The following is a 144,179-nucleotide window of genomic DNA, read 5'->3' on the forward strand; positions in this document are numbered from 1 at the left end:
GGGATAGTGCAACGACTGGTTGACCCGTATCAGTATAATGGCTCGGGCGGGGCGGCATACTTGCCTTCGGTAAGTCGTCTCAGTGATGCAGCACTAAATAAAAGAGCGGTGGAAATCCGTCCTGCAACAAGGAGGCACATTACACGTGCATGCACCCTAATGATTCCTTCGTCGTCATATGACTGAAAAATTGTTGAGTACGACGTTAAACCCCAAGCACTCACTCACTCGTTGTATAAACAGACATGCTATAATCATACTTTGACTATGGTCGCTTTTATATAAAAAAAAAAACATGCTATAAACATACTTTGATATATAGGCATAGTTTTGGCGGTGGTCTTTGTCTTGTATTATATTGCTATATGAACTATTGAGAAGACGCGATATAAACATGTCTTGCTGGTGGTCATTGCTATATGGATTAGAAATGCCATGTTATGAAAACCCTAGTAGTGATCTTACTAGCTGATGTAAAATGTTATATGTGTTGACGTGTTGTAAACTTGCCCTCTATGTTGTTTTGGCCACATAGGCTAGTGTTAAGGTGTTGTGAACATTGTCTTACTGATGGTTTTGGTCACATAGATTAGTGCTGAGATGCTGCAACAGTCCTTAATGGTGGTTTTGGCCACATGGACTAGTGTTGAGATTTGCAACAGGCCTTCATGGTGGTTTTGGCCACATAGACTAGTGTTGAGATGTTGCAACAGGCCTTCATTGTGGTTTTGGCCACACGGACTAGTGTTGACATGTTATAAACATGCCTTCATGGTGGTTTTGGCCACACATAGACTAGTGAAGACGTGTTATAAACATACCCCTCGTGGTGGTTTTTGCTGCATAGTGTTGACGTGTTATAAACATGCCTTCATGGTGGTTTTGTTACATAAACTAGTGATGACGTGTTATAAACATTTGTTGGCAGCCTTTATAGTATTACCTAGAAATGATTTGTGATAACCATAATTTGATTCTGACCTTTGTTATATTAACATGCTTTGATTTTAATAACCTTTTGTTGTTTAAACTATAGCTGTGAAGTGTTTTGATAGTGGTTACAAAAGTGTTACAAAAATTATTTGATTGTGGCCTTGTGGCTCGATCATGAATGACGAAGTACCTGTGCTTTGACAATGATCTTAGCTACACACAAGGTGATAATGATAGCATCGAGCATTCTGCTAAGCATAGGATAGAGTTCATTCGGCATGATGTTTGATAATAGACTCTATCCGGTTTAGACGACTGACTGGCTCATATATAAATAACGCTATACCCTTTTACTCGTGTGTTTCACTTTTGTAATCTACCAATCACCCACAAAACACCTTGATTGTGTTAAAGTTCAATCTGACGCTTGCCGCGCCAGACTTACTTGTCAATCAATATATGTAACGGTTTGCTTGGTCCCGCCCAACAGGTTTTCATTTGAAGATCTTCTCTACAGGAATAAGTACTTGGAAACGAAAGAACGTGAATTGCTGAAAACGCTAGCCAGAGCCAATCTGTCGTCTATTAGTTGAAAGTTGTCAACGATGTGTAGCCCTCCAGTACTGTTTGATATGGTCATCTTAAACATCGACTAATACTAAAGTGTTACATACAAGTGTGATCGATCAAGCCTGAGCCATGTAATCTGTCAGACAGCTGGTTGTGATGATTTATACATTCATGTTATGAGGAGCACGTGGTTTCTTGGAAACAACCATTCAATCAGAAAAGGTGATCATCAGTCCGTTTTTGATAAGTGTTTAAAATGAATCACAAATAGGCCTATAAAATAAGCTCCTGTTTATTAGGAAGAAATATATACCGCTAATATAAATAATAATTTGCGTGTTTTTTCCATTTGGCTTTTCGTCCACGTGTTCGCGGGATTTCATTGCTTGTTAAGCATGTAGGCCTACCTTTGTTAAGTACCTGGGTATTGGCAAAGGTAGGGCTATCTAGATCCAGGCCTACATGGGGTTCATCTGGCTGTGGGTGTCGTGTTTGTACGGTTTCAGGGATGGATTGCTTTTCAAATATATTTTCTTTATTATGCACACAAATGTATCTATTTTGTGTTCAAAATGTCTTGTGTTTACCGTTTGGTAGTTAGTGTGCGGTAAATCCGGTGTTGAATCCCGAATTTGGTCATACCCAAAACTTTCACATTGGTAATCTTGACAAGAACAAAAAAAAAAGGGAAAAAACAAAACTAAAAAAACCCCGAACAGCAGAAAACAAGAAAACGTTATCTTGTGTCCCTGCACGTTGTATGTGTAGCCTATACATGTTTCCAGGTGAAATACTGCCTCGTAAATTTACCTCAGTCTGGGTTTGTTCATGTAAATATTTGAACAGTATAGCAAATTACACGACATGTAGCACAATGGCTGGAACAGAATTAGGAAAAAAAAAACTCAACATGACAGTTCTCGCAGTCTCAGAAACTCCCAGGAACCCCAAGACTCCCAGGAACTCTCCCAGTCACTAAACCCAACGCTGCCCCAAGACACCTAACAGGACACCTTCCTGTCACTGAATACAACACAGTCTCAGTCACCCCACAACACCTCCCGGTCACTGAACCTAACACTTTGTTTCACTCCGTCCAAAACCCTAACGCTCAGACACCAGATCCAATCATGAGATCTAGGATTCACTGGATATAGGCATTTCCAGAGGAGGTTTACTTAACAGAACTATCATTAACAGGGATTACACTTCTTTGATACAACACGCATGGTGCTAAAGACTATCACCTGTTTCGATCCAGCGACCCCAGCCTGGCATCTTATCGCCTGCTGTACACCTCAACCCTTTAGTTTACCATTTGGCAAACCTGTTTCCCTCCTAAATAGGCATGTATGTGCGCATGCATGAGGGTTTACGTCGTACTCAATTTTTTAGTCGTATGACGATGAGAAGTCATTAGGTGTGTGTACATATACTGTCTTTTTGTGGCACGAGGAGTCCATGCTGCTGAAGTTCTGCAGTAACATTCCTAAGACATCAAACGTGACACCCCACCCAGCCACATTGTACTGACAACGTGCCAACCAATCCGGTTTCCTTGGTTTGACTCGTTTCGCTCCTCTATCCATGCTACCAGAGAGTAGCGCCAAGTAAAGGAAGTCGTTGGTATGACCATACGGGGTTTGATCCATGTCTCCCGACTTTCTGGCTCTGATAACTAGGCCACTCGAAAGCTTGGCATGACGTTCACATGGACAAGTTTGAAATGTACATATATACATTTTGTTGAGAATAAACCATTTTTTCCATGACTTCAGGGAAACCCAGGAATTTGCTCATGGGGAATTATTTGGAAAATGTCTAACGGAAGAGCCACACCTTTGTGGAGATACGAAGCATCAACCAACACATTCAGGATTCATTTTCAGACACGGGCAGTTGACCTCTTTATTCATTAACAGGCAACACTAAAAACAAATTGACATGTTTTTTACTGTGGCTGCATATTTGCTTTCGTTGCTAAGCAACTGAAGAGGCATGTCTTCAATCGTCAGCATCTTCTTCCTCATCTTCGTTATTGATCTGGAAGTAGCGTAGTTCATAACTGTCCTTCTGATTGGCTACCACCCTCAACCAATCACGTAGGTTGTTTTTCTTCAGGTATTTCTTTGTCAAGTACTTCAAATACCTGTTCAAATGAAGGTTCAAAATTACTCACAACATTTATACACACTGATATGGCAACATTAACAAATTTAGAACAACATTCGCGACACATCCAGGAAATTCATGCGTCAGTGGCAGATGCTTGCAGATGAGTTAGAACATAACATGCGAACTGCCCATACTAGTGAGCATTAACTAAAAAAAAAAAAAAAATGAGGGGAGTAAAACTGCAGATGTCTAGGCAGGTGACCCCCATCTCAACCTGAAAAAAGCTCTGCACAGTATCTCCTCTCTATAAAAACAGTTTTCTACGAGTTTTTCTGGACAGTCCGTCTGGGGTAGAAACCCTGTTACTGTTAATACTGTGGATACCAGAATGTCAGTACCTCCTGACTAGAGGCTACATGTAATCTGCTGGCTATGGATTTAACATTCCACCTCATAGGTCCAGACATTGTGTTGAGTGGTAAGGAATATACATGCATGGGAATAGAAGCTTACTTGATTGTTGATCAATGCCATATTTAACAATTGCTCACATGTGGTGGCCGTCAGCTCACTGGGTAACAGAATTCAAATGCTCAGCCGAGATACTCACCTCTTTGAGAACGGTATATCAGCTATGAGAGTAATTTTGGACTTGTTCCTCTCAAGGGACACATTGTTGCCGAAGTTGCCCATCTTGCCGTTCACTTTGATGCGCTCATGCAGAAATTTTTCCTAGAACCAATCAGAGCAGAACATTTGGGTTAGGGAAGGGAACCCTAATCCCTGTTAGGGAAGGTAACCCTAACAAGCATAGAATAAGTCATGGGTAACTACCATCCATAATTCATGTAAAAGAAAGCTAAAATACAAAGTAAAAATCATCATAAGACAACTGAAAACTATGCATAAAAATATTTTCGTGAAAATCTAAAAAAATAAATAAAGGTATACTGATGCATAGTTTTAAGTGGTCTATTTTGTGACAACTACTTTGAGTTTTAGAGGTTTTTTTCTTTAAAGTATGGGCAGGCTTTAACAAAGAGATTTAGCTAGAAATGATGTAAACAAATGCAAGCACATGCATGTATACTTAACATTAATTTTTAATATACAATAGGGTCAACCTGGTTGTAATTTTTTGATTGTAAATTATGACTATCGATGCTTACAATCCCTTCATGCAATTAAGTGTTGATTGTAACTTAGAGCTATAATTGTGATCTTCGTGATGTACAAGCAACTCTGATCCCCTTGTGCAAGAGGATCCTGTTAATTTTTGGAGATAAATTTTTTTGCAATTGCCCGAATTTATTTCAATGTCTCTGCAGAAAAAGCTCACAATTATTTTATATACCTTAATTTTGTCAGAAATGGATATACTGAAGAAGTTTAACCATTTACATTTATATTAAAGTATACAACAGCTGACCTGATTGTTATATAACACCACACACAAATATTACATTTATGTGACAGCGACCAGAAGACACAGCATCTCAATCAAGGGCAGCCAGAGAGAAGGCTGATACTTACAAAGTTAGCACAGTCCATGATGCCATCCTCAACAGGGTGGGTGCAGTCCAGGGTGTACTTCAGACTCGTCTTCTTTTTCTTCCCCTTGCTCCCACCCACTGTCTTCTTACCTGAGCGCTTCACTGGTTTCTGATCCTAATAACAAACCAAAACTAAGGTTTACTTTTCATGTTGAGCGGGAGTGTGGGTAGGTGGGGGTGAAGGTGCCAATATTCCGTGACAAAATAATGATGAGATTTCCACAACTTTACACACATTTGTTAACATTGCCAGAAACACACTGCAACTGCAAAAGGTAGAAGAGGTCAAAGACTCTGGTAAGGCCAGTGGGGGGGCTGCCAGGTTTCCCAAATTAATCCATTTCCTCAATGGTTTTAGGACATCGGATGGATTTGCTACAGGAACACACCTGTCATCCAGTTGACCAGGAACCTGATAACTGATCCTACAAACCACAAATGCTCTAACCAGGCTTCAAATATCTTGACATTTCTCAACACTTCAGAGAATCAGTGATTATTTTCTTTGCATGAATTTAGCGAATATATGGCCACTCGGAATACAAGTGTTACATTTACAAAGCTGTGTTTTCTTGATGAAAGTTTACAAGTACATGATTAAATATTAATGCAATTTCTCACAGATTGAATTATATTTAAGATTGTGGACTTCAACATATTTAAATGTGTTAAGACGAATTAAGGCTGGTTAGATGTGCAACAATAGATAGTCTTAACTACACACAGCACCACTACTACAGAAATAGTGAGAGGAAAGTCAAGCAACCAAGCAGTGATTAGGCCAAGGGAGGTAACTCTGTACTTTCCGTAGATAGTGAAGATATTGTGGGTTTCAGTTGTGTATATAAACATGTACCAGGTAAACTTCAAGTTCACTACTTTATTTATTTGATTGGTACTTTTTACTGTAGTCAGGAATACTACACTTATATGACGACAGTCAGCTCCAGGAGGGGGAAACTTTTACTACAAAAAAGGTACAAATTTCTAAGTATATTTCTCTGCTCAACTGTTGTATATGATACACAACATACAAATCCTATTATCATTTTCCTCATTTGATTTCTAAATCAAAGTGGGCATATCAGCTTTCAGGGCCTAAAATTCAGTTTGGATCACTACTGCCTTATACTTTCCATGGAGATAAGAGGAAAGCTTACAAAGAGGTAATGATAACTCATACAGGGTCAAAGAATGTGATGCCAGTTGCAGACATGATTGTGGTGAACCAAGAAAATAGCTGGAATTTATTATCACAGCCCAAAAAGGCCGGAGTCCAGGGGCCGCCTAGGCCCCGGAAGCTAGAAAAATCTGCGTGGCTGAAAATGGATTCTGGGACGTTTTTGGCTATTCAAATCAAACTAGAATCCTGTAAAATATGAAGAAAACCAACACAGTTTTCTGACTTACAGATTTTCCCATCTGCTTTGTCCCCACAGAACTCTAATCTTCTGGACAGAGAGAAGAATGCATTTTTGTACCAAAGCCAAATAATTTCAGGTTATCTCTGTGAATTTTCTGGCCGATGTGCTGTGCTAGCGCCTTCCATCCGCGACCCCTATAATGCACATCTTTGTGGCACAACTCGCAGAAAGCCAAACCGGCAGATGTTATCTTCCTCATGAATTTTCCCACGTATTCCCCTTCGACCTTCCGTTCAAGCCAATCCCACCTCCAGATGTTTTTCAACCCCTTGTCCACTGTACGCGCATCAAAATCTTTATCTGATCGATCCACGATACTCCGAGACGTTGCCGCCATTTTTGACCGGGCTGGCTCTGCTTCTGCCTTCGAATAATGGTATCTTGTTCCCGATTGGTTGAAACAGTTCAGCTTAATGAAACACACGATCTGACTGGACAATAGACTCCATTCAGATAACATTATAACCTCCGGCAATGCCAGATTTCGGTAGCCATGCATCGGCAAATTGACAGAATCTTCGACTTTATTTTGAGGAAATAAATCGGAAATTTACAAAATGTTACTACACAGAAAAAAAAACGGAAAACAGGTAAATTAATCGAAACTGAACAAAGAAAAAGCGGAATTCCGCTTAAAAGCGGAAAAAAATCATGTCTGCAGTTGGGGACTGTCTAAACTAAATATCACACAAACATTAATCCAATACCCTCCTTACATTGTTCTCATGCGAGTCCTCAACACTGTCTAGGGCTCAAAGCCATTTTATGGCAAAGTTTACCAGGCCCAAACTTTAAACACCTCTATGAATTTTAAGCCCTGACTTTCTAATGTAGCAAATGAACATTAACAAAAAAACTGGCAAAGAATATAATACAGAATAGTGAATCTACATGTACATTCAAACCTCTAAACGCCTTTTGCGCTGTGCCTCCTTCACCATTACAAAAAGTGGATGCATTCTGGTACGTTTGTCCTAACAACCATAAGCAAGCTTGGAAAGCAAGGAAAGAAACAGTATTACTGACAAGAATTCACAGTTATCTGATTGGCATGTGGTGGGCATCTCATACCAGTAAAAATAACCATTTATCAGGATGTGTGCAAATCTGCACTGGAATCAATCTTTGACCCTGTAAGTCACTTTCGCATTTTGGAGGGCCGCCTTTTATTTTTTTTTTCAACAGACATATTGCGACATCTCGCATTAAAGGGGACCTGGGTGCTAATTGTCACTCAACAGCATGTTGCCATCCTGTGACAAAAAGCAGCAGGTAACAAATATAGAGAAATGGTGGCTAACTTACCTTTTTGAACTCCTTGTAGCATATGATGCATATGATTTCAAATTCATTCTACTAAACCTATAGTTTTCTCTGTACAAATAGAACAGAAGGATGCAAGTTCACATTTGAGTGATTTTCTGAGCTGAGTTTCACTTTTGTAACAGGATGACAGCATACATACCTGTTAGAGAGCTCTAATCCACTCTAGGCATTGTAATTCCTCCAGCTTTTCTTATGAGTGCATTACTCTCTCTATTACTGATCAATTTTATACATGTCAGACTATTCAGATAGGAACATGTTTATTCACAATTCATGAATTGACCCTCTATTATAGTGGGCTATAGAACATTGAATTCTATCTGAGTTAAGTTATTGATGTAACCTTTTGTAAGTGACACCAGTGTTTCTCCTTGTTTACATTCTCAGTGTCCAGAGTATGCACAGGTAACACCGGCTGATCATGGTATCTTGCCGTAAAAATACATGTTGTTTTACGCTGAGTGTCGTCATGTTTTTGACTCCCACCCCCACACACACAAATGTTTCATTGTTCATGTTCACATTATGTACATATAACATCATATATATGCTTTATTTGCATAAAGGCCAACGTAGAATAATTGTACTCTGCATATACAAGTCTTCAGTTTGTTTGAAGAATTTTTGAAAGAATTCCCCCCCCCCCCTTCCCCAAATATAAATAAACTAGAACTGCATAGGAGTCTCGGCCGGGGTCCGCGTCGTTTGCTGTTGTAGATATAATTGTATGCTGTTAAATAGGAGACAGCTTAACTATATCTACATCCAGATGCCGTCTAACTCAATGTTAAAGCCATACAGTTAACATGTATTTCTAAAAAAAAAAGGGTGTTGTCATTTAAACGCGTCTAGTGAGAAAACTATTGATTGTAGAGCAAATCCCTTGGCATACTCCAGAAAGAGCATGTCTTAGGCTACAACTTGGTGCAAGTTTTACATTTCTAGCCCCCATAATTCTCGAGTTACAGGTCAATAAAATTACCAGACTAAATTTTTGTTTTTTGACTATGTCTCAAAAACTTTAGAGATGTGCGAAAAATAAAGCAGATTCGGAATCAGTGTCTTGAAATACACCAGAATACATTAAAAAAATTGAAATTTGAAAACTAGTTGTGACGTCACAACATTGACCAATGGCGAGCTTTCAAAGTTTTCACCGGAAGTCATCGATTTTCTCAAACTTAAAGTAACTACCTAAGGGCTAGCTGCGTATCAAATTTCAAAACAATCGGTTCAGTGGTTCTTGAGAAGAAGATGTTTAAACGATTTCATATAAAATCAAGTTTGGTTGCCCAACCATGTGCTCCGTAGTGCACAACTTCAGATATTGGGGAATATTAATGCAAAATTTCAAGCCAATTGGTCTAGCGATCTGGGCTGTATGCCTCTCACAAAATCGGTGGAATAAGAATAATAATAATAATGCGAATAATTTCAATAGGTGTCCCGCAGCTAGAAGAGTTGTATTATTACAAGTTGCGATACTAGTTATAATGCTAAATAGGCATGTTGTAAATTTAAAAGCGAAATTTACAACATTGAAAGAAGTGGTAGTGTATTATACCAGAGGATAAGAGTTAGAGTGTGAGCGCAACCAGCTGTCTACAAAATGGAAATGCAAACACTTTAAACACTAATCCATTGAACACTTGTGCTTCATCGATATTTACACATAGGACTTCCAAATATTTGAAATTTTCCTTGCTAATATGCACTTATACATGTATTAAACCTGTAAAGTTTCCGTGCACACTGGCTGTGTGTGTGTAGTGTTTGTGTGGATGTATTGTAGGCCCTAGACACTTTCTATTGTACATTACTGTAGTTCACTATTGTGGTAGATTTGTGAAAGTGAAAGAATAGTAATACATAGATATCTACATTGAACAGTACATTCATATAGGCCTTGTTATGTGAGTGTAAGCTATTAAACATAACTGAACTTTGTTATAACATGAGGGGACTTCTGCAAAGAAACCTTGCTTTCATTAGGATTGCAGTCATAATATCTGTTTTGAACTGATATTTTTGATCTAGAGGAAGTACCTGCTATTTGCTATGCTGGCCAAGATGGCTTATGGTGTAGCATGGCCTAAGCAATGACATGGCCTACAGCATAGCTGCCAGCTTTTGGGTGCACTGAGGCATGATCATCAGAGCTTTTATACCTTCATGTGGTAGTTCTGTATTAGTTTTACATGTGTATACACATATGCTATTTATTATTGCAAATGCCAAGCACATCAGGAATCTTATGCCTTTGGGTTATCTCCCTTAGTCTGTTTTTATGTACAGTTGAGAAACTTTTGCTATCACATGTGTAAGGCAACAAAGTTTGGAATGATTTAGATCTGATAGAAAGGGATAGAAAATAATTTGAACACATATTTATATACTGCTTTTGGAACTAGGGACAAAGAAAATAGAGCAATAGAACAATAGCGTGAATTATGATGGATCATATCGAACAACAGGTTTGGGAATACGAGTAGATCTTCTCGTTGGCACTGCTGATTCTGTGGGATCTTTGCCCCCCCCCCCCCCCCCCTCCTTTTCTTTGCAGTGGCGCAGGCGTAATGCTACTCCCTCTCGGCTGTTTTATCGATTTTGGTAGAGCCTCGAGATGGTAGAAGTCGAAGTCTTCTTCATTTTCCGTGTCAGTTCTTTGTGGCTTTGGCGCACATTCTGGACTGGAACAAGCGTTTTGTGGGGTGGTGCATCTGTGATGGTCTGTTTTGATGTAAGCTGGTTTCAAATTACTGAAGTTTGCAACTGTACGAAGATTGCCCTCATTTCATACGTGACTGTTACAAGCACTTTGATGACGTCATACTGTCCTAACCATCTGTCAGCAAAGTTCTTGCTCTCGCCTTCCCTGAACACATGACGGGCAAGATATAATGTTTTACAAACTTGGTAAGATTCTCCTCGAATCCTTTTGTCGCCAAGATTTTTCTGTTTTGCAGAATGTCTTGATTACGGCGAACTTCCTCGAAGACTGTGAACAGACGTGCATGGAGATAAGCAGCGTACTCGTCTATTGGGTGACAATGGATGATGACGCGATGAACATAAGGCCCATGGGTGACCTAGAGATCCTACCATACACTGGGAAAGCTGGAGGATACTTTATCAGGGCGTGTTGCGAAGTATTGTAGGCCGTTGTAACAGGTAGGTTGTCTGTCCCAAGGCTCACATTCCCAGCAGAGCACTGTTTGGTAGTCACTGCCAAAGTATGTTTTCAGATACTTCGTGAATTTGTACTGCAGGACACGGATATACTTCTTCCCACGTTGAGATATTGGACTGAACTAAGAATGAACTGCACAATTGCCCTTGAAGAGCAATCAAAGTTCTCCTTATTCCTTACTGCTTGTGAAAGCTCGAAATTCCGTTTCAGGAATACCTCTACAACGATTGCGACACCAGTTCACCACCAGAGCGATTCGGCCATGCAGAGACAAGATTTGACACTCCTGCCTTCAGCTTTTATCAGTCCTCGAAATTTCCACGACCCTGCTCGCAGCGCCAATGTGACAGCTCGGCTATCATTCAGGTCGAGAAAGAAACGACTTCAGCTTTGTGTACAAGACTGGTTTTATTGTTGTAACAAGGTACATCTACTAAGATGACTCCAGATGGTTACGGTCCAGTGTCCCCGCTTCGACTTCTGTCTGCCGGTTCCCCGCCGTCTTACATGCATTACGTAACACCTGCGTCATAGCACAAATTGATACGTTTACCACACTCCCATTTCATGTTTACCACGGTCGATTTATATGGATTTTCTATATGAGAATACATCCTTGAACGTGTTCTTGAAGTAAGAACAGATGGACCTTTTGGATAGCCTGAATATCCGTTTCTTACTTTAACGTAATTCTTAACGTATAAGCACCTCTGCGTCAGTTTTCCATTTCATGACGTGCAGGCTTATGTTAATATGAAGTTGGTGAGAGTTTTTACGGTGATGTCCACATTTTCAGAAGTTTTCCTACAGGGCGTTCACAGCACTGTGAGCTCTTCGATCATATGATTTATTCATTTATTTCATTGGCGTTTTACGCCGTACTCAAGAACATTTCACCTATACGACGGCGGCCAGCATTATGGTGGGAGGAAACCGGGCAGTGGCTGTGGGAAACGCACGACCAACCGCAGGTTGCCGCCAGACCTTTTCACGTACGGCCGGGGAGGAAGCCAGCATGTGCTGGACTTGAACTCAGCGATCGCATTGGTGATACACTCCTGGGTCATTACGCTGCGCTGTCTTCGATCATATGGTCGTCAGCGTACATATATGGCGTCATATAGATGTCAGAGTTTTTAATAGCACCTTGTACAGGGATAGAGTCCCGAGAAAGAAACGCATATGTAGATTTTCACAAGATAAAGCTGATTATAGGGTTATTTTTAGTTACGCTGTGAGAAAGTGAGAACGCCAGCAATCAAAACATAGACAACATATGTCCATTCAGCGACAACACAAGGACGCTCATCCGTACATCTGGTGTTAGCACCAAGTACCACCTTCTGTATATACGTTACTCTTTGGGGAGGGTCTATATGTCATTTGACATGGTATATTTATTTAAGCTTTTCTGACTGATTCACATGTAAGTCAGCTTAAATTCTCATGCTGTCACACATGTAACTCGGTGAATAGCTGACATAGTGCAGAGCAGCTATAAGATAATCGATAAATGTACAGTATATTCCTTCTATATCCATTAATTTCCAATTTAAGAGGATAGTTTTTTTCTGGCTCACCCGTTTTATTCCAACTTTTCTGATAAAATCTACATTTATGATATCATTGATTGGGTCTGAGGTTATGTCAAGATAATGAACGCTTATCGTTTTCAACTTTTCAGACGTAAACCTTGCTTTCAACAAACAAGCCTACCAACAGAGCACGTATGTCCGTCCCGGCGGTACCACCCTAAGGGCAGGCCTAGCTGTGGACGGTAACCCTGATCCTAACACAGACCATGTTTCCTGCTCCCACACCCACATGGGCTACCTGCCATGGTGGATGGTAGATCTGGGTGAAGAACTACTCGTCATGGCTGTGAAGGTCACCAACAGAGATACCAGTAAGACGACTTAGAGCAGTTTGTTTGTTACATAATGAGTACTCAACTGAATATAAGATATACACTCTACTGTCAATTGGTGTGAATTTAGGACGCTTCAAAAGTTAAAAGAAAAGACAACACGAGACCACATGTATATAGGGCGATGCATCGATAAAGTATTCAAGACCGCTGTCATCCGGGCATTTGCCCTTTTACCTGTTGCAACACTCGAGTGTTTCCTACGAGCTCTGCCCGGTTTTTCTCCCACTACAATGATGGCCACCTTCGTGTACGTCTAATATTCTTGATTACAGATAAAAACACCAATAAAATAAATAAATAAATCTAAGAATTCCAGATTAAAAGTTCATTTAAAGAGTTTGCAAGTACATCCGAGAATAAAATGACTGGACGTTTAGGCCTGTTTACGCCTCTCCTCCCAAATAATCAAGGTTATATAAGGGGTTGTCTTTTCTTTTAAGACTGGATTAGCTTCGTTACTTAACCTCCTTGAACTGTTTTTCCTAGCTTATTCAGATTAAGGGTTACTGTTTTTCTTTCATATTTCTCTTGATCAGCCCCTTGAAATGGTGCGTTGACTAAAATTAACAACATTGTGACGGGAATGTAATGCCAAAAGGACTGGAGATGTGGATAATAAATACATATAGTGAATAATTTTGTAGGTCAAGTAAAGTATATAGGGAAATTTTAATATTGAAATTTCTCTATAGCTATATACAGCTGAGTAACTTGATGGAAACCTTAAATTTCGACATGCAGCGGAAATGTACTTTCCCAAAAAAGAAATATATGCCATGGCTGCTGCTCACGATTGCTGACATTCTGGCATTCTCATTTTGTAAGTAGGCCTAGTGAACCTGGCTTATTCTTGAATGAACGAGTACTTGAGCAGTAAAATGCAGCCATATCGTTTCCAGAAAAAAATCTGTAGTATGGCGTTGAACACCAAGCGCATTAGAAACCGCCTGTTCCAAGTATCAGGCATTTATTCAATCCTTTTTACCATTTTCCCGTCGCTTCAAGTGTATAATTTAAGCTATCTGACCCGCAAAAATGCTATATTTAGAAACTTCAACTCAAATTGTATCAAAGCTATTCAATATCAACAGGTCAGCGTGCTCCTGCCATTTGTTAATCAAAACCTCGAATTGTCAGTCATGCAATTTCTCAAGAAATATATGCACAACTGTACACTTACAAAGATTTACAACGAAACCCGTTTTCTTTAACGTGACCTTTGGTGTGGATTTATTAAAAAGTGTATCCTAGAGACTAAGATTAATTTAAAAATCGGAAATCGTCGGGTTGAAAATAATTTGGACAGAGTTCAACATAAAATGCCAATAAAATCCATTATGGTGGCAGAAGCATTTCAGGCTTTGAGATCAAACATGTACAGCAAATATTACCAAATTACCCATGGTAGCTTTTGAATCCGAGGCGTTACAATTTACACAAATATGACCAACGCACACAGTCGTACAGTATCCGAACCTCTGAAACCACCATTTTTGAATCAAGTGACTATGTTGCAATGGCGGACTTGAGTGCTCTTCCCAAAGTTAAAAATTTTCTAGATCTTTTTTACAATAGTTGCATGCTTGTAGCTCCTTTTGTTTATTTTGAAAACAAAAATTAATGCTAAAGACTCCCAATCAAGTTGTCAGTCGTCCTTTTCATGGTATTATCTTCATAGTTTCAATCCAAAAATTCTAGGAGTTTATCTTCTCCGGACGATGCTAAGTGCGGCCGATCTGGTAGCGAAGACCAAGTGCTTTGTTTTCAGGGCGACGAGTACATAAATTTGTGTTAATTGTTATGTTATGAACTTTATTATTCACGAATAAGTAGGCGATATAAAGTCAGAAGTAGCATACAGCTTTGACAGCACGAGTACTCTAAAAGACCGAGTTCCAGTGGTTGGTGAATGGAACAGTACATGTCTGTATTTATGATAGGCAAGGATGAAACCGATCAAATAAATCCATACATGTTTTTTTCAGTTTGTTTTTAAGCTTTCTTCGAATGAATGAATAATTGGTTATGACTTAGCACCACATCCGCAGCATTTCAGCCATATCGTGGGGAAGCGTTTGGAATATAACTGTCAGGTTGGAGTGGTTACATGTACATGTGTATATGAATTAAACACAGTATAGTTTTAATTTTATGGTATTATATGTTCATTTCAGGCTTTGAAAGACTAAGAGATTTTAAAATAGAGGCCGGCACAGTTGGAAGTACCAATGGCACACTGGTGGCGCCCTAGCTTTGTTACTTCGCCGCCGGGATCCAGGGCCCGGCCACCACCGTGCGCTACCAGTGCGTTGCGCCAATCATGGCTAGGTTTGTTAAAATCTCTCTGACTGCATCCGGTTACCTGCAACTCTGTGAGGTTGCCGTCATTGGCACAGAAACACGTAAGTTCTGGTCTTCGGCACTGAGGTATCTGGCTATGACATTAACACACACAACCTCAGGCCATGGCACTAACACACACAAGCTCAGGTCATGACACTAACACTCACAAGCTCAGGTCATAATACTAACACACAAGCTCAGGTCATGAGACAAACACACACAAGCTCAGGTCATGAGACAAACACACACAAGCTCAGGTCATGACACAAACACACACGAGTTCTGGTCATAATACTAACACACAAGCTCAGGTCATGACACTAACACACACAAGCGCAGGTTATGACACTAACACACAAGCTCAGGTCATGACACTAACACACACGAGCTCAGGTAATTATACTAACACACACGAGCTCAAGTCATGATATTAACACACACAAGCTCAGGTCATGGCACTAACACGAACAATCTAGGGTCATGACACAAACACACACAAGCTCACGTCATGTCACAAACACACAGGCTCAGGTCATGACACTAACACACACAAGCTCAGGTCATGACACTTACACACACAAGCTCAGGTCATGACACTAACACACCCGAGCTCAGGTCATGACCCTAACACACACAATCTCAGATCATGACAAAAACACACACAAGCTCAGGCCAAGACACAAACACATACAAGCTCTGGCCATGACACAAGTACACACAAGCTCAGGTCAAGACACAAGCACATACAAGCTCAGGTCATGACACAAACACACATCAGCTGAGGTCATGACACTAACACACAAAAGCTCAGATCATAACACTAACACACACGAGTTCTGATCATAACACTAACACACAAGCTGAGGTCATGACGCCAACGCACCCGGGCTCAGGCCATGATACTAACACACACAAGCTCAGATCTTGACACAAAAACACACAAGCTCAGGTCATAACACAAACACACGCAAGCTCAGGCCATGCCACAAACACACACAAACTCAGGTCATGACACTAACACACTCAAGCTCAGGTCATGACACAAACTCACACAAGCTTAGGTCATGATACTAACACACACGAGCTCTGACCATGACACTAACACACATTAGTTCTGGCTATGACACTAAAACACACACGTTCTGGCCATGGCATTAACACACACAAGTTTTGGCTATGATACTTACACACACGAGCTCAGGCCATGACACTAACACACACAAACCCAGGCCATGACACTTACACACATTAACACACACAAACCCAGGCCATGACACTTTCACACACTAACACACACAAACCCAGGCCATGACACTAACACACACAAACCAAGGCCATGATACTGACAAACACAAACCCAGGCCATGACACTAAACACACACAAACCCAGGCCATGACACTAACACACAGAAGCCCAGGCCATGACACTGACACACACAAACCCAGGCCATGACACTAACACACACCAACCCAGGCCATGACACGAACACACACCAACCCAGGCCATGACACTAACACATACATACCCAGGACATGGCACTAACGCACACAAACCCAGGACATGACACTAAAAACACACAAACCCAGCGCATGGCACTAACACATGCAAATCCATGAAACTAACACACACTAACAGACACAAACCAAGACCACGACACTAACACACATACACCCAGACCATGACACTGACACACACAAACCCAGGTCATGACACAAACACACACTAACACACGCAATCCCAGGCAGTAACACACGCAAACCCAGGTCATGACACCAACACACACAAACCCAGGTCATGGCACTAACACACACATAAACCCAGGCCATGACACTAACACACACAAGCTGTGGCCATAGCACTGACACACACAAGCCCAGGCCATGGCACGAACACACACAAACCCAGGCCATGACATCGACACACTTATACCCAGGCCATAACACTGACACACACATGCCCAGACCATAACACTACCACACATTAGCTCTCGTCATGTCTCTAAAAGATATGAGCCCTGGCCTTGACACTAATGACACTAACACAGGATCGAGACCCACGGTGTGACGCTTCTCGACTCACGGGGCCCTTGTTTAAAATTTTAACTTAATTTTTAACCACAGTTAGTTTAATGAAATGTTATTTTGTATTTTAGTATGTGTTAAGTATATATCTGGATGCCGGCAGCCCAATGCTGTAGCCTGCCTGCCTCGCGACAAGTGATTACATCTAACGGGGTCGAGTGATCGACAGTTGGTAGAGCGTCCGCTTCAGGATCAATCCTGGGTCGAGTCACACCTGAGACTTTAAAAGAGGAAGTTGTAACGTCCTCGCTTGGCGTTCAGCATGAACGGGATAGTGCAACGAATGGTTGACCCGTATCAGAGTAATGGCTCGGGCGAGGTGGCTTACTTGCCTTCGGTAAGTGGTATCAGTGAAGCAGCACTAGATAAAAGAGCGGTGGAAATCCGTCCTGCAACAAGGAGGCACATTACATACACCATAAGGACTCATATGACTGAAAAATTGTTGAGTACGACGTTAAACCCCAAGCACTCACTCACGCACTCGAGTGTTCGAATCCAACCCTGCGACCGTGACTTTTTTTGTTATTGCTGGACGATAACATCTGGGTCACCTCCACGGCATGTTGTTAGCGTGCTAGCGCTTCAAAATGAGTCAAGGGTCTCTATTCAGTGCGATCGCTTTATATCACCACCACGTCTGGACAAACTTGGCCTCTGGAATCTGTGTAGTCACGCTCGTAAGCTTGTTTAGACTTAGCCTCACCACCGCTGTCCTTGCGAAATTCACTCAGGCGTTATTTAGAATCATGTTTGGCATACTTTAGATAAAGAGAATGCACGTGTATAAAATATTATTAGAAACAAAAGTTCATAAAGATATTTGTATTTCTAACAAAATTCCTGCGTCATCACCGTGACTCCTGTGACCTCGGCGTTGTGCAAGATTTCTATGCAAACTTTGTTAATGGTGGCAGTGATGTAAAGCGAACGTAGAGAGTGGCGCATGTTCTCTAAGGAATATGAACCTGCAGATGGGGGTTGTATTTTTTCCAGGCTGTGGCCACTTTCCTCCCGAAATCATGCAGACCGCCATCGTATAAGGGAAATAGACTTGACCACGGTGTAAAACAAAAAATCAAATAAATAAATAAAAATAGTCCCCTTATGGAATGGATGAAATAACGTCGCTAATATTTCTCTGATCGTTAATTAAGATTTTATCAATTCTGACCAACGGCTATGTCTTCTAAAGGTCTGGTACCTGTTTTATTTCAGAGAAGTTTTACTTGCTAGAGCAGCGAAAGAACAAGAAGTCGAACGGCACAGTTCTGTTCTCGGGTCTCCTCAAGTCAGTGGCCACATGCGTGGCACAGTGCAGCCAGACCAAGTCCTGTACTTCCATAAACATCAAGACTATTCCCCCGGGCACAGTGCTCTGTGGGCTGAGGACTGACAGTCCTAGCAATGTACTGGACAGTCTGGTGGACGCCTCGGGCTGGGTACATTATTTCCCCTGAAACATTAGCAAATATTCATAAGTAGAATACACTTCCATGAGACAACCACTTCATGTAAGGTAAACCTTTATAGCGCAGAAGGCAGTCATATGTTTGAGTCCATAAATTAGGCAAACATCTTTGTTATCGCAGCTTTACTGGATTTAGTGACTATCAAAAACGTTTCTTTTTTTTACGATTATGCATTTGTTTTTTGTTTGTGTATATATATATAATATATATATATATATATATATATATATATATATATATGATATAATTTTAAGAACCTGTGACGTATAATAGGGAATTTTATAATGAGGATATAACATGTTCATGATTGTTTCCCTTACACAATTGATAAACCACCGACCACTGACAACTTTAGTGATGAACTTTCCCACATGTACTGATATTATTAGTTACATGGTTACTCAGTGATAGTGTGGTGAGTTTATGTACTCACCAGGTTGCTCTCGGACCCTTAAATAGCCCTGGTGACACTAAGCTACGCTGAGGTAATGAATGACACACGTAAGCTGGGAAGGTAGGTTCAAAGAAGGGAAAGGTCAGTCAAAGGAGACAACTCTGTGGGTCACGGAAAGCACACATCTGACGTGCACACCTTATTTGTGTAAGACAAGTTGTCTTAAATGAAGAAAGAAGTCCTTCTTCCCCTATTTTCAAGCTGTATGTTAGATAAGTTTAAATATATATATATATATATATATATATATATATATACACACACTCTGATGTATTCAAGGTATACTTCTAGTCTCTCCAAACCAGACCGTCCTAACCTACCGGTTTTCGGTCTGTCGAAATACCATTCGTATACAAGTGGAAAGTGATGACAGTTAGCCATTGAACTCTCCGTCTGGAAAAAAAGCCTACGCGGAAGAATACAAATTTTCATTGGTTAAAGTGGGAGTATGTCTTCGCTAATATTCATCATCAAGCAAGAACTGGCAAAAGTAAGATGTGGACGGAAGAAGTGCAGTTTGTTCGTTTCCCACTGCTCTTTAATATCCTTGTAAATATCCCCGCTCTCCCGTTTGCGGGTTTCCTCTTTCCGTATAGCCTTTTCTAATTTATTTAATCTCATGGAACATGGCATGCAGACATAGCCCTCTCCTTTTAACAACGTCAGGGAAGACGAAGTGGAAAGTGTCCAGGGGCTCCTTAGAAGTCTTACTTTCCGTCGTCAGATCACGCCTTTGAGCTGTCACAACACGATTATTCATTGTGGATACTAGCTGTGCTAAACAAATTCTACAGTAAACCTTGAAATCCACATAATCTTTCCAATTCTTTGGCGTGGCCATCGAATCGCATGATTTTCGTATATAGTGCTATAGGTGTCTGCACATGACAACTGTCATTTACCGTATACGACTTCCCGCCAGAAGATAGTAAGAGTCGTTTCCATTGGTCGGACAGGATTATGTTAAATAGCCATGGTTACGTCTAGCTATTTCATGGCATACAGTAGACGGATGGATAGTAAAGAATATTTTAGCTTGGCCAATTTCATCGGCTACACCTGCTTCATAACAACTTCAACCGTATACTGGGGAAGCCCTTGCGTTGGCAATACACCTGAGAGACGGGGGACGTCTTTATTCTGTACACCGCATACTCTCACTACAGCCTCCTCTTATGTTCTTTTGAACTAATGTCAGTGTTAATAACTAATGTGGAATCTGACTGAACCATGAATTATACATATTTATGAAGGAAAGATCAGTTTGAAGAGTTAATATGGATCACTAAATCAAGGTAGATGATGTCGGACATCGCTAGCGTGATTAAATGAAAATATCATTCTCAAGAACCCGTAGAGAAATTACTAGATTTCAGGCGTCTATGATCTCGTGTATTTTTGTAACAGTTGCAAATAAAAAATTCTCCAGAAGCTATAGACACCTATATCTCGTGTTGCTGTTACCTATCTCGTGATGCTGTCACCTGTCTCGTGATGCTGTCACCTATCTCGTGTTGCTGTCAGCTAGCGTGTTGCCGTCACCTATCTCGTGTTGCTGTCACCTGTCTCGTGTTGCTGTCAGCTAATTGGTGTTGCCGTCACCTATCTCCTGCATCCAGTGGGAGAAAATCCACAAGTCTCTTGCAGCTGCATAGAAGCCACATATACCATGAAGCTGACATGCAGCTTTTAAGGCCTGATTAATTTACAGCCACAGTATACCAGCTAAGGACAAATTCATGCCGCCATATGACATGTACCAGATATTGTATGTTTGTAGTACTTCAATGTTGACAAAGAAGCTCTCCTACATGTTTCTGCAAACCATTGTCAACACTGTATACTTATCAGATAATTGATTACTGGAACGCTATCTTGCCAAGAATCAGTAATTTCAAGTGACTTAATCTTTCAATCTTTTCACAGCCGCTAAAAGGTAAAATATTGGGCCTACATACCGTAAAAAGTAGGTTAAAGGTGTTGGATTTCCGAATGTAGGATAAACTACACTAAAGCAAAGAATACATAAAGAGAATACAATGACATAGGCCTTGCCTGTGGATAAATGGTTTAGACGTACAAGCTGTGATCAATGTCTTATACTATTAACGTGGGAGCCTATGTCTGAATTATGGAGTAAAACTGCGATTAAGACTAGAACTTTTACATTCCTAACCATTGCCCTTCAACCTTCCCAAACATCACTAATCCTCTACCAAAAGACATGTATAATCTTCAACAGTCAACTAAGAAATACACCCAATCGCCTTCAGGCATCTGAAACCTCTGAAATATTCTGCAGCCATCTCAGACACTGCTAATCTCTTACCTCCTATCAACCCGTTATGATCCTTCTAATATGACACAGACGTGTCATCAATCTACAGCTGCCTATGACCTAGCTTATGCCATACAGTCATCTAAAACCTTTAATCTCCATCAGTCTTCTACAGCTACACAATCCCTGTTAAGTCTTTTCTTCTGCCTAAAACATCATCAATCAAACAGTCGCTGAAGAACCCTTCAATCTGCATTTATGACCTCCTCAATCTTCTGCATTTATCTAAAACGCGGTTAATGTCTTAGAGCCGTGTAATGCTTTGAGAAAATGACTTTGCCAAGGTCCTACACCCGTCTGACATCCATATTTTAACTACGTCCGTCCAAGACCTCACTAATTTTCTGCAGCCGGATGACCCGGTGATGGCCTGCAGTGTGGGGAAAGGAGTCTTTAAACTTGTATGCTGTAAGAACCAATAAAATTAACAGAAAATAACGTATCAACTGATTCCATGAGGTGCGAGCAAGTAGCCAAACTGAGGTAGAGGAGCTAATTACGACCCCCTCTGGTCATATATCCTAGTGTACAATGAGTTATTGTAAAGCCGTCTTAAGTTTTGGGCATACACAACGTTGTGTCTGGTTTCTGTTTCTTATAAACAATAGCCACATGTAACAGTTTATCTGGTTATTAAATGAGTCATGAAATGCTGGATGCATTCTGGAAGTATTCCGAAAGCAGTACCTGTCATGATAATAGTTGTGTCAAAGTCCGCAAGAGAACAATATTGATCACAAACAGCCATAGTGTTGTCCAAGTCACAACTGGATTTTGATCTGTAACTTGTGAAGCCATGAATAAGGTCTACTGGAAGCCGGTTTGTACTGGACACCGAAATCTCTACTTTTACCGAGGCACCATGGCCGCTAAAGTCGTACTTTTAATGCCCACATTGTTCAATGCTACGTGGTAAAAAAGTCAAGGTTTTCTAGGAAGACGCAGATTTACTTTTCGTTTCGGCAGGTACAAAGCTTTTTGTTGAGGTCATCTCCAAATACGTACAGTTAGCCTACGTCATCTAGCCTCGTTTCAATACCAAAGATTATGTAGACATACCGACAAAGGCGCTCTCGTGTCATTCTAACCTTGCCATTCTGACGGACGAAACGGCTTTGGTAACCGTCTGTACTCATCGACAAGGGTTGTTGCCTAACAAAAGGTAGGTATTTAGATTAGGTAATCTTATACTCGTATTTCAGAAATACAGTTTTTCGTGCTTCTGATACCACTAATGTAGGCTCGATATCGTTGGCCGACTATGGGCACTTTCAGAAGTTTAAAACTTAGTTTATCCAGGTACCTATTTTTAACTGAAGAATAATCTGATGACATATGCATACTTTCAGGAAAAGAGAGAAAAACAGGTTATAAATAAAGCGCAATGGATTGAGAATTAGTTTATGTAGACAGAACTCACTTGTGCGGCTGCATAGGCTCAGACTGTTTCAGACTTCCTTCACCTATGATCTTGACGGTCATCAAATAATGAAGAATGTTTTTAACTGGTATAAATTAACATAAATAATAAAAGGAAGTTATTGGTATTTTTGATGTTGTCACCAGACCGTCATGTATCATGCACGAACATAGACAGTAAGCCCAATAGACCTCCTAAGGTATGCATGCTGTCATACACGTGACGTACATGTATACATCGTCAAAGATAGACCTTTCCGTCGAGCAGGCAGAATTAAAGTACATGGTTTCCAGCAACACAAATATGTGAAAATAAACTAGAAAATACTATATCTATATGACCGATATATAATCCAAATGTTTACTCCAGCGAAGACTTTAAAATCGAAAGTATGATAGCCTGAAAAACATGTATATTCAGCTGAAAATGAAAATGAAATAGTCTTACTCAATGACACATACAGTATATATTGATGGATTTCGGAGATGTCGGTTTGTTGGGACGCAGATTTGGGATTTTTCGTATATTTGAGAAAAAATTGAAAGGCAAACATAGAAATAACACTTGAAAATTAATCAACTAGTCTCAGGAAAGCAAAAAGATCATTTTGCACACTGTCATGTCTATCATAGTCTCCAGCTCTTCTAGCCAACTGCCATATTCCACCAAGCCATGGAGTTATTAGGTATTGCCAAGAACAGATCGATTCATCCTAGAGTGAAGTGATGGCAACCGAGAGATCAGATTTCACCGTGACCAACTTGCTTTATCAACATGCTTTGTCTTAATTCAACTTGTCGAATGACACAAGGGCTAAAGCAATTGTCCAAAGAAATAAAACATTGTTACAGTTCGTCTCCCTCAGTACAGCTCAGTACAGTGACGGTGCCCATAACATGAGACAGGACAAGAGCTCCACGAGTAGCTGGCCTTGTATATTCCCGTACAACGAGGATGGTATGACTCCAGCGACAGATAACACAGAGAGTTCTTTAACTGTGTATTATCTTCATCTGATAAGCTCAGTATTCTGAAAAATACACAGAAACAAACACATTAAGAATTTTGTATTGACAATTACACACAATATACACACATTTGCAACGCGTTAAATGAATTAAATATCATTGACCAATAAACAATTATTTTTAAATATTATAAATATCACAATAAAACTAGATAGTTTCTAAATTTAATGTTCACTTTAAAATACAACTACGTGCACTTTGATTGAACACCTTTTACGGTCTCGATATAAATATAGCACAATACAAGTATGAACAAAGTTGTCACTCTAAGAATCACATTAAAATACTACATCAGACAGTAATTAGAAAATTTCAGTTCATGTAAAATTGTTTGAGTAATTTCAGCTTAAGAATATAGAAATGCATTTATCACTGCTGCAGAGTTAACATCCAAACTTTACAATCAAGTAATGCACCGAGTGCTAATTAATTCACACTTTTATGCAATACTTGTATAGACAATACATGTATTGTTCATCAAATACCATCAACCAAACCTATCATAAATCAAGACATTTAAAGAACAAGATTTTTCTCTCATTTTGATAACTATAATTTAGACATAAGCCACAAGCACAACTACGCACATTTGTATAAAATGTAAACACACAAAAACCCTAAACCCCTAACTCCATAATGGAATATTCCAGAGTTTCTCATCTACAACATGCGGATAAATTCAAATAGTTTAAAACTGTCAGTGACCAGATTTTCAAATCGATTTAATACATTCTATACTAGATTCGCTCTCAATTCCGCACACAGTTCAGAACAGAATTATTTTCAGTTTACACAAATTCATCACCCCTACCGATAATGGACTGGATCGGCCTGTTTAGCGCGTAGTTGAAACCAAAAAATGTGACGAAAAAGTACATGTTTCAACTTTGTCAAACGCTAATGGTGGACCTAAAACTAAAGATAAACAACAGATGAAGAGTGAATATTTCTAAAGCTTGAGAACTGTACAGAATCTGTGTGGCTTCTTGTCTCCCCCAGGCACAGGTGAACACACTAAAAACATGCTCGGATACCTGGACTGCGCGAGGCAGGGAGCATTCAATGTACCTTCAGATGACTAGTTCATTAGACAATTATATAGGCATATATCGGGAGCAGTTAGTTTTAGATTTTAACAATACATGGGCTGATGTAAACTACATTGTACAGAGAGTGTTAAAATGACATTAAATGCCATCTCAGGCCTACACGACATAGTTTATTTATTTATTTAAACGGATGGGTAGAGACTTTATTTTCAGTCTGGTTTGGTAAGTTTTGTAAGTTATGTTCACTTATATTTAACTTGCATGACTTTCAGTGAGGGCAATCCATAGTATAATTAAGACGCACAACATGGAGACCAGAGTAGCGACAGTGTTACGGATGAGAGAAAAACCAGAGCAGCAACGACAGTGTAATAAGTCATTAGCTCTATGTAGTACTCTAATTCTTAAACCTTTTCACATGTTTGCAAGGTGTTTTATTCAAGCTTATACTGAAGGCACTATTCGGTGTAAAATTGGCCAACCTAACCAACATAATTTTTTTCTCCAAACTCAAATTAAAAATGCATATAAATTCCACCGAAAGTTACTCTTTCATATGCGAAAAGGTTGAGGAATTAGGGTTAGTCTGTGTGACTGCTCGCTAGTAGTAGTACAAAAAACTTTCTTAAATTTTATTCGGACGAAATGACCATTGATTGTTTAAATCAATTGTAATATTTATGTCCATAAAGTTCTATTAATTAACAGGAAAAGAGTGGAAGATTTCGGAAAACATTAAACGAAAATTGTCTTTCCCTGGCATTTACGTCAACAAAAGCTTCCAGTGATTAACTGCCGAGAGTCATGTCCGTGGGGTGTCGTGTTGTCCGGGGTCCTGACTGGACATACGGCAACCAGGATGGTGGAGAGGGTCATTTAGGCATTGTGGTGGAAATAGGTAAGCCCGGAAGTACAAATCTGCCAGAGAAAACTGCTGCTGTAATTTGGGACTCCGGAGGAAGAGGGACATACCGTGCAGGGCAAAACGGAGCGTGTGACCTACGTATTTTTGACAATGCAACCACAGGTAAGGTTTAACGCTTCACGGAAGAATTTGCACACCTACTTATATACTTTTACTTATCGGTACTTTTATCTTCTGTACATTATGGCGTTTTGGGTGCGGTTTATTCTTTTTATAGTGAAAAATCAGCTGACAGAGTAAAATTTTAAGTTTAAATTTTGTCAGGACGACATGCAGGTTGTATTCGCGGATATGCAGAACTAGGAATCAAACCACGTCGTCTGATGCTAACATCTTACACATCAGTCCTAGGAAAAGGTGCTGGTCATCGATTACATGTGATCTGTTTTATTTTTTTATTTGATTGTTGTTTTACGCCGTGCTCAAGAAAATTTCACTTATACGACGGCGGCCAGCATTATGGTGGGTGGAAACCGGGCAGAGCACGGAGGAAACGCACGTCCATCCGCAGCTTGCTCGCAGATCTTTCCACTTAAAACCGGAGAGGAAGCCAGCATGAGCTGGACTTGAACTCACAGCGACCGCAGATTATGTGTGACCATTTGTTAACTATCACGTTGTGATCGGTTTAATTTTATTGAAAGATGGCTTACAATTAGCCTTTCCCTAACACTAGTAACAATGAACAAAGAGCTATCGTTCTAGACACCATGATTCAAAGCAGTCGTAAGACGGAATCAGTATACTCAGATTTTGTTAGATTCGTCTAAATAATTTTAAAAAATTTGCAGAGAATCATTATGATGATGATGATCACCATCAGATATTGATGTCATATTGTAGGATTTTAGAGATAAATTACTAAACTCACTGTACCACATTTAGACCTACAAGGCCTGCTCTTAATCCTTTGCTGCGTCCTGCTCTGGATACTCCCTTCCCCCAAGATCCTGTAGGCCTCCCTGTTTTGTAAAAGCCGGTTTATCTCGCTTTCTGGCAGGTGTCAATCACCCAAACATCGTCTGTGGTTCGTGTGGGGAACCGGTCATCCATGGAATGAGATGGCACTGTACGGTCTGCACCGACTCGCATCTGTGTACCATTTGCTACATGGCCGACAAGCATGACCTGACTCACCCTTTCCAGAGGTTTGACACAGCCTCTTCTGAAGGGTTCGTGCTTTATTCGCATTCAGATAATACCAGTTTCCAAATGCTCTAGTGTGTATAAAAGTTAGATGTGTCTTCCTGGGCTACTCGGAGGAAACAGTGTTTGTCTTGCCGCGAAGTGTCAGCACTGGTAAGATTTCAGTATCGCGAAATTTTATGCATAGCATCCAGTTTAGTTTCCAAACCTAATTCGTGAATTCTGTTTCGAAGTTGAAAATCTATCGAAACACACATTCGTATACCAACCGTCAACCACTAAGCACGTTCCAGGTCAATAATCGAAAGGCCAATTCCCAAAAACACAAGCCACTAAAGAATTAAGAAAATATCACGAAATCAATGAAAGAGAAGAAGTCAACGGTTTTCAATGATGTTGGAAAAACGCAAGTTATGTTCTAGGCGAAAAAGTGAAATCAGTTCAAATCGGGGGCCATGTTAGATTATCAGTTGCCGCTAACAAAATATGTATCTCTGTAAAATATGTAAATATGCTGCGCTTTGATTGCAACTGTTTATATATATCCAACGTGGCTATCTAATTCAACACGATGAATACATTCCCTTGCTCCGAGTTACGCGGAATTAGACACAATCATGAAGCAGAGCGCCAGAGATTCTGGACGCTCTGTCCATATTTACTTACAAAGAATTAAACTCATTTTAAAACTTAAGAAACGTCGAGTGAAGGCATTTTAGGGAATAACCTTGACACACTAGTTTTTGCAGTATTAACATGTGACGTTGATTCAAATCGTCACATAACACGCAGGATCTAACAAACGCTACAAGGCGAGATATGTACACGCCAAGGATAATTTACAATGTCAAAATTGAAACTATCACTTGTCTATGTTTGCGGGAGAATAAACCATTTTGGTATTTGTACAAATATAGGTCAGATAAGATGCACCATGAGGAAACCAGAGTGGTTTCCTTTAAATCCAGCGAAGTAGGTAAATATCTTCCACAGCCTTTGATATATGTGGATTGTTTAAAGCCAGCAGATCATCGATACACCGTTTAGTGAATGAGAAAGTACTGGCCTGGTAAGAATAACTCCTTAATAGTTTCTTGATACAGTGATACTCATATGAGAGCACGTATAGGTCGGCCAGAAGGAGGCACAATTTTTACCCGTCTGAATACATATACACTGTTGGTATATGGTTTCCCTTAATTTCACATAAGCGTTATTGAAGAAAAATGAGTGTTTTCGTTAAGGGAGTAGATACAAGTTTGGTGTTACAGCCTTCTGACCCCGCAATAAAGTGAGCTTTGTGTTCGGATTTATGCATTTTTTGTGGTATGTCGGCGTGATGGGAACTTCGATACTCCTCTGTTTGAGAAAGGTGTGATATTTTTAAATAGTTCATCCGGTGTCTAGGTCGTTATGGAATACGTTTATGTTGCGGCAGTTATTGTGACATTAAGCTTCTCCACAAGAACCCGATATCGTAGTAATGCACACTTTGTCCGCAGAAACAATAACATACATTGCCTGAAGGTCATGAAGTATCTTTCGCAAGGCAGGATGCTTCAGAACTTGCTTGGCTGTCACATAAGCATTTAGTATTGATATGGTGGATTGCATACACGACCTTGATCTTAACAAGCTCAAGCCAAGCGTCAAGGACTGAAGGCTCTACCTTCTCCCGTTTAGACCTCTTATCCAAGTGCTGAACAACTGATAACCTATATATGGGTAATAGCTATGTAGTATTTTCATCAGTTTTACAGATATAAAAACTGACAATGAGAGTGAGTTAATGGTATTTCATCGGCCATCTGTTTTACTCTAGGAAAATCTATAACTGTCAATGATACCATCCGTCCAAAACTACATTGGGAGGTACTGCGAATTATCTCCACCCGCACGTCTCTCAGCGCGTTCCATAATTAAAATTTCCTGTTCGATTTGTCCGTCTTCATTAATTATGTTACAGCAACTAAATGTCTTTTGTTCCAGAGAAGCTGTGCCTAAAAGGGAAGGCTGTACAGAGATACAGGCTAAAGGCATCTTTCCAGGGGCCAAGGTCGTCAGAGGTCCAGATTGGGAATGGGGAGACCAAGACGGTAAGTCTACAGTCCCACTGTAGAGAATTATTAAATCGAATACAATAGCTGAACGAGTTGTGTAGAAACACTGAGAACAATTGGAACTGCATAACTTTGTGCCTAATTTACATAATCCACTTATTACTTTGGCACTATTTACTTCGTTGTTAGTGCGTTTTTGATGTTAAATTTTAGTATCTGAAGCTTAAAGACGGCCTAATTGTTATATTTGGTTTATTACGCGTTTGTATCGGAGGACAAAACGCTTTCAAATTTCTTAATAAGTGAATGATTTTGACTTCGTCATTTCTCGGATTGGCAACTTGAATTATGATTTTGATACTTTGACACTTTGACTTCGAGCTATGAACGGTTTCCTCCCATCTTAATGCTGGCCGCCGTCGCATAAGTCAAATATTCTTGATAACGGCCTAAAACACCAATCAAATAAATAAATTTAACTGATATGCATGTACTTATACCTGGATAGTTTTATTTTGTCGTGTAGTAAAAGCCTTTATTATCAAGGTAAGACTGTTTATTTCAGTACCTGCATGGGTGTTGTCCTGTAAGCAAATTTGCATTTTGCTGTACATTTAAGGTGGCATAGGTAACATAGGACAAGTGACAAGTGTAGGGTGTTGGGCCAGGGGGCTGACGTCCGTGAGGAGTGCTGTGAAGGTGAAGTGGCCTTCAGGATCCACTTACGGATACAGAGTTGGCCACGAGGGCAAAGTGGACCTGGTATACACTGAGGAAGAATCGGGGGGATCTTACTACAAAGACCATCTACCTGTGCTAGGTGGGCAGATTAGTGAATGTTCAAAGCAACTGCGTTTTCTGTACTGTCACACAGTGCGACCCACTTTAATTGTATGGGGAAGTGGTTCCAGTGCAAATTTAAAGATTCAAGATAATTCTTATAGTCGTGGGTTTCCTCCGGGGTCTGCACGGTTTCCTCCCACCATACTTCTGGTCAAGACCCCAACCAAATAAATAAATATTAAAAAGTTCTTATATAGAATGTTGACTTCAGAACTTACATCAAGTGACAATGGTGGTGAAAAAAATTTTAAGATAAAGCGGTCCACTACAAATATTCTCCTTTGGCTTGTAATATCAGTCAAAGTTAAATGAATAGACAAATGAATGATTTGTGCAGATCACACGGCAGAAGTAGCCCCGTCTAGTGGAATACCACGGGAGTTTAAGGTCGGTGAAAAGGTCAAAGTTGAACTGGGTAAGGACCGTTTCCAATCTATGCAAGAAGGTCACGGTGCCTGGAATCCAAGGATGGCTAGTGTAAGTTCTGTTTTACGGCATATGGTACAATGTGAGCTGTCGTCATTTCATCTATAATGTTTCACCTGCCATGTGGCTACATTATAAGGCATTTTAGCACATCTGCACTGTAAAACTTTTTGTTTTGATATTAGTTCATAATATCGGTCATTTCATATTACATAAGTACGTTTGTACTGTAACTTCTTGTCATTTTAGCATATTCGCACTGTAACTTTTTGCTTTGACTTCAGTTCGTAAGAACGGTAATTTCGTATTATACAAGTACGTCTGCAATGGAACTTCAGTACATCTGCAATGTAACGTTTCCGTTAGCACGAGAAGACGTTCGAATGCGTCTAATGTTCGTGAAATATTTGCTAATAGTGTGTAATTTTTAACCTCCTGACAAAGTGCATTGTGTATTTACAAGAATTAATTAAGCTTCTGGGTACATAACAGTGAGATGTCAAGTCCTTTACAATGCAACGGTACTATAGATTGTTGCCATTGCAGTGCATATAAACCGGATACTCTTACTTTTTTTCAGTACATTGGTAAGATAGGCACTGTTCATGATGTGAGCACTCAAGGGGATGTTATAGTGCGTTATGAGGGACTAACCAGATGGTGGTTGCATCCAGAAACTTTGACAAAGGTATATAGAATGAATGTGACAACACTCAGGTCGTTGTAGTGAAGTTGTTCATTGAACGGATATGTAATGTACTTGAAGGCACTAGGTGCTGCAGGATGAGAATTTCATAACATTTATATAGGAAGCACTCATCGGTGCAGTGTATCGGTGGTACAGGTGGTATCGGGAGGATTTTAGTCACAATGAGTCATCTGCCATGTTCCTTGATGTATCAGAACAAAGCGTTATATTCACCGGAAGTTTTAGGCCGCTTTAGGCCGCTTAATTTCAGAACTATAAAACAATGAAGATGAGCACCTCAACCTTCCGTTCATTAACCACACATAATTTGCGAATATACTGAAGTAGAAAATCCGTAAGCTAATACCAGACCATGGCACGTTGGGATCTGGCTATTCAAAGTTGCTTAGATGATTTGCTGGAAATCTTGTGACTTACTTACCGCAATGGGCTAGCGTTATGACTCGACCCGCCACTGCGAAGGTATCCACCTCTTAAACACCAGTCAAACAAAGACATAACGATCTGAGGCAAGCATGTGCTATGTCCAATCTATACCGAAGAAGGAAAGTTCTATTAGTATAATCATGACACATTAGTAAAAGCATTGCCTGGCAGAAAGTTTCATGCACCTTTCTCTGGCGTGATTACACTGAAACATTCTATGTCCACATGGCTTCAATATTGCTATGTTCGGTACGCCATTTAACATGAAAATCGATAAACGCATGCATTCATATATTTGAGGGTATCATTTACCTTCAACCTTAGTTATATAAGCAGGACTAAGAGCATTAGATCGCTTCGGTGACCTAATGGTTAGAGCGTCCGCCTCGAAGTCGAGATCAGAACCGGGTCGGTTCATATCAAAGACTTCAAAAATGATACTTGCTCAGATGTAAGAGGTTAGAGCAAGGAAACATGACTAGTTTGTCCGGTGTCAGTGTAATGTGACGAGGTGGGGTGTCATGTCTGGTCTCTTCAACATGATACGTCAGTGAAGGAAGCACTTTGGCGGCAAGGATTCGCCCTCCCTCAACAAGACCCAATATATGTACACACTCCCAATGACTCCTCGTCGTCATATGACTGAAATGTTACTTAGTATGACGTTAAACCCCAAGCATACATTCATACATACATACATACATATTGATTATACATAAGATTGTATACCTCTGCATATGACTTTTTGTGGCTATAGGTGCAGTCGTTCTCCGTGAATGACGTGGTTCGCATATTAGATGATGTGGAGAAAGTGAAGAACGAACAGGAGGGCCATGGAGGATGGATTGAAGTGATGAGATCAGTGAGAAAATTTACCTTGAAAAAAGCTCATTGTTTTACATATTCTTGAAACTTTAAAGTTAATATTATTGCTAGCTGTCAAGGTGTAGAACAGCGATCATTATAGGCTTTCTCCATGCATGTGTGGATGATTTTGACGGTCAGTCCGACGGGTGTACGTCATGGTAAGAAGACTTGAATAACGCCATGGTCACTGTGTACACAGTGATAGGAGGCAGGAACTGATGATGGCGTAAAAAACTCTATTTTAACCTTTCTTTTTATGTACTTGATACATATGCACCTTCTTTATCTAAAGTCCGACACCATCTTTCCTCAACCGTATAATCCTTGTCATTGTAGACATTGAACAAGGAGGGGCGCGTGGTAAAAGTGTATGACACAGGTGACCTCCGTGTCAAGGTTCAAGGACAAGTGTGGACCTTCAACCCGTCATGCTGCATTCTGGTGCGACCAGGCGCCGAGGAAATCAACAATACCTTAGGCGGCAACGACGACGACGACGACGACGACGACGACGACGACGATACAGGTTTGCGCTTTGTATAATTCTGTAGATATTGTTAGGAAGAAAGTCACTGTTAAATGGCCACTTCCAAGCAAACAGTTTCCTCCTTCTCCATCTCATAATTATCCCTCCAGAAAGAAAAGCAGAAAAACTGCAAATAAAGGGGAAATTTGGATACTCGTTGCAAACGTGTATTCGCAGTATGTTGCTTAGCATCAAGCAAATCGGCAAAGCGCAGGAGTCGGATTCCCACCTCTGACTAAATTAGTACGCTAAATGGTGATATCCCACATCAGACGAAATAGTGTACTTTTTCATTGCACAGCAACGGTCACGAAAGGGGAAGTGTATATTTTCGTATAATGTAGCCGAGGCTGTGTGGGGGTTACTGACACCGTATTTTTCCGTACCCCATCACTGAGTAACATGGCTACAACGAATTTAGCCACTCTCTTGTGGTTGAAAAATGAACACATCATGTCTGTGTGAGAGGTCACAGACCACTGTAATCAATCGCTGATATGGTTTTACATTTTCGGCTGACGTTCCACAAATCCTGCTAGAGTTGCCTGTTTACATATATTTGGATACGTGTTTTGCATTTTCGAGTCACAATAAGCATTTTTCTCGAGGACAACATTTCCTTGCGCAAAGCTTATGGTGTGTGCCTAGCTAACCACCAATGTGTTTTTGTTTTCAAATCTTGCTATGCTGTTTGGTTTGCAATATAGGGTGATATGTAAGCCTTTTTGAAGTTCAAGATGATAACACAACACTTTACTCAGACTGGGCGAGAAAGTGTTAAATGGATATGATTGTAAAAATAACCGTTGATTACTTAATACTGAAACCTAGCTGAAATACAACAGTCCTATAATTCAGGGCGTATATGTCTACTGTTGTATGTGTAGGTGCACTGAAAACAATACTGAAGGTCATGAAAAGCGTTTTCACAACGCTTGCACCTGCTCCGGAGCGGCTAGTAAAAGAGGCTGCTAAAGGTAACACAGAGGCCGTCCGTGAGTTCGTCGCCAAGTTCCCTGAAAACGTGAGATCTAGAGATAAAATGTAGAACTTTTCTTCCAGTTGTATAGTAGCATCCTAATGAGAGGCAGGCGTATATACTGTTCTTAAAAGGGAGAAAGACTTCTTCTACCTGGAGATGCTGAAGTTGAATGCCCATTGGGGTGGGTTGTATGTCGCAGAAAAATAATACATACATGTATCTACCCACGGTATAAGCTAATTTGGACAAAGAATAATTGCTTTGTTTTAATAATTAATAATTTAATAAGTTTTAATAATCGTGTGTTGACAGTACAGGATCATATAAAATTACATTCAAGATAAAATAAATTTTATTTATTAAAGTTATATTATACCAAGACTTGAAAACAGTTTCGACCATGGCAGTATCAGAAGCAGAGTTTAGAATCGAGTTTAGATAGCTGTTCTCATTCCGTCAAACATACTGGGTTCCGCCTATTATCCAATATCTCTCTTGTTTTCGAACAATTGTGACATCAGCCAAGTCAGTGATGTCAATACAGACGTTCAACATATCCATGTGTAGAGCTTGTGGTGTTACTTGTCATTGACTGAAGGAAATTTTAGTACTGATTATAAGGGATTTTATAGAGAGCTGAACATAGAGGCGACAAGTTAAAAGAAACTATGAAAAGATCTGCGTTTTAATTTGTCCTGAGCTAGTTTTCTTTGTCTATCAAAATGCGGAATGTACACGAAACATTCATTGATAACCCATTGGTTGCTGGCATACAAAATTCAAAGATGCAAAGATACTGATTTTTGCGATTGCATTTTTTATTTCCTCTCCTGTTGGTGTGGTTGGTGTTGGTCAGGTGGATCAGACGAGTTCCAATCTGACTGCTCTACAGGTGGCCTGTCATGAGGGTCACATGGACATCGTTCAGATATTGTTGACGGCTGGTGCTAAGACGAACGTGCAAGACCAAGACGGGGATACGCCTCTCCACCTTTCCGCCTACAAGTATGAAGTGCCATCGTCTTACACGCACTTTCGAATCTCACACATGCCTTCAAATGTTGCGTGCGCCTTCAAATTTTGCACGCACACCTTCATATCTCACACATTTTTACATCTTATACAGGCTTTTTATTATGTGATCGACAGACTCGTGGCAAATAATGGTTCGATAATGTAATGTTCTTCATTAAAGTTGATGAATTTTAAAGTGTCAGTAAACTGGGAATAGCATTGTCCTCTTGGCAGTTTCGGAAGCAGTTTATTGAATGTTAATCTAATTTCAGTATATCAAAATTATATTCTATTTATTCATTTGCTTGGATTCACCACTGCACTGTTTCATTTTTATGACATCGGGCATGTTTATGGGTGGAGGAAAGTAGCCAGAGACCAGTGAAGATTAAATCATGTGTTACCTTAACACCAAATGAAACTGCATACGAACGTGTGACACCATTGCTCAGCTGGAGGAACTGCAGGCCAGATGCCCCAAAATAAGCAACATTTTTTTGGCCACATTTGATCAATGTAGACCTGTATTTTCTTGGTTATTGACAGAAATTTCCCAGAAATAGTGGAGCTTCTACTCAAAAAGGGCGCTGATGTCAATGTCCAGAACAAGAGACACGCCACTGCTCTCCACATGGCAGTCAACAAAAAACACCCACAGTGTGTGAAAGTTCTATTAAAACATAAGTGCAATGCCAACATTCAGGTACAGTGGCCTATTACAGTATGGTGAGGTTGTTATTATCTTTATTTTATTTCGACAAACACGTTGTACGCATTGCTGAGAGGATGTGAGGCAACCCACATTCGTTCCTGTTGCATGTCGCGGGTATTTTCTTATCCGACCTGTTTGCTTGAAGACGTTTTGAGGAATAACGCCTTTATTCCATTACAGGTTCACTGTGTGTACTATTCATTTGGTTTCTGTTCTTTCGATGAATGATGTGTATGAATGCAGTTAAATTTTGAAAATATCCCAGTGGCTTTAAAATCTCTCAACACTGGTGATTAGCAACACGGACTCAGATGTTTAAAGCGCTGGCTTGAGACTTTTGTGCCCTTGGCTATTGAAGTCGCATGTACGAATCCAGGTTTCGCTATTTCTGCTAGGGCTTTAATGAAGTTTGTCAGGTATCTAGGGAATGGCGGGGGTTTACTCCAAGCACTCTAGGTTCCTTCATCCAGTGCCTTAACCACCGTCATATAAGTGAAACATTCTTTAGCACGGCGTTAAACACCAAGCAAAAATGAATCATATGTAACCAATATGAATATTTCCTCCACAAATGCTCCTGACATAAATATAAAACATATATAAGTGAAATATTATTTAGCAGGGTGTAAAGTATCAAATGAAATAAAATAAAATAAGTATACAAATACGTATGCTTGGAAAAGGTGTCCACACTAGACCCAGACAATGTTATATATAAAATTTGATATCTTAATTGTTTGTTAAGATTTGCTCTGGTAAAAAAAGAAAATATATGTATATTTAGGGGTTGTACTTTTATATCTTTTTATCAGGATACTTATGGCGATACAGCACTTCACGATGCCATCGGGAGAGAGAACGACGAGATCATAGAACTGCTCGTGAACTATCCAGGAATCGACTTCACCATCCAAAACAACAGAGGATTTAATCCTCTACACCAAGCAGCATTGAAGGGGAGTAACTTGTGAGTAAATGAGTCCTACTCATTCTTCTCCTGATAAAATATTTTAAGTTCTTAGAACTGGTATCGCCATACGAAGATATGTTACACAGTTTTAAAATATTAAAGTTGAGCATAACAGATACCCATGGTAACATGGCATGAAAGCAGGTGCTGCGCCTCAAAATGACAAGGTAAACCTCCCCGTTATAGTAGATATCTAGATTTTAATGTGGAACCTTTGCTGTCATAATGAGGGAAATACTGAAAATAGCTTTGAAGAACAGAGCCAGAAGGATAGAATTGTTATAAGTATACCTTATTATACATACCACGGTGATAATCCTTCTTCTTATACGGTGAATTGCCTCTGGTGTTTTCAGACTTTTGGACTGGGACTCAAATAAAATGTTATTTAATTGTCCGATTGCTCCCCTTGTATGGATAGACTGCAGGAAGTGGACAATATATTTATATTCTGTATGTGGAAGAAACAGATAATTTTTCGTGTGATAAGACACACGGTATTATGAAATAATAAATGTCTGTTAACTGTCTTTTTTGGGGCAGAGCAACAAAGGAGATTCTGAAAAAAAGTCGGCAAATTGTTGACGTCAAGAAAGAAGATGGGTTTACTGCCCTGCATCTGGCTGCTTTTAATGACCACAAAGAAATCTGTGAGACGTTGCTCACCGTAGTAAGTACCAAAACCACTAAAGATAATGAAATTATTTGTAGCCTATAAAAACGTTAAATGGCTTCATATTATTTTAGTGTCTCATGTATATATACTGGAATATCAGTCTTCGTATGATTTTGCGGGACACAAAAAAACTTGTGTCTGAAAATGGAGTCAGGAGGTTGGTCAGGTACATACGCTGGTTGTTGGTTTTCCTGACCGTTGTCCAGAAATGAAATATCTTGAACATAATGTCTGTTAATGAAATAAATGACTTGTACGGTGTATAGATAAATTATCGTCACAATCAATTGCCATTACACGAACACTTCATAACCTATCATTAATCTTGTACAATTTGCTGATACATCCCTAAATATAGATATTTTAAATTATCTACTTTGAAATTGATGTGTGCTTACCTAACTTCGAGTTACATCGAAGAGAAACTAAAATGGAATGGGTAAAACTTTTTATGAGAAAGACTTTTTTTAGTATTAGAGTTGATTTGGATTCTCATCCGCATGCAAGTGTACGCTTGACATAAATGTCATTTTGCAGCAGTGCGTAGATACAATATAAAATAACTAACATGTGAAACGAAAAACACATTCCTAATATGTACTCCACTGTGCATACTTACCGTGTATACACATCAATTAAACTCCAATAATATCGCATACGTGTAAATATCATAACACTTTTCCTTGCGGGTTTAGCACATCATTGTCCTTTTTTTTATCGTACGAATAAAATTTGTAAAATAAATAAGACTGCAAGTAAATGTTATTTCCAGACTATCCAGAACTCGAGTGAAGATTCCTGTAAATGAATACCGGTATATTAAAAGATGAAAACAAGTCGGTATCTATCGTTGTTGAATGTTTATTCGTCAGGGTCAAGCGGACATCAACAGCCGAAATAACCAACGAGCTACACCACTCTTGTTGGCCGTGTCTCAAGGATACTCTGATGTTGTAACACTTCTTGTTAGCAAAGGTAATAGATGGGCCTACTATGAGTATGCCATTACTATGGGTCAAGGTCATACCTCTTGTGTAGCTCCTTCTGACCCAAAGGTAAGAGGTGCGCGAACTATATCTGCACTGTTTACTTCAAGGTCATAGCTCTTGTGTACCCCCTTCTGATCCAAAGGTAAGTGATACGAATACCATCTATGCCGTATACTTCAATGTCATACCTCTTCTGAACCTCCTTCTCGCTCAAGTATAACAGATAAGAGTAATATCTATACTATTTACTTCAAGGTCATATGTCTCTTGTACCTCCTGACCCCAAAGTATGGATACGAGTACTATCTATACTATATACTTCAAGGTCATACCTCCTCTGAGCCTCCATCTGATCTCAAGGTAAGACATACGAGTACTATCTATACTGTATGCTTCAATGCCATACCTTTTGTGAACCTCCTTCTGGCCCAAACATAACAGAAACGAGTAATATCTATACTGTTTACTTCAAGGTCATACGTCTCCTGTACCTCCTGACTAGAAAGTAAGAGATACGAGTGCTAGGCCCTATATCTTTACCACAAGGTCATACCTCTTCTGAGCCTCCATCTGACTACAAAGTAAGAGATACGAGTACTATATCTGTACTACAAGGTCATACCTCTGCTGAGCCTCCTTCTGATCTCCAGATAAGAGATACGAGTACTGTATCTGTACTACAAGGTCATGCCTCTCTGTATCTTCATTTTATCAAGCCAGTCACTTCACATATGTAGCTATGTTTAATGTCTTTATCTAAAAGACACAAATAACCGACCCGTTGATCCGATAGCTTATGGATATTAATAAACCGAGTATTCAGTTAAATAGTAGGCAAGTGACTGATTTAATGCGAATGCATGCAGCAGTAGATATATTAAAATGAACTCTTCGTTTCTCAAATTCAAGACATGTAAATACTATATCCATACTGTTTGCTATAAATCAAAGTCATTCCTTTCGACTGCACTACGTAACCCTCTTGTTTGGTAAAGGTAAGGGTCTTGCTAGCTTGTACATGCATGGTGAAGGTTATACAACACTACTTAACCGTCTTGTTTTCTAAGGCAAAGGTGTCGGTAGTATGTAATGTGTTGAGGTTACATTATCCAACCTTTTTGTTTTCCAACGTAATGGTCACGCTAACTTGCAATGCGCAACAGTCATACCAACCCTCTTGTTTGGTTTTGTAGCTTGTATCAGACATCGGGCCCAGGTTCTTATGTATCACAGCATTGACTTTTCCTAGTCTTCAAGTTTTATTGTTGATTTCTGTACCGTATGTCTTAGTGAATCATTTTGTTTTGTGTGACGCATTGTGCATCGGTAAACAATGATTTGTCGCAGTCTGTAGGATTCTGTGCTGGATCTTGCAAGGCTTCGTGTCTTATCATTACTTGTGTGCAGGCGCTGACCTGACTGCTGAAGATCAAGACGGTGACACTTGTTTACACATGGCCCTAATGAGGCACCACTTTACCACGGAGATTGAAACGGCCATACCCATACTCAAAGCAGTAAGTATCAAAAGATCAATTAATCACACGAATGACCACTTGTCAAGCTGAATTCCTCACGAACGATGGTTGTGTATACACTACCAACTGCAAGCTGCATATACCATCTAGAATACAGCAAACTGCCTACTTAGGTGATAATGTATAGTATGTACAGCATGCCACAAAGCAGTTCATCTAGCTAAGGGCAATAATGTAAATTTTAGCAATGAGTAGGCAAAGCATATAAGTGCACACGTCTGTGTCTTTCAGATCCGAACTGAGCTGAACATGACCCAGAATGAGAGTCAGACTGGAGCTGATATCGCCTGTTACCTGGTACAGCATGGGGCCAGCCTCACACACCGTAACCACCAGGGCAAGACCCCCATGGACTTGATCAACGACCCACGCATAAGAGACGCAATATGCCGCTCTGCTGAATCTTGTCACAAAAAGTAAAAGTGGTGTCGTCTGGCCACAATGCGATTGAGAGTCTGTAGGACTCCATATGTTTTTATACGTACACTATTACATTGATGGCTCTCCTTCGATTCTCACACGATGCCATGATAATTACTGAAGATTTGAGTTTCAACTTTGAAAGATCATCATTAAAGGGTAATAGGCATGCTTTGATTTTTGCCATACTTACACATTATATCAGCGAATATATATATATATATATATATATATATATATATTTATCAGTTATATAAATTTCCTGTTATTATACGGATGCTATTTTGTGTTTGGTGATACGTGTGCTGACTTTCCATAAAGTCCTCGTTGTATAAACAGACATGCTATAATCATACTTTGACGATGGTCGTTTTTATATAAAAAAAACATGCTATAAACATACTTTGATATATAGGCATAGTTTTGGCGGTGGTCTTTGTCTTGTATTATATTGCTATATGAACTATTGAGAAGACGCGATATAAATATGTCTTGCTGGTGGTCATTGCTATATGGATTAGAAATGCCATGTTATGAAAACCCTAGTAGTGATCTTACTAGCTGATGTAAAATGTTATATGTGTTGACGTGTTGTAAACTTGCCCTCTGTGTTGTTTTGGCCACATAGGCTAGTGTTAAGGTGTTGTGAACATTGTCTTCATGATGGTTTTGGTCACATAGATTAGTGCTGAGATGCTGCAACAGTCCTTCATGGTGGTTTTGGCCACATGGACTAGTGTTGAGATTTGCAACAGGCCTTTATGGTGGTTTTGGCCACATAGACTAGTGTTGAGATGTTGCAACAGGCCTTCATGGTGGTTTTGGCCACACGGACTAGTGTTGACATGTTATAAACATGCCTTCATGGTGGTTTTGGCCACACATAGACTAGTGAAGACGTGTTATAAACATACCCTCGTGGTGGTATTTGCTACATAGTGTTGACGTGTTGTAAACATGCCTTCATGGTGGTTTTGTTACATAAACTAGTGATGGCGTGTTATAAACATTTGATGGCAGCCTTTACACTATTACCTAGAAATGATTTGTGATAACCATAATTTGATTCTGACCTTTGTTATATTAACATGCTTTGATTTTAATAACCTTTTGTTGTTTAAACTATAGCTGTGAAGTGTTTTGATAGTGGTCTTTATCTTATAAAGCAGATGCGAAGTGTTACAAAAATTATTTGATTGTGACCTTGTGGCTTGATCATGAATGACGAAGTACCTGTGCTTTGACAATGATCTTAGCTACACACAAGGTGATAATGATAGTATCGAGCATTCTGCTAAGCATAGGATAGAGTTCATTCGGCATGATGTTTCATAATAGACTCTATCCGGTTTAGACGACTGACTGGCTCATATATAAATAACGCTATACCCTTTTACTCGTGTGTTTCACTTTTGTAATCTACCAATCACCCACAAAACACCTTGATTGTGTTAAAGTTCAATCTGACGCTTGCCGCGCCAGACTTACTTGTCAATCAATATATGTAACGGTTTGCTTGGTCCCGCCCAACAGGTTTTCATTTGAAGATCTTCTCTACAGGAATAAGTACTTGGAAACGAAAGAACGTGAATTGCTCAAAACACTAGCCAGAGCCAATCTGTCGTCTATTAGTTGAAAGTTGTCAACGATGTGTAGCCCTCCAGTACTGTTTGATGTTTACATTTGATATGGTCATCTTAAACATCGACTAATACTAAAGTGTTACATACAAGTGTGATCGATCAAGTCTGAGCCATGTAATCTGTCAGACAGCTGGTTGTGATGATTTATACATTCATGTTATGAGGAGCACGTGGTTTCTTGGAAACAACCATTCAATCAGAAAAGGTGATCATCAGTCCGTTTTTGATAGTGTTTAAAATGAATCACAAATAGGCCTATAAAATAAGCTCCTGTTTATTAGGAAGAAATATATACCGCTAATATAAATAATAATTTGCGTGTTTTTTCCATTTGGCTTTTCGTCCACGTGTTCGCGGGATTTCATTGCTTGTTAAGCATGTAGGCCTACCTTTGTTAAGTACCTGGGTATTGGCAAAGGTAGGGCTATCTAGATCCAGGCCTACATGGGGTTCATCTGGCTGTGGGTGTCGTGTTTGTACGGTTTCAGCGATGGATTGCTTTTCAAATATATTTTCTTTATTATGCACACAAATGTATCTATTTTGTGTTCAAAATGTCTTGTGTTTACCGTTTGGTAGTTAGTGTGCGGTAGATCCGGTGTTGAATCCCGAATTTGGTCATACCCAAAACTTTCACATTGGTAATCTTGACAAGAACAAAAAAAAAGGAAAAAACAAAACTAAAAAAACCCTGAACAGCAGAAAACAAGAAAACGTTATCTTGTGTCCCTGCACGTTGTATGTGTAGCCTATACATGTTTCCAGGTGAAATACTGCCTCGTAAATTTACCTCAGTCTGGGTTTGTTCATGTAAATATTTGAACAGTATAGCAAATTACACGACATGTAGCACAATGGCTTGGACAGAATCAGGAAAAAAAAAAACTCAACACGACACTTCTCGCAGTCTCAGAAACTCCCAGGAACCCCAAGAGTCCCAGGAACTCTCCCAGTCACTAAACCCAACGCTGCCCCAAGACACCTAACAGGACACCTTCCTGTCACTGAATACAACACAGTCTCAGTCACCCCACAACACCTCCCGGTCACTGAACCTAACACTTTGTTTCACTCCGTCCAAAACTCTAACGCTCAGACACCAGATCCAATCATGAGATCTAGGATTCATTGGATATAGGCATTTCCAGAGGAGGTTTACTTAACAGAACTATCATTAACAGGGATTACACTTCTTTGATACAACACGCATGGTGCTAAAGACTACCACGTGTTTCGATCCAGCGACCCCAGTCTGGCATCTTATCGCCTGCTGCACACCTCAACCCTCTAGTTTACCATTTGCCAAACCTGTTTCCCTCCTAAATAGGCATGTATGTGCGCATGCATGAGGGTTTACGTCGTACTCAATTTTATCGTCGTATAACGATGAGAAGTCATTAGGTGTGTGTACATATACTGTCTTTTTGTGGCACGAGGAGTCCATGCTGCTGAAGTTCTGCAGTAACATTCCTAAGACATCAAACGTGACACCCCACCCAGCCACGTTATACTGACAACGTGCCAACCAATCCGGTTTCCTTGGTTTGACTCGTTCCGCTCCTCTATCCATGCTACACTCTTGGTGCTGAGCGCTAAGCAAAGTCGTTGGTATGACCATACGGGGTTTGATCCATGTCTCCCGACTTTTTGGCTCTGATAACTAGGCCACTCGAAAGCCTGGCATGACGTTCACATGGACAAGTTTGAAATGTACATATATACATTTTGTCGAGAATAAAACATTTTTTCCATGACTTCAGGGAAACCCAGGAATTTGCCCATGGGGAATTATTTGGAAAATGTCTAACGGAAGAGCCAGACCTTTGTGGAGATACGAAGCATCAACCAACACATTCAGGATACTTTTTTAGACACGGGCAGTTGACCTCTTTATTCATTAACAGGCAACACTAAAAACAAATTGACATGTTTTTCACTGTGGCTGCATATTTGCTTTCGTTGCTAAGCAACTGAAGAGGCATGTCTTCAATCGTCAGCATCTTCTTCCTCATCTTCGTTATTGATCTGGAAGTAGCGTAGTTCATAACTGTCCTTCTGATTGGCTACCACCCTCAACCAATCACGTAGGTTGTTTTTCTTCAGGTATTTCTTTGTCAAGTACTTCAAATACCTGTTCAAATGAAGGTTCAAAATTACTCACAACATTTATACACGCTGATATGGCAACATTAACAAATTTAGAACAACATTCGCGACACATCCAGGAAATTCATGCGTCAGTGGCAGATGCTTGCAGATGAGTTAGAACATAACATGCGAACTGCCCATACTAGTGAGCATTAACTAAAAAAAAAAAAAAATGAGGGGAGTAAAACTGCAGATGTCTAGGCAGGTGACACCCATCTCAACCTGAAAAAAGCTCTGCACAGTATCTCCTCTCTATAAAAACAGTTTTCTACGAGTTTTTCTGGACAGTCCGTCTGGGGTAGAAACCCTGTTACTGTTAATACTGTGGATACCAGAATGTCAGTACCTCCTGACTAGAGGCTACATGTAATCTGCTGGCTATGGATTTAACATTCCACCTCATAGGTCCAGACATTGTGTTGAGTGGTAAGGAATATACATGCATGGGAATAGAAGCTTACTTGATTGCTGATCAATGCCATATTTAACAATTGCCCACATGCAGTGGCCGTCAGCTCCCTGGGTAACAGAATTCAAATGCTCAGCCGAGATACTCACCTCTTTGAGAACGGTATATCAGCTATGAGAGTAATTTTGGACTTGTTCCTCTCAAGGGACACATTGTTGCCAAAGTTGCCCATCTTGCCGTTCACTTTGATGCGCTCATGCAGAAATTTTTCCTATAACCAATCAGAGCAGATCATTTGGGTTAGGGAAGGGAACCCTAATCCCTGTTAGGGAAGGTAACCCTAACAAGCATAGAATAAGTCATGGGTAACTACCATCCATAATTCATGTAAAAGAAAGCTAAAATACAAAGTAAAAATCATCATACAGACAACTGAAAACTATGCATAAAAATATTTTCGTGAAAATCTAAAAAAATAAATAAAGGTATACTGATGCATAGTTTTAAGTGGTCTATTTTGTGACGACTACTTTGAGTTTTAGAGGTTTTTTTCTTTAAAGTATGGGCAGGCTTTAACAAAGAGATTTAGCTAGAAATGATGTAAACAAATGCAAGCACATGCATGTATACTTAACATTAATTTTTAATATACAACAGGGTCAACCTGGTTGTAATTTTTTGATTGTAAATTATGACTATCGATGCTTACGATCCCTTCACGCAATTAGGTGTTGATTGTAACTTAGAGCTATAATTGTGATCTTCGTGATGTACAAGCAACCCTGATCCCCTTGTGCAAGAGGCTCCTGTTAATTTTTGGAGATAAATTCTTTTGCAATTGCCCGAATTTATTTCAATATCTCTGCAGAAAAAACTCACAATTACTTTATATACCTTAATTTTGTCAGAAATGGATATACTGAAGAAGTTTAACCATTTACATTTATATTAAAATATACAACAGCTGACCTGATTGTTCTATAACACCACACACAAATATTACATTTATGTGACAGCGACGAGAAGACACAGCATCTCAATCAAGGGCAGCCAGAGAGAAGGCTGATACTTACAAAGTTAGCACAGTCCATGATGCCATCCTCAACAGGGTGGGTGCAGTCCAGGGTATACTTCAGACTCGTCTTCTTTTTCTTCCCCTTGCTCCCACCCACTGTCTTCTTACCTGAGCGCTTCACTGGTTTCTGACCCTAATAACAAACCAAAACTAAAGTTTACTTTTCATGTTGAGCGGGAGTGTGGGTAGGTGGGGGTGAAGGTGCCAATATTCCGTGACAAAATAATGATGAGATTTCCACAACTTTACACACATTTGTTAACATTGCCAGAAACACACTGCAACTGCAAAAGGTAGACGAGGTCAAAGACTCTGGTAAGGCCAGTGGGGAGGTTGCCAGGTTTCCCAAATTAATCCATTTCCTCACTGGTTTTAGGACATCGGATGGATTTGCTACAGGAACACACCTGTCATCCAGTTGACCAGGAACCTGATAACTGATCCTACAAACCACAAATGCTCTAACCAGGCTTCAAATATCTTGACATTTCTCAACACTTCAGAGAATCAGTGATTATTTTCTTTGCATGAATTTAGCGAATATATGGCCACTCCGAATACAAGTGTTACATTTACAAAGCCGTGTTTTCTTGATGAAAGTTTACAAGTACATGATTAAATATTAATGCAATTTCTCACAGATTGAATTATATTTAAGATTGTGGACTACAGCATATTTAAATGTGTTAAGACGAATTAAGGCTGGTTAGATGTGCAACAATAGATAGTCTTAACTACACACAGCACCACTACTACAGAAATAGTGAAAGGACAGTCAAGCAACCAAGCAGTGATCAGGCCAAGGGAGGTAACTCTGTACTTTCCGTAGATAGTGAAGATATTGTGGGTTTCAGATGTGTATATAAACATATACCAGGTAAACTTAGTTTACAAGTTAAACAGTAAAGTAGTAAACAAGTTTACTACTTTATTTATTTGATTGGTACTTTTTACTGTAGTCAGGAATACTACACTTATATGACGACAGTCAGCTCCAGGAGGGGGAAACTTGTTTTACTACAAAAAAAGGTACAATTTTGTAAGTGTATTTCTCTGCTCAACAGTTGTATATGATACACAACATACAAATCCTATTATCATTTTCGTCATTTGATTTCTAAATCAAAGTGGGCATATCAGCTTTCAGGGCCTAAAATTCAATTTGGATCACTACTGCCTTATACTTTCCATGGAGATAAGAGGAAAGCTTACAAAGAGGTAATGATAACTCATACAAAGAATGTGATGCCAGTTGGGGACTATCTAAACTAAATATCACACAAACATTAATCCAATACCCTCCTTACATTGTTCTCATGCAAGCCTGAGTCCTCAACACTGTCTAGGGCTCAAAGCCATTTTATGGCAAAGTTTACCAGGCCCAAACTTTAAACACCTCCATGAATTTTAAGCCCTGACTTTCTAATGTAGCAAATGAACATTAACAAAAAAACTGGCAAAGAATATAATACAGAATAGTGAATCTACATGCACATTCAAACCTCTAAACGCTTTTTGCGCTGTGCCTCCTTCACCATTACAAAAAGTGGATGCATTCTGGTATGTTTGTCCTAACAACCATAAGCAAGCTTGGAAAGCAAGGAAAGAAACAGTATTACTGACAAGAATTCACAGTTATCTGAGAGGCATGTGGTGGGCATCTCATACCAGAAAAAATAACCATTTATCAGGATGTGTGCAAATCTGCACTGGAATCAATCTTTGACCCTATAAGTCACTTTCGCATTTTGGAGGGCCGCCTTTTATTTTTTTTTTCAACAGACATATTGCGAGATCTCGCATTAAAGGGGACCTGGGTGCTAATTGTCACTCAACAGCCTATGGTTTAACCTAGCGGCAGCATGCTTACTACATTTAATATCTGTTTCATTGAAATTCTGCATAGGAAATCATATCCTCATTCGCAGTATCTGGAGAAACTGAAAATGCCAGTTATAGAAGTTAAATCAGAAAGTGTTAATTTGAAATGTTGCCATTTTGTTGGCTGTGAAAAGCAGGTGCAACCTCAAACTTCAAAGGCCACTGTGAATTACTGAGTGTTAATTTGACCATGGCTGCTCTGTTGTGGCGCACATCCTGAAATGCAAATGTCACTTATTTTGCAATACACAGAACTTTATAGCCTAATTAAATCCTATCTAATTCTCTCTCTTGATAAGACAATGAGATGGACTAACTGAGAAAAGGTCATGTAAAAAACGCTATAGAGGTTTTAAGTGCAGAAAGGGAAATACACAGCGTTTTGAAAAGGGACATCCATTATACACTGAATCGTTAGCATACGCTTTCTAATTCATTAGGCTACCTACCTATACTCTTGTTACCTCTAATGTCAGATAGAAAAATACTTTTGTTCGTTTATTTGATTGGTGTTTTGCGCTGTTTGTGGATATTTGGGAATTTAAAGCTTGAGGGTGCTGTCAGCAGGTAAAGTGTCATCAATGGGTAGCGGCGTATTTTTTAATCCTGTGAGGTGGCGCTAGTATGAAGCAGGGCCTTGAGCCATTGTCATGTTAAGAATGGATTGTAGTGTAGTGTCTACACCATTATAATGTTATCAGTTTCTATCGTAACGTCATACTGTCTTTAATGTGACATCATGTTGAGCTAGGAAAGGAACATATTATGTCAAAAAATGTCAAGGTCCTTCTGCCGGGCATTTTACAGGTTCCCATTCATTGGAGAAGCAGCTTTTCAGTATGAACATCTGAGAACGGGCTCATTAACTAACAATAGTCACCCTAATCTTTACAACTGCCGAATATTTCACTTTATACGACGGTGTCCAGCATTAGTGTCACCGACCTCATTCTCAGATGTTCGTTGTGAAAAACTGAATCATTGGTTCAATGAGTTGTTACTACCACGTGACGGCATCCAATTCATAAAACTCTCATACAGGGCTTGTAGTGTGGAACTTTTATCTGTGACCGCTGAAATGTTCTTATCTGCAGTACGCGGCATTGTTTTATGCCAAGGACGGTTGACATATCAGTTAAAGAAGTAGAAGTGACAGAGGCCCTGAAAATATTCTACCAATGAAAACCACGTGGCCCATGCAACCATCTCGTAATGGCGGCCTTTTGAGTCCTCATTTAACGACATTAAATACCTTATTGTAGTTTTAATCAACCCAGTAGCCTCTGTGGTGTAATTAAAGCCTTAATGTAAATGAAGCTTTATTAGTGGAGGGCGTGAAAGCGAATTTGTGTCTGAAAGGCGTTACTTTCTCATTGAAATTAAGCAGTTTTAATGGAGAGCTGAACACTTACAACCGGCATGATGGCGTTATGGCTGAAAAGAGATCGAAAGCGAGGTTCGATTTCCTAACAAAATATTAATGTTAAGCATTTTCCCATCGTAAGAGATTTATCATATTTTTTGTCTTTATAGAAGTTTTACTTTAGTGAATTTAATATAAAACGTCAATAAAATGTGACTTAATTTATTCCGAAATGTTACAGGTTTTGCTCTGCTGATATAAACGGCCATTTTGTAAGAAAATAATTCTGTCTTTCAGGCCGTGCATCTGTCTTCATCTTTTTTTGTTATAACCAACGATGTAATTTTATTGGAAGCAAATCATTCTGAAACGACTTGCCTAATTTGAGAACCTATGTAAGAATTCTTGACGGAAGTGTAGCAACAGAGGTGTATTGGCGGAAATATTCGAAACAGCAGCTCGAAAAACAGGTGTCCGGCGTTGAGAGTCGGAAACCAGGTTGGAGGTAAAGTCGGAAGTTCCACCCACCGCGCATCATCCTGGGGGAAAGAAACCGGCCTGTTTTCTGGTTTTGAAGGTCTGTTTATTCTGATTTACGCAACCAGTATTCTTTTTAAAGTCACAAACGAAGCTATGACATGAAGCAAAGCGACGGCTAACGTAAATAAGTGTTATATTTCGTGGCAGTTAATATCGAGATCCGATCATTCCGATGCTCTGCATTTGTCATAGCCTGGCCGATGACGATGCTCAGATTCCAGCAACGTTCTTTCATAAATATTTATATGATTCCTAATCAATGATAATGTACCCGTGATTACGCCAGGCTGCTAATTGGTGGTGTTAAAATGAGATTATGTTGTAGTTTACAAAGATTGTATGGTAAATTATGCCAGTGTTTAACTTTTTTTACTCAGCACTGTTTCGTCGGAGTTCCGATCATAGATGTACAGGTAGGGCCTACAATACATCACTTCGATCGTGTTTGTTCTGATTCAGTACAAGTCATTTTATTTTAGCTGCATCACTTCTTTTTAAGGCTGATTTTGTTGACTCTTCAACCGTAGCTCATTATTACTTAGCACGAAAGAATCCAACTCCTTTTTTTACACTGTCCTAGTGTCATTGGAATCTCGATGCTTACATTGTTAATTTCGTCCTCAACGAAGATCCAGGCCGATTGTCTTGGTTATCAAACAGATCTCGCACAAATAAAAGACATCAACCTAAAGAAGTGCTTTCCGCACCCACCACACTGCCACCATACGTCTACTCGATTTAGAGTAGATTTATTATAGCCATGAAGACTCTCACGATATACACTGATCAAGGAATGCTGCCACCTTCCCGCTGCTCCACTATGAAGCAGGACATGCATGTAACTGTTTGACATGGCAGCAGTCACCGAGGAGTGTATACTGTAGAAGCTTCCATTGCAATAATAAATCAATTCTAAATCGAGTAGGTCTTATGGTGACTGTGAAGTGGGTGTGGAAAGCAGGTCTTTAGGCTGGTATCTTTTATTTGCGCGCAACTTGTTAGATAACATATACAATTGACCTGGACCTTCATTGAGTACAGTATTAATATTGCAAGCACCAAGACTCCAATGAAGCTATGCCAGTATAAAAAAAAGAGTTGGAGTCTTTCAAGGCTAAGTATTACTGTATGTTTAGAGAGAACTGAACATCTACTTTGATAGTACCCCACATATTGTTTGGTCATTGGCCTACCTTAGAAAGAAACCAGAAGATACACATCAAAGCTTTAGCTGAAAGTTTTCCATGGAGGTCATGTTTGGCATCGCAGCCGCTACTCCAGGAGATTGTTGAATTGTATCCCCTGTAGGAAATATTAACAATATACAGCACAACTTAATATGGCAGGCTTCTCTGTCTGTTAGGATCCTTCCTGTAACTGCGACCATGACGGGGGATATGACAATCTGGTGTAGAGCAACAGCTGACATTTGGTGTGGGAGAGGTGGGTATATATATATTGCAATGGTTTCCAGAAGTAAAGTAGACATACAGAGATAAACGAGGCCAAACATGACCATGGAAAAAAATGTCAAGTTTTAAGTTTTAATGTCTAACTTGATGTTTCTTTCTAACAAGGTAGGCCAGGAACTACACAATATGTGGGTTTTGCTATAAAGAATACATGTAGAAACATTCAGATCATACCTTTATTTGAGGGCCGTAAGCACTTAAGTGAGATCTCACCTTCCGGCAAACATAGCCAGTTGGTAGGGCTACCTTAATTTTGGATTTTTCTTAGCAGCATTTTAATGCAGGTGTACTCAAACACAGTACATGTACACTTTACTTTCATTGACATTTGTTGATGAAGTCATCACTTTTATAAACCAAACTAGCATTTCAACAAGTTTGATATTGGACTAGGTGGGGACCTTGCAAATGAAAAGTGCGAAAAGGCATGATTTTATAGTAGCTGCTAATCTAGATACGTATGTCATGCATAACTGGGTCTGTCAGCTTATCTTCGCTGGAAGCATCTTTTAGCATGTTAGTTTGTGAGAAATGTGTACTTGTACATGATGCAAATAGTCTCTAATTTTAACCATAATTTTGTTGTCCTCCTGTGCCCAGTTGTTCAAAACTGGTTTAAGACTTCAAGTTTAAAGTTCAAGCCAAGTCTACAGTTTTGCACTAAGCTCAAAGAAAATGTGGTAACATTACCTATGAACTAAAACTGCTGCTGTTATACTAAGAGAACTACACTGGCTGCTGAATTTGGCTAAAAAGTTAAATATAAAATGTGACTTAATGCCAGTATTAGCTAAAACACTTTTGAACAGCTGGACCCTGTAGACAGTTACTCTTGCTTTCATCACTTCATCCTTTCTTTTACCATCCATCTAGCCCCAAAAGAATAAATCAGTTTCTTATAAGGGCCTAACAACATAAACAGTTTAAGTAAGCCTTTCAGGGCTACCATTCATTTATCCATTCAGTACGCCTTGTCCCAGCCATATAAAATAATGATTCTTAAAGACCTAAGTTTTCTGTGCCTGAAAAACATTGATGACATGCAATGCATGGTAATACATGGAATGATGGTCTTCCCTGTTCAGGCTGATCCACATTTAAGGCTGATGATTGGATGACAGTCCAAGGAAGATGATTGGTGGACTGTTCATCTACAATCACAAGGGGGAGGTGCTGATCTCTCGAGTGTACCGGGATGATATCGGGTAAACATATTCACTGTTTTACACCTGGACTGGTGTCTTGTCAGGCTCTGATGGCGTAGATCTGTAGAACTAATTTTTGTCAGTTAAATCATAAAACTAAGGGACTGAGAATCCTTCTACCTTTTGGTTGAGAGTATTTCTTTTGCCTTTCTAGAGATACATCATCAATGATAATCCATTTAAAGGACGTAAAAGCAAAATGCAGAAAAAACAGATGATGTATGTCTAGGTTTTTACATACGAAAGTGCTGTACAGGTGAATAAGAATTGAGTCTTAAAATTTCTTGTTCTGCTCTAAATTTTATTTTACACCACCATTTTGTCATAAATTCCACAGGAGAAATGCTGTGGATGCATTCCGTGTGAATGTTATCCATGCTAGACAGCAGGTGAGGTCGCCCGTAACGAACATCGCCCGTACCAGCTTTTTTCACATCAAACGTTCCAACATTTGGCTGGCTGCAGTAACCAAGCAGAATGTCAACGCTGCCATGGTGTTCGAGTTCCTGCTCAAGATGTGTGAGGTCATGCAATCCTACTTCGGGAAGATCTCGGAAGAAAATATCAAGAACAACTTTGTTCTGATCTATGAACTGTTAGATGGTAGGTTTCTTAAATTATATTAAATGCAGCATTCAGTATCGTCTATTCTTGACAAGACTTCAGCTGTAGTGAGAGATTAAAGAGGGCATTTTGCTACATGTATATTATAATCCATTTGAAGTTTACACTTGTTTGCACTCATACGTGCATTAGCTTGCAGCTGTATTTATGTCTTAGATCAGTATAATGTAGTAGAATTAGTAATAGAGTAGAATTATAATATAGTAGCAAAATGTACAAAAGGATAAGTTTCAACAAATGACTGTACGCTAAGCACCATTACCAGGTAATAAAAAAAACGGGCATTTGTGTCCTGCCTTGCAGTGATAAAGAATCGTTTTAAATATTTCTGCTTGTCGCTGTGAGTTCAGCTCATGTTGGCTTCCTCTCCAGCAGTAAGTGGGAAGGTCTGCCTGTGGATGGTTATGGGTTTCCCTGAGCCCGGTTTCCTCCCACCATAATGCTGGCCACTGTTGAAATCTCAAGTGAAATATTCTTGAATACTGCCTAAAACACCAGTCAAAGAAGTAAATAAATATTTGTGCTTGTATCCAGATCTTGAATCACCACCAAAATACAATGACTTCTCATCCATTTCACAAAATTTCATCCAAGTCTGTCCTAGACCTTTTCCTGTTTACATAATTGGAATACTGTTTAACCAGACAAGCTACTAGAGTTGGGATCGGATGTTAGAAGCCAGCTTTTGTTTAGATTTTATTAGGTGTGGTGTGTTTATATTTACATGTACTCTGTACTCACATTTACAATGTTTGTACACCCATACTCATAATCTGTTGCAAGAGTATGTACCATTCTAATGAGTAAGTAGAGTCATGTATATTGCTACACATATGTATGCAACAAAGTACAAAGCTGGTGGTTTTTGCTGTTAAAACTGTCATTATTGATCTTTCCAGTTATCAGGGTTTTTTTGGGTTTTTTTTTTATGATTGTTTTTGGCACTTGTTTTCATGTTGCCAGTCTGATTTCCTCTCTTTAACCACATGATCCACAGTGCTGCTCACTATGTATGATTGTTTTTCATTGTTTTCTTTTTGCCATTCCAAACTTCAGTCTTCTATTCACATGTTACAGTGCCTCTCCACTTTCCTGCATGTTTTTCATGGTCATTATATCTGATTAACGCCCCCCCCCCCCTCCCCGTTGCCACTCAATGGTAAATGTTCTTTGTGTTGTGCTTGACAGAAATTCTGGACTTTGGCTATCCTCAAAACACAGACACAGGCATCCTGAAGACATTCATTACACAACAAGGAGTGAAGTCACAGGTGAGAGTTTGTAACCATGTGCGCATCACATTCACTTTCAGTTTCCCAGCAGAATAAATATACTGTCTGTGTTTAAGCTCTCTAGGGTTTTGAACAAAACCTGTCAGTGACCCTAAAGTGTGTCTATTGATGATGATATGTTCTTCAGTTGTTGTATTCTTTATGTCGAGTTTAGTCCATGCTAATATTTTGTCCATTGGGGACTGCGACGCCGTTTTGTTGATGTCTGATGTTCCTTCCCCTGCTCATCGTGCACATTAAAGACAGAACTACATTACGATAGAAACTGATATATTCTAACGCTATGGAAGCTACAGTGGATTTTAGCCTCTATCTTCATCTCATGGGATTAAACTATGCTTCCTTCTCCATTGCTACTGTTAGCATGGGTGTTGCTTTATGCTAAGAGGTTTGTCAGGTACCAAGCTTACTCCAGTGGCTTTCACCCAGTTACTTTCACTTGTCATGTACATGTAAATGGAAAATTCCCAACCAGATATTTACATATGACAACATCATGTGATGTTTGTAGTCATACATAACATATACATGTGGTTGTAATCCTGTCTGTATTTTGATGAAGCTTTTTCATGTAACCTTTGCAGAGTAAGGAGGAGACAAGTCAGATCACAAACCAAGTGACTGGACAGATCGGCTGGAGAAGAGAAGGAATCAAGTATAGGCGTAATGAGCTTTTCCTAGATGTCCTTGAAAGTGTCAACCTTCTAATGTCACCTCAAGGTCAGTGCAAATCACTTGGCTTTTCTAACAACTGCTGCTCACCAAAGCATCTATTTGTGACAAGATGATGTGTAGGGTAGAGACATATATGCGCATGTGTACCCTGTTTCCTAGTGGCATATGAAAGAGCAACTTTCAGTGCAATTTATGCATGTTTTTAATTTGATTTTGGAGACAAAACAACATTTGCTGGATTGACCAGTTTCAGGACTTCACAAAAAGTATCATTTTATCGGTCAAAACAGAATGATATTTTCAAAATATAAACATCTTGCAAACAAAGGTTGAAAAATTACAGTAATTTGATTTTGGAGACAAAACTACATTTGCTGGATTGACCAGTTTCAGGGCTTCACAAAAAGTATCATTTTATCAGTCAAAACAGAATATTTTCAAAATATAAACATCTTGCAAACAAAGGTTGAACAATTACAGTAATTTGATTTTGGAGACAAAACTACATTTACTGGATTGACCAGTTTCAGGGCTTAACAAAAAGTATAACTATCAGTGTAGTATAAACTTTTCCACACACAAGTGTGCCTTATTAAACTTATTAAATCTTCTTGGCATCTCATAGTTGATGCTGGTGCAGTAGTGTATATTAAGATCAGGATATTTCTCCGTCTTCGCACCAAGCCTTGCCACAGTAAGTATTTATACGAGTCTTTAATGTAAATTCTTTTACGCAACAACCATAGGTTAAGGGGTTGGAAACCATATTGTCTCAAAATAATATAACATGATCATAATAGCTAATTGTGCCAATAATTGTTACAGTGCCGATAATTGTTACGGTGCTGATAATTGTTACAGTGCCATATTTTTTTGTGTTATTACAATATACTAAGCAAAGGTCATTGAGTGTGTGTATGTATGTTTGCGCCATCAGGCCAAGTGCTGAGTGCCCATGTGGCTGGGCGGGTGGTCATGAAGAGTTACCTCAGTGGGATGCCCGAGTGTAAGTTTGGGATCAACGACAAAATCTTGATGGACAGTAAAGGCAAGAGTATGGATGACCCAGGCAGGGGGTAAGGCTTCTGAGACCGCATCATACATGTGCTAGCAGGCTGAACAAATAAAGCATTTATTCAAAGAGATAAATGTAGGATACTAATGAAGAAAGTTTTATACATGTAGTTATTGATAATAGTACAAAATATTTTCTGAACACAGAACGAATAAATCCAACTCACTACACGTACAATCTGTTCTGGAATGTCTAAGCTATTTGTCAAAGATTAGAATGTCTCATTGATGCATGTTGCCATCCTGTGACAAAAAGCAGCAGGTAACAGATATAGAGAAATGGTGGCTAACTTACCTTTTTGAACTCCTGATAGCATATGATGCATATGATTTCAAATTCATTCTACTAAACCTATAGTTTTCTCTGTACAAATAGAACAGAAGGATGCAAGTTCACATTTGAGTGATTTTCTGAGCTGAGTTTCACTTTTGTAACAGGATGACAGCACACATACCTGTTAGAGAGGTCTAATCCACTCTAGGCATTGTAATTCCTCCAGCTTTTCTTATGAGTGCATTACTCTCTCTATTACTGATCAATTTTATACATGTCAGACTATTCAGATAGGAACATGTTTATGCACAATTCATGAATTGACCCTCTATTATAGTGGGCTATAGAACATTGAATTCTATCTGAGTTAAGTTATTGATGTAACCTTTTGTAAGTGACACCAGTGTTTCTCCTTGTTTACATTCTCAGTGTCCAGAGTATGCACAGGTAACACAGGCTGATCATGGTATCTTGCCGTAAAAATACATGTTGTTTTACGCTGAGTGTCGTCATGTTTTTGATTCCCACCCCCACGCACACAAATGTTTCATTGTTCATGTTCACATTATGTACATATAACATCATATATATGCTTTATTTGCATAAAGGCCAACGTAGAATAATTGTACTCTGCATATACAAGTCTTCAGTTTGTTTGAAGAATTTTTGAAAGAATTCCCCCCCCCCCCCCCTTCCCCAAATATAAATAAACTAGAACTGCATAGGAGTCTCGGCCGGGGTCCGCGTCGTTTGCTGTTGTAGATATAATTGTATGCTGTTAAATAGGAGACAGCTTAACTGTATCTACATCCAGATGCCGTCTAACTCAATGTTAAAGCCATACAATTAACATGTGTTTCTAAAAAAAAAACGGTGTTGTCATTTAAACGCGTCTAGTGAGAAAACTATTGATTGTAGAGCAAATCCCTTGGCATACTTCAGAAAGAGCATGTCTTAGGCTACAATTTGGTGCAAGTTTTACATTTCTAGCCCCGATAATTCTCGAGTTACAGGTCATTAAAATTACCAGACTAAATTTTTGTTTTTTGACAATGTCTCAAAAAGTTTAAAGATGTGCGAAAAATAAAGCAAATTCGGAATCAGTGTCTTGAAATACACCAGAATACATTAAAAAAATTGAAATTTGAAAACTAGTTGTGACGTCACAACATTGACCAATGGCGAGCTTCCAAAGTTTTCACCGGAAGTCATCGATTTTCTCAAACTTAAAGTAACTACCTAAGGTCTAGCTGCGTATCAAATTTCAAAACAATCGGTTCAGTGGTTCTTGAGAAGAAGATGTTTAAACGATTTCATATAAAATCAAGTTTGGTTGCCCAACCATGTGCTCCGTAGTGCACAACTTCAGATATTGGGGAATATTAATGCGAAATTTCAAGCCAATTGGTCTAGCGATCTGGGCTGTATGCCTCTCACAAAATCAGTGGAATAAGAATAATAATAATGCGAATGATTTCAATAGGTGTCCCGCAGCTAGAAGAGTTTTATTATTACAAGTTGCGATACTAGTTATAATGCTAAATAGGCATGTAAAAATTTATTTAAAAGCGAAATTTACAACATTGAAAGAAGCGGTAGTGTATTATACCAGAGGATAAGAGTTAGAGTGTGAGCGCAACCAGCTGTCTACAAAATGGAAATACAAACACTTTAAACACTAATCCATTGAACACTTGTGCTTCATCGATATTTACACATAGGACTTCCAAATATTTGAAATTTTCCTTGCTAATATGCACTTATACATGTATTAAACCTGTAAAGTTTCCGTGCACACTGGCTGTTTGTGTGGATGTATTGTAGGCCCTAGACACTTTCTATTGTACATTACTGTTGTTCACTATTGTGGTAGATTTGTGAAAGTGAATGAATAGTAATACATAGATATCTACATTGAACAGTACATTCATATAGGCCATGTTATGTGAGTGTAAGCTATTAAACATAACTGAACTTTGTTATAACATGAGGGGACTTCTGCAAAGAAACCTTGCTTTCATTAGGATTGCAGTCATAATATCTGTTTTGAACTGATATTTTTGATCTAGAGGAAGTACCTGCTACTTGCTATGCTGGCCAAGATGGCTTATGGTGTAGCATGGCCTAAGCAATGACATGGCCTACAGCATAGCTGCCAGCTTTTGGGTGCACTGAGGCATGATTATCAGAGCTTTTATACCTTCATGTGGTATTTCTGTATTAGTTTTACATGTATATACACATAGGCTATTTATTATTGCAAAGCCAAGCACATCAGGAATCTTATGCCTTTGGGTTATCTCCCTTAGTCTGTTTTTATGTACAGTTGAGAAACTTTTGCTATCACATGTGTAAGGCAACAAAGTTTGGAATGATTTAGATCTGATAGAAAGGGATAGAAAATAATTTGAACACATATTTATATACTGCTTTTGGAACTAGGGACAAAGAAAATGGTCCAAACCAAAGAGAAGGGGAAATAACCCACTTTTAAGATTCAAGACTAAAACATTATGAGCACCTGGTGGCTGGATACAATAAAGGGGAAAACACTGGCTACTTTGTGTGATCCAAATTGTTTTCCAATAAGTGTTTGCTAGATTGTAATATTAAAATATATACCATTTATGCAAAGCTGTGTTAGCTGTTAGCTTTATCTTATTATAGTCAAAACCATTTCTGTGATTTGTAATTACCATGTGTGTTTTGTGTGAGATTGCATTGTAGTTTCTTATTGTAAGAGTATTTTGCAGTGAATGTGTGCTGCATATTGATTACATTGATTATAATCCTCACTGTACAGAGTTAACTACACCTTATGTTTTTATGCTGTGTTTTATTATTGTAAAAAGCTTGTCTTAACTATTGTGTAAACCATACAAGTAAATGCCCACAATATTATGATAATTTTTTTCTATGCAAATGGATCATTTCTGTTTTGAAAACAGAAAACTTCTTTTGTCATTTCTCACTAAAACATGTCAATACTATATGTCATTGTTTATTGTACATTTGGTGAAATTCAGTTCAGTGTGCAGTAGATTATTAGTAACATTCTTGTCATGGGTACTTTTGACAACTCAGATCTAATTGACTTGATGACATTGTTTTGATTTTGTCAATGGTCTTGTTAGAGCTGTAGAACTCTTTCCACTATCTGCTTTTATCCCTGTTTTCAAGGACCACCACGGGCAAGACGTCTATTGCTATTGATGACTGTCAGTTCCACCAGTGTGTCAAACTGAGCAAGTTTGAGACAGAGCACAGCATCAGCTTTATCCCTCCTGATGGTGAATTTGAACTTATGAGGTAAGGCCAAACAAAAACACATGTACATGTACTGTTGGTCGTAATTTGAAGCTGGGCCTATTTCAATGAAAAACTCCTGAAATTCTTCCCCAAACTCTGTCTATCTCACCCCAGTAAGAGTAAACCTAATAAATTTTGAGATGATGTTAATGAAAAACACTTGAAAAAATTTCCTCAAAATCTCTCTGCAGAACCCAGTGTGTTGATGTTTTCAAAGTTATAGTCAGGAAAGAATACGTGGTTATTTCCTACATGCTTGCTTGTTCGCTGCTTATGTTGTTGTTCACTGCTTACGTGATTGTTGAGTGCTTACCTGGTTGTTCACTACTTACCTGGTTGTTCACTGCTTACCTGGTTTTACAATTCTCTGAGGATCCTAATGGCGATGGTAATGAGAAAGCCCTGTATGTTTGTCAGGTATCGCACCACCAAGGACATCAGCCTGCCCTTCCGAGTCATTCCGCTGGTCAGGGAGGTGGGGCGACAGAAGATGGAGGTTAAGGTTGTTGTCAAGTCAAACTTCAAGCCCTCTCTTCTGGCGCAGAAAGTTGAGGTACATGTAGCATCTTCAGTGTGTTTGGATGTGACGATGAGACTGCTGTATTGACAGTGCATGTAGTATCTGGTTCATTGGGCACTTGCAGGCTTAGGCAGCCATTGCACAGGACTGGCTGCAGTTTATCAACCCCTTGATCAATGAGGCATTGGGCTTCAACCATGGCTTTAAGATTGAGGCTATGTCAGGTACCTTGGACAGGCACCTATGTGAACGATTACTCTGGGTACCTTTGCCCATAAACCTAACCTATGTTGTGAGAGTGAAAAACACCAGAATACGGTGTAATATATCGTGAAATAAATGTATAAAGTATCAAGGTACATACTGGAGGTGGTTAGTCAAGTACATGTACATATCTGATACAGTACCAGACCTTAGCTTCTGTACAAAGTCTTCCGGATCAAATCTAAGACTTTAAACCAGCAGTTTGGATACTTCTGTACACGTTTTTTGTGTTCAGCATCAAGGAACCAAAAGGAGTGTAATTTCTGGTGTCTTTAGCATAGCATTCCAGTGAGGCAGCACTTTAAAAAGCTCAGGAATGATATTAAACTTCTACAAGGAGACACCATTGTGATATGACGGAAATGATGTCATGAAAGAAACAATCTTTATCTCACACATCAAGTTGCTATGGTTAAATATGTATAAAGGATGACCCGTATTTTGACCTGTGCACTGGTACTGTGTCCGTTTTGAGTACTACAATTGGGTCTATTATTCAAAAAAACTGCTAAAATACATCTGCCGGCCCCTTTTAATGTAGGTTTGATTGACCTTTGGCTCAATTTGGGCTCCCATTATGGATACGGAAAGTTACTTGCATCTGACACTGTTAGTGTTTTTCATTACGTCATAAGCTGACCCAAAAAGGCTCAAAGGTAGTGGCCGCTGGGATGCATTATGCATGCATATACATTTTATGTGTTTGGGTTGTCAGGTCCGCATTCCAACCCCTCTGAACACGAGTGGGGTGCAGGTGATCTGCATGAAGGGACGCGCCAAATACAAGGCCAGTGAAAATGCCATTGTGTGGAAGTAAGTACATGTAATCGTCTCTGCAAAGTTGCATGTACATTGTAGAATGTTACATATTGTATATCAAGAAGTTCCTGCAATTTGGTAAAGGTAAAATTCATAAACATGCCAATCCATGAAATCTCCGTTGCCCTGCAGTGGTAATTACCTTATAGGCGTTCTGCCCTGTAAGCACATTATGTTTAAAAGTCCTTCGCTGTAGTGGTGTTAAAATGTCTTCACCATGTTGACACCCATCTAGAACTATTGAATTGTTTATAAAGTCATGATGGCAGTACCAGGGGTCCCAAGGTATCAGCTTTGTGAGAGAGTGTATTGAATGATACACCATTCTTACACAGTTTAGAAGTAAACATGTGTGTGGAGTGTTCACTTTCTGCACAGATTGAGATGGAACTGTTCTCTGATAGATCTGTCTGTTCGTTCAGAATCCAGCATATGGGTGAAGTGTTTGCAGATATAGAACTTTACTTTGATGTATGTGTGTACTGTTTGTTCCCCTTAGAATCCAGCATGTGGGTGGAGTGTTTAATAGCTGATTGCAGATATAGAACTGTTTTCAGATAAGATTTACTGTTTGTTCCCCTTAGATTCCAGCATATGGGTGGAGTGTTTAATAGCTGATTGCAGATATAGAATTGTTCTCAGATAGATTTACTGTTTGTTCCCCTTAGAATGCAGCGTATGGGTGGAGTGTTTAATGGCTGATTGTAGATATAGAAATGTTCTAAGATAGATTTACTGTTTGTTCCCCTTAGAATTCAGCGTATGGGTGGAGTGTTAAATAGCTGATTGCAGATATAGATCTGTTCTCAGATAGATTTACTGTTTGTTCCCCTTAGAATTCAACATATGGGTGGAGTGTTTAATAGCTGATTGCAGATATAGAACTGTTCTCAGATAGATTTACTGTTTGTTCCCCTTAGAATCCAGCATGTGGGTGGAGTGTTTAATAGCTGATTGAAGATATAGAACTGTTCTCAGATAGATTTACTGTTTATTCCCTACAGAATCAAGCGTATGGGCGGAATGAAGGAATGCCAACTTAGTGCAGAAATTGAACTGTTGAACACCAATGACAAGAAGAAGTGGACCAGACCCCCAATCTCTATGAATTTTGAGGTAATGCACAGACTTTATTAATGCATTTCACTCATTTAGCTCTACAGTGTTGTCAGCAAGATCTGTCAGACAGACACTCAGTCAGTCACTCAGGTGACTAAAAGGTGGCTAAAACCTAAAAACTACATAAAATTCAGATGAACGTTAGTTGTGAATATCGTCTTTAATATTTTTGCAATTTTTCTTCGAAGAGAGAAAAAAAAGACACATGATAACACTTTTATATGGTGGATATTTGGGACCACTATTTGGTATATATAGTTGTTGTGTAATAATATTAGGATGTAAATGGAGATGCAACATGTTTATTAAATATATATGCACAAGAATTTAGTCTAAAATTTGGTCTAAAATTCAGCTAAAAAATGTATTCATCCTAAATTTTGATCATATTTACACGTTTAATATATTCTTAAATGTTATCATAATTCAGATTAAATGGATGTAAGGATATAAACAACAATTTGCATTCAAAAAAAATTATTAGACATGCATGAACATTATTATGCAAAAACAATAAATACCAAAAGGTTGCCCCAAATACCCACTGTACAAAACTACTTTCAGATACCCTTTTCTCTTGAAAAAAAAAAGATGATGTTAAAGACCTTATTTGCAAATAAATGTTGATACTTTCTACCTGTAGTATCTGTCAGTCATTCAGTCAGATGTGTGATTTTGTTTTAGTCATTGAGTTAGGTCTGTCCATTGATGAATATATACTGTATAACCTTTCTCCTTGACAGTGTATAATCTGGTGATGTAATCAGTTAATGGTCTATTTTCAGGTCCCGTTTGCCCCCTCCGGCTTTAAGGTGCGTTACCTGAAAGTCTTTGAGCCCAAACTGAACTACAGTGACCATGATGTCATTAAGTGGGTGCGATACATAGGTAAAAGTGGCCTGTATGAAACAAGATGCTGATCTAGGCCACTCTTAGGATAGCTAAAAGACTTGAGGCCTCTGGAATACCTTAGAAGAGTTTATATGTGACTCTCAACATGGTCAAAACTCCACTGCATGTATTATTCCCCTTCCCCAGCCCTCCCTCCCCCTCTGCATTTGTCTCCATTTTTATTGTATGTTCTGTTTTGTGTTTTTCACATTGTCGATCATTGGCACAATTTGTATAAGTCTGAATCCTTATGTATTAGATTGGTGTTAGACTTCAGAAAGTTGAGCCTTTGGAGTTCACACTGGATTATAAAATATGCTATGCCTGTTGTTATGCCCAGTCTAGATAAAAGCTTACATCAGCTTTGTTATTCCCGGATGTAAACAGAGCTCTGTCTTGACTTACCAGATAACTGCCCTACAGACATCTTCATCTGTCTTGAGAATTAGACTGCACACACTTAGAGGTTGCTCACAATTTGAGCATGCATTGCATGTACTGATAGATGCTGCGGAAAGGGAACAGTTGGTTCCTGGCGGTTTGTATGGCCAGTACCTATCTAAAAGTCAAGAACAGAAGGAAACCCCTATGTCTTATATGGTAGCACGCATTACTGCCTGTTAGGCGTGGTGGAAGTAACGAGGCCATGTGCAACCATGTACACCTGAAAACGTATTAGAACCGTGTGCGGGGTGTGTATTAGATGGACACGCCCATATTATCTATTGTTAGGGGAGAATATATTACTTACTGTTAAAGGTCAAATTCATTACGTGTATGTATATGAAAGTAGTTCATGTTTTTGATAAGGAGTTGTCCTCCACTTAGAACTCATTTGCTGATTATTTATAAATGATCATTGGCTGTAAAAATACATTGGTGTATTAACATAGTAACAACTTTGTTAGTTGCTATGGTCATCAACTTGGTATGGAAGTGGTGTCCGTTGTGATTGGACGAAAGTTAGGCAGAGTCAGACACCAAAACGCAGTTAGCATAGTGAAATTGTGCCTAATCGTGGACAAACACATTTCATACATGTGGAGCGAAGAAAATGGTCAGTCTAGGTTATCTTAAACATTGTTATTGTGGCTATAATTAAGGTGGAATAAAAATTATGTTAAAGAATGATTGTGTTTTATCAGGAGGTAAAATGCGACCTGTGCGAGAAAGTTGGGGTTATTAGCCTGTAGATTGAAGAGCCCTGGATGTTTTATTCCTCGTTCTTAAGGATAAATTAAGCTCATCGTTTGGGACTGTACTTTTGGTTGGTCGCGTCGTTTTAAGTGACTAAAGAAAGACGACGTGAACATCGCAAGACCCACAAAACTGCATCCTAAAACCACCGTTACTTTTATTTACTTCGTTACTTTTAAGCGAGTGTAAGTGTCACCACTGAAAGTTTAATCGGATGAAAGACCATTAAACACCAAGATACTGGGTGAGAAAATCTTTAAATCCTGTTAAGATTTCTGAACAGGATTCTACGGTGGTCTGTGACGTCACAGCCTTATTTTTGGCTCGCTAAAGAGAAGCATTTTGGATGATGAAATCTGGGCTTCAGGTGGCAAAAAGGTGATGTGACGTCATTGGTTTCAAGAAGGTTCGTACAAGGCCAAAGGATCCAATGTATGAAATGTTTGTCTTACGGGACAAATGTTATGCAAGCGTTTCATTTGCCTCGAAGTAGGACATGTGGCATTGAAATGGTAAATGAAAGCTTAGACGTTATAGACATCCGAACCTAGTCGATAAAGCCTGTATATCGTATAGAAATTCTATCATTCTGTGTATCATTGTCATGAAAAGGTAACTTAACACCACTTAAAATCTGTTATATATTTTTTAAAAAAAAATTTAAACCGAAAACATTTGATTAACCAAGTTAAAAGCCCGTCAGATTACAGGTTTAAGTTCATATCCGATTGTTTACCGCCATATTCGTAAATATTGCACCCATACGATGGCGGTCAGTTTGAGGGTGCAGGAATATTGGGCGCCCTGGGCAAACCAGCCCTTATGAAGTTGCTGTTGAACTGTCCAGTTACCAGTTCAAGACCGGGGTTGGACCCACATCTCTGGTCCTGGCGCTTGGAAGACAAGCGTGACTGGTTTTTCACATCAGTTTTAAACGCAAGTTTATTCTCCGTATACTTTGCATATAATCGAATCTTTAACGCATTAGCAATTATATTGCTGCAAGAGGAAACAATATGCCGAACAGCCGACCACAGCAGGCTTGAAGAATTCAGTTTCCTGCATTAGGTCCTTACAGTATATGGTTGCTCGTACCGGGTGGTGAAACCCCATGTATCCGATATATACTATATTATATATACTAAACTCCCTTTGTGTTTGAGGCCCAGAACTACAATCGCTAATTTAAGAACGCTTGGTCGCTTATTTTATGTATGGAAGTCTAATTGCACGATCAACCAGATTGAGGGACAATAAAACAAGGTCACAGTTCACTTTTTTTATTCTTTATACTTTTTATGGACGGGATCCCACACATAATCGCTCTATAACCGAAGAATAGAAATGAATAAAAAAACAAGTTGGAAAAAATAATATCGTAACTGGAAAACAAAAACGAAGGGAGCGATTACTGGACAGAGTGCCAGGATGGTAAATGAGCAGCTCTGAGAACCGGTTGTTATGGAAACTGGTCGGTCCCAGCGAGCGGTGCAGTGTTTCACTGTTTGAAGAGGGCCTTCATTAGTCTTTGTCGTCTTTGATCTGAGGAAAGAAATCCAGGACAGTAAGAACGTCAATATATAGTGCAATGTAAGCACTGGAGTAGTGGAGATGCTGGAATAGGGCAATTAAAAAAAAAAAAAAAAATTGTCTTACAAACATCTGATGGAATGAGGCGATGAATCTTATTTGAAGTATTGGTTTGGGATGGGAAAAACTCACTGCGTGATGCTCGTCGTTTGCGTCTTTTTTCGGATGCACAGGAATCCTTAAAATAAAAAAATAAAAAGCTTTTCAAATAGCAAAGTGTTCAAAATTTGTTAACGCATACGAATGCAACGCTTTACCGTGTATTACATATGTAAATATATAAAGTATTTTAATCCACTGAGAGAAAAACAAAACAAAAACAAAAAAACTTACTCCGTCGCAGCTACCATCGCAAGCTGTGAAGGTACACTGGAACTGGATATTGGCAGATCCCCGTAGCCGGAAAGCCTCGAAGTACGGGCTAAGGACTTCCGCTCCCGTGGTTTCAAACCCCACTCGTTTGTTGAACACTAGTCCGTCACCACACCTACAAATAAGTGGCCAAGTGATTGGAAAATCCTGAGCGTCTATTTAGTGATCAACACAGGGCATGCACAAGGTGATAACTTGTATCAATGGTCATGGATGAAAGACATAACAGGTAGGCTGTAGGAGACACGAAATCTGACCAGCTACACGCTTATTTTGTACAAGCGAGAGGGGGGGGGGGGGGGGGGGAAATTTCATCCCAGCACAAGAAATTTAGTGCAATTCCTATCTTCGTGAAAATGTTAGATTCGTTAGACCGTGCAACTTGTTCATCTTAAATGACCTAGCCGAAGTTAATTTGCTTCCTACGCCGAAACTGATGTCGTCCGGGAGTCTTACCCAGCTCTCAATATGGCGTACGTGCTGTTTTCGTTCTTGGCTTCACAGCTTAGGGCACGGAAAGCTTGAAGTTCATCTTGGGGGAAAAAAAAAAACAAAAAAAAAAAAAACAAATTACACGAATTAGCGATTATTTTCATAAGCTATGCACCAAAGTATCAACCACTTATCTGATAGATATATATACGCACATCCAGGTTTAAATTTAATAGGATTCGCCGTTTTAGAAGTAGGAAACGGATTGGTAGTCCCCTATGGTACTAGTATAGGGAATATAAACGTGTACAATTTTCCTACAGCTAAATACGATTTTAAACCTTATCTAATTTAAGACAAGTTCACAGATGACGCTGATCAACGCCATGTTGGGGAAAAAAAAAAAAGATATGGTTTACTGCTGGAATCTGTGGCCTTCAGGCGGATCTTTCGACCTATGGAAATATGGTCTGGTCCAACGGGGCGGCCCAATACGTCCACAACTTGGAGATCGAACACTGCCTTGGATGCTATTCCCAACAACGTCTGCATTTCTTTTGGGTTGAGGAACCTGAAGGAATACGCAAAATCTGAAACCTCTCGGGAGAAAAATGCGTGTTTGCATCTTTATGAAGTGCAGGCATCCTACAAAATTCCCGCAAAAGCTAGAAATCCGGTGGGGGGGGGGGGGGGTAATGACAATCTAAAAGCCGTCCATTCAAGCTATGTGCTGTTTACTTTTCTGCGGGACGTCACTTTCACGTAGAGTTGTGCTCGTAAAGCAAAGGCTGTTTTAGCAAGCAATGTAGCTTGACGGCCAGCTATTTTTGTAATTTTCGTAAATAAATTTCTGGGGAAGTCAAATACATTTATACACGGTGAAAATCAATGTACACACATTAACTTACCATTCTGCTATGGTTTCGGTGGCAGACAAAGCCCTTCCGTGATCATCGTACGCACACGAGATCGTCTTAACGTCTTTATTGTTGATAACATGGCTACCCAGTTCACCCCAACCGATTTCAACGTCGACCGTGAATGTGTTGCTGCCGTCTTTTTTCTGGGAAAATTTTACATTTATGTAATACTGTATGAATTGCGATCAGTTAAATAAAAGAAAAGGACACTAAATGCCAAATTGAGGAAGAAATTTTAAATTCGTCAAAAGACTAATATAAATCTCTTTACGTTGAATTGAAATAAAAAGTCCGGAAATCACATCCCATTTATGGAAAACGTAGAGACCAGTGCTACCGCCACTAATCTATCCCACTGGATTCACCTGCCGAGCCACGTACAGACACGTGGTCAACCAGTCCAGTTTCCTTGATGCAGACTCGCTAAACGCTCGGCAGGGAGAAACAGTATAATTTTTGTCTTCGGTAGGACCCGGTCAGAGTTTGATAGCGAATTTGTTCTTTCACATTTTTATCAAGGTTTTACTCACATAATATTGGCAGTTTGAGCCATTGTACATTCTATCGAATGCTCCGAAAAGTTCGAACTCCACAGCATTTGTGGACGTGAAGGTTTTATCTCCATTCTGGCATTTAGCTTTGGCATAGGCAGGGACGTCAGCACGGAGGTAGAGTTTGGGCAGGTCCAACATGGTGGGCGGGCAGCCAGGGTTTACTAAAATAAAACAAATTTTAGATGTACATACTGGGTGAATTGTTTAAATGAAGTGGTAACGACGACCAACGTCTTGCTGCCGTACTCTGGACCTACGCGGTCACAAGGTTTGTCAAATATTCAGCCATGTGCATTTATCGTTTAACTCTAGCCAACAACAAATCGCTTTCCATGAAAGTACAATTTCGAATCACATTAAAAATGGAGCTTGCAAAATTTAATGATTGGCATTTCGACTTCTCGTAATCACAGGGCCCCGACATTAAAAAAAAATCGACACGGGTTAATTTTTCGTGTGTTCAATCAAACATCAAATGTGTCCCCACTCCCCGAAACAGATATTGAAATTTGCCCTGAAATTGGTTTCAGACGTTTGTGCTAATAAGTCATCAATATGACTGTGCAAGACTGGACTAATTGTCATTTCTGCACTTTACAGCAACAAGTATACAGGTGGAGTTTGAATATTACGCTATCAGTATGGCAACGTGCCATACCGAAAAGACTACTTACAGTGCAAGATTGGGTCGTCGGCGGCCGATAAGGCAATCTGGAAATAGAATACAAATGCATTTTTTTTTTTACCAAATACAAAAAAGTTGAAGCTTTTTTTTTTTAAATAGAAAGGCTGAATTTCAGATTTATGATTGCTCCCCATCAAGACCTCACGGCCAGAAAGGACTTTCAATAAACACGTGTAGGGCTTACCAAAACAAGTCCAGAAAGGAACGTGGAAATCATATTCATCTGAAATACAAAGATGAGAAGTACCCATAATGTGATTGTATAAATCCGTTCTTGTGATTTACGAGCGAAGCAAAACTTCAAATTCGCAACAAATATTAATTAAGAGTTTGCACTGTCATACTCACATAACGAAGAAACTGAGGATTAGGAACTAAAGAAACCAAAACAAGAACAGAAAGAAACGAAAAGGTGGCCGCCTGGACCTATCTCAGCACTCTCGACAACAGCGTGGTTCTGGTCAAGGATTCCATTTCCACTCTTTTATAGGGATCACGCATATGCAAATATCGCAATGCGTTAGTTGTCTTACCTGTGTTATGGAAATAGCTTTGATGTGAATATTGTTAGCCCGTGACGACAGGCACGTACTTATTCAGTGGTCAAAGTTGATGAAGTGTTGCATGAAGGTCTAGCAGATGTACACCGGCATACAGATCTGCGTATTTCACCTCGCCTTACGTAGGCCTATAGTAGTGGTAAGTCGAATGTTCGGTTTATTACCTAACGGGTTGCTTGTGCAACTTAAATTGAAATTATTACATGTATATATGTTAATTGAACAGTGCATCAAAAATAAGTTCCCCCCAAAATATCGTTTGGCATTTATCAAGATATTTGCCGGATCATTGTGAAATTTTGCGCACAGCATCTCAGTAATCAAGTAAACGTGGCAAGGATTGCCCTGTAGATACAGCCATGCTCCAGTGAACATGCGCAAACACATTATCGGTCGGATTTTGAAAATTTTACAAACAGATTGAAGATCTTTGTATCACACTGAGACAGGGAGCTCACAAAGCGTTAGTGAGACGTGTTATCCGACCACTTCTTCTGAAGCAGATGTCTAATACCATCAAGGTCGGACACCATTGTAACACGATGATACACAGCTTGTTTCAACTTGTCCTACAAATGTTCAGTGGGATTGAAATCCGGGGAATTGTCGGCCCAGTTCCTGTGCTCAAAGCCTTCATGCTCAAAGATGAAATCCATTGCTATCTTGAATCAGTTTGTAAAATCTTCAAAATTCGACCGATGATGCTTTTGTGCATGCTCACTGGAGTACATCTGTATCTACAGGCTACAGTGTGGTGTCTTGATTACTCAAATACTGTGTGAAAAAATTTCACCACGATTGGGCAAATATCTAGGTAAATGTCAAACACAGTTGTGGGAGGAACTTACTTTTGATGCATTGTCTATTAACAAGATTGTCAGTGGTCAATGATGGATTCTGTGGCGTGCTACCGGTCTAAATTACTGACCTGTCCTAGCCGTGTTGTTGATGTAGGTTCAAATGTATCGAAGGCTATGTTTTCCTTTGCGTACATGAGCAAAAGAACAGAATCATGTACCAGGGTTTTGGACGGCCCCACTGTAGAAAATTCTTCAAAGCGCTGACTACTCCGATTAATCATCCATACACCATTTCCTTTCAGTGTCTAATCACTTCCTTAGACGTGCGAAAACTTTACGTTGTTTTACAGAGGTTGCATTTCATTTAATTTCTGTAGCGACTGTAAGGACACCTCTCTCTCTCTCTGTCTGGGCTCTGTGATAAGGTCTCATCCATGCGTGTTGGGTGAGATGATGCTTTACATTGTATGCCAATACCATATACCGTCAACAGAATAAATCTGAGAAGTGAAATACCAATCATGAGGAAATCATAGAAGTGTTTATCTCACAAGTATTTTATTCATTTGGTTTGATTGGTGTTTTACGTCGTATATAAGAATACTTCACTTATACGAAGGCGTTATGTTGGGAGGAAACCTTACAGAGCCCGGGAAAACCCACGATCAATCTGCAGGTTGCTGACAGACCTTCCTACGTACTGTCGGAAAGGAAGCCAGCGTAAACTGGACTTGAACTTACAGCAATCGCGTTGTTGGAAGGCTACTGGGTCATTGCTTTGTTCTGGAGTGCTGATCCCGTGGCGACAGAGGGCCCCGTATGTCTTTTATGTATGTGTATATATGAAGCTTGATCGCATAGTAGTCTATTACGTTCTTACTGTATACGTTAATTTGCTGCGAATCTGAACCAGTTACATTGTAGTTGCAAATCTAAATGAGCTGTGTTCAGTTTACACAGATGTTCACAGCATGTGATCTAAAAGATAGGCCACACAGTAGCGCAAAACCAAGCAGCTGTCGATTTCTACAGGGTAATCTGCTAGTCATACGAACCGATTCAACACAAGGACGGACAATGGGATTAAATATATCAGCACTATCACATACTAATCCTTGGAGGTCGAGGTGAGGAAAAGATGGGGGTGATTGGCTAGTGTATTTAATCTGTATTTAGACTACATTCGACCTAAAGAACAAATGTGAACAGTACTAACAACACATGTGTGTAAAGTGTAGGTTGTTTTCTGTGAATATGTATGTCCCACATGAGATAAGTGGTTAAACACTTCGCCTAATGATATACACTGAATTAGGACAGGTACAATTTTTGACTAACTTTAATATCTTGCATGTTTTCACGCAAAGAAAAAAACAATAACAACATATTAACCGCGATAAATCTTTGATTTTTTTACTACTGTTTTGCATAAGCCAAAGGCTTGATTCCGACAAATCCTGTCCAGGTGATCCGGTCACGAGCTCAAATCTCGATTCTGTGTCTTTTTATCTGAACGATGTTATCAACTGTGGACAGGTTGAGTATCCCTGCTATTACTTTTCAAAGTTTTGCTTTCCAAAGGGGGGGGCAGTATTCTTCAATAATATTCCCAATTATACAACTCAAGCCTAGCCTGTACTTTCAAAATCAATAACACCAGGAATCTGGTAATCAATCAATTAATGAACTATTCAAATAATCAAATCCATCCATGAACAACTCAAGCATCAACCTCATCGATCAAATAATTGATTATTTGCCCTTTTAATTCATCCATTGCTCATGTTACATTCTCATTACAAAGACTACTGAGATATAGGAAGGGCGAGATTGTGAGAGTCGTATTATAAGAAGTGTATTATGTAGAGCGGAAGTGTACAAAGTGCCGTGAATGGTCTCCCACTCAGCCTTCCAATAAAAAATGTTCTTTTTGGGTGATGGTAGAAAAGACTAGAAACAAAAATAATAACAATAAAAAATAATTACAGATAACAAGATGACCATGATTCACATAATTTTTATCTTCATGTTTCTTTTTTCTTGATTTTTTTTCACAACATTGTAATAGCATCACAATCATCGTGATTAGCACTAGCTAATCGTGTGATGTGAGGAACAAGTGGGTGTCGAATGGATAAGGCCGTTTATTTGAACTACAACTGACCAGCACGAAAAGGCCAGTCGATCAGTATTAACACTATGTTATCTCTAGTGTTTGACCCACACGATGTGTTAGTTGTTGTAGGCAGGTGTGGAGGCACCTGTAGTCTCATTACCTAAGGGGGTCATATAACACTCCCAATGATCTTTAATTGACAAGGCTATTGGGGAATTCTGAATGATTATTCCTCAACACTAGTACGGCAATATTTGCAGCTGTATTCTACCCAGAACATTTTCAAAAGAGGAAACAGTAAATGATCTTAGATACGATAAGAAGAATATCCAAAATCAAACTTTGAAATTCTTTGAATCAGTTAAAATAATACTACTGTAAGATAAAACCCCCAAACCTCCAACATTTGTATACAGAAATATATTAAAAAATTATATTTTATGATATAGGCCGTCGCCATTAACGCTGTCAGATAGATGCGCTTATGACAAAAAACAAACAAATAGACTGATGTATTGTGCAGAGGTATATTTGCATATATGTATTTACTAAATTGGGTTGTTCTCTCCGTACACAAGAAAATTGTACTTATACATGATGGCCATCAGGTTCATAGGTGGAAGAAACTGAGGCTAGATCCCTGACGGTGGATACCTTGTGATACTTAATGCTAGATGCTTGATGTTTCACACCGAATGCTAGATACCTGGTTCATGATAGATACCTGATGATATATATCTGATGATAGATGCCTGATGATATATATCTGATGATAGATACCTGATGATAGATACCTGATGCCAGATACTTGATGCTAGATATCTGATACTAGATACCTGGTGATAGATACCTGATGCTAGATACTTGATGCTAGATATCTGATACTAGATACCTGATGATAGATACCTGATGCTAGATACTTGATGCTAGATATCTGATACTAGATACCTGATGATAGATATCTGATGATAGACACTTGATGGCAGATTCCTGATACCGTAGCCGAAAACAGCCTGAAATGGTTCAAAGATGCAATTGATCAAAGACATATTGATCCGGTACTTTATCTAGCTGGGCGAAGGTGTGTATCATACCACACTTCTGTAAGTCATCCAGTGTGTTTTATTATTCCATCCAAAATTCCTGATAAATTTATATCCAGCATCCTTTGCGTTTGTTGTAAGGACTATTCTGAGGGCAGTCGACGTGCAGGTTAGAGGACTTAGATTTCCCCCACATCGGTCCCATTTCACACCAGGGAGTCACAGGAATCCAATGACTCTTCCCCTTAATGATGAAACAACCCCAAAAATAACGAGTAAAATGCAACAGTAGTAATTAAAAAATGCAACCCAGCAGCATGTGAGAACCTTGTTATAGGCCTACAGGGGGTCGTGTTTTGCCCATAGTATGTGGCCGTTTGCCGCCTATCGCGCTGTCGACGCTGCTCTGGTTTTGCTCTCTATGCTGTGCGTCTTTAGTTATGGTGCATATCAATATCTCACATATAACATCACATTGGCACTATTTCAAACCACAGAGTCCCATACATCCTCTGTGCCACTGTAAGGAATAAAGAATTATTGACAGAAATCTTATTTAATCAAACGCAACGCACTTCGGTAGACATTCTTATTTAGTAGTATTTATTTATTTGATTGGTGTTTTAAGCCATACTAAAGATACACTTATACGACGGCGGCCATCATTATGGTGGGAGGAACCGGGCACAACCGGGGGAAACCCCCACAACCATCCGCAGGTTCGGTAAACATTCTATTCATTAAAATAATTCTTTACCGAACACGGTTTCTTCACAACACATGTAACAATTTTTGAGCTTGGAAATCCAAGACTGGTCGTACAACAGTGGTCAGATGTGTAGTTAGCAAAATGGTTTCTACACCGCACAAATCACCACCCCAGTGTCTTTCTCACACTAAGTATGGGTGTTAAATCATAATCGCATATGACTGTGATCTCTAGTTGAACTCGTACATGAATTCGTTTGTTGGCGAGGGATGGATGTGGATTAGGGTGGGGAATGGAATATTTGAATACACACTTCACACGCTTTAGACTCATTTTGAATACAGTTGATTCTCTTCTTAATTAGGATTTGTTTTTATGTGAAAGACAATAATAGCAAATGTTCTTGGATAAGACGTACGCCTGATTAAAAAAAAAATATCTTTGCTACGTCGTTGACCAAGACATATAGAGACGCATCACCTCTTACAACTGGCAACCTGCGGTTTTCCCCGGCTATGAAATATACTTGAGTACGGCGTAAAACAGCAATCAAATAAATAAAATAAAATGGCTTTTGTTACCTGTATCTTGGCGCTATGGTTGTGCGGTACAATCTGGTTGGATAGGCCTTGTATCAATCTTTAGCTAAACAGCGCAGTTGTATAAAATATTGAGTTACAGTATATAGAATATAAGCGAAAGTGTACAACAATGTACAGTCACAATAGCGTGTGCGTTTATTTATTTATTTGATTGGTGTTTTACGCCTTATTCAAGAATATTTCACTTATACGACGGCGGCGAGCATTATGGTGGGAGACCCAGGCAGAGCCCGAGGGAAACCCACGACAATCCGCAGGTTGCTGGAAGACCTTCCCACTCACGGCGTGTGCGTTTAAAGAGACGACAATATCACATCTAGTCGTAAGTCGTAAGTCAGTTGCTTGTATAGAAACACGCTTCAAATAGGGAGAAATGATTTCATTAATCTTTGTCCACTTAATTAAAACATTTCAGCTTTGTACAGTTCAATAAAAAGGCTAGTTAACGCCTTCGTGCCATAGGGCATGTTGGTAAACGTGCACTGCAATGCGCTTATTTGGAAATCTAGTCGACGTAATTTTAGAATGCACAATAAATACACAAAAGAGTGTCGACAGAATAAACACATTTTCTTTCAGTGATGTGATTTGAGCAGATTTTTCTATGAACATTATTTTTACTCGCTTCAGGGATTCAACGTCACTTTCTACGTCGTCTCCGATTTACCTCGCCTTTGGTTGTGGTAAAGCAGTCAAATTTTAAAAATGTTGGCACAAGCAAAGACTTTTAACGTCTGGGTGAGGCTGGCAAGTTGAACACTCTTTTTCGTAGAGTTATCAACAGGAGGCGATGAGTTTGGATAGTTTCATGTTTACAGGCCCACGGCATTAGTGAGAGCCACGGGCGACCTTGCATGACCATCTTGCAGTGAGCAGGTGATAAAACGATGTGTATATGTAATCATGGAGGTGTGAACACAATTAAGATGATTGCTCACACGTTTGAGCACACGTGATAGGCCCAAACAGAAACTCAGTTAAGGATTTTTTGATCTGGTTTCTAACACATATTGAGGTATGTTGATAGGCGAATGGCTATATACTCTATACAAATAGCTTGGTTTACTCTGGGCACTCCGGTTTCCTCTACCTCCTAATCCTGATCACACTATGAATCAAGAATATATCTGTGGCGTTTAACATCTGGGAAGTAAACACCAAAAACCCAGAGTACTAGCACTGGGGCAGAAAATTGCTTGAGACTGAACTGCTTGGTTTCCTGGTCGAAATCGGTCTTCATTTTATATATTTATAATATATTTACGTCTTCAGACGTCGCAAATAAGTAAAAGGATATAGGTGGAATTAATGAAAGTCGCTATGACAGTCAGGTAGATGTAGCGTTACACCGGAATACATTCATTAAAACCATGCTGGCTAAATTCTTTATTGATCCTGGACGAAACTAGCTCTTACAATGTTTTAATTGACAGCCTGCGTATACCTCAAAATTTATCAATGCCTCGGCCCATTTTGTAGTGTGCGTGGATGCTTTTAATAAATCAGCAATAAAAACTATCGGCTGCTTAGATGCTTTTATGGTAATAACGGTCGGCAAACCACCAAACATTTACATCTCGTTTCTGGGTTATTCAGACCTTCGGAGAGATGCGCAGCATTACCCAGTTTATGTCAATCTGCGCAGATAATCATTTTCGAAATAATTGCAGTCGGGAGCAATGCAAAGATAGTGGATATCATTTAGAAAGTTGTTTAAATATCAGCGTTATAATTATAAGGGTACACCACAGATTTTAGTGATGAAAACTGACCACTCCGTTTAATTAGGACTAATTGTGAACCTTTTGTACACAGCGGCATAATTTGTCCTTGACACTAAAACGACTACAAGTCTTTCCATTGATTAAAATAATATACATGTGTTCCAAAGCAGCTGGGAACTGTGTTGTGGTCGAATTTAATTCTGTATCGTCTCTCAAAATGGCTCAATGTTATTTGATTAATCTGAAAACATCTGTGAGAAGCGCACTCATGGGTAATTCGTGTAAGGTAGACTACTTTTCAATATGAATATGAATTCACATTTAAGAAGGCTCTGTTTTAGCAGAGCTGATATCAGCGGGAGGCATAGGAAAGAATGTGCTGTGTAGGAAAATATGGTGGGGAGGAGTGTGTGTGTGTTGGGGGGGGGGGGGGAGTCGGGGATGTGTGTGTGTGTTGCGGGGGGGGGGGGAGGGGGTCCTGGTGGATGAGGAGGAATGAATTGTGCTGGTGCAATGAATCACAAACGCTAGTCACCTGAAATCTCAAAATAAGTATTGTCTGAATAAACACTAGTTTGACGATCACATATACTCATATATAAAAGCAACTTTATCCACAGTCATTCAAACTCCGTCTCTGATCACGACAACACCGTTATTTCTCAAGGAAATCAGTTACCATTCCATGCTACGGTTCGTTATTTCACGACCTTTCATTTTTAACCAACCCTCGTCCCGTGGATTTCTAAAAACGACATTGGCAAAATGACTTCCGAGCTTAATGAAAATGATTTCTCAACCCGAGGTAAACATTAATCTTTATTTTGAATATACTGATTGGGACGCTTCCTTACAGGGTTTGTTACCTACATTGTTTTTTTCTTTGCAAGATAATCAGGTTTTGCGACATTTTCCGCAATAATTCCACACCAAGAGTTCGAATCTGACTTTTGTCGATATTGTTTGACCATCCTTGAATGAAAGGTTCATCTTGACCATACTCTCTTAAAACGGAAATCTTAACTATTCAACATTTCCTAGGTGTTACAGAGACACAAAACGTTTAATGCTATATAATGTGAATGCCAACATTTTTAACTTTTTCACCGCGAAATAATAGGTTGCAAGTTATAACATGATGTTCCATTCAAAGATTTTAGCATTGATAATGCAAAATACAACTCCGTAAAGGCGAAATTGACATTAGACATTGGTAGATTACAACATTTTTTTAAACATTTCTGTAAACTATTACACTGAAATTACTGTCTTTATGTAAGCGTTTGTGATATGCTCCATTCAAGTTTTCATCCTTCATCCCTTTTACAGGACAGGGAAAAGTCAATCAGCTGGGTGGTCGATTCATTAACGGTAGAGCCTTGCCCACACCTGTGAGGAGACAAATCGTGGAGCTGGCTGCCCGGGGGGTAAGGCCTTGTGTCATCAGTCGTCAGCTCCGAGTCTCACACGGCTGTGTCAGCAAGATTCTTCTCCGCTATCAAGAGACCGGAAGTTTTCTACCAGGAACAAGTCGACGAAGAAGAAACCAGATATCCACAGAAAAACAAGACAAATCGACAACATCTAATAAATCAGCGACCAAGGAGCCAGCGAGACTTTTGGCATTCTCTGAAAGTCCATGTTCAGATGATATGATCATTCAAACTTCTCAGAGCTCACCGCTTAGAGGTAAGTCAGTTATAACAGTCTAATTTAAATGAACCACATTTTTCTCTTTATTAAGCTCTTTTTTTATCTTCTGTAGCAGTACATTAGAAAGAGAACAAACTACATGCAGTTGACCTTGCTAATAATGAAAATAAAATAGAATCATAAATTTTACATTGGCTTCCAGAGATTCCCAACGGTCGACGTCGGCTTCAGTTGCGGAGGAACAGAACGAATTTCTCTGAGGAGCAAGTGGATGAACTGGAGAAAATATTTGAGCACACTAGCTATCCTGATGTGAATGCGAGAGAAGAAATAGCTCAGCAGTTAGGGTTAACAGAGACTCGGGTACAAGTCTGGTTCAGTAACCGACGGGCCAAACACAGGAAAGTGGAGTATGGACGATCTGCATCTGGCACCAAATGCTCTGTTTCTGAAACGGAAATAGTAACTGGCTCACCGAAAATTGATGACAGTGCTAATTTCATTGCCGGGCTTCTGTTAGACGACACCGATGTGCTACAATCCATGGAGATGAACATGATCCCGGGTAAAGGTGAAAACAGCCATTCTCCTGGCCACCACGGGAACAATCTTTTGGAGATGAAAGCGGGAGTATCGCCATTCTCATGCGCACAACGGGTCTCAAGAACATTGGAGCATAGCGTTGTCAAGTCCCCTTATCACCCGAAATTCTTCCCATCAGTCGACTCTTTCCTGTCGAGTACGCCGATATCAACCAATTGCCAAGTGATCGATAATAGCTGTTCTTCGATCAACAATTTTGGCAGAAACACCAGTTACCCAACAAGTCCAGTTTCTAACACCGCAGCAGAGTTTACTATCTGGCCTCAGAACGTTGTGGAAGATTCACCTGTGCAGACGTATCAATTGTCTTCAATTATCTCCTCTGAGTCAAGTGGTCACATGTCTTGGGCCAGTGGTGAGTGTTCGGAAAGAGCCGAAATGATCCAATACGTCACGGACTCTTCTATATCTGGGTATGCCTCGGGCGAAGGTCATAGTTCTCCTCATAAAACACCACCAAATTTGAGCTATTTATGCAGAGATGCAAAAACAAACCAAGTGAGCGGAGAACGTCTTGAGAAAATGTTTGCATTCGGATCAGCGGCATCGCCTTTCATTGAAGACAGGTCAGAGGCAAAAGGATCCTGGTCATCTTGTATGTTTCAAGGAGCGAAAGACATAGGTGCTTCCGAAAATGGTAAATATTCAATGTTTTGTAATTAGCAGTTTATTAAATCAACGTTACACATGAATAAAATCAAATTGTACAATATACTCATGCAGGAGATGAGATTTATAAATAAGAAAAACTTCAGCCAAATTACTTGAAAAGTTAGATCATTTCAAGTAGCACAGCTGTAGCTTTCCTATGATGAACGAAGGCGCAGTAATTCATTGTATTTGATCGCCTGACAAATTTCTCAATATAAAACAATGACGAAGTATGATCTGCAACGAGTGCGACACCGTTTAAATAGAATACTAGATCAGTAATGGCTTTGACCAGTATGAATGATAAGGCCCACTGGTGCAATTACAGAAGATAGTGTAAATAATCGATGGATTAAGTATTAGTTCTACAGAAATTTACCTTTTCTTGAAATGCTTTCTTCTCACAGGGCCATTATCTATTTTTGATGAAGTAGAAACCATTCCTACAAGCACTCCTGAATCGCTCAGATCGGACGTCCAGAATGATGTTGTTTGGCTACAGACAGATTTTATGGATTTAATACCGTACATACAGGTATAAAATCATCAACTGATTGTCACCTGCAAGTATTTCCCGTCTTTTGTAAATATTATTGTACAATTATCAGAATTAACATTGTCTTCCTCGTCACTCTGGTTATTATTACGATCATGAGCGCCGTCAGAATCATTGATATCGCCACCAGCAGTATCATCATTGTGATCCTCAATCAACGTTCTCGCCATCAGTATGATCGTCGTCATCAGCGCCATCAGCATCACATCTGATGGTTACGATGTGATCCTCATCGTCATCATCCTCATCATCGTCATTAGATGGCAGTCATTAGAAAAGTTCTGTGCGACATAACATAAGAAGATGGAATCACAGATTGCAGAAGCTGGAATGTTTACAGCAGTGTATATACCGTGGAGTTACATTCAAGAAAACGTTGGTAGCGTGGGATTTAAACATTTTGTAAATATGTGCAATAAATAATCTATTTAAAAAATGTTACTGAATATTTGAGTGTCCCACTGTATTATAAGTATATGCAATAAATCCCATGATTTTTTGCCATGAAATCCTTATGTTTTTTATGCATTTTGACTTTAGTTTTGCATTATTCCAGCAGACCAATTCTATTGCCCTTCAGTATCGCTTATACCAGTAAATCATTTAAAATAAAAATAGGAACCTTAGCCGCAATGGAACGATTTGGGGCAAAGCTGCGTGGTCATTCCTGCTCGCGACAATATGTATGACAAGAGCAATTCTCAAACCAGCTTGGATCCCGGTCGCCAGTGAAAGTGAAAATGTACCCTAACTAATGCGCTGTTTTCAGTTTGTTTATGGCTTTGATAATTGTTTAATCCAGTGAATCCTTCAGACAGTTAGTTAACCACCGCACTGTTTACAGTGCGATGTTTAAACAGGGAGCCAAACTATCGATCAAAATTATCGTGTGGAGGCTGACATTATGACTTCACGCAGTCACAACTAATTGCTTTGCAAAATGCCCGACTGCTAAGTGTACCACGCTTGAGGAAAAGCTGATAAAAGATTTGTCAGCATCCTGGACCCAAAGAATAAATCCTTTACATGCTCTCAAACGATCAGTTTTTGTTGTACGCTCAAAAATCTATCTGTTATGCTAGAATGTATTCTATTATTATAAAACAATATTGAGTCATATTCAACATAATATGCTGTCGGCGTGATAGAATTGTTATGTTAAGTTGATAGAATTATTGTGTTATGTTTGTTCAGACTAATTGTCTGAAGTAACAGAATAATTCTTGCATCACTCAGATAACAGACTTTCTGTTAGATTTAACAGAATTATTTTTTGAGTGTAGCTTTCAACACGGTATGGAAGAATTCTGTTCTGGAGTTCTCATGGAACCATGAAAATTTTAATGGACTAGTGATACATGTGTGCATTTGGGTAACAAAATATAGATATACACGCCTTACAATAACGCACACTGTATTTGCGTGCAAATTTTACGTGTATGGAATTGCCAAATGTAACACCTGTACATTGTGACGTTTGGATTTATTACAGAGAAAATTGTTTGTTTACTCAACTAATTCACCTCACCAGGGAAGCAATAACCAAATAAAATAAAAGTGATACAACTAACTGACAGCAGATCACAGCAGTTATATAAGATCAATCAGATAACGCCATTTTTTCGAGTGAACTGTCATTATGGCCTGTAATTTATGCATTTTATGAGTTGAAAAAGAAATTCGTATGCCAGCCGTCAACCATGATATACGTTCAGATTCAGTGCTCGCAAGGGAATTTCCCGAAACGATCATGTCTCATAGCACTTGGGTCAGTCGTGCTCTGATCGCTGGTCTGGCGTTACCTGTACAATTCAAACATACCTAAATGTATAGGTACGGAAGCGAAATTTTTCCAGTTTGTGTGTTGTCCTTCAATTTAAAGGAAAATACAACAGTTAATATAAACTTAGTTATTTCGGAAGAGGACGGAAATAGGCCTAAACGGCAATAGCCATTTAGCCATGTTATGGCCTAAATAAGTCCACGAGCCATTGAGTCTGTAAGCTTATCCCTTAATCATTCAGCATATTCTTTGAACTGTCAGTAATACATTTTTTATGCTTGCTTGTTAATAGATCAGAATGTTCATCTAACACTTTGTTAAAAAAAACAGATAGAAATTTAAGATGTGAAGACGATGATCGGTTTTACGTGGTCTTTTAACGATCAAATTTGATAAAAACCAGAGAGGAAATTTCTGCCAATTTGGCTTGCTCATTGACAAACACAAGTGAGATAACTGCAGCTTGAAAGAAGACATCGATTTTTCATGTCATGGACAAAGAGCTTATGGGCTAACAGCAGAAAGAATAGAGGACATATCTCTTCTACATATCTTCCCATCCATTAGCGCCCTAATGCAGCAAAATGACACAGGTGCCCCTTACCAATGCGATCGCTGTGAGTCCAGGTCATGCTGGCATCATCTCTGATCGAAGGGAAGGCCTGAGAGCAACCAGAGGATGGTGGTGGGTTTTCCCCGGACTTTGTCCGGTTTCTTACCATCATAAAATTGCTGGTTGCCGTCGTGAAATATTCTTGAGTACGGCGTAAAACCCCAATCAAGGAAATCAATAAATGTATTTCTTCCGTACATGTAAAATAATGCCTTGCTAAACATGCTAAAACATATTGGCAAAATGGCAAATTGCTACTTTTCGAGGTAAACGTTTACGACAAATTGGATCACTTATGTAGGCCTAAACTTCAGACTTGTAGGCCCAGCTGTGCGCTTGTATAACAATATATAGATTTATACCTTCATAAAACGTTGTGTTTACACAACAAATGCATTTCCTACATATATGGACTTTTTAGGTGTAACATATGTACACAATAGGGTGTGGATTTATTATTTATTGTTAAGAATTCAAACATTACGTAACACGTAATTCTCAGCTTGTCTGTGTCGTTGTGGCTCCGTAGGAGAAGTTCTGCGTTCAGGATATGGTGTCAGCACGATTAATAAACAAATAAAACAAGCACCAAGCAGATATTTTGGGGCTTTACCTGAATAACGATGAGCGCGATTTCAAACATGATGGCCAAAAAGCTTTAAGCCGATGGCTCTGTACCGTTATAAGATCGCAGTCGGATGATAACCGCTGTCCGTGCGGTCAATGATTATGGCTTTGCAGAGCGATTTCTGGCAGACCCTTGTCACGTGACGATTATCGTCTCAAAGGTGTAGGATTTATATATATATATTTATAGGTGTGCGTGTATAAAGCTGTCCACTGACAGATGCACATTGATTTCGGCGATGCATTCTAAAAGCATGGCTAGAGTGGATCCATGGACTAGTACAGGGGTATGTACTGGTATGTTTCATTGTTTCGAAAGTTCCTGCTTCAATTTGGAAACATTCAAGAACCAAATAGTCATGACACACATTGTTTTCACCATTTGGTGAATCTGTTTATTAGTTGAAAACACTTTTTATCCGATATAAACTAAATGAACCAAGGTTGTTAAGAGCTTGAAAAACCCGTTGTTGTACACCAGCGTGACCGATGGAATGCGGGTATTTCATGAAATCATGCTATTGGCAAATGCGGCAGAGGTAAATGTTTTCGATTTGAAAGACAAAGGTGAAATCATTAGCTTGATGTACTTTCTTCCTTCGGTACTCAAATTGCTTCCCGTAAAGGTAAAATGGGATTAGGATTAGATTGCGGGGCGTGCTTTAACAATGGTCGAGCATTTCTCGCCGTGGTCTCTCTGCATCTCGTCACTTCCTATCTAGCGGTGAGTACGCCAGTGCCACGCTCACGATAGCACTGTATCAACAGTCGTGTAGAGGTTTCGGCTTGCTGAGATAATTGTTGCGTAACTTCTACGGGATTTCCTTTGTTTCAGTCACATTGTACTAGTCAATAATGTAAGCGTGTTTCGAAAGGAAGGATGACAAAATTGATGGGATGAAGATGGAATGGGTGACATTCTGTCCGTGAAACGCTTTAGCGTAATCCGCGACCTGGCAGCGAGGATGGTGAGACGGTCGTCTAGCAGTAAAGTCACAGGTACAGGGTTTATCACATTGCTTTATAAGAAGTATACATGGCTACAAATAATTTTTTTACGAACTATTGTTATATATTTCTTTAGTCATGTTTAAATATGATGCCTGAATCCAGTATGTTCTCACCACGATGTGGTTGAAATATTCCCGAGGTGGCGTTAAGCCATAATCATTCATTCATTCATGTCTAAATATAAATGCAGATACAATGAAAATGAAGCATTTCGGTAACAAATTCTTCTAATTTGGTCCACATTTTCAGGAAAAGTCCTGCAAAAGTGCTCTAGTTTGCCATATGTACTTATATCAGTCGTAAGAACGGAGCCCTCTGCCACAGAAAAGGCTTAACCACGCTAAAACACGTAACAGTTAAATCAGTTGTCACTGGTTGGACTGTGGTTTTATAGTTCAGTTTTGCAGGGAATGTGATTACAGAAAATGCATCTCGGATTGCATTATTCAGATTATGAACTATTGAACGGAAACGTACTTATGGTCTTATACCGTTTGACAGCGCATTCATAGAATTCCTTTCAAAAATCTGGTAATACTCATAGGAGAAAGAATCACAATAAGCTTAACTGAATGAGAGTGGAATTTCATAATATATCAATAGATGACATCTCTTTGATATGGCCAAGCGTTAATGGTTAGAGATGAACCGATCCATACGTATATTATGATAGCTTCACTCCAACAATGTTCTGTAGCTCAGATATGGGTAACATCAGCAATGGTACCTAACAGCTGTATTGCGTGCACTGGTGATGGAGGAGTGTATATCCATGTCTAGTGTCTGCAGAGCCTTGCCAGACGAATGCCAATGATTGATTTTATCGATTGCTCGATATTTTCTATCTGGCCAGTAAATGGAATCCTAAGCTAAATCCGTTATAATTAAGAGAAAACATATATGTGCTGCAGATGGTCATGAGCACAAGGGCACAGGGTTATGACAGTTAAAGCAAGAATTATGTTCAGAGGAATGGGGTTTCTTGCCTCTGGTAAATGGTCTAATTGAAGCGCGCAAGTGGACATTCTTTTTGTGCCGGAACTAATAAGAGTTCCCATGCACCCATGGAAAGCGCATAGACGTGTTATTTTGTATGTAAAGGACAGACTTTGAAGTTTATATCGGGCGTATCAGGAAAAAACAGTAACCTTCTCAATATCGTAATTATTATGCTCAAAACGTAACGTTTATATTTCACACACTTCATCTGATGGATATTACGAAACAGCAACGAACTTATCTGTTAAAGCAAATTTTTATTATATATTTATCTGACTGCTATTTTACGATAGCTTTAAGGTTTATGGGTGGAATAAACGGGGGAGCTGGGATAAACCAACTATGTTTGGTAAGCTATTGACGAAATTTCCCACATGAGACGTACAGCGATGCACACAATATTGGTGGAAGAAAAGTGGTCTTCAACGAACAATGAACTGTGCAAAAGGCCACATACGTGTCGTGGACCCCTTATCGTGTTGTGAAGTAAGAGCGTGGTAATTGTATAATTTCCATGTCCAACAAGAATCTGTGTGAGCGCATGTCTGAAATGTGCAGTTTCAGGTATGCTATTTTGTAATATCAAATATCTCGGATGTGGCACAGATAAGGCATATACGTTTTTCATGTACTGAAATGTGTTGCTTTTTTGCCTAACGTGCTGTATTTCTCATCAAGCGTGTCTAATATCCGCTATGTAAAGGGATACATGAAAACGAGCTCCAAAACAAAAATCATGGCTAGGAAAGAAAAGGGAAGAATTTAAATTTATGCCCAGATATTGATTTGTTTTCATTTTGAAACATATTTTATACCTCTTAATTAACCCCTCTATTTTATGTGCGTTTGCCCTTAACGATCGGAAATGAAGTAATTGATGAACTTACTGGGAAAGAGGGTTCTCATGCGTTCATTTATCCTTTAAATAGTAAGTGTGAAATATCAAAGGCTTATATTTGAAATATTTTATTTCAATCATTTCATATTTAAGAGGATTGTCGTTCTTTTCTGAAACTAAAGGATGGTATTGTATAATATCAAGCGATAAGCCAGTTGCAGTTGTCAGTTTTGTGGGACAGCCACCGCCCGCGGTCTTGTGTCCACGGTTTAATGGTTTTGTTAACACAGTTAGCTATATGTAGCTGTTCTCAATGCATGAATAAAGCTTCGTTAGCAAGCCACTTAAATCAAACGCTGAGCGTTCCGTGACACAATCGTGAAATAAAACGATGCATGTTTTCTGATCTTTCCCCCTTGACTTGTAGCGTTATGTAAAATAACAGCTGGCGCCTATCACAAGTTACATGTGCACGAAACTTAGTGATGCGTACACAATGTTGCTGATGGGTTACTCCGTTTGATTGAAAGACAGTGCACAAATAAAATCCCACAAACTGCAGTAAACCAAGGAAACGGTAAGCATTGAACGGATGTGTCAGTTAGACTACCCACATATATATTGCTTAGTGTGTCCTGTAGGAGGAGGTAATCTATATCGTATTCAGTAGGAAGAGATATCCAATATTGGGTCTTACAGAAAAAATGAAATTCTAAATTGTGTTTTGTAGGAAGAGACATTCTGTATTGTGTTCTTTAGAAAGAAGCTTTCTGTTTTGTATTCTGTAGGAAGAGACGTTCTGTATTGTGTTCTGCAGGAAGAGACGTTGTGTATTGTGTTCTGTAGGAACAGACATTGTGTATTGTGTTCTGTACAAAAAAGACGGTCTGTATTGTGTTCTATAGGAAGACAAGTCATCTCATGCAGGATGAGGTATTCTCTGTTATGTCCAGTAGATATGTTTTGGTATATTGTGTCCTTAAGGTGATCATAAAGTCTGTCACTGTATATACATAGAAGGAAATGATTATCACAGAAAAACATGCAAAGAAATTCTATAAAGTTTTGAAAACTGAGAAGATGAAGTTCAGCATAGGGGATATGGCACTGACAGACAATTCACTCCGAGTAGCCGTGTTGCGGAAGCGCTTATAAACTTGGCCAATCACGAGCATTGAAAAAGTCACGTGATAACTGGCTGTCACGTCAAATAAACCTATTAGCTGTCGATGGTCAGTGTGGTTCCTTATAGTGGATAAACAGATATCGATGCAATACATTGGATTTTGCGGCTAACTTAAGTGTCAAACTGATGCATTTTGGACCACACACTTATGAGCAGGGAACTGAGAACTGCTGCCTGTGTCAAAATGCGTACATGTTGGACAGGATATTGGGATAAGCTTGTCAGGGTGAGCTGGTAAGACAACCGCCTTGGGAGAGTCATTGCTTGAAGAAAATATTGTGACTTTGCATTATTTTTCCTTAGCGGAGTCAGATTTATTACGGAAATATCTTACCAAAAAAGTTTTTATGTACCTTCTTATTGCCACATTGTTTAATACGGACGGTACGGGAGAGCTCCTAGGTTGCGTGACGTCACTCCAGTTAGCTATAACATGGCAAAATGACATCGCCAAATGAGTGAATAGGTACTGACGATTGTTTACTATTTATTTGGTTGATGAGAGCTGTGAATTTTTAAAAATATTTTTAGAACATTTCTGGAGTTCTACTTTATTAATGAATTCAGCTTTAGTGGCTGACTTTATGTTCACTTTACAGATGAGTAATTCCATACTGTGTCATGTGTCCTATAAGATATTTTCGGTAGTATGCAGTAGGGAGAATTATTACATTTTGGGTCTGTATCAAATGAGATATTTTCTGGTGCGTTTTGTAAGTTGAGGTGTTTTATATTTTGTCTAATTCTGTATAACTGTGTTGTGTAGCTTATTGATATTCTTGAGAAAATATCATGCTATAAACCTACAAAATACGCTGATGTAACATCTCATCTCTTGTTGGATAAAATACTATATAAGAAATACTGTTTTATTCTATCTTGTAGGATGACATATGCACTGGTGTACTCTGTATGATGAGATATTCCATTCTGTGTAGCGCAGGGCGCGATATTCTACATAATGTCTTGTAGAATGAGATAGTCCATATTGTTTTCTGTATGATGAGATATTCCATTCTGTGTAGCGCAGGGCGCGATATTCTACATAATGTCTTGTAGAATGAGATAGTCCATATTGTTTTCTGTAGGATGCGACATTACATATTGTCTCGTGCAGGCTGTGATAACCTCTATTGTCTCATGTTGAAAGAGATCTTCCGTGTTGTGTCTTGGTCTTATTTAATCTTTTGTGTTCCCCTTGGTTGCGTAGATAGATCAAACAGCAGGGAGAAGCAGCCAATGTTGCTTCAAGGCATGTTTACATGTATTTAAAACTCCATTACCTAGTTATTCATCAGCGCTTTAGGCAAGTTCCGGGTATGATTCCACTCCGGCTCAGTCAATGCCTCGTCTGACGTGGCTGTGCAATATGTTTGAGTTTACGTCGAGCATACATTTGGAATAACCAATCTGACACAGCAAGATTTGAAGGTTAATTGCAGTACAATCTGACTGATATTGTGAGAGCGTGTATAATACATTTTCGCCACAAACTGTAACATTGCTAATATGAAAAGATGGTCAGTTGTACTCTAATATCTCAATTGACGTCATGATATTAAGGACGTGTGATTTCGCATGACTTATCAAGCAGAAACCACCACGCAAATCTGGCTAATTGACTGTCAGTCCTTGGTAAAAAGGTTCTTATGCCAATATAATGCATCTACTTAGCATTTTGATTTTCGTGCGAATTACCGCGTTAAACGCCAACGCGTGAAACACGAGAGATACATTCAACAAAGTACCATGGTGAATAATGGCGTCATGATTCAAGTCACGCGATTAACTAATGGAGATAACATGGCACTTCAGCCTTAAAAGAAGAGACAGCACAAAGTATATATAGGCCTATACATCGATAAAGTAGTACACACAAAGTATGCCATATAAAGTTTCAAAAGCATGACTTTTTTGTTTTTGTGATGTTTCATAACACAGATATCACATTTCAAAGTAAGCGATATCGCGATTGAGAGTGAGAAAATCAGACATGTTTTTAGGTACCATTTTTTAAACCTTGTATTGTACATTGTACTTTCTTGAACTTTCCTCCAGCTATCGATATGGCAGACAATAAAGGTGATCAAGGGAAGACTGGCTCAGAAGGAATCAGCTCGACGGGTTTGTTGGGCAATCTGTGCCATCCAGACCCACAGTCGGAGCGCGGAAAACTGATCCAGTTGGCGCGCATGCTTGTTCTCATATTCATACCACTGATCGGAGTTATCGTATTCTCTTCCATTCTCTTGGCTGATGCCATCTCTGAAGAGAGTGAACTGAACAACATTGAAGATCAGCTAAAGGCCTGTAAAGCGATCGGAGACCTCGTGCATGCATTGCAGCTTGAACGTGCGAAGACGATGTTTATTTATCACACGGGACGCAACATGACATGGGAGGAGTTTGCGGAAGAATATACCTACACAGACGCCTGTATTTCTCAAATAAACGATTGGAACAAATGTGGAAACAGTTCCAGCGGACTGAAATCTGAATCCTTTCAGAATTCGTTAGAGAAAAACCGCGAAGACTTACTACACAACCAGACCAGCATCGAAGAAGATATCGAATTTTACAATTCTTTAAACGCCGAGTTGGTTAGAAATATAGCTATCGATGCGAACGTGGCCAGTGTTGGGACACTGCGGAATTTATTACTGTCCTACAGAATGATTTTGCATGCTAAAGAGAACGCTGGTGTTTCTGCAGCCATAGGCATCGAGTATTATTCTAAAGGACAACTAGGTTCTGAACAGGCGAATTTGTTCGTGGCGTCAGATGCCTTACGAAAAGATCATTTATTGTCCTTTCGAGAATTTTCCTCTGAATACAGTTTCAAATATGAACATCTGTTCAAAGATAAACAGGATCTCCTGAGCGAAATTAACGGTTTTCGATCTTCCATTCAAACTAACGTCATCGTCCAAGGCTCAGCAGAGGATGCTGGGAAATATTACACTTTAATGAAGAGTTATTTGCTGTTGCTTCGCGACGTGAAAAACGCCCTGAAAGTGGAAATTTTCTCTATTATTTCTGAGAGAGTTTCCTATGCTAACGCTCGTGTTACTTCCGGTGTCCTGGCTTTTGTGTTGGTTGCTGTAGTTTCCATGATTTCTGTATTCTGCATCCATGGACTCACGCGCAATCTACAAAAGTATGCACAAGACGCTGCTGAGAAGACGCGAGAACTGAGCAACGAGAAGACCAAATCTGATCGGCTTCTCCTTCAGATGCTACCCAAAGACGTCGCCCTGCAGTTAAAGCGCAATCAAAAGGTGAACGCAGAGTATTTTGACAGCGTGACTATTTATTTCAGCGATATCGTAGGTTTCACGTCTATCTCCGCCCAAAGCACACCGATGGAAGTTGTTGCGTTGCTCAATGATCTCTATCATTTCTTCGATGACTGCATCGATTTGTATGATGTGTACAAGGTGGAAACGATTGGGGATGCCTACATGGTGGCCAGCGGTCTGCCCAGGAGGAACGAAGACCGTCACGCTTATGAAGTCGCCCTCCTCTCCTTCACACTGTTAAAGGGAATCAGTTCCTTGACCATCGCTCACATGCCCGATCACAAGCTGAAGATCAGGATTGGTATTCACACGGGTGAGTCGGTATTCACACATATAGTGTGCTAACACAGGTGAGTCGGCTTTCAAACACGGGTGAGTCTATTCACAGGTAGGTTCATTGAAATTAACGAAGATGAATCAGTATTCACACGGGTAAGTCGGTATTCGCACACACCGGGTCGATATTCTCCTAGGCAGTCGGTATTGAAACACACAGGGGGATTCGCTGTTTACTCACAGGTGAGTCGTTATTCACACATTGGAGAGTCGCTATCTACTCGGGTCATTCACTATTCCCACATAGGGCAGTCGATATTCACTCAGAGGAGCCATACAGTTGGGTAGGTATTCACACTTTGATGAATCGGTATTGACACATTGGTGAATCGGTATTGACACATTGGTGAGTCGGTATTCACACAGTGGTGAGTCGGTATTCACACATTGGTGAATCGACATCCTGTGGTACAAGGCAATATTACAAGGTGACAAGGGATGTTATGATATACTAGTAATTGGAGATATCACGATGTCGTAGGCAAATGTAGGGGTATATGCATGACATCGGTGATACCATGATATTGAAAACTATGTCAACCCGATCTCATGAAATCTTTTTAACGTTGCAAAAAAGGTTCTTGTCTTGTTGTTGATAATGAATCACAACAAAGATCGGTCCGTAAAAGTAACTGAACTCTTTTACTAACTCACGGCATGTGTACATGTGGTCGTCACGACCATAGTTTGTTTCAAACACAAAGGCGCATATAACACCATTCCATGACAATTCTTGTAAGCAACATTCGCTTTCTTGAAAAAAATTTATTCCGATTTTATTTCAGTTTAATTATATCTACCAGGTGAATGTGGTTGTATATTTGCTGTAAACATAATTCCTGGTTTTCCATCTGTTTTGCTCAGGACCATGTGTGGCGGGAGTTGTTGGGAATAAGATGCCTAGATATTGTTTGTTTGGGGACACAGTTAACACGGCTTCCCGGATGGAATCCACTGGTGAACGTAAGTATGCTCTATAAGGCAAAAACTTGCTCTGCAGCTCTTTTCAGACTTGCCCTTGTATTTCCTCGGATGTCTCTCACGTTCAAACATTTAATTACGATATAACGTTATTAAATTCCTGCCAGAGGAAATTCGTGAAATTTCAAAGAATGTAAATGTGTGCCGCCGTAACATTTAGAACTGACCTCCCCGTTTAACTATAACCTTGTAAAAGACACGGGCTGTTACGGTCCAGTGTGAAACAGTCTTGTGATCGTACATGTTTAGGTGTTTGACAGCTACAGACTTGCGATCGTACATGTTTAGGGCTTCCCCTTTTAAAAAACCTTGTAAAACACACCGGTTGTAACTGTGCAATGTGAAACAGTCTTGTGATCGTACATATACAGGTGTTTGACGCTACAAACTTGTGATCGCGAATATACAGGTGTTTGACGCTACAAACTTGTGATCGTACATATACAGGTGTTTGACGCTACAAACTTGTTATCGAACATATACAGGTGTTTGACGCTACAAACTTGTTATCGTACATATACAGGTGTTTGATTTATTTATTTATTTGATTGGTGTTTTACGCCGTACTCAAGAATATTTCACTTATATGACGGCGGCCAGCATTATGGTGGGAGGAAACCGGGCAGAGCCTGGGGGAAACCCACGACCATCCGCAGGTTGTTGGCAGACCTTCCCACGTACGGCCGGAGAGGAAGCCAGCATGAGCTGGACTTGAACTCACAGCGACCGCATTGGTGAGAGGCTCCTGGGTCATTACGCTGCGCTAGTGCGCTAACCGACTGAGCCACGGAGGCCCCTACAGGTGTTTGACATTACAGAATTGTAAGTGGGTGAGTGTGTGCTTGGGGTTTAACGTCGCGCTTAAAAATTTTTCAGTCATATGACGACGAAGGAATCCTTAGAGTGCATGTAATGTGCCTCCTTGTTGCAGGACGGATTTCCACCGCTCTTCTAATGTGTAGTGCTGTTTCACTGAGACACCTTACCGAAGACAAGTAAGCCGCCCGCCCGAGCCATTATACTGATACTGGTCAACCAGTTGTTGCACTATCCCCTTCATGCTGAACGCCAAGCGAGGAAGTTACGACTTCCTCCTTTAAAATCTTAGGATTGACCCTGGATCTACCGCTCCCGAAGAGGACGCTCGCACATGTACAGGTGTTTGACGCTACAGACTTGTGATCGCATATGTACAGGTGTTTGTCTCTACAGAATTTTGATGGTGAATGTACAGGTGTTTGACGCTACAGACTAGTGAACGTGCATATACAGATGTTTGACGCCACAGACTTTGTGATCGTACAAGTGCAGGTGTTTGACAAGTAACATATCCCTGAGTGGTAGACATCAGCAGATTGTGTAAATTTGGTCTTGTGCCCAGCAGCAGTTTCATGTTCTACATTACCCCCAAGTTAATGCACACTGTCTATTTTTGTCTTTACCTTTCAAAATGTTGTGTGTGGAATTCTGGCTGAACAATATTTTCCTCCTTTTCCTTTCAGCCATGATGATTCATATCAGCAAGGATACAAAGGACATACTTAGTAAACACTCGGGTTTTCACACAAAGTCACGTGGGCAGCTCGATGTCAAGGTACTCTTCGCTAAATAGATTAGTATATAAGGGATAATATATGTGTTTATTTATTTGATTGGTGTTTTACACCGCACTGAAAAATATTTCACTTTTACAACGGTGGCCAGCCTTATGGATGGAGTAAACCGGGCAGGTTTGGGGGAAATCCACAGCCATCCGCAGGTTGCTAGTAGAGTTTTCCACGTATGATCTGAGAGGAATTTCAGCATGAAAGGGTCTTGAACTCACAGCGACTGCATTGGTGAGAGGCTCCGGTTTATTGCGAGCGGTGATGTACGTACAGAAAATGGATATATGACTGATAAAGTAGACAACGGTCTATTTCATAGTCGTATATCCCTAAAATCCTGTATGTCCCTCGATCGTTTTTGGTGACAGAAACTGATTACAGTCACGAGCAATTCCTTTTACACCATAGACGAGCCGGTTTGGACATTGAATTAAGTGAAATCTCAAACAACAATCTGATATGTTCGAGGGACACATCGGAAATTCATGGTACATTACTCCGTCGGTACCCCACACAGACCAAATAAATGTAAACGAGGTGTTAGCAAACTGACGTGCCTGGTGCATTCCGCATGGTGATCTAGCGAGGCAGCACTATAAATAGATGTATTATTTAAAAGGGACACCGCCGCGAAATATCCAGAAAGTATGTTATTCTTTTTCCTATTATCGAGGCCATTCGTCTTCCTGATCAAAGACTTGGTGTGCAGCCATTGACAGATTTATAAGGACGAAGAAAAATAGATATCGATGTTCTAAAAGGGCTACCTGTATAATTTTGATAAATGTAGTAATTGTTTCGAAGTCCAGGCAATTTATTGAGAAAATGTCGTTAGGTGCACCCATTATCCAAGCAATCATTCTTACCAAAAGGTTACTATGGTAACGTCTTTTTTAATCGCCGTCTTTACTTTTTTAATTACAGGGTAAAGGTTTGATGGAGACTTTTTGGCTGCTATCGACAACTTTATCCTTGCGAAAGTAGAATCCTGTACATGTATACTTTTCGGGAAAGTATCACAGCTATTACAAATCAAGCTGCAAATGGCAGCAATCCACTCAGTGCAGAGTTGAGTCCCTTATATTGCCATTAACTGTGGAAACAAAAAACGGTGGTAGCTGAGATGAAGGTACGGAGCCGTAAAAGTGATATCGTGAAAAAAAAAATTTTGAAAGAGAACATTTTTTTTTGAAGTTAAAAAAAAATGACATGGTCAAAAAAATTGGGGAAAGAGAAATTTTTTTCTAACCCTTAATTGGCCAACCACAGGTCGTTTGCCAAACAGCCAATATGGCAGCCACAGACGAGCATCTCTCACTGATAACTATTCGTTTTGACTAGGGTTTTACCATGAGATAAATAACTTGTATTTTAAATCAAAAACAAGGATTACAATGGACACGATCAACTACACAGGTCAATTCCAATCTGATTAAATGCTTATGAGCTTTATGTACATGTACGACTTTGCTTGACCGGCATGACTACGTCTACGCAGAAACAGTGAGGCAATGAAAGAATAAAGGAGTACACTTGTTTTAGGCGGGCAATGCATTTCCCTATATCAACGAGACAGCTTGTTAATAAACAGACTCAAAGAGACAATATATCGACTAAATAAAAATAAAATACAAAATACAGCGAGCAGCCCCGCCCTTACATAGCCTAGTTGAGTTCTTTCAATCTCAACCTCAGCTTTATGTGAGGCACTATTCTAATACATGTACTTATCAAGCCAAGGTGGAACTAAGGTAAGCTATATATATTTAGGAAACATGGCCTTAACTTTATGTCACAGTGAGAACGGCTGTGATAAGTTCTAATCTTATCGTATTATTTGGTTGAGTGTTAATAAAAATCCTAGATTGTTGAACGTTATACTATAAATCGCGTTGGCGTTCCTCCTTGTCTAAAAGAACATTTTGGGACGGAGAAAGTATAATTTGCAAGTGGCCAAAGCTAATTTGCAAAAGCATAATGGCACTAACGATCAGGCAGTAGCCCTCCATGTATAGATGAGATTATAGCTTAACACTTAATTATGATTGGTCAGTTATGTCAGGAACCCGATTTTTTAACTCGGGGCCTCGACTTGAATACTGGGAGCCCCGAATTTTAAAGTCGGGGGGTAAAAAAATTGCACTTTCCCCCCAAATTTTTTCTCACCATGTCATTTTTACGGCTCCGTACGTAAGACGACGGATGTATCATAAATGAAGGATGTGTTATTATTAACACCTGCGTGAAACCTCATTTCTAATTCATTTGTTAAGGTTTGAAGACTGAACATCTACACATAAAAAACGTCTACACCAACAGTTTACGGAAACGCTTGAGGATGGCGTCAACGGCACTTGTCATACGATAAGACAGGAGAGATATTTATCCAGAACAATGTTCGAATATTTCACGCTTTTGTTCTTCAACTGTGTGAAACACCTGACCGTGATATCAATACCGACAACGACAACATAAACAGAACGTTCAGCTTTTTCACCGTTCTGAGTAATGACAATTTGTGAAATGTGACCTCGAATTCTGAAACTCTCTAGGTGTGAAAAAAAACCGTTTCGTATATATCCAGATCAGCTTATGTTCATGATTAAAGCGCATTTGATTCCATTTTGTCTTAATTAAACCGACTGTGGCGGCAAACTATAGTCTGGAATTGTCTTCCTGTGAAAATACCCGGAAACTGAATGAACGGTGTTGCGGTCTATGTGACCGGTTAGGAGGTAACCGTTAAACTCCCTTATCATAGCCCGGAGGTAACGCTAAGCTTTGTGAAAACGGTTTATTTTGGCTAGTCTATTTGATGGTAACAGTGATGTCTTGGAATTTGTAGTTTATATTTTGACCTAAGTGATTTATCGGCGAATGCTGAAAAGTGCTGAATTTCGTCGTATGTGTATTATTTTACATTCTTTACCCGCGATTATTGGCAGTTTTCAGCTAATTGATCTTTGAGATAATAATTCAGATTAGCGTGGAAAAGCCAAAACTGTGTCGTGAGTATGTGAAGATACATTTTGCAAAAACTACACGGAACAAGAAGACAACACTTTGCCATGTAGGTATTGGCACAACATCACAGTGCTTCTATACGCGATTCGAGGCTTCAGTGACATCCTGTATATTTGTTGAATCGGTGAAAGGTAAATCAACATCACCGATGGAATGTTTGTCATATTACAAAACGAAGCTGTTCAAAATTTTGCCTGAAATGAGAAACCCTCTGTCAATAAAAAATTTATGAAATGATGAAGACAGCTTACAGATTCTTTCCACGAATCCTTGACAATGTCTTTATATTTTATTAACTTATTTGATTGTTGCTGAAAGCTGCACTGTGGTTAAAGGGGAATAAACATTTATACACGCTTTGGGATTTAAGTAGTTGTTTATTTCATACACATTTGTCAAACATCAAAAACGAAATAAATGAGGTTGAGATCGTGCCAGAAAGTAGTAAATGTACACATGCATCAATTTATGTAGTAGCTGACTGATGCAATAATTGATTCTTTCATTTACTAATTTTATTTAATTTATTAGAGTAAATATTACGCTGGTACCTTTCCTAAATGCTCCATAGAAACCCTCGATTAGATGTGTAAATGGCTCTAGTCTTTGTCCTCTGAACGGATAAGCAGCCATTATAGTAGCACCATGATGAGGACTACCTATGAGCCTGTAAAGGAGATATTTTTGCTAAAATATGGAGGGGGGAGGGGGCGCATCTCAGGTAACGTTTGAAGTAAACTACATGATAGATCAGTTTGAACAGGTGACGGAGGGTTGATACGTGCGGTCTGTTTGCTCTTGGTGTTGTTTACCTGGTGATGTTCAAGTTTAGGCGACGGAGGAATTTCTTGACCTCTTCACATACGGATGTGTATTCAAAATTCCTCATGTGAACGGGGTGTGACTGCGGGCGGTTAGTGCGCATGTCTTTCCATAGCTTAATCGAACGAGACCTTGCGTTCAATACCATTCTCAGAAAAAGAATTTTCAAGATTGCCCACGCTCTATTGTTGGTAACAATAACGATCGACATGGTTTATGGCAGGCAATACTGGAAACCACTTGCCTTTCACCACATGTGTAACACGTGGAAAAGCTCGCCAGTAGTATAACATACCAAAGGTCGGTGATTTACTCAGGGGCACCTGACCAAGTACCCACCCTTAGAATGCTTTTTATGCACATTTACTTCAGAATCATACTATGCCTTCTTTGGATAGAAAAGAAACCCATTAGTATGAAAATTAGAATTTCTTTTTTTTCTAACTGAAAAGCATGTCGTGCATTATTCATCAAAATATCTTGGTGATGTGGAAGAGATCTGTCAATATTTCTCTAACCATTACAGTGAAAGAGAGCAGATTTTACGGTGTCAGTGAGTAGGGGTGCTGAGAATGACAATGGTGTAGTGCTGTACGTACTTCATTAGGGTTTCTTGTCGCAGCCTCTCTGCGCAGTGTGTATCGCCAAGAGACAAGCTTATAGCTTTATAGTGCACTACGTTTGATAAAAGGCTTTTAGTTGAATGAAGCGCATGCATTACAGACATGCATGCGCTTATACCACTTAGTTAGGATACATGTAGCAAATGAAACTCAATTTATGCTCCAGGGATTCGAGGAATAAGGCCTGTATGGCGGGCAACATTTTCAATCGATCAGTAAACTCTTTAACAAGTGGTATAAATGTGTACAACGCACATCACCCAAACTACATTTGCAGCATAATAGGCATAATGAAGTGGATTGGAGCACTTGTAATTAAGCCTTTGGTGCTCGTGCGTGGGCAATAGGCAATATTTGTGAGCTTTTGGCTGATGACATTGAGCGTATTAAAATGGTCGTGTTCATAACAAATCACTACCCATTTTATTTACCCCAAGTGATAAGTTTCGCATTTTCTCACCAAGTAATTCGTTATCGAACCTGATCTGAGCTAAACGGTCCAGTGTTTTGAGGGAAAGAATGATTTATTTAGCGGAGGTCGTTGCCCGTTGATATATTTATTTACCCTTTAACATAGGTACATGTATGTAATATTTGATGTTCTTTTGAGTCGATTGTTTTTTCTGCTATTTCGGCACCGTACATCAGTAATTCTAGTTTAGTGTCTCCATCATAAATAAAAGGCTGTTTTTTTTTCTTTTTGTCGTAGGCGTCATAGTATCAGGAAGCTATTCACATTAAATAACGCCTGACCTAGAAAAATGACACTCAGAACATATTTCCGGGGATAAAGGGTATTGGAGTAGCGTAGGCCTGTCCTATTGTTGTCAGTAAACACAGCTAGGTCAGTGCCGCGTGTAACAGTTACACATACACCTTCTATCCGCCCGTTGTCTAAAAACAACGTCCGATTTTTTACCAGTGAGATCGCGTATATAGATCCACTGTACGCTGACTGGGGTGGAGTCTGATCACAAGGCGTTCATCAATTGTCAGATACCTGGCAAAAGCAGTACTGTTTTTTCCCGCTTTAATCCTGAAGGTCAATATTCTAATTGAGTACTGTACGGACAACTGGATAGGTGACATGTGCTTCTGGTAATCTCTGTTAACACGTCAGCCTGGAAGAGACTCGAAGTTAGTGAAAACCTAACTGGCTTTCCTGACAGCTTTTTTCAAAAAAAAAAAATAAATAGTAAAAAACAATTAAAACCTTTACTGCACCAGGGAACGTTTCTGTTGCATGCGTTATACACACGCAGAGCATGTGGTTGTAGACCTACTTTCTGGGTGGTAGCTGACAGTGGTAAGCGGTTGTAATCTCTAAGCTTCTGTAAATACTCGACCAAATTACATCTGAAATGAGTCCATCAATAATCATCATTAATTTGTTTTTAGCATGACCCAACGCAATATTCAGGCTCAACCTTCTACAAAACAAAGTGAATTAGACCCCTTACTGCCATCTTGCCTGCTTACTGGGCTTTAAGGTGCGGTGGATTCCAGATAGCATTTAAAGTAAAGGGTGAGTAAACTCGTGATATACATTAATCTGAGGTGATAACAAGTCACTGACTTTTTTCCCTGCACATAAGTGTAAAGTCGTGCCATGATGAGAGATGTCATATGACCTGAAATAAAACACAATGTCATTAACCAGAAATGTTAATCAGAAATGTCATTGATCTCAAATGTGATGGCCTGAAATAAAGAACAGTTGTGAAATGTCCATAAGTGTTACTTGGATTCAGAACTCGACTGTTAACTGAAACACACGCACTGTTCAAATATGTCAGTTTACAACATAGCCACTTAAATGTCGAGGAAGCTTCACTTCTCAGCCTCTTCGAGTACTGCGCAAAGAAACACTATGTTGCGCCGTGGGGTTGATCGTCTGGCCAGATGTTGAAGTTTCCCTTTCTAACTCTGTGTCGGAGTCAGTTTCGCAGTTATCAGTGTCACAGTTTCTCTCCTCATGAAAGACTTCAACATGAGAAACATTCCGTTTGAAAGTAGAACCGTTCCTGTTCTTCGCAGTACCTGTACTTCCCTTCATGTTCACTACAAAAATTGCGTTCTGTGAAAGTTAGTGGAAAGTTTGTTGACTTTCTTCTGACGTAACAGTGCTTTGTCTTCTGGTTTCACTTCGCCAGGAATTGCACGACGCCTGTTATCTGCATACTATCGGGGTTTCTCCTTGTGGTTATGGTCGGCGTGTTCTACCTGTGAGTGTTCTGATGGGTGGGTAGAGTACTGTGGAATTTTATTCTTGAATGGCCAGTTAAACAGTAAGTCAGCTGGCGACTTTCCTGTGGCTGAATGTGGAGCGGTGCGGTGACTGAGAAGTACGGAAGGCAATTTACTTTTCCAGTTCTGGTCGTCACTGTGGGCTGCATGACTGTATGACTGCAATTTCTGGATATGTAAAGTAATTATTCATCAAAGCAACAATATACTCTCCAGCTAGGAATGGACCCAGGACATCCAAGAAAAGTTCTTTCCATGGTTCATTGGGTAACATGGTCAGTTGCAAAGGTTCCGGTGAAAGGTGATTTTGCGACTGTTTGACATGCATGGCACTGTCGAAAAAGTTTCGATCTCTTTGTCTAATCCTCGGCTGTGCCTGTAGGGTTCAGGGAAATTCTTAGAGTTACCTCCCTGGATAGCAGTGGTAGGCTTCTGTATTTCAGCGCCTGGATTAGAAGCTTGCTCAATGTCGGTTAGCTTCAATGCTCTTGGTTTAGCGTACCAAGTTAAGTTCACGCATTCTTCAGCTATATTCCCTTTTCGCCTTACAGCTGGGATAGAAAGTCTTGAGAGTGCGTAGGATGCATTTGTCGGTCTGGATCTGTAGGGTGTCATAAACTGAGAAAAGTTTGAAGACGTAGAACCCATCTTTCAATGCCTAATGAGCGCATTGATCGTGCTGAATAAATCACTTCCAGAGGTTTATGGTCTGTGATAAGCTCGAATTCGAGGCCATACAGGTACAGGTGACAATGTTCACATCTCCATACAACGGCTAAGGCATCTTTTCCCATCTGAGAGTAATGTTTTTCAGTAAGTGCAAGGTTGGCAAAGAGTACAGGTTGATATTCACCGTAACGTTGTTGTTGCGCTAGTATGAGAGCAAAACTGACTGGACTAGCATGAATAATCAATCTGGTTTTTGCTTACCGTTGAAAATATGCCAACACGGTGTCACTCGACAGCTGTACCTTTAATTTGTCGAAAGCGTTTTGCAGCGGTTTGCCTCAAGTCCAATTTTCACTTTTTCTGGTCAGCGAAAATCTGCTGAGCGAAATCAGCAATGTACTGGGAGCAACAGTTGACAAGACCAAGGGAACTCAGCACTTCTGATGCGTTGGTTGGTTCTTTCGTCTGTTTAATTGCTTTAATCATTGCTGAATCCGGATAGGCCTATACTCCATTAGAGGATAGCACGTGTCCCATGGAAACTAACTTGTCCATACCAAATTCAAATTTTTTTCTGCATTGAGTGTTAGTCCATTTTCACTCAGTGTTTGAATGACTTTTTCAAGATTTCTGTCATGACTCCCTTTCCACAAGTGATAATGTCGTCGGAAATGTTTCGAACTCTATCACAACCTCGAAGGACTTGTCCAATAATGTGCTGACATTTCGGGAGCGGCTAATATTCCAAACATCAGATGTTTATATCTGAATAACCCTTTGTGGGCCACAAACGTAGGAATGTCCCTTGACGATGGTTCCTATTCGATCTGGGAATAGATATCATTTCTGGTATCTATTCGATTTCAGGCCTAATTTGGAGAACACCAGCCAGCACCTCGTCCACGGTTGGAATTGCACAACGTTGTTTGTAGCTCGTCTTCGACTTTCTTACGGACTAGGTAAGGTAATTTGCGCAATGGCTGGGCTACAGGCTTGACTGTTTTGTCCACATGTATTTTGAGCTGAAAGTCTTTGAGTTTAACCAGTCCATTAAAACATTCCTTGTGGTTTATTTTCAACTGTTCATATATACATGTATCAGAAGTGGTCGTGAAACTAACCCCAGTGGTCTTAGAACACCTTAAATGACAGCAGTTTGTCGACTTAGCAATGAAACCCTGTCATTGCCCTGTCATCCTGTCTTCTCAGGATACAAGGCTCTCGACTCTCTAGATTTCTGTTCAGCAGAGATATTAGCCGTAAATTTACCCATAAGCTTCAATGATTGATTTAATTCATATGAATAAATGTGTTTGTTAAAGGCTTGTAGCTTTATTCCTGTTTCAGCTAGTTTCCCCCATGTCGATGATCAATGATGTTAACACTAGCACCAGTCTATCAAAACTTTGACAAATGAGATGTGGATGTGAATTTGGCCATCTGAATTGTGATTTTGGTTTAATACAAAAACATACTAATCGTCTGCAGATAATACGTTAGCACAGGTATCTCTACTTTCACCTGTTGTATTTGGATGTACTTCATTAACAGGGGATTGTCGAACAGTTTTTCCTTTTTTTATCATGCTTGGTTTTACGCATGGAAGAAGTGTCAGATAAAACCACATTTCTCACATGTGTGTTATCTCAGTAATTTCACAATTTCGAGCATAATGTCCGAAATGTCCACATCTGTTGCAAATGATGCCTTGTTTACTGCCCTTGCGACTGGTTTTCTTTCTTTTCAAGTTTTCTCTTCTGGTAACAAGACTTCAAAGTATTGACTTCTGACCTAGCATTGACAAGTGTTTCAATATTAGCAGCCTGCTGTTCAGCTATTTCACACGATCTGGAAATTGTCAACAGTTTATTCAGTGTGAAATCAGTTTCATGAAGAAATCTTCTGCGTAGACGATTTGAAGAACATTTCTCGATGACATGGTCAAGGATGAATTCTTTTTAGTCTCCTCCAAACTCACATGATAAGGCGAGTGAGCGCAGACGAGTTACAAGACTCTGGATTGTCTCCCCTTCTTTCTGTCTGCCCTGGCTAAACATGTGCCGTTCAAACGCTATGTTTTTCTGTGGCTTAAAGTTTTCATCAGACTTAATGACAGCTGAATCATAGTCATCTCTGGTATCTATGAGAGCTTCAGATTTATCCTGCACATCGGAACCAGCTAAAATGTAATAACAGAGCTCTTTTCTGTTTCCCATCGGTCATACCCGGAATCAACAACATAGTATTCAAATAATTGTTTCCACCGTTGCCCACGATGAGGGTTTGATCGGCCAGTTTGTCGAATGGATGAAGTGCTGGTATATCTATACGTGTAGCTCGGGTAGCCATCCTTTATACACGTCTCCAATGTAATGTCGCTATCTTATTTCTGACTATGCTATAAATGATATCTGACGTGCGCTGCACATGTTTTTGTATTCTGCGACCACGCGAAGTACTTCATCCGGGTACTTGCCAGTATATATAAAACCACGACTTCACAATAAAGTCGGAGCAGTACAAAATGGATTTACATTGTTAAAGTTTTCATTTATCGATGCCTGAGGAATGTGTCCTTTTCTACTTGTCGAAATGGGTTTATTGCATTAGTATTGTCGATGGATTTTGCGCTCTTTTTTTCTCGAGTGTTTTTTTTTTTCAGATTCATTCTTCGGTCCTTGTCGGCCATTGTTCAGTTACTCTTTGAAATTTGCGTTCTTTTTCATGTCACACTGTTATCAATATTTCTTGATGGGCTCGGTATTAAAAGAAAGGATGACAACGACATAATCAATCCCGTCAGCTGGCTATTCTGTAACAGGGCGGAGAATCAATACGGAGATACAGTATACAAGTTCACAGGTTTCCAAAATTGTCTAGTGAAGTACATTATGGTGTAGTGGTTAGGATTACAATGTATTGGTACGTTAGAGTGGCGTAGGCCTTACACTGTTAATCGTTAGAATTGTGCAGTGTACCCTTGATTGTATCTCAAAACTGTAACAAAGTTGTAAATTTACACCAAAGATGCTGGCAAAAGGGAGACCCGCAAATTTCAATGTATAATTACAGCAGGGGTAAATATCTTATAGCACGCTGGCCTTTGTATATAGCAAATAACTGTATGTGGATGTAGCATATCATATGTGAAGAAAACATATGTGATGTGCTATAACCATCTTGCTGTAATAGTACCTGTGTTTGAATGTTTAACTTAGTCTTAAGAATATTGATAAATATGGGTCTAGGTGTGAGTAGGCTCTAAATGATAAGACAAAATACACAAAAGGGTGATTGAAAAGCGGTTTGTTGCTAAGTGGTTAAGATACTTGAATTGCAATCACTTTCAATTTCACGATTCCCTGGCTTTCATTATTCTCGGGACCTGGATGACATTAAACATATTCCTTACAGCGCATGCGCCGCACTCTACATTAGTTTTACTTCAGTGTCACGATTAACAAAACTTGTACAGAACGCCCAGATCACAAGGGTTGCTTGGTGATGAGGGAGGAAGTGATGTCAGAAAACACAAAAATTCTATCTCAGCCTAGTCATACATTATACAGATGCATTTTCTTTATGAAATATGTACAATATGATTCAAAACAACACATGAAACAATTGTGCCATAGGCTGCATCCCACGGAGCGCGAGGCGAGATGGCGTCATCCGGCTTCCATAAAACATACCCATATGGAACAAAGTGTATTGCTGGAGGATATATCTGGTTGATGGACGTAATGGGCGTACACTAAAACAGGATTAGGCACTAAAGGAGATCCCCAACACTTTTATTTTCACGCTTGTTCCTTAGACACAATATTTATGCTATGTAAGTCTGTAAACCTCATTTAAAAATATAATGTTAACCAGTTCCACTAAAAAAACAAACAACAACAACAACAAAAAAACATTTAAGTTGGACTGTTTTCCTGATTTGTCGGTCGGGGAGCCCTGGCCGGTTGATGTTATGCCGTGAAGCACCTTCGGGGATATGTATTGAAAAAGCCTTAAAAGCAGTAAGAAATCTACTTAACACTGTTCAGAAAGCATGGTATGCCTTAACCTGCAATGATCTGCAGATTGGAACAACGAAAATGATATAGGTAAAATAGCTCTACCGGGAATATTTTGAGTTGCATTTGATCCTTGAAAAGCGTACACAGCATAGCTACTAGGCGTTACGATGACAGATTTTCGTACACATACCGGTCACTGTAGATAACACAAATGCGCTACCTTCTTGTTAGTCTCACACGCATTCGGCCGGCATCCATTGCACGTCGGAAGGTCTGCGAGCAACCTGCTGATGATCATGGGTTTCTTCAGGCTCTGCCGTCGTATAAGTTAAATATTCCTGAGTAAAAACATCAAACAATCAATCAGTCCTTGGAATGATGATAGTACCAATGGAGAATCTGCCACGGTTTCGCAGTCTACAAGAAAATAAATTGTTTAAGGCCAGATCGAGCGATACAGGCTGTAGCACGAGGGACGATGTAGTCGGATTGTGAGTGGAAGTGACAAAAACGCCGGTAAAAGTCGTAGTCGAGATTACGTTTTATGTTTTAAAAAATACCATGCAAGCTATCTAGGCCTACCTGCAGTTTGACAGGCATAGCGCTGTGGATCTACTTTAACGTTTCACAGTCAACAGTATCATGATGGGGCCTCTTTTGGTTTCATAGACGAGCTATCTGTATTGGACTTTGTTCAGTACCCCGTATTCCTCTAATTTACAACACCAAGGCAACGTTATCTCATTTGACATCGCGGTTGTAAAGCAATTATGCAAATGACGTAGCCGAATTTGATTTTCCTCGGCATGTGTCATCACACATGGCCGTCACGCCAGGGAACAGATGACGTACCCGTGTGATGCACGCGTGTCCTCAGGTTGTGACGGTGAGTTGACCGTCTGCTGCATCACATGGCACGTGCAACAGCCACAGTAGATAGTCGAGCCTGGAGCATAGCAACCGCTCGCTCACATTTAATAGTTGCAAGGCGTGGCATGCGAATTGTTTACGATCTCAAGAATTGCTAGCATGTTTTTTCTAATCACTAGCAAATTTTCCCACGGCTTGCATGGTGTTCAGCCACATGATATTGTGATCATGTGACTACGCCAGGTCGCTTTTTCACGAAAGAGAGCGCTGCTTGCACCCCGCGTGGTTCATCAAAATGGTAGTATACGTCAGATTAGACCTTTATGGTATTCTCCCATATTAACTAACTTGCACTACCCATTTTCAATATAGTCACTGTAAGTCGTAGACTTACTTGAGCTGTTAAGAGATCATTGTTATTTTATAAAGTGACTGATTGATTAGTCAGTGATCTAACTTGATTTTTTAGGGGATGTTTGTTATTTTATAAACTGATATATTGATTAATTGTCCAGTGATAGATTTACTTGAAATGATGTTTGATGTATTTTTACAAGGGGATGCTTATTATTAGATATCGATTTCATTAAGTACACATCCGCACGTGTATGTTCTTGTAAATGCGCCGTTGATTTAACCTCTTTGCATAGCCAATCATTCATAATTAGGGCATTTGGTCGATGTTTTCGAAGGTCTTTGGTCATTGATGTTTTATTTGCACTCGTACGGTTGTCAGGGAATATAATGCTTTATTCGGCCTCTCTAGAATAGATTCATTTCCGCATCACCACAGTTCAAGAGAATGCACTAATTACTCAAAGCTACGATTAAATATTGTTCTTGTACCTTACATCGCTAACAAGGTATCAATTTGGTGATTAGATGATCACAGAGCAGCACAAAATCATGTGTTTGCTGTTGTCTCAGCACTCAGTAGTTTATATTGACCAGCAAAAAGAAAGTATACATGGTAGATGCTTTTGTTCTGCGGAATATGAATTTTACAGGATATTTTCAATTTTCAGGCATGTGCGCGTGCGCAATGCCATAACATCGAATCTAACTGATATAGTTTCGTTTGCTGGCCAGTATACATGTACTTGTTCACAGCGAACACTCTGGTCATATATCTGGTTCCTTATCTAGACGTGGTGGAGTCCTCGACTTGTCAACTGCTAGGACAAAGAATATCTGGGGGCTTAGTTGTAATCCAGAAAGTTAAGTCTACTGATAATCTATGGTTTGAAAACAAACCACTGTCTGCTAAACCAGTGAGTACCCACTGTAGCGAGTGGGTTTGGACAGGGTCGTGTGGTGCGAATTCTATCGCACGGCTTATAAAGTGTTTACAGTGTTTTAATTAGAGATTATCATTGGATACTACTTAGTGCGAACACAATATAATGTAAGACTAATAGTAATTCATTTCACAAGGAGAACAGAATAATTTCCGATATGTCGACTTTCAGGGACTAGTTATTGAAGCGAACAGAGAATGGCTTACCAAATTTATAAGTTGCTGCTGTTGTTAACTGACCTTTACTACGTTATGTCAGCAGCAGCCACTGGTCCTCTATCGGAAACCCTAGATGATTATATCGAGATTTACACCACGGTTTCTAGGAACACCAGACTGATGGGGAATAACCTCTCTGTCACCACTCGGAGTTTTTTACAGTGTGGTGTCACATGCAGCATTTCGGAGGATTGTTCTGGTGTGAACTTCTGTAACAACACCTGTGAGCTTTTGTTCAGCAAATCAACACTGGTTCCTTCAGGGAAGACAGAATCGTGCTGGATTAGCCTCATCCTTCAACTACAGGTAACTCGTACATTTTTAGCCATTTCTTGAAGGTTGCATTTATAAGTGTGGTGATTTACGGGTGTGATAAGTTACAGGTGTGGGGATTTCAGTGATCTAAAATGAGTCTATAAATCCGAACTTCTTCTTTACAGGAGACAGAAACGACGGGTTTGAGTTTAACCAGTGAAGAGGTTGTGCCTTCAACAACGCCTTTCAGTAAGTCTAAAATTCATATCATATAAATACCAAAAACTTGAAATTAATTCTGAAATAAAAAATCTAAATAATTACCGTTTTAATCGAGTCATGCTCAATGGCTTCTGATATATCCTTTAGGACAATGGTCGCTTTCCCTGCTTCCGGTCCCTTGGTGATAATCAGCTATCGACGACGGTAGTTTCCGCAGTGTTGCGTTCTTTGAAGATAATTGTCTTCTACCAGTATGACGTGTATATGTAAACGTTTTTGGTTTACAACGAACACCATGGTTTCCTCCACCCAATATACCGATTGCTGTCCTGCAGGTGAAAAATCTGAAGTATGGTGGTAAATAACCACCAAATCAATGAGCTCAGTGAGCTCACCATATACAGAGGCAAATCTATTCTACAACTTTAGGCAGTTTTAGCATGCCTTTCCTTTACGAGGACACACAAATTTATATATTCAACAGCTGTCGTATTCAACAGGGCCGGTAGTGTACCCCGGGCACTCCAGTTTCCTCCGCCCCTATAACTCACCGCCATCGTATATGTCAAAAAACTTTTGAGTATTGTGTTACGGTATTGAAAACGGCAACAGAAAACAGACTCAGTGACTCAATATTACAATGTAAACAATGCTTTATATATAAAATGAGACGTACAGTTTTACAGACAGTTCAACAACAACAACAACATACACATCAGTATTACCGGTCTTTACAAGTTTCCAGTTCACCTTTGCATCCCAAGGAATGTATTCCAGGAAATCCAACGTAAAGACCATGGGATAAACACACAATTCACACAAGTCACAAATTGTCCTAGACAGGTACTTCGCCAGGTTAGCGAACACGAACACAGTACACAGGTTACACAGAACTGGAACAGTCAAGCCTTTGAATGACGTCACACCCGCAGAGCACAACACAGGGTAAATACAGGCATGGAGGTATAATCCACTTCAGATCAGTCACAGCTCCCGCAGAAGCTCACAAACGAGCCGTTCAGAGACGTAGAGTAATGTCACCTTGTGGCAGAACGAACGTCCTTTGCAAAACTGAAAACTTCAGTTTAGAGTCCTTGACGACCTTGTCGGTCAGGTGAGGTCAGCGTGTTAAACAAATTACACAGTCCACACTGTATAATCATAATCAAGATCCGAACACCAATAAACGTGACTTCCGCAGAAATTCACATAAACCAGACATCAGTACTACTGTGGTACATAAACGGTGCCGGCATAAAAAACTGTCCTCCCAAATGAAACTGGCATCACCAGCTCATATCAAAATAATGGACTCGATACGAGAGCGTCTCACACTCTCCTGGCTCCCAGTGGATGCAGCAAAAATACCTCCCCTCTGCACAGAAAACACGGCTTATATACGTGCCAGGTGGATTCAACTATTCTTAGACACAGAATTAACAGCCAATGAACATCCAGTTAAATAAACAGAGCATTGAACAAGGTGCTTTCGGCCAGGTCCGCACTGTACATATATAACAGGGCCTGTTATGCTTATAACATATAACACAAAGGTCCGCAGACTAACAGTACATGAAGACGTTAAATAGTCATACATAACAATTGCGATAAGCAACAGTCAGATCTGATACCTCTGCTCATGTACTACCACGTTATTACTCCCTTACCGGTACCCGAGAGAACTATTGCAGAGATTAGGTTTACATTTCGTCTGTCGTGATTCAGTTTTCAGGGATGTGTTTTTTTTTTTTTTTTTTTGAAAACGGATCAATGTTCTCTGACGGTTCAAAACCAGAAGGGGTTATGTATTGTTCTCGCTCAAATAGGTAAGGGTTATCTATGGCTATCGCTCAAACCGGCAGGGGTTATCTATGGATATCGCTTAAACCGGTAGTGGTCATCTATGGCTATCGATCAAACCGTTAGAGGTTATGCATTGCTATCAGTCAAACGGGTAGGGGTTATGTATTGCTATTCCTCAAGCCGGTAAAGATGATGTACTGCAATCGCTCAAACCTGTAGAGATTATGTATTGCCATCGCTCAAACCTGTAGAGATTATGTGTTACCATTACTCAAACCGGTAGGGTTATGTATTGTCATTGCTCAAACCGGTAGAGATTATATATTGCTATAGGTCAAACTTGCAAGGGTTATGGTTGTAAAATTTCATGCATAATCTCACCATATGTGGGCCTATTTGTTTTGATGACTGGGTGTAGCCCTGGAGCCGTGGAGGTTCGTGCTGACTGTGTTTCGCTGTGCTTGCACTACATCGCCATGGATCTGACGTATTTTGTTTTTATCTAAGAGTTGCATTTTCCACTGAGCGAGTGTTATCATGTTAAAATCTTCTCTTTACCCAGTGTGCAATGCCATCTAGGTTCCGGAGACTTTCTAAGGTTATGAAGGACTGAAACCAGGATGTCACTTTCCTAGGTGCAACCCCCACACGCATGCGTGACCAATCAAACATAGCATGGGTTCATGTGGTTCTACACATTGCAGCTTACACAGTATATGTAAGATCATAAGTTGATGCTTTGCCACTGTAGACATCGGGATGTAATAGCAAATGGTCAAAGGAATTAATTTTAATGCAACTTTCAGATGAAGATTTGTAGTATTTTGATGAGTTTATGGTTGTGGACGACGGTTGATTCACCCATGACAATGTAAATGGCAGGCTTTATAGCCTTGAGATCGGCACCAACCTATCGTGTTTCCGCTTCTGAAACTTTTACAGCTCGGTGTGGTGGTAATAAACAAATCCAAATCTTGGTCAGGCGCTGAGAGCACACGAAGAATCTCAAAGTGCCATTCTTGTCGAAGGTATGACATGTTATCTTTGCTAAAAATATTTTTCATTCCTTTATTTGCAGGCTGTCCGGCTACTTTTACGAAGATTGGGAATGGCTGCTACACAGTTGCGGAGGAAAAAACTGGACTTGCGTATACGAATGCCATCGAATTATGTCAAGGTCTGAATGCCTCACTGGCCTCGCTGGAAGCTCTGGAGGAATTGAACAGCTTGCAGGAGTATTTAACAAATCTATATCGTAAGAGAATACACATTTTGTCTCACTTACAAAAAAGAGGCAATAGTCTTGCTCACTAGGACGTAGAAATGGGTATTTGGAGAGAAAATAACAAAACAAAGACCACACTTGCTTATATCAATGAGAAAACTAATACTACTAGTCTTTATGAACTAAAAGCCTTGAAATAACTGGACAAAGCCCCTGAATCTGTCTTGCAACCACAACAGGTTATATTGGTCATGCTGTAAACATTGCGACACTAAGATAGCTCACGTGCAAGGGAAAATTTGTGTTCTCACGAGAGCATATGCCTATTATATATGTCTAGGGCCGTTTCCACAAAGCCACACTACAAAGTTGAGTTAAAATTTAAAACCAGGGCCGTCTTTATCAAACATCTTAAGACTGATGTGAAAAATTCAAACACAGCTACAACTAAAATGTTTTTCTCTAGAAATTTAAAATTTGAACATGAATTTTTTTCTTGTAAAACAGTGTACCAACTACAATTTGATCTCTTTACTGTTAGCCCTTTTAAGCGCTTGCAATTTATGACTTCAGTTGAAAAGTTGATAAATACTAGCCCTGGTCAAAATGCTTAGGTTTCGTCGTGGCGGTTGAACTTTGTGTTTCGATAACATTGATGATATGATTAAAATGTTAATTTTCAAGGCCTAAAAATAAGCTCTAAAATTATATTTCTAATTGTCTTGTGGAATCTTAACGCGACCATAGATAGGCTTATAGTGCTGCCTGACTGAAACGCTATGTTTAAAATACTTGCCACTACTTTCTCCTGTGAGTTAAATCACAGACAATTGATTAGCGTTCTAACGCACTAACAGCTCGTGCTGGCTTCCTCTCCGGTCAAAAGGGTGTATGTTTCCGCCAGGGTCTGTTCGGTTTCCTCCCACCATAATACTGGCCGCCGTCATAAGAGTGAAATGTTCTTGAGTTCTGCCTAAAATTCAAATCAAATCAAATAAATAAATACATAAAATCACAGAATCAAGAAAATATATATCACTCTCTTTTAAATAAATACCTTCACCCAGAAGGAAGTAAGATTTTACCTAAGTATTTCTTTCTAGGGAAAATATTACTACTTTTTTCAGCTCTGATACAGTCATCGGTTTCCAAAAGTTGGCTAATTGGAGCGTACCAAAACAACTCCTCGGGTACATTCTTCTGGTTGTCAGGTGCCAAAGTGGTCGGCGATATCTGGGCCCCCGATGAGCCGGACAAGCCTGAACAACAAGACTGTGTGTCGCTGAGAGCCGATGAGGGCTTTAAGTTGGTTAGCGTCTACTGTGGCGAGTACAATCGCCAGTACATTTGCGAGCTGTAGCAACTGAACCTACTTCAGTGTACCTCTGCCCTGAATAACGAACCGAATTCTTCATTTTGGGGCTTTAGTTTTCAGTAGAACATAGAGCAACCGTCATTCATTCCTCTTTGTAGCAATTTTGGCGGGTACGTAAGACAAAATGTCTTAATTTCCCAGATGGAAGACATTACACACATTCCATACGCTCTACTTACAAAAATAACGTTTGTACATGTATGAATGACCTGCCTACTATATGCGTGCGTCCTGCACGCGTTAGATACGCCTGTCACGGTGGTTTGGTTTCATGTATTAAATTAATGAATGAATGATTATGGCTTAATGCCACATCTCCTGTCGTACTGACGGGTTGTGGTTTCAGGTATACCTATCATTGAAAGTTTGTTGCTTCAGGTCTATCTGTCAATGAGAAGTTGTGACTTCAGGCCTGTCTGTCAATTTGACAGATTGTGGCCGAGGGCGTACCCCATACAATGAAAGTCATATTGGGGCTTCATGTCTACGTTTTATGTTGACGGGTTGTATCTTCAGGCCTACCTGTTATATTGGGGGTTGTATCTTCAAGCTTACCTGTTATATTGAGGGTCTGTATCTTCGGGCCTACCTGTTATATTGAGGGGTTGCATCTTCAGGGCTACCTGTTATATTGGCGCAAGGAACCGCTTGCTCTGAGCTCAAGTCCAGCACACGCTGGCTTCATCTCCAGCCGTACGCTTTTCCTGCAGCCTGCGGATTGTGTTTCCGGTGTGTTTCCGTCGGGATTTACCGGGCTTCCTCCCAACATAATTTTGGCCACTGTCGAATAAGTGAAATATTCTTGTGTACGGCATAAATTTCCAACGTAGTTTTGGAACTTGGTCTTGGGATAATTGACTGGGACGTCCAATATGATAGACGCTGATTAAACGAACATCTGATTGGACGACTAAGTTCAGTTTCAGAAAGAAATAGAACATATTTATTTGTAAACGTCACCTTAACATTCATCCACAAGCTGAAATGAAGCATTGACTCACACCTTAGACATTTAATAAAGGTAAATGCACTGAATGGTCATATATACTATATACATTCTTCAGTACCTCATAAAATACCAATGAATTAAATAAATAAATATTGAGGCTATGTACCTTCAAGTCTACCTGTAATAAGAAAGGATTGCTATTTACTACTTGTCATATCAAAGGGTTGTGGCTTCAGGATTCACTGTCATATTTGGGGGACCGGCCCGGATAGCACAGTCGGTAGAGCGTCCGCTTCGGGACCGGTAGATCCAGGATCAATCCTTGATCGAGTCACACCTAAGACTTTAAAAGAGGAAGTTGTAACTTCCTCGCTTGGCGTTCAGCATGAAGAGGATAGTGCAACGACTGGTTGACCCGTATCAGTATAATGGCTCGGGCGGGGCGGCTTGCTTGCCTTCGGTAAGTCGTCTCAGTGAGGCAGCACTAAATAAAAGAGCGGTGGAAATGACTGAATATGACTGAAAAATTGTTGAGAACGACGTTAAACCCCAAGCACTCACTCACTCACTCATATTTGGGCTACAGGACTACTATCATATCAATGGGTTGTGGCTTCAGGTCCACCTGCCATATTGAGGGATTTTAGCTTCAGGCCTACGTGTCATATTAAGGGACCGTAACTTGTGGACTACCCGTCATATTAAGAGGTTGTGGTTTCAGGACTACCTGTCATATTAAGGGGTTTTGGCTTCAGGTCTTCCTGTCATATTGAGGGGCTTTAGCTTCACGTCTACGTGTCATATTAAGGGATCGTAATTTCGGGACTACTTGTCATATTAAGGGCATGTGGTTTAGGATTACCTGTCATACCTGTCCCCCAGCAGCAAAGCTATCAACGTTGACGTCACCACAGCAGGCTACTGAAATTCCTGACTGACAGCTGGGATCCTAAGAAAACTGTAGTTTAAAGACAATTTTACGTCTTAAGAAGAATGCTGCAAAGCTTTTTTTGTACCTTAATATGTTCGGCTAGAAATAAAAACCGTGCCATTCGTCTATCTTTTAACGGTTTGTGGCCTCAAGCCTCTTTCCATGCACGTGCCAGGTTGGGGCGTTGGTTTACCTGTTATATCGATATATCTGGCTCTTTTGTATAATGGTTTTGGTATATGCTAACTTTCTTTCACATCGATTCTTTTTGATTTCTCTATAATAACAATATAATAACTAATCATGTGTTCCATGTATCAGGCTGTGGCAGTGGCGGTACGATCTATTTGTTACTAGTATCTAATTTTCCGGCAAGACAGTTCAATTATTGTATTCAAGAATAGTCCAACATACTGATTTATATCACGCTCGTGTTCTGTATGTGCATGTATCTCTTGTCTGGCAGGGGTCTGGTCGATTTTTGGTTGGTAAATGACTAAACAAAGGCGATCTCCAGAGCAACTTGAGATTTTTATTGACTTGTTCCTTGTGAATGAAATTACCAGCAAATTACAAGTGATGGAACAAAACCCGGGTCTTCACTAAAAAATTAATCCGATAATTTTATCAGAAAGTCTATTGTCTGAATTATGCTAGAATGTATTCTGTTATTATAACATAATATTCTTTCGTATTCAACATAATACCCTGTTAGTCAAATAGAACTTTCATGTTGAATTAATAGAATATGTGTGTTGATTTTAACAGAACAGTCTGCTACATTGGCAGAATACATGCCGCCATCACACAAAGAACAGAGTTTCTGTTAAAATTAACAAAGTCGTTTTTTGAGTGTTCTAACACAGAGACTGTAGGAAATAAGGTCTATTCGATTTATTTATTCCATGACGATTATTTCTACTCAGTGAGCTAGCTCTTAGGTAAAGAGTTTGTTAGGGGAAGGTACGTTATGATACAGATTCTGTGACATAAAGGCGGGCAACGTGATACAGTGAGGAGAATGGAATGCGGAAAACATGGTCATTCTAAGTGCTGTAAGATACGTAGGCTAATCACCAGCCAAAATGGACCTTTGCAAGAACAGAACAACGTTTAAGACAAAACCTCCACAGAAACTAAGAAAATACATGTATATAAGTCAGAAATCAGGACTGCGCGTTGCAAAGATAAGCAATCAGCAGTTCTGAAGTCATCAAAACCGAAGTAATGGTATATCGGAACGTTACCAAATCTGGAAGTGCTAATGGAAGGTATGCAGGTGATCACTATCAAAAGTGAAAACGCATTACCTGACTGTTCATTAATACCTCTAACCCCAGCATTGCTACTTGTGGCAAAATTCCATATTTTATTCTTAATATAACGTTTGTATATTATTTTAAGATATTTTGATACACTAAAAGTGTGTATTATGTCATTTGATCAAACTCAGTTTTTAGCAATATCGGTAAATTATAAAACAATATGTGCAAATATAACAAAGTATGTTTAGCAAAAAGAAGATTCTGTGTCGTAACTGTGTTTAAGCCTATTCAGTATGACCCAAAAAGTACTCGTGTAACTTCATTTTATTCACCGTAATAAATTCATGAAAACCGTCTTTGAATCAGCATGACATGGCCTTTCAGCTGATGATGACCGAAGCCACTTTGGACACAACCATGCTGGAGCATAGACTATTGGTTTTGCATTTTTTGCGTCTCTACTCAGCCTTCAATGAGACTGTTCTTTTTACTATTCTGTCGCTGGAAAGTTTCATTATCGGATTTCGTTTAACAGAAAATTATGCACGTTTATACTACATGGCAAAGACACCAAACTTGTACAATAAGCGTAGATCGAATCTAGCGGTCGAGTGATTGGTGGCTTTAGCGCGAGCGTGCAGAACAGGCTCAGACCCAGCAGAAAATGTACACAAGTTATGGGATAAGCACCTACACAGTAGCTACACTTCACAACTGTTGTGGAAGAAAGTGCCTATCAAACACCTTTACTCGATATTTTACTTTTGTAAGAGCTGTATTCTGACTATCTGCTAGAACTCGCAACAATGTGCACGTCTCGAACCTTCATTGATAACGTAACAAGAAAGTAATACATTTTAACTTCGCGTGACCGCCACAGCAAAAAAAAAAATAGGCAATGTGTGTTCTGTGTTATGGACCTGCGGGAAGCACGTGAGTAGATGCATGTACTATAGATCCGCCATGTATGCGAGGCGTATCTGCGTCTGGAATCTGGGTTTTGGTCTTCACTACCCAGTAACAACAGCAGATATTATCTCCTGCGGCACGGGATTATGTCGTTAATTAGAATACGATTTCTAAAAACGTCAGACTGATGGGGAATAACCTCACTGTGACCCCTTGAAGTTTTTACAGTATGATGTCACGTGCAGCATTTCGGAAGATTGTTCAGGTGTTAACTTTTGTAACAACACCTGTAAAGTTTTGTTTTTATGAGCATGGCTAGTCTCTTTATGGAGAACAGTATCCTGCTGGATGTACCTTAAACTTCAAGTGCAGTTAAGCCAAAAGATGGCATGTTGTCTATGAGCACAAATTGACTATTTAGACGTTATCTCTAGAATTTCTGTCCAAGGTTCAACAACTGATATTACCGAAAAGTGCTCAAAATCTCAACACCTAACAAATACTTGAAATAAATAACGTCTGGTTTGTTGTTTACATGTTGCTGGCATGCCTGTTGTGTCTTAGCACTTCAAACTTTACATCCAAACTGATTAAAGTCATTACTATTCCTTTCATTAGCCAAGCACAAGGACCCAACTGAAGTATTGTACCAACGACTCTCTACCGGTATGCAAAAAACTAACGGGTATCTGTTTCCGACTTCGAAAGGGACGCACCCATAAATGGATACAATTTTGTAAGAAGACTATGTTAGGTTAAAAAACCTAGATACAAACGTCTCCACACAGACGGTTTTCTTCCGGTATTTAAAGTGCACATGGACTACGTCTTTATCACATAGAAAAAGCCTACGCCCACTAAACACCCGTGATTAAGGCGTAGTGGGATCTTCGTCCACGATTGTACTGGACAGTTGCAAATCTACCAATGGATTAAGGTACATACATGTTCTAGATGCAATTCTGAGATTACTTCTGTTTGTTTTTCAGATCATAGAAAAACCAACCCCCGACGGAAGGTATTACACTACAAACAACGCTCGGTAGTAAGTCCCATTATATAGCTTTTAATCTATGAAATAAAGAGGCTTCATACATTTGACAAAATATCAAACCAGCCAGGGGTAATCTTTTACTTTAAATACCTTTTTAGTTCTCGTGTTTGTGTTGAACGTAGTTTTGGAAATTGATCTTGCGATGTTTTATCCGGGCATTATTTATGGTTGACGGCTCATTTATGAATGTTTGATTGGGCGACTAGATTAAGCTTCAGCAAGAAATTTTTTCAGACTAAAACAAAATATCTCTAAAGTTATAGTTAGCGACAAGTAAGTATAATGAGCGGCTATTAGATGCGACTTGAAAACGGTAATTCATCTTGGGGAGAGGCTACTAGATGTGACTTAGGCGACAAGTCAGTATGGGGAGCGGCTACTATAGTCCATTTCCTTTAGGGGGTTGCCTATATTCAGTTCTCTGTAAAATCAGTCATACTCGCTACCAAAATTGCCTTTAGTCAGTGACACGTAACAACACAAGTCTCTACACATGGATATGTTGGAAGTCTATATTATTGACCTGCTCCGATAGCATAGCTGGTGGACCGCCCGCTTCGGGAGCGGTAGATCCAGTGTCAATCCTGGATCGAGTCACACCTCAGACCTTAAAAGAGGAAGTTGTAACGTCTTCGCTTGGCATTCAGCATGAAGGAGATAGTGCAACAACTGGTTGATCCGTATCAGTATAATGGCTCGGGCGGGTCGGCTTACTTGCCTTCGATAAGGCGCCTCAGTGCAGCAGCACTAGATAAACGAGCGGTTGAAATCCGTCCTGCGACAAGGAGGCACATTACATGCACTCTAAGGACTCCTGCGTCGTCATATGAAAAATTGTTAAGTATGACGTTAAACCCCAAGCACTGACTCACTCACTTTATATTACTGCACGGCTCAGTTGGTTAGCGCAGCGTAATGAACCAGAAGTCTCTCACCAATGCGGTCGCTGTGAGTTCAAGTCCAGCTCACGCTGGCTGTCTTTCCGGTCGTACGTGGGAAGGTTTTCTAGCTCTGCCCGGTTTCCTCCCACCATAATGCTGGCGGCTGTCGCATAAGTGAAATATTCTTGAGTACGGCGTAAAACACCAATCAAATAAATAAATAAATATATTACTGCAAGAAGAATGAAGTTAGAACACGTTTTCTAATTCATAAGTCCATAAGCTCGGTTTCGACGGTAAGAACCATTTGCCTCGGGGGACGTCTGTCAGCAACCTGCGGATGGTCCTTGGTTTCCCCGGGCTCTGCCTGGTTTCCTACACCATAATGCTGGCCGATGTCGTATAAGTAAAATATCCTTGAGTACGGCGTAAAACACCAATCAAATAAATAAATAAACAAACATGAAAGAATTCAGTATCCTGCGGGAATACTTATAAGAGTACGATTCGGTAAGCGTTCCTTCCAAAACATTTAGCCACATTGCTTAGGCTTGTATCAATTTATTGCATCTGAAAGGCAGCTATGTTTAAAACTTATACTTATATATAGTTGGAGAGTTCAGAGGTCAAGTACCAATCTAAATCCTCAATTGTATACACAAATCATTGCAAAGTGAACTTTAGTTAGTCTTTGTAGAGAGCAGCTGCTAAATCCGGCTTTACAGGAGATGGTGCCAGAAACGTGTTCTAACTGTGTAGCATCGTTGTGGTGGAATTAAGCTTTAGCGAGAACGCAACCAACACGAAGTTGTATTACATATACAGTGCATTAAAAATCATAGGTCCTGTTTTAAAATGTAAGCAGACTTTAGTTTGTTAGGTTTGCTCCCTCTTAAAAGAGTGAGACTATAAGGCGTATTATAACATAATTTCATTTTATTTTACTCTTTAAATTTGAATAACAGTCCGCTAACGCTTATTTATTACATCTAAATTTGTAATGGTTGCATTGACACTTGGAATATGTTATTTCTAGTACATGGAGATAACCTATATATCCGTATTTTTGCTTTCAGCATATTGTCAACCTATTCCTGTTGGAACACCAGGTATGGTATGGTAAACTTTTTCAGATATGTATACTTCTTTTTCTGAATTTTTGAAGGAGAAAATATACCGAGTCTATTTGAATTAGGTATTGAAACAATGCTCTCATGTCGTGTCAGTTTTGGATACATGACGCCATGTAAACTTCAGTTTTGTTTTCAAATCGATAAATCGTGCAAGCATTATGTGACTTGATTAGTCAGTGATCTATTCACAAAAGGGTTCACCAATCTGACCAAAGGATATATATATCTTGGCACTCATAATTATTATTGTAGCATTACTCTGATTTGGAAAATTTAATTAGGTTTGATAAACGATATATTTGGCTTCTGGGTAATCATTTAAGCAGTGATTTGCGCATTATGAACAAAGTGCTATTCTAGCCAAAATGATCAACGATTTTAAGAATGGCGAAGGGGTTACCAATCAATAAGCATAACAAGCGGAGACTGAGGTGTCATATTTATTATGCGATGTCACACTCTGTAAAGGCACTTTATATAATTGGCCTGTGACGCTTTTCAGCCAGACTACAGTCAGAAGGGACAGAGCTTGGCAAGGGTTGGTTATTATCAGCACGTCAAGCCGAGACTACCGGGTCTGAGTTGTAATAAAACTACATGCCAGTGATCGTCAGTACATATGTCATCTGTAATAAAACTACCATCGCAGAAGCAGCAGCCATTTTGCCTTCACCACAGTTATAGGTCTTGCCAAAATTGTCGTTCATGGATGACGCATGTGCGTTAAACCTGAAAAGAAGAGCCTAATGACTGATTTGTTTTGAAATTATTTGCCTTGTCGTGAATTTGGGTCTAGTATGCTTTCACCGTGTGGAATACACACGTGGCTTTACGTGTGCGGGCGAGCTGTGAGGTACACACTAGTCACAGCTGACACCTGTATAGACATTGTTTATAAAGGGCATATCGGTGTATGATTTGCCATTGACGCTGTGCCTATAAAACTCCACCATCCAAAACGTCGGAGTTTGTTGTTGTTGGCTACGTCGCAGTGCGTAGATCCAGAAACGGCCTATACGTCATAAAAGTCAAAAGAAGGGTGTGGAGAAGATGGATCGGTAGAATAGGTAGCCCATGTCAAGTTTCTGTCGTTCACGTCCAAAATGACATGTGATATTGTGATGAACAACCACGAACGAAACTGATCTGTGTCCGGACAATCAGGAATGACGAAGCCCCTCCATGGAGAAAGGTTTATGCAGAATTCCATGTCATGTTGTCATGCATCCAAGCCAAGGAAAAAGTGCTGTAGCATTGTATTGTTCTGAACGAAACACCTCAAAAGCTTCCATTTGCCACATCTCAATATGGTAGCAACGACAAATGATGACGACGGTCTCTTTGGCCCAGGTGGTTGGCATGCCAGCGCGGCGCAATGACCCAAGAGACCAATGCGGCCGCTATGAGTCCAGCTCCATCCCATATCAAGGTAGACCCTACTGGCATGACATGGCGATATTAAGGTAGGCCCTACTGGATAACTGACACAGCAGTATGGGGACATGACATAGCGATATTAAGGTAGGCAATACTGGATAACTGACACAGCAAACTGCCGACATCAAGGTAGGCCCTACTAGATACCTGACACAGGAACCTGCCGACATCAAGGTAGACCCTGCTGGATAACTAACACAGCAGTCTGGGGACATGAGATTGCGACATCAAGGTAGCCCCTGCTGGATAAATGACACACCATTCTGGAGACATAATATGGCGACATCACGATAGGCCCTACTGGATAACTGACTCAGCAGTCTGGAGACATGACCTGGCGATACCAAGGCAGACCCTACTGGATAAGTGACACAGCAACCTGGTGACATCAAGGTAGACCCTACTGGATAACTGACACAGCAATCTGGTGACATCCAGGTAGACCCTACTGGATAACTGACACAGCAAGTTGGCGACATCAGGGTAGGTCCTACTGAATAACTGACACAGCAAACTGCTGACATCAAGCTAAGTCCGACAGGATAACTTACACATCAACCTGGTGACATCAAGGTAGGCCATACTGGATAACTGGCACAGCAGCCTGTTGATATCAAGGTAGGCCATACTGGATAATTAACGCAGCAACCTGACGACATCAAGGTAGGCCATACTGGATAACTGGCACAGCAGCATGTTGACATCAAGGTAGGCATACTGGATAACTGGCACAGCAACCTGGTGACATCAAGGTAGGCATACTGGATAACTGACACAGCAGCCTGACGACATTAAGGTAGGCCATACTGGATAACTGGCACAGCAACCTGGTGACATCAAGGTAATCGACACAAGAATCTAGGGACATGAGACGGGATGGATAATTGATACAAAATCCGGGGACAAGGCATGAGGGCAACAAACCACTGGAGAAAAGACACAAGCATGTGGGACATGATCGACATACGCACAAACAAATTCTGGGGAATATTACAAAAAATCCCAACTGATGTAAAAAAAAAAAACAACAAAAAACAGATTAACCTACTGACAAATCTTCTCTTTTCACCCCAAGGCTGTTGACAATTTCCATACGTTATAAGTTATTTGATAAACGAAATATCCAGTCCAATAGAGAAGAAGAAAAATTAGCAAAGTACAGTATTAAATATAAATGACAGAAAAAAACAATTTTGTAGATAAACCAAAAAATTGTCAAAGAAAACAATAAAACAATACAATATGATTAGTCTCAAACACTGACGTCAACAGTCTGGTGCAACTAAACTTGTAAGAGTATATGACTTAATATGTTGTTATGCAAATTATCAATTTACATCCTTCGACAAAACCATCTTCAAGACTGAAATTAACTTTGAAAGGAAAATCGTGCAAACTGTGTCAAACATGTGAAGATAAAAAGCAATTTGCATCATTGAGGAAATTTGATTACCATCAAATAGCCTCTTTAATATTTGTAGCAGATAAGGAATTCTGGGTAATACTGGTCCTTGTCAAAGAGGACAAAGATGCTAGGCTTTTGTGGATTGTCCGTGCAGGAGTCGAACAGTTGGTTGGGTTTTCCCGGATCCAAAGGGGGTGGACGCCTCAATTTCTCTTGCCCCTTTGCAGTTTTACCGACCAGCACGCGGGCGTAAAACATGAAGCGATGACCGTGTTGATCTGGTTTTGCGTAATGGTTAGATTTGCTGGCATCCACAGCAAAGTAAGCCCCATTGCCATATAAGGCCCCAACAGCTGAGCCATACAGCCTCCAGTCAAAGTTCTGTTCACAGATGGGGTCGACAGCTCCTGGCGAAGTGCCATGAAATAACTTCTTCTCGTTAGTTGTTCCTCCTTCGTACTTACGCTTCATTATATTGCTTTTCCTGAAAAGAGAACCCAAAGCAGTTCAAACATTTGAAAAGAATATCGAACAATGAAATCAAGTTGGTACTATGCAGTGTATTGCTCTGTCTCGCCCTTTGGTTATAATAATTCAATATACACATGCATTCTCTTTGTCTAAATTTTAAATGTTGGTTAGATAATTCTAACCAACACCTGGATAATTTTGTAGATGAATGTTGATTAAACAGTTCCACGCGAAGACACCTTTCTCTCTTTATCTAAAAGGTTTACAAGATAATTCTAAAAAAAAGCAAAACAACTGGACAATTTCTGTAGTTGAATGCTGATTATATAGTTCCGCGCGAGGACATAAGTGGTGATGCTAAACCTAAATAAGCCTACGTGAGTCACACATCAAGGTATACATCAAGGTTAGGCTTGTCTAGTGGTGGCAGTGATGTAAAGCCGCGGCAGAGAGCGGCACATGCGACGTAACGACTATGATACAGTGTATGGCAAAGTGGCGTCATAGTGGGAGATCTACTTACATTTGAAACGTCAACCACAGGGAAGGGTTTTGTACGCGCTTTATGTAGATAATGGAGGCGTTGGGCATTGTCATGAGAAAAACATCCTTTACTGTAGCAAACTTGTCCGACGAGGAAGGGATGTTCACTATTTTCATGTCATAGGTGCCCATTGGTCCCCACTCAACAGGTATGTTCGTGGAAGTCGTAGCTTCCTTCTTGGCCTTCTCATGCAGCCTGAAACGTGTCATTGTGCGGATAGACTGATAATTTTGTGTATAACGTTTGCATCACACTTTCAGTTGTTTCATCTACATGTGCCTATGATCAGATTCCTCATCCCCTCCAACTCAAGTCCATACACATTTATTTACTTGGACTACAGTTTAGACAGCGAGGAACATCTCATATCTTTATATCTATGGACACAACCCTGTGCGTGTAAACGCACGTGAGTCGGGCCATGGCGGCATCTGCACGCCAACAGGGATCTAGGGAGATGATTTTAAAGTTCCAGGTTCTAGACGGCAGTATACAGAATAGGGTTGAAACAAAACCAGGTGAGGATAGAAACAACTTTACACAGTGCAATTTGTATGGGCGCCTTGACGCTTCCATGACCTAATGGAAAGAGCGTCAGGCTCCCAGAAAAATGGTTGCTGCCTCGGTTGGCATTCAGAACTTAAAGGTTAGAGCAAAGAAACAGGACTGGTTTACCCAGTGTCAGTATAATGTTACTGATCATGTCTGATGTCTTCGGCTTTCAGTGGCGGCAGCACTTTGGTGGCATGTACTCGCCCTGCCACAAGTAGACAAAGCATATGCACACACACCGATAAATTGCTTAGTGCAATACGATGTAAAACCCATAAATTAAAAAGCAAACATTACATAGCGCAGTATATATGGCACCCTATTACAACTACTCAATACAGCAAACCATATGTTGTTTTTGATAACACCATATAACTACCTGATAGCTTTCTTCACATCTTCAGGGCCCATGTAGGCTGGGCGTCGTCGTAAACGTGTCTCTTTGTCTGACTGACAATTTCTCTGTTTCAGATTGGCGAAGTCAACTTCATAACGAACGCTGTCGATTTCGATGATCTCCTCAGTCATGACACTGGAATTACACCAATAGGCCTGTTCTAGTTCAGTCTGCAGCTTAGTAACCTGCCTCTTGTCCTTTTGCTTTTCCTGGAGGAGAAAAAATTATTAAAATATTTCATTACTGTGAGAGATGGTTCTAGAAATCTTGGACGATCGATTGTGCACATCATACACCTGCAGCTTAAAGATCATGGGAAATCTTCATCAGATACAATCCTTTGCAGCTAGCTCAGCAAAGAAATATTTCCATTGTCTACATTATAAATTTCTTTTAGAAAAATGGACCCCTTGACGCCCTCTATATTTAAACTCTAGAAATTTACCTAATAACCATCACCAATACCATCGCCATTATCATTACCAATATCATCATTGCTATCACCACCACCACAACCATCATCATAATTACCTCTAGATGTTAGGAATTACCTTTTGACCACACGGTACCCAGCCGTCATCACTCTCCCAGTACCACGTCCACTGAGTGAGAAAGCGCTCATGGTCATCTCCGCTTACGTATGAGACTGTAGACAGGCGACGAACTGGGATGCTCATATCGTCAGTTTTGGCTGTCATTGTATCAAGGTCTACCGAAAACATCTGACTGAAAAATACATATTCAACACAAACGCATATAAACATTCTGGCAATCAGTCAAGTCTTTCACACAGACAAATATCGCTCAGTATGAAATTAAGTAAAAACTGGTAAAATGATAACATGAAGTATCCCATTTTATGTTTGAATCAGTTTTACAACAAAGCATGGATGGACTGTAACCAACATAATTAATGCTTGAGACAAACAGATAAGCCTTTAGCTCTGTATTACTCGGAATTACACACAAGTATTCTGTATTACTCAGAATTACACACACGTATTCTGTATTACTCAGAATTACACACACGTATTCTGTATTACTCAGAATTATACACACGTATTCTGTATTACTCAGAATTACACACACGTATTCTGTATTACTCAGAATCACTTACAAGTATGTCTACACTAAACTTTACCAATACCATGGACACAGAAGCATGGATAATCCACGGAACCCTTGGTTACAGAGCCACCCTTCTAAAATAGCTGAGTAGGATCCAGTCGTGACAGCACAGCAGATCTGCTCCAGCATCTACCTTCAGACCTCAAGTGCCCTGACTTACCCTTCTACAATAACAGACCACGATCCACTCTTGACATCACAGTAGCTTTGCTCCAGCATTAACTCTGAAGAGCTGTGATCACCTATACTGTCACAGCCCTATCTTGTTCCATAAGCTTACCTCGAACACCTCTGTACTTTCCTTGCTGGTCCAACTTTCCTTGCAGTCCAACTCCAACCGCCATGATTGAATGCATAATCCTAAGAGTGAAGCGATAATTATCACTGCCACTATTAGGCAAGTTAGACCTTTTGAAACGCAATACTGGATAATTTTTTAACATCAACCTCCCCAGTAATGACACAGAACTAACCCATAATGAACATTGATGAATAAAAAAAATTCTCAGACAATTAAAGAATAGATTAAACAAGATGTACACAATATAATAATTGCTAGTAATGTCAGTAGTTATCTCCCTTGTATGGGCCGTGAGGAGTATGCATTCAAACATGGCGGTTGGAATTTATCCAGTTTCATGCTTGTGTGTATTTATTAGTGATGACTCATGGGAACACCTATCTGAAATTGATACCTGAAACGACTGTGACTGCGGACAGACAAATTATTTGGTGCCCAGCAGTGGTATATTAAAGCTAGCAAGGCAATTACAGAGGTGTTCAAGGTAAGCTTATGGAACAAGACAGGACTGTGATAGTATACCTAATCACAGTCCTACAGGGTTATTCCAGCATGTATCTGCAGATCTCATGTGCCCTGACTGGCTCTTCTACAATAGCAGAACACGATCCAGAGTTGATCACACAGTACCGTAGCTCTGCCTCCTCATGCATTTTCTTATCACAAGTTCCTTAACTTACCCTTCAACAATAACAGAACACGATCCAGTGTTGACTCTGGAGTAGCTCTGTTCAAGTAGCTGAACATTATCCTCGCTGAAGGAGCACCATTTCACCCCACGTTGCAACGTTTTGTACTGCCACACGTAGGGTAGTAGCAGATGGTGATTTGGGCAGTCTTCTCCAAAGGCACATCGTCCACTGATGAAGTACAGGCAGATGTCTGCATCAGTCTCATCACTTATGTGTTCAGTACGTTCAATGGCTGCAGAATCTGAGGGCTTCGGTGGGGTTGGCTGGGGGGTGGATGGCACATGTGCTTTGGCGCTTCCCCCTTTGCTCGTTGTTTCAGCCTGTCGTTGTGGCACCTGAACCTGAGTCGAGCTGTTACGATGGAAACACAAGACCATAAGACACTCTGGTAACGATAATAACGATAAAAGGAAGAAATCACATTCCACTCTTAAAACTAAAATGTAACATTTAACACAGTAAATATCATAAGGAGTGACTGGACTTATTAGAGTTATCTGACCACTTTGATAAAGCGTTCATATCTTAACGCTCGTTCAGTTGTTCGCATTCCAGCTCCATTAACAAATGGTTATCAGCATTTTAAATTAACACACGAAACAGCGTTTTAAAAAAAACAACCCTTTTTATGGAGTTGGGATATGAAAAAATTTGAATTTAGAGTCTGGAAACATTATCCCTGAATAAAACTGGCCCGATACATGTAACTCTTATAAGTCCAGGCACTCCTGGTGATCTGTGCAGTGTTAAATATAACACTTAAGTTTTAAGAGAGTCCTTGTATTATATTCTCTGGCAGTAAAACAAAAGCTGTTTTCCACCCCACTTTTGTACTTACTGTGTTGAAGAAAACTGTACGATCAATCCCTTGATATGTGGATCATCAATTAGATCTAGGGGTGACTTGCCCTGGTGGTTCATGTGGGAGAGGCTGGCGCCCTGCTGGGCAAGAAAGCAGGCCGTAGCGACACACATTTTACTTTCATCTTGACTCATGCTGAGCTGACCATGAATCTGGAAGGGAGCGAAATGTTATTCTTCTCAGTTTCCCGTCGGAATTTTCTTTTAAAGCAAAACATACCAAATTGCTAATGTTTCTTTCCAATGAACTATTTAAAGTGTCTTACACCTGAATTATTATTATATATTTTTTAAATTTTTTTAAACCAAATAAAAGTTTAGTGAAAGCTGGTCTACACAGAGCGTTAGCACGTCGACATTATCGAGAGAGGACTAGGTTGGTGTGACCTACGTCACGATTAACCACGGTCTTTAACGGGGGAGGTATTTTCAATTTAAATGTTTCAAATATTCAGTGTATACCAAATACGTTCGGCTACACGTATTTAAATCGTTATAGCCGGTCTCTAAGCGACGTTAATGTTATCAGATGTACAGTCATGAAGTAAATAGGTAAAGACTACGTCACATTCTCTTCGCCCAGTCGAATAACGGCGTGTTTGATCGAAGACAATTTTTTTTAAGATAACTGCCTCCATTCGCACCAGCTCTTTCCTCCGTCATGACGTTTTATTTTACACTTAACTGGGCGAAATTACACCGGAAAGATTTTTAACATTCTGCTTTCGCTGGAAATATATGTTTCACCCCAGATGATGTCTGATCCTTTTATCCCTGTTTCAGTCTTAACTTTAGCACATGTATCTATATATAATTACAAATTTCCAGAACGTATCTTGTATTCCTGGAAATTCATGACAGCAAATTCCAAACCTCGTCAAGTAAGCCTGGCGATATTTCGGTGAGATTTCTAATTTCTTCACAACAAACTATCGCATCAGTGTGAGGTGCAAATACGTATCCCCGTCTTAGTTACGGCCTGTACTAACGGCGAATTTTCTAATTACTCAAACACGAACTATCGCATCAATGTTAGGTGTAGACACTTATCCCTGTTCTAGTTACCGCCTGTGTTAACGGCAAAGTTTCTAATTTCTTAACAACGGACTATTGCATCAATGTTAGGTATAGCCACTTATCCCCGTTCTAATTACGGCCTGTAATTAGATGTTAGCTTACGGCCTGTAATCAATGTTAGGTGTGAACACTCATTCCCGTCCTAGGTACCGCCTCTACTAACGGCGAGTTTTCAAATTTCTCAGCTACGGATTTTCGCATCATTGTGAGATGCAAACACGTATCACCGTCCTACTTACGGCCCGTACTAACGGTGAGCTTTCTAACTTCTCAACAACGGACTTTCGCATCAGCGTCAGGTGCAAACAGGTGTCCCCGTCTTCATCTTCAACATTCAGGTCGGCGCCTGTGGAAATATCAAAGTATCACATAAATAGCTAAATACACCAACGTCACATCAAAACACCAATGGTTGCTTCAAATCACACCAAAATTAAACTGTCACAACCACAATTACACTGTTCATCTAAAGTCACCGACACAAACCACCACAACCACCGTTACACTGAAACGCAAGAGATACAGTGAAATAAAGCCTTTCATTTTAAAAGATCTCCCAGAATACGAACACATAGTATGGTGTTAACGCGATGATCTATCTGTATGACCATGCAACGCAGCAAGCAGTAAAGCTGTTAACACTACAGCTCTTACCTTTGGTAAAGAGATGCTCTATCTATCACAGCAAGCAGTAAAGGTGTTAACACTATAGCCCTTACCTTGATAACGAGGAGCTGTACAATATAAGTATCATAGACACAGCCAGCAGTAAAGGTGTCAACACTATAACATTTACCTGTGGTAAAGAGATGCTCTATCTATCACAGCAAGCAGTAAAGGTGTTAACACTATAGCCCTTACCTTGATAACGAGGAGCTGTACAATATAAGTATCATAGACACAGCCAGCAGTAAAGGTGTCAATACTATAACTCTCACCTTTGGCAACAGGAACTGTACAATATAAGTATCACAGACACAGCTAGCAGTAAAGGTGTCAACACTATAACATTTACCTTTGGTAAAGAGATGCTCTATCTATCACAGCAAGCAGTAAAGGTGTTAACACTATAGCCCTTACCTTGATAACGAGGAGCTGTACAATATAAGTATCATAGACACAGCCAGCAGTAAAGGTGTCAACACTATAACTCTCACCTTTGGCAACAGGAACTGTACAATATAAGTATCACAGACACAGCTAGCAGTAAAGGTGTCAACACTATAACATTTACCTTTGGTAAAGAGATGCTCTATCTATCACAGCCAGCAGTAAAGGTGTCATTACTATAACTCTCACCTTGGGCAACATGAGCTGTACAATATCTGTATGCCCCTGAGACACAGCCAGCAGTAAAGGTGTCAACACTGTAACCTTACCTTTGGGAACTATGAGAGCGATATGCCCCTGAGACACAGCCAGCAGTAAAGGTTATGTTACCTTTACCTTTGGTAACGGGGAGCTGTACAACATCTGTATGATAGACACAGCCAGCAGTAGAGGTGTCAACACTGAAATCTTACCTTTGGTAACGAGGAGCTTTATAAGAGCAGTATCAACTGAGACACAGCCATCAGTTGAGGTGTCAACACTGTAACCCTTACCTTTGGTAACAAGGAGCTCTATCAGATCAGTATGCCCCTGAGACACAGCCAGCAGCAAAGGTCTCAACACTGTAAGCCTACCTTAGGTAAGAAGGAGTTCTAAGAGAGCAGTATGCCCCTGAGACACAGCCAGCAGTTAAGGCCTCAACACTCTCTTAGAACTCCTTGTTACCCAAGGTAGGCTACCTTAGGTTAAAGGAGTTATAAGAGAGCAGTATGCCCCTGAGACACAGCCAGCAGTGGATGTGTCAACACTGTAACTCTTTTCTTTGGTAACAGGAGCTCTATAATATCCATATGATAGACTCCGCCTGCAGTAGAGGTCTCAACAGTATAACCCTTACCTTTGGTAACGGGCAGCTCTATGATATCTGCATGATAGACTCAACCAGCAGTAGATGTGTCAACACTGTAATACTTACCTTTGGTAACGGGGAACTCTACAATATCTGTATGACAGACTCAACACTGTAGCCCTTACCTTTGGTAACAGGGAACTCTACAATATCTGTATGACACACTCAACACTGTAACCCTTACCTTTGGTAACGAGGAACTCTATGATATCTGTATGGCCCTTGATCACAGACAACATGAGAGGTGTGTGTTTTTTGGTGTTTCTAATGTCGATGTCCGCTTTACCCTGGCAATAGCAAATTAAACACAACAGTGTAAAATGATTTTGACAAACAACTTACGCACTTTTTAATCAACCACGCTAGGTTGTTTTCAGTGAATTCGGTGTGTCTAGTCAAAAAGTTGAGTATACAATTTAGCCTATCGTTTTAGTCGAATCTAATAAAACCTGCAACATTTGAGCATAGCCAAAAGATTCGATTTTTTTTTTGATTGGTGTTTTACGCCGTACTCAAGAATATTTCACTAATACGACGGCGGCCAGCATTATGGTGGGTGGAAAACGGGCAGAGCCCGGGGGAAACCCACGACCATCCGCGGGTTGCTGGCAGATCTTCCCACTTTCGGCCGGAGAGGAAGCCAGCATGAGCTGGACTTGAATTCACAGCGACCGCATTGGTGAGAGGCTCCTGGGTCATTACGCCAAAAGATTCGAGTCTAGTGACAGCATAAGTCTGGAGAGACAGATATTAAGTCTCATCATGTAGGCCAGTTTAGTGAAACCGGCGTGCAAAGTGAGGCAAAAAAACGGGTCAAATAGGTCCGAAAAGATAATGAGTAAAATGAGACACCCGATTCAAGTTAGGCAGATGCTTCTAGTCTGGTAGTTGAGTCTAGTTAGAACTGATGCTGGACACCATCACTGTATCTATGCAAGTGAGACAGGTAATTCTAGCGAAACGTCTGAGTCAAGCGAAACGTCTGAGTCAAGAGAGGCAGGTGAGCCTAGAAGATACCTTGCGTCTGTCCAACATCATTGAAAACTGTTAACTGCTTCTCTTTGCATGATTCCGTCCAGTTTTTCGTACTTTGTATACTTTCTTAGTTCTTTTGGTGGTTTGTGTTATACGTCATTTTTGGGAATTGACCTTACGATTAATGACTCACAGAACCCCCAGAAAAAGCGGTCGGGTTGGAATTTTTCTTTTTTTAAGCAGACAAAAAAGAATAACTGCCAGAAAAAGATCTCGGGCCCCGAAATAACAAGCCAATCGGATTACGCTTTATTTTGTTTGAAACACTCATGCATGTGACACTATAACCCGGTGATTATCTCGGGGCTGGAGATAACTAAATCCGGTTCCGTGATAATCAAAATCATTTAACCGCAGGTATCGCGATTTAGACGAAACCACGAACCAGGTTGTATTCCGACTGGCTGACTCTCTCGGGGCCTGAGATCTTTTCCTTGGAGTTTTTCTTTTTCGACTGCATTACCATGATTAAAACAGTTTTAAATAGTAATATTTAAGACAGAACAAAGCAAGGGTATAATTGCGATTTTCATGTAAAATAAATCCATAAATCTATCCGCAAATGCTGGATAGAAACTTACCACAGTCAGCAACGTGTCACAAGTTTGCTTGTGGCCATTCAGTGCTGCTAAGTGAAGGGCAGAAAATCCATCCTCCTTCTGGATGTCAACAATTTGTCGACATCTCCGTAATACTTTCTCGATCACACTGTGATGAAACGAAAATAAATACACTTGTTATAAATACGAAGATATATGTAAGACAAGGATGAATAAAAGAACAGCACACTAACAGCAATAAAGATAAAAAAGATCCAAGTTTAAAACCATGATACTTTGCCGATAACTCACAAGTTGTTTCCCTCTTTTGCTGCAACGTGTAGAACGTTGAAGCCATTCTTGTTTTGTACAGTGAAGTCGGTGCTTGGATAGTTCACTATCATGTCTATGATTTCTCTATTGCCCTTACGAATGGCGTCGTGAAGCGGTGTGTCCCCAACAGAGTCCTGGAGATAAAAACACAAAGTCATCTAACCAGAGTGTCCAAAAAGAACAATTTCTCTTCTTCTATTGAAAACCCCTGTGTTATAAATGAATAAAAAAACATTAAACGAGAACTGTATCAAGATATCAAGACAAAACTCGGCCATTCATCAAAAAAAGTGATGTGTATCCATGGTTTTTCGATAATTGGATTAAACCAAATTGGTACCAGAGGAACTCACCACTGAGGGCATCAAAACCACCAGGCCCAGTTGCTCAAAAGTGTATTAGCTAATGCTAGTATTAAGTTATATTTTATTTTTAAAATTTCACCAGCCAAAGCAATTGTCCAAAATCAAAGTATAACGGCAACAGTTTTAGTTCATATTTGATATACTGTACGTAATTTCTTTTAGACTAAGCACAAACTTGAAAGACTTGGCTTAAAGTTAAATCTGGTATTAGGTCTTAAAACAGTTTCGAACAACTGGGCCCTGAATAACAGTTCACGCGCGTATATAGAGGTAACCATAGCAACGGGAAAACACATTGTTTCAGTAGGGTATTCGTGTAAAACATGAATTTGGTAGTACTATACTGTATTGTACAAAAACATGTAGTATAGGTAGGAACAACCAAGCTGTATACCAGAAGTACGACGTTGTCAAGCAATATTTTGACCTGAGTACATCAGAAATAATAATTAGATTTAAGTGATAGTGGGAACAGATGTCAGGTGGCGACGATCACAACTAATCCCTAAGTAATGGTGACACAGGGATTACGTCTATGTGTGAAATCGAATTAAAAGTCATGTATGGTACGTTTTATTATTTTATTGGATTCTGTAAACAGGACAGCTCTATACATGTGACGACTAGCAAATATTACAGTTGTAATAGTCTTTTAAAGGTCCTCGTTATTTGACGATTCTTTGGAACGGACAACTCATAGAAAAGCCTTCAAAGCAATGCCCGTAAGCCCGGCATATATACGAGAGCTTAAGACCCAACTCAACTCGAATGTTGCGTAGTACTTTAAGCGCTCGTGCATATGAAATAACGATGTTATTTAACTGGAGCAGTACTCCTATCATTACGTTTACGCCGTTGATTCTTCAAGTGGCACGGTCATCAGCGACTGGGACAAACTTCATGCAACTAATTGTGTTCAGTCGTGCCCTATGCTCTTGTGTATGAAGAACTTTACAAACATGGCGTCCACATGCGTTTGACGAATACCTAAAACTCGTCGTACTACTATTGCGTCGGGTCTCGGCACTACAGTACAATGATCTACTAAATAACGACGTGACTTATCTAGAGTTGTACTGTATTTCAGTCGTTACGTGTATACCAGTTGAGTCCAAAGTCCAATGGCCATCAGCGACTGGAACCAACTGTGAACGACCAGTTTAGTCGAGCTGAGTTTTAAATTTATTTTCTTTCTACGAACTCGATCTGTGTAAATTCGTTCGTTCACTTGGCTGTTATTTTTAAGAGGAACAGTCTTTTCCAAAACAATTTATTTGAATGAACCTACAAACATGTCGAATCTTTATCAAACATTTTCATTCAGTTTTCATGATTATTTTTCTCAAATTCAGTACGGATTTGCCCTCCGCAAAAAATGTTTAGAGTACTTCTACACTCGAAAATAACAATTAATACCGTTCTAAACAGATAATATTACCTGAGTGTTGACTTTGCACTTGTGGTTGAGAAGAGCTTTGACGCACTTCAGGAGTTGCTTGTTAACAGCCAAATGCAGGGCGCTATATCCAGCATTGTTAACCGCATCTCTGTCTGCACCCCTCTCTAGGAGCAGCTCTGTTATTTCTGGTTCATCGCTACAAACATACAAGCACACTGATCATTTATCTCTAGACTGGTCTAATGTGCCTGGAATCACATAGAGTAATGATTTATCTTACCTTGGATGACATATTTCTTTGCTTTGATGGTGAACTAAATGAAACTTGTCTCTTAGCTTGTGGAAGCAGGACCATTCCGATGCCATTACCTTGTCCTAGGGCTGATTCACTTAAAATGTTCAAGCTAGCTCTGATGTGCGAAATATATGTGAATTTGTAAGTATCAAATTTGAACATTTAATAGTATAATACATCAAAGTACTACATCACAACGTTCCAGGTTAATCTAACGCCGTGATGCACAAACGGGATCGTCTTTACAATATTCTATCTTGGTTAAACACTACAATGTTCTCCGCTGAAGTACAGGACTCCAGGTTGAGCTAACACTTTGTTGTGTAAAACTGAGTTGACAGTACAGTACAATAATCCAGATTAAACTAACACTGTGAAGTGAAAAGCTCACTTGACACTACAGTATAATGATCTAGGTTGAGCTAATACTGAAGAGAGCAAAACTTGATTGACACTACAATAATCCAGATTGAGCTGACACTGTGATGTGCAAAACTCACTTGACACTACAGTACAATGATCCAGGTTGAGCTAACACTTTGATGTGCAAAACTCACTTGACACTACAGTACAATGATTCAGGTTGAGCTAACACTGTGATGTGCAAAACTCACTTGACACTACAGTACAATGATCCAAGTTGAGCTAACACTGTAATGTGAAAAACTCACTTGACACTACAGTACAATGATCCAAGTTGAGCTAACACTGTGATGTGAAAAACTCACTTGACACTACAGTACAATGATCCAAGTTGAGCTAACATTGTGATGTGCAAAACTCACTTGACACTACAGTACAATGATCCAGGTTGACCTAACACTGTGATGTGAAAAACTCACTTGACACTACAGTACAATGATCCATGTTGAGCTAACACTGTTATGTGCAAAACTCACTTGACACTACAGTACAATGATCCAGGTTGACCTAACACTGTGATGTGAAAAACTCACTTGACACTACAGTACACTGATGCAAGTTGACCTAACACTGTGATGTGAAAAACTCACTTGACACTACAGTACAATGATCCGAGTTGAGCTAACATTGTGATGTGCAAAACTCACTTGACACTACAGTACAATGATCCAGGTTGAGTTAATACTGAAGAGAATAAAAAACTTGGTTGACACTACAGTACAATGATTAAAGCTCAGCTAACACTGTGGTTTGTGCAAAACTGTGTTAACATTGAGATAACGCTGTGAATTGTGCGCGTATGGGCTAGACTGTACTGGACCACTCCATTTTATAGATGCCTGTCATTGTTTGGGAGATGTATGACTGACCCATAGATTGAGTAGAGAAGGGCAGTGTCCCCATCTTCATCCCGTAACTCCAGCTTTGCACCAGCGGTCAGAAGTACCAGGACCACTTCCCTGTGACCCTGATGACTGGCCACCTGTAGGGCAGTCTTATTGGAGCTCTTCTTGTCCACCTGATCAACACAGATCATGTTGGTGAGACAATCACACAAACCATTCAACAACGCAGATCACGCTTATGAGACAACTGCACAGACCATACAACAAAGCAGACCACGCTTATGAGACAACCGCAAAAACCATTCAATAACGCAGATCACGCTTATGAGACAACACACAGACCATTCAGCAACACAGACCAAACTGGTGAGACCACCGTACAGAGCAACAACACAGACCAAACTGGTGAGACAACTGCATAACCCATTCAACAACACAGATCACACTGGGGAGACAACCACACAAACCATTCAACAACACAGACGACACTTTTGAGACAACCACACAAACCGTTCAACAACACAGACGACACTGTTGAGACAACCACACAAACCGTTCAACAACACAGACGACTATATTGAGACAACCACACAAACCGTTCAATAACACAACGACACAAACCATTCCACGGTATTACTGTATTAAAATACAGTTATTAATGACAGCCATTAATGTTCAACTTAGTTTTTAACTAAACACCATTAACTTCGAAAGATAGATATAAACGTTTTTGTAAGCCTTTAATCATCTTTGTGAAATCACTGTCAGTTTCTATTTACGATAGAAACGAAGCCAATTTGCAAAGGCATTGATAAGTAAACCTTCCCTAAAGAATAAATAAAAGAATGATGCAAATATCAAATGAAAGCGTGTAAAAAATTATTTTTAGATGTGGTTTTTAATATTACACAAAAGAGTATTTGAATATGTTTGTTGTAAGGTAGATATTTGGGACCATCTCTTGGTACTGATCATCTCTGCTCAATAATGTTCTGAAAAAGGATGTTTAATAAATTTATTTCAATGTATATTTGTTTTTTTACATCAAGACCATTCATTTAATCTGACTTAGGATATTATTTATGCACATATTAAAACATAATTATGATTAGAACTCAGGCTGAATAAATCTGATAGCTGAAAAGATAAAATTCTAGTACAATTCTATTTATTAAACATGCGTCACATTTGATTTGAAACATTATTATGCAAAGACAATATGCACCAAGGAATACAAAAAATATTTTCAAATGTTTCTTCCCATGAAGGAAAAATCGAAAAATACCATATTTTACAAGCAACTTTTCGGATCCTTTCATTCTAGCTTTATGTAATTTTTATGTTTTCTCCACCTTCAACATTGTCAGTTATATCATTTTCAACCTTGTCTCCCTGGCTAAATTACGAAGGAAACGTGTTTTCAAACATATACCGCGCGTAAATATAAGTTTATATCGTGAAGTGTAAATAACACATAACACTTCACATGTTCTGACCTTGTCCGGGAAATTTGTGAGGATATCACGGACGGCCTGGGTGTGACCTTCTGCAGCCTCCTTGACCAGATCATCTTGGCCCGATCCAAGCCTACGAAGATCCCTCATGAATAAGCTCATTAGTCCCGAAAAAAGATCTGTATGTACAGCGATAAACCACCAATCAGAATAAGACAGGGAATTACCCGCTTTAGACAGGTAAATTTCCTTATGTTTGTGCTTTTAATAAGATAGAGCTAACTCAAGTTGTAGATACAGGAAAACTTCTATATTGGTACATGCCAATTGTTTACATGTAACATCGGTTGCACGTATGGTTACCATAGTGAGGGAGAAGTTATTAGTATTTCACAACTATATCACTGCACTAGCTATCACTGTTTGTAGACCCTGAACATCACAAAATGGCCTTCGAAAGTCATGTCAGAGTGGCCAATCGTTAAAGACCACTTATCCTCAACCAATATGGTGAACGCATCTCTATTACTTTATTTATTTATTTGATTTGTGTTTTACGCCGTAGTGAAGAATATTCCACTTATACGACAGCGGCCAGAATTATGGTGGGAGGAAACAAACAAGGGAAGAAACCCACGACTATCCGCAGGTTCTAGGCTACTTGTACACGTGAGAAAATTCGTTTTTAGTAACAAGAAGTCGGTGGTCTACCCTGGTTTCTCCGACTTTCTTTACCCGCAAGACTAACCACCATCATTTAAGTGATTTTTTTTTCGGTCAAACAATAATTTAAAAAGTAATATTTTATTATATTTCAGAAATTCAGAAGATGTAGGGCCAATTGCTTTTTATCAAATGCTTCCTGAGAGAAGGGAGTGTCATATCATTATTCCTTGTTTAAATCCGTATTTGCCATTTATTTTCTTAGGCTTTTAAGACAACAGGAAGGTCATAGACCTATGACAGTATGAAGAAAAGAAGATATCATTTTTGTCAAGTCAAAATTAAGACACGACTGATAGTACTGTGTACAAAACGTCAATACCGCATGTATTAATCAGTGTAGAGTGGCAAGGTACATGCAAAGTGTGACATGTAATAGGAAACAACCCATACCATTTTAAAATTTCAAACCTCTATTTCAATTACCCACTGTAATAAAGCTGTTTCATATAAATAGCCCCTCACCTGTGTCGCCATCATCATCGTCATCCTGGGTGTTGCTGGTGTCCTGGTCACCGTGTCGTACCAGGGTACAGCACGACGGATTGAAACACCACGTCATTCCGTTCACCTCCACGTGTACATCGCCGTCACCATCCACCTTTTTCACCTGTCCTACCTCGTCCAATGCCTACAACGACAACATCGGATAAACCGCTGTATTTCATTTAGCAAAGACCACTGTAAAATACAAGGAAACCATAAAAACGCAGGGTTTAATCGAAATTTTATTCACATTTATGTGCACGTGACCGTCATAGTGACATACTAAATCACTTCAAACTATAAACAGTAAGCATGCTTGACAGGATTTCAACTTTGGCAGGAAATATGTCGGTCACAGTGAATACATTTGTAAATACATCCTTTTTGTTGTGTGTTTGAGTGAAGATATAAAAGATATAACAACAAAGCCTTCGGTTGAGTTCAAGGCTGAATAATACATACTAGAGGCCCTGGGGCATTATTTCAAAAATTTGTTTATTGATGACAAATTTACCTAATTTGTCATCAATAAACAAATTTTTGAAAATTTTTGAGGCTGTCATAAAAAGTTTGCATTGAATTCATAGTCAATGGTTTCTCTTAATTTTAAGTCTCTCAGTCCTGAGGCCGTTAAGTATGGGAAATGTTGCTCGTATAATGGCTACCTCCTCGCAGTTCTTGATGTAAACTGTCATAAGGCGTTGAAGCAATACAAAATGATCACCTTCACAGAGTTTATACACTGTGATGTATTAGTGCTGATGGCTCACATATAGTAAAGCATAACTGATAGTAACATCAATAACGGAAAAAAGTGACATTGCTTGGTGACAAAGCAATTTATCACAAGTAACGAAGAGAGAACTTACCACTGCCATTAAACCATTCCATCCTCCATGGCCTTTCTGTTCTTTCTTCACTTTGTTCACATCGCCTGATATTCGTACAATATCATTAACAGAGAACATCTGAGCCTGTCGACATATAAACCATACACATATCATACTTTGAAGTCAATTTATGTACGCTAATACTTATAATGTATATTAAAGGGAAGGAAACGTTTGCTTTGTTAATATTTCTTTTGACTTTACTATGGACGACGTCCCTTCAAACCTTGCAAACACAAAAGGATACAGAAGTGCAGACAGGCACTTAACAAGCGCTTTTGTACAAATTTGGATTTTTTGACAAGGTTATGTGTATCATATTGGTGTAATTTGTTGAAATTCTCAACATAATATTGTCCAAACATCTCAGAATTATGAGAAATATACAGTTTGTTCAAATTAAGCAATCTCAGAATGCATTTTGGCTTGAAAGTAAGTGAGATTTTTTATAACAAAATTATCGGATTATTTAATTAGTTGTAACAAACACAGTTGTTAGACATTTAGTTCCACTTCTCTTCTCGGATTTCTTACCCACTGCCGCCTATCAACATGTTCTCGCTACAATATGGCTGAAATATTACCGAAGTGGCGTTATGCCATAGTCATTCATTCCCTCATTTTTTCGGATTTATTACCCAGCGCCTCCTGTTTTAAATATGTTCCCGCCACGATATATCTGAAATATTTCCGATGTGGCGTTAAACCATAATCATTCATTCATTCTTTCTTTCGGATTGCTTACTATGTCTGTGTAATTTTACAAAGTATGATCTGGTCCAGACAAACTATGCCATTGTGTCTGAACCCAATACCCAATTTCTCAAAACCGAGAAACACCGAAACTGACGGGAACGGTGTCTCATTCAGTTTGACTCAGACAGACAGACAGATATAAAATTGCTGGCGTTCCATTCATTGATAGACATAGTCTACATTCATGTATAGCAGGTAATCTAAAAACACGCACAGGCTACAGGTCATGGGGAGTAGCAAAACATCCACTGGAAAAGGAGTTCAAGCAAAAACAACAGGTAACCTAGAAACATGTAGGGCATAGTTCGAGTCGAACCAGGCTGCCAACCCTTTTGACACAGAGGGAACAGCGAAAAAAACCTTACCTTGTTCAAAGCACCTGGATGGAAGCGGAACTTTGTCCACTTGTCATACTGTACCCAGACATCACCATTGTCCATGATGTGGTGAACAGTTCCTACCTGCCCCAAGTGCTAAAAGAGAAGGTATTACAGCCAAGGAGTGAAGAAATTACAATAAATACAGAGCACATATACTGAAAAGAAATAGCAAGAAAATTCTTTGACTGAAAAGAAGATGCACAGAAATGAACTAATGCTGTTACAGAACTAATGTAGTAAAATGACAAGGAGATATAAAGTGTCGCTGCACTGGTATTGCAAAAGAACTGTATCGTCCAAATCGTACAGCATGGCAAGTATTTGATTTATTTATTTACTTGATTGGTGTTTTATGCGATACTCAAGAATATTTCACTTATACGACGACGGCCAACATTATGGTGGGAGGAAACTGGGCAGAGCCCGAGGAAAACCCACGACCATCCGCAGGTTGCTGTTAAACCTTCCCACGTAGGATCGGAGAGGAAGCCAGCATGAGATGGACTTGAACTCACAGCCAACTCACGGAGGAGAGGCACCTGGGTCATTCCGCCGCGCTGGCGTGCTAAACCACTCGGCCCCCACCGGTAAGTAGTTACAATGAATAATTGACCAAGTTACAGTGATGATTTGCAGAGATGTCATGCTGGTTACATTGATTGAGTGCTTGGGGTTTAACGTCGTGTGTAGAAAAGACAAGTCACAGAAAAGATGTGTAGAAATTACAAGTTATGGTAAAGATATGTAGAAATGCAGTAAGCATGTAATGTAATTACCAGACGTTACAGTGGAGAAGCAATTTACAAAGCAGGTGTTCAGGGACGGCCAAAATTCAAAGTGCAGATGTACCTAATTGACTAGAGGGTGCAGTACAGATGTACTGAAATGACCGGAAATTACAGAGCAGAAGTAATGGGATGGCGGGAAGACACAGTCCAGAGCTACTGCCATGCACAAATGTTAGAGAACAGTTGTGCTTAAATGACTGAAAGACACAGTGAAGCTAGGCTGGAATGACAAAATCTGAGGGACTTGATGTACCAGCAATGAGGCTTCTATATTTCCGTTTCCAAAACAGCAATTTTGGATAAAAGATGTGGGTCATAAAAATACAGTTGTATTTGATCCTGATCATAAGAACTATCTGGTAAGTCAACGGCATGCATATAAGTACAGTTAGGCTGTTGTAAACAAATCATTCGCAAAAACCTGTCAAGGTATCAAAGTAATTACTTACAGTGCTGATAATAATAATACTAAGCAATGTTTAGAACATTATGATGGATAGTTACGGTGTAATTAACTATTTAATTAGTAACAATACACTGTATATGATGACCAAACATCCAGTCTATAGACATAAATGATATGATATATCCTTACCTTTGCCATATTTGGTATCCAACCGCCGTGACCTTCCTGCATGACCTTCACTACGTCTACATCTAGGCCAACTCTGACTTTGTCACCGACCTTGAACTCTCCACTGGATGACACAGCCTCATTTACCTTACCTGCACAAATTACTCCATGTATTTATTATATTTTACGTTTTGTTCTGTATTTGTTTCAATTGTAATTTTATTTTCCCATTTTTTTACACTAAGTTCTAAATAAAAACATTGAGAACAATGAAGCACTCCAAGATATAGGTAATACTCCTAACAGCGTATGTGCCGCTCTCTACGCTCGCTTTATATCACTGCCACCACTAGACAAGCGTACCCTTTGGAGACTTGTTTAGTCTTAGCCTTACCACTGGTGTCCTTGTGCGGAACTATTTAATCAGCATTCATCAATAAATTGTTTCAGGTGTTGGTTAGAATCATGTTGTGCACATGTTAGATAACATGAGTGAATGGGTATAAAGCATTACTAGAAACAAAGGTTGAGACAGTTTTTGTGTTTTCTGACATCACAGCTTCATCACAGTGACCCCTGTGACCTGGGCATTGTTCAAGATTTCTGTACAAATTGAGCTAGTAGTAACAGTGATGTAAAACGAACGAAAGGATCGACGCATTCGCTGTAAGGAATATGACACAAAAAAATCAATTATTTCATGTCACATTTTGATTAATACATGTACTTTTCAACGCAAGTGTTGTTTTTTTTCTTTTTGTTTCTCTTTTTTCGCTTTCTTTTACAAGAAGAGACCACACTAGACCAAATGTATCTATGCATCGAATAATTATCTCACATAAATTTTAAAAAGTGTACGTCTTTATTTTTCTGATGGTTTCCGTGGTATCGCGGTTCAGAGTAAGCCAAAACGTGTACACTGACAAAACTGAAAGCCGCGCTATGTTATTAACTGTAATCAATCAGAGACGAGTTGTTTCAGTAACCCGAGAAGGCAATTGTCTTCGCTGACGTTACCCAAACGTTTTGCGTTTTAGCCATATGAGAATTTCAGATTAAAATTTGATTTACTAAGGATGTCAGAAAAAAAAATGACTGAGGCCGTTGAGGTCAGTTTTTACAATTCTCCATAAATAACTAAGGTTATTTACGAAGTTTCTATTTTTTGTCTTTTCTATATGATAACTCAGTTCAAAATATATAAACAAGTTCAGTGTACATCATGTGCCTTTGAAATTTACGGCCCCGAGCTCCAATGAAAGTTTAAACAATGTACAAAGCATCCTTTCAGCAGAGTTTGCCCTTTGACGAAAAATCTGCAAAAAATGGTATCATGAACTAGACACACGACTATGCACACAAACACACAACTAACTGTCACTCTTTATATGATCGATGCTTGTAAAGCGATAGCGGTGGGCCGTCGTCTGCACACGTACTCTCCTTCGGCAGCGCAACAGCGTAAACATATCACGGAGTTGGATCAAGTTCTAATAATATGGGTAGTACGCAAAAGAAAGGAACGTCAAAACCATTACCAGAAAACTTTAAATATTCAAAACAAACCGAATCTGTGCACAGCTTCCAACTTGGTCTTTGCACAAACACCAATCCATTACATTTTATGGTATTCATCGGGATTTTGACTCGGATGTAGGAAATATTTAAAGGAAAAGAAAATTTGAGAAAATGACACTTCTGGGAAGAAGAGTTCTACCAAAAATGTATGAACTGCACTTTGGCGGTTTCCGGCGACAATTTTCCTCTGAACACAGAAGACTTCAGGGCTAGTTCTTAGCACTGACTTTGATTTTGGCGCTGACTTTATTTATAATTCATCAATCTTTTTATGGCATGCAAATGCGAGGAAATGCATACCCTTTTCAATGATATTTGTTTGATATTTAAATTTTCTTCTCCTTTAAAGGATTCTTGTCCGTTGTGAGATTCGCAAAGAACACAGTATAATGTCCTACAGGCTTTATACATTCAGGTGTGGCCGATGTTTACGATTTTTGAATGCTGTATTCCAGCATGGTACATGGTTTAAATACTGATATCACTCAGTCGCCTAGAACATACGCTGCAGTTTTCCTACATCAGTGAAAACTGTTGACTGCTTCTCTTTGTATGGTTCCGTCCTATTTTTTTACTTTATATACTTTCTTAGCTCTTTGACTGTTTGAGTTAAACGTTATTTTGGGAATTGGCCTAGCCATTATTGACCTGGAACGTCCATCTTGGTTGACGACTGGAATACGAATGTCTGTTTCGATGCATCCATTCAAAGTGAGAACTTAACCATTTCCTGGATACATGGCCCACGTGTGGTTGCTTAACAGTGGAGCTGCTATAATTGTGTCTAAACTGCTTACCTAACACGGGTAGATGATCCTTGTAGTAGAAGCCACCCGAGGCCTCCTGCACATACTTCAGGTCCACTTTACCTTTGTAACCCACCCGGTAATTATTTTTCGACCCCGAGGACCAGACGACACTGACGCCGCTCCGCCCGGTGTCTGTGCCCCAATTCATGACGTTTACCACCTTACCACCTTTACCACCTAAAATGAAAAAAAATAGTTGTGTATCAGTAAGAAGTAATGTAAATGACGAACACCTGAACAATAGTTGTACATATGTTACATATCACCATCAACATATTTACGAAATCTTCCCATCCACGAACAATTTGCAGCGTAATGACCCAGGAGTCTCTCACCAGTGCGGTCGCTGTTCAAGTTCAGCTCATGCTGGCTTCCTCTCCGGTCGTACGTGGGAAGGTCTGTCAGCAACCTGCGGATCTTCGTGGGTTTCCCTCAGGCTCTGCCCGGTTTCCACCCACCATAATGCTGACCGCCATCGTATAAGTGAAATATCCTTGAGTACGGCGTAAAAACACAATCAAATAAATAAATCAAACGATTTGATCGTGGTTCTTGTGTCCCTGTTCTTGATTTGCTTTGGAAATGAACGTGGAAAATTCCTACAGAAAGGTTATTTTAATTGTGCGGTTTAACGCCGTACTTATCATGTGAAAGACGCATTCTTTACTAGTGATATAAATATGAACTTACATAAAACTTTTCTCCGACACAACAGACATGGATGTATGGCAGCTGGATGAAGAAAATGCCTCACTTCTATACATTTCGCAGCTACTACAGCCCCACC

General features: G+C 39.7%; 8 protein-coding genes and 1 long non-coding RNA gene across 14 annotated transcripts in view; 5 read left to right on the forward strand and 4 right to left on the reverse strand.

The window, feature by feature from the left end:
• Positions 1 to 3,383: 3,383 nt before the first annotated feature.
• Positions 3,384 to 5,307, reverse strand: LOC135474768 (large ribosomal subunit protein eL22-like). Its single transcript, XM_064754363.1, has 3 exons — positions 5,152 to 5,307; positions 4,229 to 4,350; positions 3,384 to 3,652 (listed from the first exon to the last, which is right to left on the reverse strand). Exons 1-3 carry the CDS (start codon positions 5,167 to 5,169, stop codon positions 3,508 to 3,510), a joined length of 285 nt encoding a protein of 94 aa, XP_064610433.1. The 5' UTR covers positions 5,170 to 5,307; the 3' UTR covers positions 3,384 to 3,507.
• Positions 5,308 to 8,947: 3,640 nt separating this feature from the next.
• On the forward strand, positions 8,948 to 15,247 carry LOC135474771 (uncharacterized). Its single transcript, XR_010445007.1, has 3 exons — positions 8,948 to 11,092; positions 12,796 to 13,017; positions 15,216 to 15,247. It is a non-coding gene; the product is annotated as an uncharacterized LOC135474771 (long non-coding RNA).
• A 7,522-nt stretch (positions 15,248 to 22,769) lies between these two features.
• Positions 22,770 to 40,624, forward strand: LOC135474765 (E3 ubiquitin-protein ligase MIB2-like). 3 transcript variants are annotated; one of them, XM_064754356.1, is made up of 17 exons: positions 22,770 to 22,892; positions 25,936 to 26,254; positions 27,153 to 27,324; positions 29,288 to 29,394; positions 29,978 to 30,178; positions 30,539 to 30,678; positions 31,208 to 31,315; positions 32,520 to 32,624; positions 32,966 to 33,155; positions 34,043 to 34,179; positions 34,994 to 35,142; positions 35,698 to 35,854; positions 36,676 to 36,830; positions 37,377 to 37,503; positions 38,382 to 38,484; positions 39,906 to 40,015; positions 40,268 to 40,624. In XM_064754356.1, exons 2-17 carry the CDS (start codon positions 26,032 to 26,034, stop codon positions 40,454 to 40,456), a joined length of 2,373 nt encoding a protein of 790 aa, XP_064610426.1. In that variant the 5' UTR covers positions 22,770 to 22,892; positions 25,936 to 26,031; the 3' UTR covers positions 40,457 to 40,624. The 3 variants fall into 3 exon arrangements, with proteins under 3 accessions (XP_064610426.1, XP_064610427.1, XP_064610425.1); XM_064754357.1 differs by having other exon boundaries at positions 22,864 to 22,892; positions 25,920 to 26,254; XM_064754355.1 differs by lacking the exon at positions 22,770 to 22,892 and having other exon boundaries at positions 25,721 to 26,254.
• A 3,335-nt stretch (positions 40,625 to 43,959) lies between these two features.
• LOC135475147 (large ribosomal subunit protein eL22-like) lies at positions 43,960 to 49,041 on the reverse strand. The gene is made up of 4 exons (XM_064754913.1): positions 49,025 to 49,041; positions 45,730 to 45,864; positions 44,806 to 44,927; positions 43,960 to 44,230 (listed from the first exon to the last, which is right to left on the reverse strand). The coding sequence occupies exons 1-4, from the start codon at positions 49,031 to 49,033 to the stop codon at positions 44,086 to 44,088; spliced, it is 411 nt and encodes a 136-aa protein (XP_064610983.1). The 5' UTR covers positions 49,034 to 49,041; the 3' UTR covers positions 43,960 to 44,085.
• A 420-nt stretch (positions 49,042 to 49,461) lies between these two features.
• LOC135475196 (AP-2 complex subunit mu) lies at positions 49,462 to 64,375 on the forward strand. 3 transcript variants are annotated; one of them, XM_064755001.1, is made up of 13 exons: positions 49,478 to 49,552; positions 49,893 to 49,928; positions 52,073 to 52,192; positions 52,530 to 52,795; positions 54,005 to 54,087; positions 54,693 to 54,828; positions 55,721 to 55,859; positions 56,561 to 56,578; positions 59,312 to 59,440; positions 59,858 to 59,993; positions 60,940 to 61,037; positions 62,048 to 62,159; positions 62,948 to 64,375. In XM_064755001.1, the coding sequence occupies exons 3-13, from the start codon at positions 52,119 to 52,121 to the stop codon at positions 63,080 to 63,082; spliced, it is 1,326 nt and encodes a 441-aa protein (XP_064611071.1). In that variant the 5' UTR covers positions 49,478 to 49,552; positions 49,893 to 49,928; positions 52,073 to 52,118; the 3' UTR covers positions 63,083 to 64,375. The 3 variants fall into 3 exon arrangements, with proteins under 3 accessions (XP_064611072.1, XP_064611071.1, XP_064611073.1); XM_064755002.1 differs by lacking the exon at positions 49,893 to 49,928 and having other exon boundaries at positions 49,462 to 49,552; XM_064755003.1 differs by lacking the exon at positions 56,561 to 56,578.
• A 1,396-nt stretch (positions 64,376 to 65,771) lies between these two features.
• Positions 65,772 to 68,256, reverse strand: LOC135475717 (vitelline envelope sperm lysin receptor-like). The gene is made up of 6 exons (XM_064755650.1): positions 68,095 to 68,256; positions 67,553 to 67,707; positions 67,064 to 67,215; positions 66,669 to 66,744; positions 66,174 to 66,327; positions 65,772 to 65,864 (listed from the first exon to the last, which is right to left on the reverse strand). Exons 1-6 carry the CDS (start codon positions 68,254 to 68,256, stop codon positions 65,772 to 65,774), a joined length of 792 nt encoding a protein of 263 aa, XP_064611720.1.
• A 20,687-nt stretch (positions 68,257 to 88,943) lies between these two features.
• LOC135475718 (speract receptor-like) lies at positions 88,944 to 94,084 on the forward strand. The gene is made up of 4 exons (XM_064755651.1): positions 88,944 to 90,489; positions 91,377 to 91,475; positions 92,996 to 93,087; positions 94,025 to 94,084. The coding sequence occupies exons 1-4, from the start codon at positions 88,944 to 88,946 to the stop codon at positions 94,082 to 94,084; spliced, it is 1,797 nt and encodes a 598-aa protein (XP_064611721.1).
• Positions 94,085 to 106,450: 12,366 nt separating this feature from the next.
• On the forward strand, positions 106,451 to 111,796 carry LOC135475965 (low affinity immunoglobulin epsilon Fc receptor-like). The gene is made up of 4 exons (XM_064755943.1): positions 106,451 to 107,199; positions 107,334 to 107,397; positions 110,252 to 110,428; positions 111,526 to 111,796. Exons 1-4 carry the CDS (start codon positions 106,873 to 106,875, stop codon positions 111,756 to 111,758), a joined length of 801 nt encoding a protein of 266 aa, XP_064612013.1. The 5' UTR covers positions 106,451 to 106,872; the 3' UTR covers positions 111,759 to 111,796.
• A 6,537-nt stretch (positions 111,797 to 118,333) lies between these two features.
• Positions 118,334 to 144,179, reverse strand: part of LOC135474977 (E3 ubiquitin-protein ligase MIB2-like) — a 33,803-nt gene continuing 7,957 nt past the window's right edge. For both annotated transcript variants that reach the window (XM_064754687.1, XM_064754685.1), the window contains exons 5-22: positions 143,381 to 143,569; positions 141,027 to 141,157; positions 139,629 to 139,736; positions 138,487 to 138,591; positions 137,597 to 137,762; positions 136,451 to 136,587; positions 134,979 to 135,127; positions 133,431 to 133,587; positions 131,607 to 131,761; positions 131,337 to 131,463; positions 129,905 to 130,007; positions 128,000 to 128,106; positions 126,661 to 126,836; positions 125,811 to 126,173; positions 124,253 to 124,427; positions 123,684 to 123,910; positions 122,732 to 122,947; positions 118,334 to 122,221 (exon numbers count right to left, since the gene is read on the reverse strand). In XM_064754687.1, coding sequence (XP_064610757.1) covers positions 121,801 to 122,221; positions 122,732 to 122,947; positions 123,684 to 123,910; positions 124,253 to 124,427; positions 125,811 to 126,173; positions 126,661 to 126,836; positions 128,000 to 128,106; positions 129,905 to 130,007; positions 131,337 to 131,463; positions 131,607 to 131,761; positions 133,431 to 133,587; positions 134,979 to 135,127; positions 136,451 to 136,587; positions 137,597 to 137,762; positions 138,487 to 138,591; positions 139,629 to 139,736; positions 141,027 to 141,157; positions 143,381 to 143,569 — 3,212 coding nt within the window. In that variant the 3' untranslated portion in view covers positions 118,334 to 121,800. The remainder of the gene's footprint in view (positions 122,222 to 122,731; positions 122,948 to 123,683; positions 123,911 to 124,252; positions 124,428 to 125,810; positions 126,174 to 126,660; positions 126,837 to 127,999; positions 128,107 to 129,904; positions 130,008 to 131,336; positions 131,464 to 131,606; positions 131,762 to 133,430; positions 133,588 to 134,978; positions 135,128 to 136,450; positions 136,588 to 137,596; positions 137,763 to 138,486; positions 138,592 to 139,628; positions 139,737 to 141,026; positions 141,158 to 143,380; positions 143,570 to 144,179) is intronic.

Source organism: Liolophura sinensis, chromosome 9 (genome assembly GCF_032854445.1).
Source record: "Liolophura sinensis isolate JHLJ2023 chromosome 9, CUHK_Ljap_v2, whole genome shotgun sequence".
NCBI lineage: Eukaryota > Metazoa > Mollusca > Polyplacophora > Chitonida > Chitonidae > Liolophura > Liolophura sinensis.

Bases quoted from the DNA above. Each gene is read 5' to 3' on its own strand.
- LOC135475717 (XM_064755650.1), bottom strand. From the start codon at position 68,256: ATGTTGGACCTGCCCAAACTCTACCTCCGTGCTGACGTCCCTGCCTAT. The intron at 67,216-67,552 runs GTAAGTTAATGT...GTATTCCTTCAG, and splicing joins ACCGAAACCATAGCAGAATG to GTTCCTCAACCCAAAAGAAA. The intron at 66,328-66,668 runs GTAAGACTCCCG...ACTTATTTGTAG, and splicing joins TACGCCATATTGAGAGCTGG to GTGTGGTGACGGACTAGTGT.
- LOC135475718 (XM_064755651.1), top strand. From the start codon at position 88,944: ATGGCAGACAATAAAGGTGATCAAGGGAAGACTGGCTCAGAAGGAATC. The intron at 90,490-91,376 runs GTGAGTCGGTAT...TGTTTTGCTCAG, and splicing joins CAGGATTGGTATTCACACGG to GACCATGTGTGGCGGGAGTT. The intron at 91,476-92,995 runs GTAAGTATGCTC...TTTTCCTTTCAG, and splicing joins GATGGAATCCACTGGTGAAC to CCATGATGATTCATATCAGC.
- LOC135474768 (XM_064754363.1), bottom strand. The intron at 3,653-4,228 runs GTGAGTATCTCG...TCATTTGAACAG, and splicing joins GATATACCGTTCTCAAAGAG to GTATTTGAAGTACTTGACAA.
- LOC135475147 (XM_064754913.1), bottom strand. The intron at 44,928-45,729 runs GTAAGTATCAGC...GATTGGTTATAG, and splicing joins TCATGGACTGTGCTAACTTT to GAAAAATTTCTGCATGAGCG. The intron at 44,231-44,805 runs GTGAGTATCTCG...TCATTTGAACAG, and splicing joins GATATACCGTTCTCAAAGAG to GTATTTGAAGTACTTGACAA.
- LOC135475196 (XM_064755002.1), top strand. From the start codon at position 52,119: ATGATTGGTGGACTGTTCATCTACAATCACAAGGGGGAGGTGCTGATC. The intron at 59,994-60,939 runs GTACATGTAGCA...TTGGGTTGTCAG, and splicing joins TTCTGGCGCAGAAAGTTGAG to GTCCGCATTCCAACCCCTCT. The intron at 62,160-62,947 runs GTAATGCACAGA...GTCTATTTTCAG, and splicing joins CAATCTCTATGAATTTTGAG to GTCCCGTTTGCCCCCTCCGG.
- LOC135475965 (XM_064755943.1), top strand. From the start codon at position 106,873: ATGGCTTACCAAATTTATAAGTTGCTGCTGTTGTTAACTGACCTTTAC. The intron at 107,200-107,333 runs GTAACTCGTACA...TCTTCTTTACAG, and splicing joins GCCTCATCCTTCAACTACAG to GAGACAGAAACGACGGGTTT. The intron at 110,429-111,525 runs GTAAGAGAATAC...TACTTTTTTCAG, and splicing joins GTATTTAACAAATCTATATC to CTCTGATACAGTCATCGGTT.
- LOC135474765 (XM_064754356.1), top strand. From the start codon at position 26,032: ATGTCCGTGGGGTGTCGTGTTGTCCGGGGTCCTGACTGGACATACGGC. The intron at 30,179-30,538 runs GTGGGCAGATTA...TGATTTGTGCAG, and splicing joins AGACCATCTACCTGTGCTAG to ATCACACGGCAGAAGTAGCC. The intron at 35,143-35,697 runs GTATGAAGTGCC...GGTTATTGACAG, and splicing joins CTCCACCTTTCCGCCTACAA to AAATTTCCCAGAAATAGTGG.